The sequence below is a fragment of the Magallana gigas genome, chromosome 8, assembly GCF_963853765.1.
Source record: "Magallana gigas chromosome 8, xbMagGiga1.1, whole genome shotgun sequence".
In the NCBI taxonomy this organism is placed as follows: Eukaryota; Metazoa; Mollusca; class Bivalvia; order Ostreida; family Ostreidae; genus Magallana; species Magallana gigas.
In genome coordinates, this window is record NC_088860.1 from 4,094,332 (window position 1) to 4,235,203 (window position 140,872).

The 140,872-nt window shown below is 33.8% G+C and overlaps 5 protein-coding genes and 1 long non-coding RNA gene across 22 annotated transcripts in view; 3 read left to right on the forward strand and 3 right to left on the reverse strand.

The window, feature by feature from the left end:
- The window catches only part of LOC105337659 (E3 ubiquitin-protein ligase RNF38), a 19,529-nt gene extending 5,496 nt beyond the window's left edge, over nt 1–14,033 (reverse strand). Inside the window, exons 1-4 of one of the 6 annotated variants that reach the window (XM_011442503.4) lie at nt 13,874–14,033; nt 11,914–12,286; nt 6,686–6,768; nt 3,066–3,280 (exon numbers count right to left, since the gene is read on the reverse strand). In XM_011442503.4, the coding sequence (XP_011440805.1) occupies nt 3,066–3,280; nt 6,686–6,768; nt 11,914–12,265 (650 nt within the window). In that variant the 5' untranslated portion in view covers nt 12,266–12,286; nt 13,874–14,033. Of the gene's footprint in view, nt 1,113–3,065; nt 3,281–3,462; nt 3,605–4,255; nt 4,414–6,685; nt 6,769–8,841; nt 8,990–11,067; nt 11,090–11,913; nt 12,287–13,873 lie in introns of those variants that run through there. The other 5 variants (XM_011442537.4, XM_011442510.4, XM_011442561.4 and 2 more) reach the window with 5 other exon arrangements.
- Nucleotides 14,034–25,451: 11,418 nt separating this feature from the next.
- Nucleotides 25,452–36,096, reverse strand: LOC105337612 (protein regulator of cytokinesis 1). 7 transcript variants are annotated; one of them, XM_011442470.4, is made up of 15 exons: nt 35,955–36,096; nt 34,611–34,869; nt 34,145–34,378; nt 33,743–33,913; nt 33,314–33,463; nt 32,114–32,261; nt 31,635–31,771; nt 31,444–31,539; nt 31,182–31,328; nt 30,345–30,464; nt 29,899–29,934; nt 29,287–29,388; nt 28,176–28,283; nt 27,800–27,849; nt 26,084–26,246 (listed from the first exon to the last, which is right to left on the reverse strand). In XM_011442470.4, the coding sequence occupies exons 1-15, from the start codon at nt 35,966–35,968 to the stop codon at nt 26,237–26,239; spliced, it is 1,782 nt and encodes a 593-aa protein (XP_011440772.2). In that variant the 5' UTR covers nt 35,969–36,096; the 3' UTR covers nt 26,084–26,236. The 7 variants fall into 7 exon arrangements, with proteins under 7 accessions (XP_011440736.2, XP_011440757.2, XP_011440730.2 ...); XM_011442464.4 differs by having other exon boundaries at nt 26,101–26,246; nt 29,881–29,934; XM_011442441.4 differs by having other exon boundaries at nt 26,101–26,246; nt 28,095–28,283; nt 29,881–29,934.
- Nucleotides 36,097–53,351: 17,255 nt separating this feature from the next.
- On the reverse strand, nt 53,352–61,664 carry LOC105337606 (F-box/LRR-repeat protein 2). Of its 3 annotated transcripts, XM_034473177.2 has the most exons (12): nt 61,529–61,585; nt 60,802–60,857; nt 59,903–60,388; nt 59,462–59,617; nt 58,557–58,678; nt 57,583–57,662; nt 56,923–56,971; nt 56,399–56,635; nt 55,668–55,892; nt 55,193–55,348; nt 54,769–54,954; nt 53,352–54,533 (listed from the first exon to the last, which is right to left on the reverse strand). In XM_034473177.2, exons 3-12 carry the CDS (start codon nt 60,195–60,197, stop codon nt 54,363–54,365), a joined length of 1,677 nt encoding a protein of 558 aa, XP_034329068.2. In that variant the 5' UTR covers nt 60,198–60,388; nt 60,802–60,857; nt 61,529–61,585; the 3' UTR covers nt 53,352–54,362. The 3 variants fall into 3 exon arrangements, with proteins under 3 accessions (XP_034329068.2, XP_034329066.2, XP_034329067.2); XM_034473175.2 differs by lacking the exon at nt 60,802–60,857 and having other exon boundaries at nt 61,529–61,664; XM_034473176.2 differs by lacking the exon at nt 61,529–61,585 and having other exon boundaries at nt 60,802–61,020.
- Nucleotides 61,665–62,143: 479 nt separating this feature from the next.
- Nucleotides 62,144–82,013, forward strand: LOC105337598 (PDZ domain-containing protein 7). 3 transcript variants are annotated; one of them, XM_034473173.2, is made up of 18 exons: nt 62,144–62,384; nt 62,684–63,032; nt 64,560–64,715; nt 65,012–65,186; nt 65,286–65,465; nt 65,663–65,810; nt 65,908–65,983; nt 66,104–67,408; nt 72,027–72,113; nt 72,200–72,226; nt 72,685–72,845; nt 74,629–74,720; nt 77,443–77,597; nt 78,138–78,167; nt 79,201–79,393; nt 79,717–79,802; nt 80,019–80,119; nt 81,194–82,013. In XM_034473173.2, the coding sequence occupies exons 2-18, from the start codon at nt 62,696–62,698 to the stop codon at nt 81,332–81,334; spliced, it is 3,450 nt and encodes a 1,149-aa protein (XP_034329064.2). In that variant the 5' UTR covers nt 62,144–62,384; nt 62,684–62,695; the 3' UTR covers nt 81,335–82,013. The 3 variants fall into 3 exon arrangements, with proteins under 3 accessions (XP_034329064.2, XP_011440695.3, XP_065924273.1); XM_011442393.4 differs by lacking the exon at nt 78,138–78,167 and having other exon boundaries at nt 62,148–62,384; XM_066068201.1 differs by lacking the exons at nt 62,144–62,384; nt 62,684–63,032 and adding an exon at nt 63,273–63,653.
- Nucleotides 67,643–71,102, forward strand: LOC136271110 (uncharacterized). Of its 2 annotated transcripts, none has more exons than XR_010708946.1 (3): nt 67,643–67,872; nt 69,061–69,344; nt 70,068–71,102. It is a non-coding gene; the product is annotated as an uncharacterized lncRNA (long non-coding RNA). The 2 variants fall into 2 exon arrangements; XR_010708945.1 differs by lacking the exon at nt 67,643–67,872 and adding an exon at nt 67,903–68,093 and having other exon boundaries at nt 70,068–71,101.
- Nucleotides 82,014–113,696: 31,683 nt separating the features above from the next.
- Nucleotides 113,697–117,491, forward strand: LOC105337590 (homeobox protein MSX-2). Its single transcript, XM_011442382.4, has 2 exons — nt 113,697–114,314; nt 116,641–117,491. Exons 1-2 carry the CDS (start codon nt 113,822–113,824, stop codon nt 117,066–117,068), a joined length of 921 nt encoding a protein of 306 aa, XP_011440684.1. The 5' UTR covers nt 113,697–113,821; the 3' UTR covers nt 117,069–117,491.
- The last annotated feature ends 23,381 nt before the right edge of the window (nt 117,492–140,872 follow it).

Here is a 140,872-nt window from a genome sequence, read left to right on the forward strand (position 1 = left end):
CTGTCAAAAATATCCACTTCATGGCCTCCTGATAGAACTGCTGCAAGAGCTGGTTAAAGAGTACAGCCAAAGACCCAGGGCTGTTGTTAGGTCCTCTAACAAAGACTGAGGAATGAAAATCGAGCCCAGCACCAGTCTCTTCACTTTCTCTCACACTGTCATCAACCTGTGGGGTGGGTATCTGGTCTCCACTGTCTACATTAGCCCCAGGGGTTGGTATCTGATCTCCACTGTCTACATTAGCCCCAGGGGTGGGGCTCTGATGTTCATTGCTTGCTTCAGCCTGAGGGGCTCTCCCTAGTTCTGCACCTAGATGTTGGAGTAGATGTTCATTCTCGTTATAGACAGTATCTTCATAGTTATCAATGCGGTGATTGTAAGACTCTGTTATTAGTCCATCCATTGGTTGCAAAGCTTCTCTCTGGACTGGTCTCCATCTGGTGATATTTGAATTGTGAGCTCCTCTACCCTGACCTTCCAATGCAAAGCTCTGGGGTCTGTGTTCTCTGGGCATGGTTCTCCTTCCCCTTAAATTTAACAGCAACATATTTCTGTATGGGTGATAATGATGCGTTCTTGTCAATGGTGCAATAACTTGCTGGGAATCAAACTGCCTCAGAAAGACTGATACATACACGCCTCTGGGTGGAACAGTGTACATTTGGTTCTCAAACAGTACAGTGGTCCCATTGTTCCGTCCGTTTTCCTCTGGGTGAAGAGAAGAGGTCCTCTCTGATTGACCACCTTGACTAAAACTTCTGTGAGCGGATCCAGTATCAAGTGGTGTATTCGAGGCAGTGTCAGCTGGCTGCATCCTCAAAGAAGTGTTCACTCCTTGTAAGTTTGTCTGTCTGTTGGAGGCTTGAGTCCTGTTCTCGTTTCCCGAGTTGTCATTGTAAATATTTCCAAGTCTAGCATTTGCGGAGTCAAACAAACAGTTGACTGCTGATTGTACCACAAATCTGAATGCTGAATCCCAAAGCTCTGGTTCAGTGACTCTTTCTGATTCATCAGGCTGAGAACTAAACCCGGGTACCTGGCTATCTATCCTCTCAGAAAAATAACCTGATGCAGCTGAACTAAAGTTCTCCATGACAGATGATACTCCAGAATGGCAACATAACATGGAAACATAGCAACATTTCTTCTGAGCTCCAAAATGTGTCATATATTTATGTGTCACTTTCAATGACATCACAAGCCTGATGACATCATAATGCCTATTATGACATCATCTTTTTCAAAACAAAAACTTCATCAAAGATTGTTTTATATTGAATACGAATTTAATGAATGGTTTTATTTTTTTTTAAATTCTTATTAGTAAATAAAATTAACTCACTACCAGTAAAAACTTTGTAGTTGGGACGTGAAAGGGTAATTAAATGGTTTTTTTTTTTTCAATTTATAATAACATTTGATCAACATTTAATTTTTTTGTTGTAATTCACGTTTATAAACCTTATGTTGACTTATATTGTAATTCATTGTCTGCTTTCCTATTCTATTTGATTCCAGGTTTACACCAGATAATGCTTGTATCTCCAGATAATCAGCTAGCAACCTCTACCAGCACCTCACTGATAAAGCTGGCCTCTTTCTCTCTAATTTAAAACATATGGCACAGGTTTTCTCCAGTCCATGAAAAAATGTATACTACTTTAAACTAATTCAAGCCCTTTTACTGTGCTCTACCAGTCAGAGAGGACAATTCCTATGGAACCATTAACCACCATGACACAATCACAATGCTAACAATACAAGTGTTATCTCTACCACAACTTCTAGCTTTTTTTTCTAATCATAATTCAATTGTGATTGTAGAATTATACAACCACATAATTCAGGTGAGTTCTGATTTTGTATAATGAAATGAATGCTGTATTTTGTGGTGAGGATTCATCAATATTGCTAGCTCTTGATTTCTAAATGGAATAATTAAATAGCCTGTTTTACAATTCAATTGACATTCGGAGCATGGTACATGGCTAATTACATGAAAACAATAGGACACTTTTCTTTATTCTAATTCACAATAGAGGTTTAACTGGCTGCACGTTTTCACCAGTCTTTTCCCTAGTATTCTATACATCAATATATCATGGAGAAAAAGAGAAAACATCCCATACAGCTTAGTCTTTTTGGCATTATCTATTAACAATATATCTATAAATCCATGATTCAATTGTCTGAAAATTTAATGAAAGGAAAAAAATCAATTGCTAACGATTCAAAAACACTTTTAATTTTATCTGATATCTACTGTGAATTCAAGATTTATGGTATATGTTGAATAAAATTATCACAGCAATGCAACTTCAGTCTGATGTAAGGAGACTATGTATTTATTATAGTTTTTAAATAACTAATTTCCTGACACATAAAATTTGACGGTCGACAGGCGTGTTAGTTGTGTAATACAAGGACTGGAACCTCTACCGAGCACGGAGAGATTCACTCTCCTACATGTGCCGCTCAACTCGGGGAAAACGGAGACTTGAAAATCAATGTGGCTCAGGCGGAATCAATACTAAAGCCGCCACAGCGTTTAAATATTTGACATGGTCAAGCAAGCACAGGTGACACACAAAGGTGTGGGTACAATACCTGGCCACTTCACCGTGGCAGGCCCGACAATGCCCCCCTTCCCCTCCTACCCCCTCCATTCTGACAGCCTCCCCGCACACAAAGAAAATCAATTCCTCATTGATCATTTCCCTCTACCTCGACACACTGGAGAATTTTTTTTCCCACAATCTAAAGGCTGACTTGCCTATTATCAACACTTCTATAAGCCTGGATCCCACTTGATTATCAAACACAAGTGTGCAACTAAGCAATGGTATCCTCTTTGCAACCCAACCCTGACAACTTTTTCTAATGAAACAGCTCCACAGGCAAAACATACGCCTAGGGATAAAAAAGCTGGCTCTATCTTGAGAACGTGTCTACTTGCATCCTATATATTATGACCCACACAACAGAAAACCTGATCTAAGTTTTAGACTAGATTTTGTGTTTTTTTCTTTTTTTTGTACAAGAAAGTGAAATGGTGATTGAATTACCTTCGTCGTGCCCGGGGTGTGTTACTTCTCTCTGCAATCAGCCTCCTGCTATCTCCGGACACGCGTCGCTGACTGGATACTCGTCTACGACTGACCCCTAACCTCTCGGCTTCAGTTCTCTCCCTTGACCAGGTTGGTGGGGGGCTGGGAGAATGATTCGTCAAGTCTATGTAGCTGTTGGAAGTCTTCCTTCTCTTGCGGCTTGGACTCTCACTCTGGAAAACAAGCAAGAATCAATATCAAAATCAAGGCTTATATTCTCCTCTTTCTCTCTATCACACACAATCTACCAACAGCAGGGTACTACACTTCTGCTCTAGTTACATTTTTCAATCAGAAATTTACAAAACTTGTGTATAAATAAGAACATTGCATGTACAGCTGGTGTGTTACGAACATTTAGCATAGCTCTTTGTTCATATATACTCCAAATCTGATCTAGTCATGCATTAGTAGGCTAGTCACAGGTATAGCCTCTACTGCATTCACAGTCAGAAACTCAAAACAACTACTTGATTAATCAAAGAAAATTCTGGTTTAGAAAATATGACTAATTCTAAGACTGTTCAAAGTTAAGATCTGAAATACTTTTCAATCATTTCCTCTTTGCACACTGGCGTTTGTGGGGGCTATTATTTTTAAAAGACCGTACTTTAAATTCCACATTCATGATTCACGGCTCTCGCCCGAGCTGAACAAGAGATAGGCAAGCCCTTTGTTGGTACATGGGATTTGACTGCGATAAACAGTCCCCGCTCTCTCATTTACCCAGCGACAGCTAGATTCTCCTAGCATGAATCTGACAAGGTTTTTTGTGGTTTTCAAAGCCCTAACCAACAATCGCAATTCAAACACTTGGCCAGAGTGAGTTTTAAACTGTTCAGTATTTTTGGACTGTGTAGATTAGAACTTGTACATTGAGCTTCCTGTTGTTTGGACAGGTGGGAAGTTTCCAGGCTGTCCTTAATCTCCTCAGAATCTTATCACCAAATCCAAAGTGTAGGCCCCTTCCCATCATCTGGCCATACAATGGGCTATTACCTGTATTGGGCAATTTTACCTCTAATTCAGGTCTTTTTAATGCCAAGATATCTAGCCCTTTAGTCATTCTTGGCCATTACACACTCCCGCCATAAAACTACAATGGTAAAGGGACTTAATCTGAAACAAAAGGGAGCTCTATATCCTACCATGCTTGGTCTTTCGGTTTGTGACAAGTCCATAACATATATTTCTCCTCAGACAGCCATTTCCTCCCTACCGCTCTGTATGGACTCCATACATATGACGCTTCCTTTATACACAGTGTAGAAACCCTAACACACACTCACACCCCCCAAAGGTGGACTTTGGTTTGGTTTTTTTGTTTAAATTCTACTTCCTTTCAGAGAGATAGAAATCTGTTTCTGCAGAGATTAAACCAGTATTTGTGTGGTTGTATCAATCTATTTCAGGCCTACAACAGTGACATTGACCCTTCAGACTCAATAACATGACCCCCCAGCCATCTATACACATGTTCTGGGTCCCTGTCCCTTGGACAGCCAGCTCCCTACAGTTATATATAGACACAGCCACCACCCCAGGCTAACTCTATCTCTGGTCTTTCTGATTTTTCCAATTCAGCTTTATCTTTTAAATCTTTATAACCATGAAAACATTTTCTGAAATGATGGTTTTTCCTGTACAGTTAATAACTAATGACTTGTTCAATACTGATAAGTGAACTAGGACTCATGACAGAGGTGCTTAATACATGTATGGAAATTCTGACCTTTTTGGTAAAAAGAAAAGAAAAAAAGACAAAGTTGATTTCCTGACATTTAGAATTGTTTTATATGTGTCAATTCAAGAAAGTCAATGAGATTTCACAAAACTCATCAGGAAGGGGGGGTCCTCTATGGATGACTTATATCCTGTGAACGTCAGTCCTCCGTGTATTTGCTGAGTCATTCAACCACACAAAAATCCCATGATCCAATCTCAGTTTTACTTGACCCCCCCGAGTCAGGATTTCTATCTCATCACACTCAATGAGACAACTGTTACACTCTGTTGTGTGAAACTACCACACAGAAAGCCATCTTAGCAACATCTCAATGTTAGCCATATCATAGGAAGAACCATCTCAACATCAGAAAGGTCTCGACTCAACATTGATTACTTTTCTCATTAATATAAAATGGTCTTATCTCAAAGTTTAAATGATTCACACTAAAAACCATCTCAACAACAGAATTGCGACATCCGAATGCTTATATATCACAATGAGAGCCATCTCAACATCAAACTTGTCACTTATATAATAAATTTAATTAGAGACATTAACGATGAGATACCTGACAACAAAGAAACAATGGTATGGTATAAAATAAAAGGGCTCATAATAACAATATAATCGTAACAACTCTGTTAGGAAAAGAAAGACCGATTTAACTGTAATAATTCTACAAAGTACAATAGTACCGGTACATTTCGGTGTTAAACACAAAATTAATCACATCAGTAGTAAACTCTAGCATGCTATTTCACAATGTCATAGAGAATCTTCTTAATCCACAAATCTTTAATAAGTATGTATAACTAATCAATAATTTTGACCCCCTTAGGTATATATATTATTGCATCAAGTTATTCAATGACAGAACTGAGAAAAGTATCTTAATTTATAAGTATGTCATACACGATATGAAATATGATTATTCATATAGAACTGTGAACCACATCAGACCCTGACTAAAGACAAAGAAGTATGTCATCTGCAAACATTGCGTAACACTTTATGTTGCGTGTAGACGATCCAGGGACCTAAGCATGAAACACAAGGAGAGACTACAAACGAAAAGTCTAGAGGAGTTTCTCTTTCATGTCTTTGTTTGGTGGAAACTCAGAGCTCTGGGTTTTTAACTGAATGTAAATTTACACAGAGAGTCCTGCTTGGATAGTAATTGCCTAGCCAGGCACTCGCTCTTCTTTATAGACTCCACAGGTATTGATTAGCCAGCCCAAGTCTGGAGCGACAGAGAACTAGCAAACACCAAAGGGACAAAACTGTCTCTACTACAAGGCCTGCCTGGGATCTCAAGGAAAATTTCCATTACATGACTGAAATAACTCCTAGCCTGTCCATTAACGCTTTGATCTAGAATGTAAACCTCAGAACCTCCATGTTTTAAAATAAAATCTGAATACAGATGTGAGCTCTAACCTCTCCATCATCTGTTACAACAAACATACCCTGAATTGTGTGTCATTTTGTCAGAAATGACAGAACATCTCTCCATTTTGCACGAGTTTGAATCAATAAACCTAGAATTCACATTTCATCTGTATTGACTGAAAAACTACACAAATCTAAAACATGTCCAAGGCTGTAACTTAGCAGATGTAAATGAAAATCAGTATAAGCTTCAGGAGGCCGTGTAGTCAACAAATTATCCGTCAGAAAAACGTTACCTTAAAATGTGGGATATTATGTTTCTAACCATATACTCTCATTCAGTAGAGAAAAAAATCCAAATATTTCAAGGAGAGTAATATGGCATTAAAATTCAGCCATGACCACCTATTAATGAAAGCTACACCTGAAAAAATTTTTGGCAAAAAGTGTGCATCCGTACCTTTCTAGAGGTGTCTTCCACATGTCGTCCGGAGCAAATCTGCGCCGGATTCTGCATCGGTTGGCTGCAACTATTCTGGAAATCTGTAAATAAAACAATATCTCACGTAAAATATATGACGTGTGAGGATGACATGAAAACAAAGAGAGTAGGGAATTAGATGGTAAGCTGCCGATATCACAACACCTTGACCAGCACCACAAGGTGACGTAACTTTAACACTTACCGGTAATACCAGGTTACATTGTAAGCTCATACAAAGGTGTACTACATATATTCCCTATACTGTACAAGATATTTATTTTTCCCTCACTAATTGATGATGAACTTGGCTCCAAATAAACAGAAACAATGGAAATTAAAAATACCACTAGAGCCAATATTAATGCCTGTTTATCAGCATGCTTGAAGGATTTCAACCTGCATCAATTACATTGTTTAGCTTTCAAAACAAAGAGAATTAAACCAAAAACAGCCAGTATTAGACAAATTATCATACTTATATATCTCAAAACTTTCACATAATTCTTATAGTTTGTTTTGTTGGTAAATTAAGAAAAAAGAAAAAAAAACACCAACAGACCCCTTAAAAGTCTTATAGCAAGATGTATTGTAGTGATCACCTGACAAATAACCAACCTTAGGCAGAGAACCAGTGTCTGCGAGCATGGCAAGTATTCCCAGTGAACTGAGAAACACAAAGAGACCTACTGATACGATACGCAGTACTATATAGTCTAAACACGCGCAGTCAGAGTACTTAGTATGTCAATGATTCTACCATTCTGTGGAACATTCCACAGTAAATGGTAAATAATTCCCAAGTGTTAATTGTAAAGACGTCACCATGTTTCAGACCCCACCAATAGAAACTCACTAAGAATTGTTACTCCTCTGTGTTCAAGGAACTTTTAACTTGTCTCAAACTTACTCCAGCGCATTGTTATTCGCAAAGACTGTCCTCTGACTTTTATAATAAACATTTTTGTTTTGATGTTAACAATTTCCTCTTTCATTCTTACATCAAAAATAAGAATTCTTCAAGGTTATTTTTATTATGATCCTCTCCTGTAAAAGGTGAATGTTATAGATTGGTATTAATTTTTATACTTATGCCTAGATAGTCAGTAAGTAAACAAGATCATAGCATTAGAAAACAACACAAGGCAGTTCTTAAGGATTCGTTCAGGGTAGAGGCAGGCCCGGGCCTCAATTAACCCATTCTTCCATCAATTTTTGTGGGCATCTAATTTCATGGATTCATCATAATTTACGGTTCCCATGATATATCTATTCATGGACAATGGTCCTACCAATAAATTATGTTTTTGCATATTATACTTCTATGAGCATTTGCTTTTGTGGATTGACTAAACAATGTAATCCTTAAAAATTGATGTTCAAGGAATATTGATAAAAACCACAGTATCCTTCAGTAACTAGAAAGCAAGTTAAGGACAGTTTCCATCCCATAGGAAAAGTGCCATCCATTCTCTGAGAAAAGGTGGGACCACAATCAGTCTGATGTGACTCGTGACTCGCATTGCCTTAGAGGTCTAAACACAATTCTGGCCCACCTAAAACAAATTCACATTGCCTAAGAGACTTTAACACAATTTCTGGTTTAATACCTAAAGCGTAACTTACATTGCCTTACAGGCTAAGAAGATGTTTTGACTCACATTGTCTTAATATGATAACAATTCTGCACTATCAACTGTAAGATGGGTAATGTCATATGACAGCCCTTCTATGGAACGCATACACCACACGATTGCTAGTTCTAGGAATCATAGACTAGTGAACAAATCCAGTGACATAATTTTCCTCCCTTACGATGCACATTATACCACTCTCATCAAAATTACATAATGTGACAGAGATCCTGTGCCTTGGTGAAAATGAAATGAAAATAAAAAAATGTTCACCCATTCGCATGGTAAAAATACAAGCTACAACTGGCTAGTATTCCTGGCGGTTGATAAACTCACCACATGTGCTTTTCAGTAAAAGTCATGCACACGAGACTATACACATAATTTTGACATTGCTCGTTTATCCATACTAAATTAAGCTTCAAGCTTGAATACTAGAGAAGTCCATAGCCCCATTCGTCTTGTCAGAACACACATATCACCATACATATATATAAATACCTAACAAACAGAGTCCACGTGGAAGAGGAGAAAATGCCATGTCTGATATTAATCCAGCACAGCTAACACAGGCAGGAAATATCAACAACACAGCACTGTATAACACACAGGGACAGAACTCTAGTGGAAACAGCACACACACTCGTACACACATTTAAATGTACCTGGCCCTGTGAGTGGATTCCTTGTGTGCAACCAACCCACGTGCAGTATTACTCTGGGGCTGGCACTGAATCAATAGTCCCCCCAGTCTCTTCCAATCAATACCAGCAGCACTACTAGCTGGGTGTTGTACATAGTACTACTAATCATTGACCAAGGACTCAACCAACTTACAGTATATTACAGTGTTAATCAGTTCTCACAAAAAACAGTCTCATTAATAACTACTACGCATTAAGTTTTTGGTCCTTTTCCCAAGTTTCAATTCTCTAAATTCTTTGAAAACCAAAAGACCATAATCTCTTTCACATTTGCTTTCCTACCATCAGTTTAAAAGTAAGTTATAACTTTACATTTAAAATCCTGTCAAAACCAGTATAAAGTCATCTCATGAATAATGGATGTTTTCAAAACTTCACTTCTTTCAAGCAAAATTATCCCATGCAGAAATACAATAAGTTCTAAAAATGCAAATGGGTTATAGAGTCTTGTTTTCAAAATGCTTTAGAATATACCTTATAGGTATACATGATATTTCACTTTGACCTGCTTTAATAGTCAATATATAACCAGAGACAGATAGAGGGGAATGAAAGAAAAAATTAACAAAGAAAAGTCTCTTGGCCAAAATGTGGACACCTGAACATTGTGCTACCCAGGGGCTTTTATAGTCCGAGTGCTTGGACTTCAGACCATTTGTCAACATGATCAACACCGCAATCCCAACAATTGAGTTCTAGCACAGGAGAAATACTCTGTTCCTGCCACACATTGTTCCCACTGAGCAGGCTTGCCATAAAGCTACCCTTCAGACACAGTAAAAAAAGGTCTGTTAGAGGCGCCAATTCAACAGGGATCTTTAAAGCTCTGCCTGCTGGCAAAGGAATTATATTCATACACACACCGAATTTCCAATCCTCTGAAAACTAAATTTATTTAGTGGTTTCTGGTTGCAAAGAAGGAAATCTTCTAATATATATTATACAATCTTCTTTCTTTGCCAAAGATGAGTCACCCAATCTCTCTCTCTCTCTCTCTCTCTCTCTCTCTCTCTCTCTCTCTCTCTCTCTCTCTCTCTCTCTCTCTCTCCTTACACTCTCAATACATATGTAACTGACATTATGACAAACTAAAGTACCGATAGGTCTGATATTAATTTTCTACTTATGAAACAAAAAATCATTATTGAATAGGTAAATTACCCATAAAGGATGCATAAATCAAATCAAAAAGGGTAAATTGAGATGAATTAGGCCACTTCCAACACCTTTAAATGATATTCAAATTACATGTATAACCTCTAGCTTGACAGGGCTAAAATAATTATTTTACACAGTCTCAACTTTTGTATCATTACATAATAATGCTGCATTAATATCTGAATGTTTATTCAAATATTATATGTAGGTAATTAATATGGCTTATTTAAAATAAAAACTGGGGGTCAGTAACTCTAGGTCAACAGTCTGGACTACCTAGTAGCAAGCACCTCCCTTCCGATTCAAGTATTACCCTTACTTAGTCTGAAGATATTTATTATTAAAAGCTTAAACAAAACGAGGTCTGTTGGATGGTCTTGTCAGCTGGTCAATAATGAAGATCATTTATTACAAGACTGAAGCCTAATTAATTCAAAATATGAAGCACTGACCAAGTTAAATTTCATTTTTCCTAAATAATCTTAAACAATCTAAGACAAACACCAAACAACAAGGGCTATCTTCACTTAATTCAGGAAAAATCTCAAAAGCAAGGAAGACAAATTTACACAGGGTTGGGTGTTTTCCAAGTCTAATGACAATTTTTAACTGGAGGGTAAACTGTACTGTATAACATGTATGCAAATACATACGCCGAGGATTTATCAACTATTAACCTAATCACGGCACCGAATGTCACCATTTCCAATCTGTCAAATCTTCACCAACGAAATCATGCAGAAAATAAAATGAACGACAAAATATGTACATATATATAAAGTTAGACAGAAAGAACTTAAATCCAGGCATTAACTGGGTCAGCTGTGTATTTTTAGCTGCCTGCCACGATAAAGGATACACGCACCGTTTCTGCAGTGTTTCCCTGACAAAGCAGGCAGTTCTTTGGACACAGATCCAGCTTTTTCCCCCTTCTTTACCACATAGCGTTAGCTATTGATAAGGTTGGAGCTACACTGTGCATACATTTATGTCAGTGTGAATGTGTGTGTGAGCCCTAAACACACACACACACACACACACACACACACACATGTGAAAACTAGGTTGACAGATTTTTTTCTGGATTAATGTTTAACCAGATAACTTCTTTGTTTAAACTGGGAATCCTAAACTGTATACAGACAATAAGACATATTGTTTCCTAAGTTTGGTGTATAATATATACAGCTAATTTCTAGAGAGAATACATAATGTGGATATATATGTAAATGTGCAACACACAATCGTTTAAGGTGTGGATATGCATGACTGAAAATGTAAACAGGAGTGCCATGTTTTTATCAACAAAACATAACATCATTTTAAACATTGCTCATTTATTATGTGGAAAAAACCCATCAGTTCACAATATCTCTGGAATGGGCAGGATCCTACACATGGTACAGCCACAGCCTATCACATGTGTAATAGAGCACTAGGGCTGTGATGAGATCGTTTTTGAATGACCTGAATAGTCAGGAAGCATGAGGGTTTATAATCAACAGTTTGACTCTTTGTCAGTCTAGATAACAATGGTTCTATATTTAGTACTTCAGTCATCAACATTAGTTTTAATTCAGGTACTCTAGCTGTACTATAAACTTTTTCATCTGAATTTCTTACTTTCCTCACACATGCATCTTATTGCCCATTACAACATCTAGCAAAGACTCTACAGTTGAATCAATACTTGTTAAAAGTCTTAACATACCATAAAAACTCCTGCGGCGAGTTGTTTCTCTGAGGTCATAAAATGGAGACACCCTCTGGGGTTCTGCTGTTGGACTCAGATTTGGACTAAGGTTGATGAGTGGTGGACTGTGAGTACTGAAAAAACTGGCATTCCTCTCAGATGTAGCGGAGGCCTGTAGGGCTGTCAAGGGGCGGAGGTCGGACACATAGGTGGCTCCCTCCTCTCTCCCAATGAAGTGTTCAGAACTCGGAACAAGTGACCCCGGGGAAAGCTGACCGCCTAGATGATAAGTCGGTGACTTGGGGAGCAGATGCTGATAGTGTTGCAACAGTTGATTTTGTGCATCTTTCTGTGATGACGCCACTGGCATTATAAGACATGCACCGATCCACTAAAAAAAAACCTCACAGTCATTCTAATATACCTGATAAATTCTATAGAACAATAAAATCGCTTTACACTCACAAGCAAACCTGAAATAAGATGCAAGAATTAACACAATTTACATCAAGGTCTTGTAGGTTAATTTCCTTTAGACCAAATGATATTCTTATAATGAAATAGACTAAATTCATGGACTAAATTATTTCATCAAATTAATCTTAAAAAGTGCAGTTCCCATACATCCATACACTAGTTAAACTATTCCTATGTTGATAAATTTTGCTAAACCTTACTTATAGTAAAATTCAAATAATTCAAATATCCCCCTTTTCATCATGTTTCATAATATTAATTGATAATTTGATATAAAATTATATCCTTCAAGATTAAACATTTTTATGTCCGAAGTGAGTTATCTAATTAAAATAAATAAAGGTTCTTATTTAAATTATTGTAGTTAGTTGCTATTTTCAATTATATGACACGAGTCCTCAGATTAAATTTAAGTTAATCTAATGGAATTTCTTTCTAGCTCAATCTTTTTGTTGAATATTTTGACTAAATCATTTTTGAACACTGATTTTGTTGGTGATAGATGTAATCACAAGCAAGTATATACTGTAAATTCCTTATTTTATGCAAGTACTTAAATCCGCGATTCCGGTGTTATGTTTCAAATCGATTATGGTTAAGAATATATAATCACGATCACCAACTTTTTGTTATAATTTTCTATAGTTTAAAACTGTCTGGAAAATAAAAGCGATTTTTTAAAATCCGCGAGGTTGCCTCTCACGGTTTTACACGAAAATTAATTCCTCACGTTTAATTAGGAATCTACAGTATATTTTCATAGTGAAAACTTAGTAAGTTGTTAGAACTTGTGTCTTAACCAATTGCATATGTATGTAATATATATACAATAAAATATGTAAATACTGTATGTTCAAATCAAAATTTTCACTTTCAATTATAGTTAAGTGTATAAAACTGTCTTCTGCTCTACCATGTCTTTACCTAGTGTCAAACATTTGAAACGATCAGAACCAAAAGATATTAAATCAGAACACTGAGCAATATACTTTTCAACCTAGAGCCCAATATTTTGTTTATTCAAATAATAAATGTCAATTGGCAAATTGTCTGAATGATTTTACCCTCACTGCATGTTGTATCAAACTTGCAGTTATGTAGTCTATTCTCCTTCAAAAACAGTGTATACAAACGATATGGCCTTTTTTAAAACCATATTTGTCCCAAGAAACTATTTGATAGAGCAAAATTTCAATTTTTAGAGTAAATTTCAGCAAGACCATCTACTGTACTTCTGCTTAAAAATTCACATATAAGCTCTTAAAGGTCGAGAAAATATTGGATAATGTTTACACAAATAAGGATATACATTATTATATCGACTCGTGTGAATGAATTGTTCACTTGCTTAACATTCTTATGTAGTCCCATCTCCTAGGGAAAAGCATGATGGACGGTCACGCTTCAACGATCGGTCACGAACAGAGGAAACAGACACAAAAACTTAAATAAACCCTTGGATGGGACAAAATTATACAGAAACACTTCTGCGTTTACATACCTGTTTTCAGTTAAACGATTTTCCTGTTTGTTTCAGTTCTAGAAGAAGGAAAATCACCTCAAATGTAATCCTTGGCTCTCCTGTGTAAAATCGTTCATCTGGAAATGCTAGTCAAGCCTTGGATCCCCCGCCTACCGTATTTTACGTCATATCCGTTATTAATTTCCGTCACTCTTCGTAGAAGACAAACAAAATAACAAAATAAAAACAAAATAATTTGTTTTTAAATTGGCTTAACGATTTTTTAAGATAAATTTATTGCAAGAAATAATTTTAAATAATTTCGTTTTCACGAAAAAGAAATATCATGTGATCATTTAGGGATATCACATGACGCGCTATCAGCATTCTCATTGGATACTAAATTAGGTGACCTTGGTCACGACTTTGTTGGAGAAGAGGAAGGAGAAGTATTTCTGGCTAGAAGGCTGGCAAATGACTTTCAAAATTTGAGCGAATTGCTCGTTTGTTAATGTAAAACTGCTTTATTCTGAAATTCTTCATATCAAAGAAGAGGAAAACAGAATTCAGGGATTGGTTTTTGCTTTGGAGAAGTCGGAAAAGGACAAATTTGGAGGAAGATTGTTGTATTTTGGTCCGCCATATTGAAACCTTTGTTTACAAATAACTTTGACAGAAGTGCTCTTTGTTTTACAGAAAATTTTAACATTTTCTCTAAGAGAGTGTGCTAAATCAACTTGAAGAAATCCATCGATTTTTTTCCAATGACCTGGGCAGCAAATATGAAACATCCAAATCAGAGACCTGGAAGAAGACCACAAAGGAGGCATTCTAAAAATAGCTCACCTGAGCATTTTGACAACTCGCCAAGGGGATCTCCGAAGTTTGGTCTTTCAAATAATGATGGTCAGTTTTCGTCGGCTGACGAGAACAGTAGGGGGACCCCTAGTCCTAAACTTGATGGAGGAAACATTGCGTATGCAGGTGCTCGATTCAGCGACCCCCCAGCCCCGACGGTGCTCCCCAAGCCCCCGTCTCATTGGATGATGAACACAGAGTTCGTGGAGATGAATCACTGTGAAAATGTCTCAAGTCATCTGAAAATGCTCTTAAAAGTGCAAGTTAGTGCATAAACAATGACGAACATTCCAAAGATACTTATTTTTATGATGTTTGCAACTCTCATGAAATCAGTATTATGAAATGTCATTTGATGAATTCATGAGTTTTGTTAATTATGTCTTGTGATATGTGTCAATGTTATCCCATTTTTTTTTTTTTGTGGTTTGTTGATAGGGGTTCAAAACCCCAATTTTTTCTCTTTCAACTGAATATTTGTACAGTCTTAATTTCTCTCTTTGAATTCCTAGGATGCAGAAGTTAGTTGGCAGAACTAAAAAAATTATGTTTAAAAAATTGAATAATGATTGAAACATTTTTAGATTATTAATATTGTTTTAAAATATTGATGATAAATTTTTTAGTATTTAATCTAAAGAATTGAGAAAAAAGGGAAAAAAAAACTTTTTAATGCTTAAAAAAATAATGGCAAGTTTTGCAATATATTTATTAGAAATTATAAAGTATTGAAAAGAAAGTTGTCAACTTCTTCTGCCTCTTTAGTTTTCGTCTCAAACCTGGGTCAGTTACTCTCAAGGTTTTCTTTTTTATGCAGCAGTATCTATTTCTATTGTAAGTTTTATTAGATTTATTTTTATATTCATTGTTGAAAATATGGAGAAAAAAAAAGTCAATAGAAATATCTGTTTTATGATCTCAGGAAAATGCACAAAAATTGACCAAGGTACATGCTGCAAACCTTGATAGTAACTTGATACTTTTGTTGTTGAAACATCCAGACAATTCCATCATTTTATGTATATAATTTTTTGTGTATATATGTATTCTGGGCAGGGAACTGCAAATTGCCAATGATCTTATTTAGTGCAATAATTAAGAAATGTTTGCCAAAAGTGACATTTTCTATGTATTTTAAATGACTATTCTCTATATACATCAGAAAACGAAGCCATTGAAATCCTCATGTATCATGTATGTTCGAGAAGATGTTGCCATGAATGTAAACAAGAAAGATCTATAAGTGTCGATGAAAATTTTGCTAGTTCATTATATATTAAATTACATTTAATGATTTTCTCTTTTTAATGATAAATATTCTTTTCCATTTTTGTTTTTATTTCAAAAGTCAAGCATGTAATTATTTTTTTTTCTTTAATTAAGTTTTGTAATATGTTATTTTGATCTTGTGATAGTGAATTAATTTTTGTCAGAATTGATTGAACATTTTTGCTTCCCTTTTCTCCTTATTTGTAAATTTCTATTTTAATATTAAGTGAGCATATGTTTTTACAAAAACGTTTTTTTTCTCGACAATACATGTTTGAATCTGATAATAGCGAGGCAGTAGTGATAAAGTGACATGAACATTTAGTGGATCAAGTTTACATGTGACATCATCTGACAGCAGCAGATTCCATTGACCTCATCCTTATCATCATCGTCATCATCGTAGAGGAGGTGTTCCCATCGTCATCTACAACGATGGAGAGCAGCAAGAAATGGCAGAAGTAAGCAACTGATGTAACGAAAGCTTCGCGCTGGAGAATTCCCAAGATCCTGGTAGTTTGCAGAACCAAGCCTAACTCATTCATCCCATATGGAAATGTCTCGATGAACCAGCAACCCTGACAAATAAAATAAACTCTTCCTTCTTTCTTTAGGGTCCTCTTTAGGACCCGCCAAATCTTTCGAAAAGATGCTTATATTGCTGAAATAGAAACGGTGTGTGTACAATTATTAGAAGCTTGAAACATTGGGACATCTTAAAACTTCTAAATTGAGAGATGTATCAATTTTCTTCTTCTACTTTTGCTATACAGTAGATTCAGACATTGTTAGTCTAATTGTTGGCAAATTTCTTAATGTCCTTAATTAGACCACCAATGTTTTATAATCAAGAGCTGAAGCAAAGTAAAATATTTGAAGAACTTTGTCGGTTCATATACTTTAAGCCAGTTGATAAAAACATTCAGACAACAAAAAATGAATTGATTGAAAGAACTGAATCTGAAAGTAAGCTTCTTTCTCAGGTGACCATTAATACTGCCTTCAGGTAAACTGATAAGTAAGTAAAGGAATTGAATAAATCATGGGCTCCCTGCTGTACATCCAACAAATGGCAGTATGATCTATTTGAAATGTCAAAGAAAAGTTTATAAGAAGAAGGGAATATATTTTATCAGCTCACCTGAGCTGAAAGCTCAAGTGAGCTTTTCTGATCAAAATTTGTCTGTTGGCGTTGTAGTTGTAAACTTTTCACATTTTCATCTTCTTCTCCAGAACCACTGAGATAATTTTAACTAAACTTGGCACAAAGCATCACTGGGTGAAAGTGATTCAAGTTTGTTCAAGTGAAGGGCCACACCCTGTTTAAAGGGCAGAGAATTTCGAATTAAAAAAATTGTTGGTATTTTAAAAAAATCTTCTCGAGAACAATTAGGTCAGAAAAGCTGTAGCTTGCATGGAAGCATCCTCAGGTTGTGTAGATTCAAGTTTGTTCAAATCACGGTCCCCAGGGGTAGGATGGGGTCACAATGGGGGATGGATTTTTATATAGGAATATATGTATAGAGAAAATCTTTGTAAAAACTATTGGACCAAAAAAGCTTAAACTTGTGTGGAGGCATCATTAAGTAGTGTAGATTCAAGTTTGTTTAAAATATGATTCCCAGGGGTAGGATGGGGCCACAATGGGGTTCCAATTTTGACATAGAAATATACAGAGAAAATATTTAAAAATCTTCTCTAAATCTATTAGGCCAGAAAAACTAAATTTGAGTGGAAGCATCCTCAGATAGTGTAGATTCAAGTTTGTTCAAATCATCACCCCAGGGTATGATGGGGTCACATGGGAAGGGGGGGGGTGTCAAATTTTTACATAAGAAGAATAGAGAAAAATCTTCTGGAAAAGTATTCACTCCATAAGCAGTAATTTGTGTGAATGCACAGATTGTGCAGATTAAAGTTCGATTAAACCATGATTCCCTAGAGAAATGGGGCCACAAAATGTTGGGGGGGGGGAGGTGTTATATAGGAAAAGAGAAAAACATTTCTTGCAAATATTAAAACAAAAATGGCTTGGTTTTTACCATGAAAAATGTTATTGTCATTTAAATTTGGACCACATGGTTTTATTTGACCCTTTAAGTTTCGCAGTAAAAATCCTGCCTCGTGGTTATAATTTTTACCTAGAATCTAGGTACATGTACTTGTAATCAAATATAAAATCTAGACGTTTATTAATTTTAAACATTATCTTCATTAATTGGTGGATAAAATGAGTTCTAGAATTTAACGTGACAATGGAAAATATAGTTTTTTTCTGCTGTTGCAACAGTTAACATGCTTAGTAGAGATTACCCCTAAGGATTAATTTTAGATCCGCGCCTGACCTAGAAATGGCATCAATAGTGAAACACTACTCTATTTTATGCAGAATGCTCCTTGAAAATGGCTCGATATACAAAGTTTTAAAACAGACACCCATTTACTTTTTAAAAAGCATGGTATTGCAAACGGAAAGCATCAAACATGGCTATGATTTTATTAAGCAACCCAATGTTTATATTTTCAAGAGTGTTTGAACGCGAACGATAACTCTGAATATCATCCATTAGTTTAAATAACCACTAGATGATGAAATAAGACATACATCTTAATAGATTTTCATGTTTTAACATAAATCAAAGCAGGGTGTGATATGAAAAATGACCAGTACTTACGTATTTTGAGAATATTAACCAAACACTTATACTTCCGCTCAAAATTTCACAGGAACTTAACAAATCTCGGTGAAGTCTCATGAACTTTCATTCGAGCACCTTTGGATTTATTACATACTTAGCAACGATAAAGAAAACATTCCAAACCCAACTGCAGTGATGTACTGTATTGAGTTGTCAAAATATTTTGATCTTGATACTGTATTAATGCTGATTTGATCAGAGTTAAGGATATTGTTGCTCAGGTAGCGATGTGGCCCCTGGGCCTCTTGTTAAGATTGGGAGGAGGGAGGAGTGAATGGCTTTATTACTCATTGATAAATATAACTTTAATTTACTTCATGCAAAGAGATTGGCTTCTTTGTTGAAGTACAAATAATAAAACATGTCAGATTTGTTTTCTCAATATTGTTGATCAAACGAGCTTTTCTGATCACCTGTTGTCCATTTGTAAACTTTTCACACTTTTTACTTTTTTCCCTAGAACCACTGGGTCAAATTTAACCATACTTTGTACAAAAAATTCTCATAGAAAAGGGGATTCAAAGTTGTTAAAATAAAGGGCTTAGCCCTTTTTAAAAAAGAGTGATATTATAAATTGCTAAAAAGTGAAAATAGGGTACATGTCTTTGAAAATCTTCTTCTCAAGAACTGCAGCACGAGAAATGCCAATATTTACACAAAAAGCTTGTATCTGTTATGGAGATTCTAAACTGTAAAAATCGTGACCCCTGGACTAATACTGGCCCATGAGGGGTTCAGTTTAACATAAAAATATATAGGGAAAATGCTTATAAATCTTCTTCTCAAGAACTACACTGCTTCAATTTGTGAGATTCCTATGCAAGCATCCTCAAATAATGCAGATTCTAAATTGAAAAAATAGCCCCCCTTTCGACTAAAACTAGGGCCCCAAGAGGGGTTCAAAGTTTAACATATAAATTTATTATACTTTCATGTTAAATATAACTGAAATCTGATTGATTTAGACGCAGTTGGTAAACTGTTCTATTACCCTCAGCGTTAGCAACACACTTGGCAACGGGTAACACAACGAATTGTTACATGCGCGTAAATTATGCGCGTATGGTTTGCGGTAGATTTCACTTCATTTCTATATAAAAGCAGTAAAATTATCTTGAAAATTAAGACATTCAGTATAATAAAATAAATAGTGCCTGTTTTGGAGGGTAACTGCTTCGCGTCGGTTAACAATGGTTTTCTCGGGGTGTCAATTTCAACACCTACCCTCCCAAACAGGCACTATTTATATAATGTTGGGAAAATGTTTATAAATCTTTTTCTCAAGATCTGTAAGCTACAAGTTGTGGGATTACTATGCAAGCATCCTCAAATAATGTAGATTCTAACTTTTTGAAATCATAACCCACAGACTAAAACTGGGGCCCCATGTTTGAAGGGGCATGGTTATGATTTTGGTCAAAAATTATTTTTCTGATTTTAATGTTTACAATGCTTATTAAAGTAAGGCATTTTATATTATGCAACCAAAATTTGAGTGTCATTCGTTGAGTTATAAGCGAGTTACAGAGCTAACAATTCTTTATTATGTAAACAAAGCTTTTGTTTACATTTTGAATGTTGAAGTGAAAAGTCCAATTTTAGACCTTAAACGAATGTGTTAAATGTATGGAACTGTATTTATACTTTAAGTGAATAAGAAGATAGAAAAATCAGCTTGAAAAAGATTTTTACTGGTATATTGAACCTATGTAAACAAAAACAGGGTATGAGCCTTGTTTACATAACAAAGAATAGTAAGATCTGTATCTTGCATATAACTTAATGACTGACTCTCAAACATTTGATTATTAGAAATGCATTTCTAAAGCACTGTAAAAAATTAAAACAGAAAAATGGAATTTGACCAAAATATTGACCATGCCCCTTTAAACTTTTTCGTAGAAATACGTAGGGGAAATGTTTAAAACATGATACAATGAACTGTCGTTATTGTTAAAGTGAGCAATGTTGCCCATGGGCCTCTTGTTTTATATTGTGCATTCATTTTGTTTTTCCAGAATTGGTAATTCATAAGTAAGTTCAGAGCATACAGAAGTGAAATATCCTTGGTGGAGAGATGGGAAGACGGGTATTTGAAGTGTACCAAAAACAGGTTCCCCCTTATAAAATGTGAGTTCAGTTGAAGAAGAATCTGCATGGCCCTCTTTAGAGTGGAGATGATGATGAAGGAAGCTAGAAAAGTGTTGCACGTGCGCATGGTAGTTGAAACAATATAATTACCTGTAAGGATCCAATAGTTTAAACTTGTACAAATATTTCCTTTTTGCGGTAAATTAGGTTTGTTCCAATCAAGACCTCCATGTGTCAGAAAGAGGCCAAAATATATTAAATAGATTTAAGTACAGTAAAATCATCCATGGACATACGTAATCAAAATTCTTCTGTGAAACATGATGGCCGACCTTTTTTTTTTAATTAGAGGAGTTGAGAACTAAGAAAAAGAAAGACTTTGACGGAATGGTTTGTTTAAGATCAATAAATATCACTAGCTCGGATCCAGAATTTTTTTTCGGGGGGGGGGGGGAGTCTGAGACAAGGCATATTTTAACCCCATCCCCTAAATCTGCGCATTAATCAGCAAGTCATAAAACATCTGTGCAATTTCAAAATGAAAATTCATTAAAGTAAGCAAATTTGTATTGGAAAAAGGTTTTACATAGGGGACTAGTCAAGTTGATAGATCAAGGGATTGTTATCTAAAAACAGCTAGGTGAATTACGACGTAAGGTAAATAAAAAATAAATTTATATTTAACGTTATGCCCCCTTTTGAAGAAGAGAGGGTATATTGCTTAATTTGCCGTCTGTCGGTTGGCACCAAGTTTCCATTCATTGCACGTACTGAACTGAAATTTATCATAACAATAGTCCATTGGTCAATGCAACTCCTCGGAGAACCTTATAATAACTATAACAATGAGTGAACAAAAATTGAGTGACGTACGTTAGCGCATTATAAAAAAATTAATATGTTGCACATTTATAACACAATATAATTTGTTCGCATATATACTGCAGCTATTATACTGTATCTTCAAGAAAAATTATAGTCTTTGACCGGTTTGGAATTAAAAAAAAAATAAAAATCTTCTCATCTGACACTAAATTGTGTAGAAGTTTTCTGGGGTAGTGTAGATTGGTTCCCATCATGTTTTCAGTAGTAAGCTGGGGCCACATCTAATTTTTGCAGAAAATTTCATTTTCATTCCTTTTCAGAAATTTTCTCCCAGAAGATCTTAAAATTTTTGCCATTATTTATTTCAGCACTGAATCAATTTGATAGCGCAAGTTAAAACCCAAACTGCTGATTTCAAAACTTAATTTCAAATCTTTGTACCGGTAACTTATATGAACATAATGTGTAAATATCAATCTGGGGGCGAATTGCATTATTAAGTACTGCATTACATTACCATTACTTTGTGAATTTGGATATAACTATTACCATTACTTCATTTTCTTGAAGTTACAATGTAATACATTACCAATTTACATGAGTAAAGTATATGCATTACCATTACTATTACACTTATTACCGGTAATAACAAATCTACAGATTCATGTTCACTATTTGGTTCAAATTTATTTACTTATAATTCTTCCCATCTATATAACACAAGAATTTTGAGAGAGAGAGAGAGAGAAAGAGAGAGTACTGGGTAATGTAATGATATTGGAGATCATGGTTGGACTGCCCAATCATTTTTGCTTTCTAAGGTGTATGTTTTTCCTCTATTCTATTGGAACTCAACCAAGAGAATGGGATTGGGGTGTTTGGCACTTCTTAAATCAAAAGGTTGTTTTGATACATACCCAGTATATTATTCTGGGGGCACTGTGTATTGTTGACACATTCTTCATACCGTAGTTAAGAATTTGTTGAATGCACAACTAATTGGAGTAAATTTTTTAAATGATTTCAAACTCTTAAATATTACTGTTTATACATTCTTGGAAATGTGATTGAATTTTAATTGTTGTTATAACTTGTAATATTGACAATTAATTTAAAAATGGATGAATTTTTTGATAAAGCAACTATGATATCTTTATTTTAAGAATTATATATTTCTTTCTTCTTTAAAATAATTTTTAATCAAACACAATTTCAGTATTTGATTTATAACGATTTAAGAAATAAACATGCATAAATAAGCAAAGTAATGCTAAGTAATACCAGCTTTACACTAGCATTTTGAAAGTAATGCATTACATTACATTATCTGTAATGCTAAATTAGAGGCACTACACATTACTAGCATTACTTTGAAAACATGTAATGCATTGCAATGCATTACCTTTACATTTAGCATTACCCCAAGCCTGTATATACTATAACTATTATGATGTGTATAATTATGTATAGAAAAGAAGATGGGGGAATAAGATGGCGCAACTTCCCATTTGGTCAGTCATAAAATACAATTTCAAATTTAGCATTTTTTCAATTAAATATATTTGATATGTTATAATATAAGTTTACAAAATGGTAATTTCCAACTATATTCAGTTTGAAATATTAAAAAAAAACGAGAAAAAAATAATAAATCTTTAAGTTTTGGTGGTATCGAACCCACAACCTAAAAACCCAAGTTACCTTATGTCTGGTGCTCTAACCACTGAGCCATTTTATTCACAACAAAGTGAGTTGTTTAAATGCCATTTGAGACGTTGGCCACGAATTTACGGACTTGTATTATTTTTCTGAAACGTTCAATTGTTGAGCTACAAAATGACATTTTTGAACTATTGTGGGTCATCTCTCCACATTGTTGTTGAGTAAAATCGGTTGAAATTCCATTAAACCGCATTAGGACTGTGACAAAAATATTAAGCTCAGACCCACTTTATGAAAGAAAAGGCATTGAAGTTATAAAAATTACACTATTTGGAGGTTTTGACACGCATAGGCCAGTTTAAATCAATATATTGCAAGTATTTAAAAGTTACAAACCGATGTTACGTTAAATATACATTGTTTTTAGTTATTTTTTTAAAAAAAGTATCAGATTTAATGATATTTTAATTTTGCCGTATCTAATCATTTCTCATATGGGCATTTTACACGCCTTATTCACCCATCTTCTTCAAAAAATTATTTTCCTGGAATTTACTTCTAGTTGGGCTTACATGTAGGCAGTTACTGAATATTCTAATAAAATAAGAGTAACATTTCTGAAACAACTGAGCAAAATTTTATAAATCACACATGTATTTGTTGATTCCAACACAATGTTCAGGTGAACATGATTTACATGAAATTCTGATTATTATTTTTTTGAGAATTTCGCCCTTTTTAAGCATATATAGACTTAAGAGAAATATACAACAGAAACATTTAGTCAGCAAAAAATCACTGACAGTATTAATTTGTTCTTACGAATCCTAAGTATGAAAGAAATCTGCTCTCACTCTTTTTGCTTACATTGCTTCAATCTCCTTTCAGAGGAGTGTAAAATGTTCTAGTTATTGTTAGAGTTAACAGCATGCTGCACTATACAATAGCTATTGCTTATAAATTGCTGCCCTTGCCATGCACTTTACAGCTGCTTGCAAATGAGTGCCTATGCCAAGCAGTGTGCTACGCTACAAGCTGATTACAAATTACTGCCCTTACTTGCTGCGTTATAAAGCTGCTTAAACACTATTGCCGTTTAAATAATTACTGCCCTTGCTTCACACAGTTTGCTGCACTATATGCATGGTTGCTCACAAGTTACTACACTATAAAGATGCATAAAAGTTCCTGCCCTTACTACGAAAAGTGTGCTGCACTTCAAAGGTGCTTAAATTAATATTACTGCCTTTGCCGTGCACTATACAGCTGCTTATAAATAAGTGCACATCCTGCGCAGTATGCTACACTTACAAGCTGCCCTTACTATGCAAAGTGTGCTGTGCTCAAAAGCTGCTTAAACACTATTGCCCTTGCCATGCAAAGTGTGTTGAAATATACAGCTGTTCATAGATTACTGCCCTTACTTCACAAAGTTTGCTGCACTATATGCATGGCTGCTCACAAGTTAATGCTCTTACTATGAAAAATGTGCTACACTACAAAGATGCTTAAAAATTACTGCTCTTTCTATGCAAAGTGCTGCACTACAAAGCTGCTTAACATTTATGGCTCTTAGCACACAGTGTGCAATATTCAGCTGCTTTTTAAATAAATACTCAGGCTGTGTAGTGTGATGCCCTATTTAACTGCTTACAACTTACTGCCCTTACTACGAATTTTGCTGCGTTACAAGCTGCTAAAATTACTGCTTGTTACACACTTTACAGCTGCTTACATTAAGTAACATGTAAGTTTCAATGCCATTGGTATTGTAATACACAGTTGCTTTCATATTGCACCCTTGCGATGATAAAAACAATACAGCTGCCCAGTATTAGGCAGAGCTCATTAGTTGTATTATACAGAATCCTTGCCTATTACATCATCGGGACCAATTCATTCATTCTTTATTCACTTGAGGCTTTACAGCATCATCTAGACCAATGATTATGATCTGAGATTTATATCTTATCTGGTATATACCTTTTGAAATGCTTTTTAATATTGAATGCAATGTACCGGTATCCATTGTTGCATTGTATGGCAGCTATTTATAATTAGGAATACCCGGTATGTCCAACTTGAGTATGTTCTCGGTTTTTGATTGTGGGGCCAGCAGCACTGCAATAGCTTGATTATACCATGTTTGTCTACCCTGCTGTGGTAGAACTTATTCATTATGTCCCATCAAATATTAATATGCACAACAGATGTCTTTTTAATTCATTTATTGACATTTTCATTTTCTTCATTACACTTTCACACAAATGAATAGAATTTTCTATTAAAAAATGTTTCAACTAATTTTCTTCATATTTCTAGCTCAATTCAAAAGCAGTCTAAAAATATGTCTAAAACAATGAGATATCTCAATGACAATTGACATGGAATAATTTATTACCTGAAAAAGAAAAACTGCATTGATTTCTATGTACAATATTTACAAAGCAAGAAAAAAGATGATAAGAGATTCTAAGAAAAGACAAGAAATATGGAGAGTTTTTTATTTTACAGTATGTGAGGTTTATTGGGGTGCGTCCTAATAAATACCAGTTACTATAGTATACAGTTTACTCGAACATATATATATATTACTTATGGGTATTTTTGTACCTCGGTATTGATTTTGAAGTGGGCTAAAATCACAACCATTCACTAGCATTTTACTAATATTTTAAATAATGTTATGCAGGGAAATATACCTAAAATACACGTATCAATCATTTACCATTAAAAGCTAAACACAATGAAAGGACTAGCTTTTTAAAAAATTGGACATCGAAATAAAATACAAAAATCTTGGAGAATTTGTATCAATGATAAAACAGAGGTAAATTTCTATAGTAAAAACAGTTGCAGTGGTATTGCACAGTCACAGTCCAGAATTGTTCAGTAATGTACAACATATACATGTATACAGTATGTACAATTCATGCTTTACTACTGGGGCTCCCACGGGGCATCATACTGCTTCTACAGGAGGCTCTCGTGGGGTGGTTTAAATTCCTCTGAAAAAAAAAGAAGAAATGACAACAGTGTAGCAAAAAATCATTTTAAAATTCTTAAATACACTGAAATTTGTGTTACATGTACTTAAAATTATTCAAGAATTGGTTGTTCTTATAGACTTTTCCCCAAATGGACAGTTTACCTATAGTGTGGTATCACCTTTACTATGTTTACACTCCCACTGATTTCGAGTTTAATTAAGGAATAAGGAATCATTCTCTGATTAATTTTGGTCGAGGCGTGGTCAAATCCAATAAAGCACAAAGGGCTTCATGATAGATTTGACCACGCTCCGACCGAATTTATCAACTCATAATATTCAAAGAATGATTCCTTATTACTTATATTTATATTATTTCCAATTGGTACACTTTAAAACAAGATTATTTTAAAACCACTTTTTTTTTTTACGTAGCACATGATATGTATTACTATGCAGCAGAGCCAATACTGTATTTCAGTTATGCTATAAGACACACCCATTTTGTGTCACTCATGTTATATAGAGTTATTGGGTTTTAGGGTTCAAAATTGATTCATAATGTTTTCACAGACAAAGACAGTTGAAAATGTAAAAATTACATGTTAATTGTAAGGAATAAAAATTAAAATAATGGTATACACAATCTATTATGTTAATTGAATATTTTAAAACCTAAAACATGATTTTGGTACATGTAGACATGCCACGACATACTTTTTAATTCAAAATTTTAATTAAGACGACAACTTCATAAAATCAGACAACTTACTATGCAGCTGACTAAAACTGAGGATGTTTACACATGCATAATTCATTAACAACATACCTGTTTTAACAGTAGGGTCTTTATTTTTATACATAAAATAAAAAGAGTTTTGCATTCTCATTGATGGATTAAAACAAATAAACATTTATAGGGACGAAAAGTTCAATATTAAAGAAGTTGGTCTATTGAAAGACTGACCTTGGCTAAAATAAAAATTGTTCTCACCTCTTTATGTGTATTTCTTTATAAAATCAAACTATTAATGAAGTGAAGAATATTTTCTATCCCTTTTTTGTTTGCCCCCTCCCTAGCTGAAGAAAAAGTACATGACTCAAGGTTCATGTACCGGTATTTTTATAAACAATCTTACTTCTTCAAATGCAGTTGCAAATGCAAAGTGGTTTCAAATTAAAAATTTTTTTTATTATTTTTATGAAAAAAAAAATGTTATCTTTTTTTTCTTTTTTTTTTTAAAAAGAAGACATTTAGCAAACTATGTTAGAGAAAATGCATGGAGCAGAAGTTTTAATTTAAGCATTTACAAAGAACAAGCAAATTAATTTCATATTCAAGACTTTCACTACATTTAGTATCAATACTGATCTGCCATGCCCTTGAATAAAGAACGACTACAAATTAAATCCTTGCTGTAGTTCTATCAAATTAAAAAGAAAGTAAACATTCCAAAAAGCAAGGTTCAGCGTACGAAAAGGGTAAGTTTTGTGCTGGGTTTTTTGAAAGATAAAACGCATGCAGTGAATTAAACAGGAGAGACAGAGCCAGAAGTCTGGCATATCACCTACAGTGGAGGTTTCCTTCTGTACGTTAATGTGCTATTCATTTGAATTCCAGACTGAAAAAAGTACCACATTATTTAATTTACTAAATGATTTGTATGTTAATAGCCAGAATTCCAACATTATGGGATTAATCAAGATTTCAAACTGATGAATTTTGAAAAGTGGTATATCTGCAAAAATCGCTCAAAGTTTTAAGTACCATATTTTTCCAGAGAAGAATTCAAAGTATTATGCTTGGATTTCTTTGTTCAAAAGAAATCAGAGTTATAAAAAAATATTATGTAGAATAGATACACACTTCAAAATCTTGATAAGATCCCATGGACGCCATCGATGCATCGTAGTGGAGGGGTGGGGCAGTCTGTCCGTGGCTGCTTACCGTCGTATGGCTGAACAGCGCCGTGTTAGGGGGACCAGCATTACGCTCTGACAGGACTTTACGGTTTCCTCGTAGAGATCTCCGCCGTGTGGTTTTACAACCTGGGGTCTAGAAGTATTACCATATGTTTCAAAAGACAGAAATAGTAAAGATCATTTAAGTATATTTACCTAGAGAAGCTAAATACTATAGTAATTGAAATTGCATCTATAATATAATGAAAGAAAAAGTGAGCAAGCTCTCATACTCCACAATCCCTTATTACCTGACCATGATACACATAACGAATGGCAAAGTATGCGTTAAATACACAAAATAATTTGATAAAGGGCTCAACTTGCCATAAAACTTGATGCAAATATGCAAATCTATTCCTTTGTCTTAAACAGCTAAAAAAATGTTAAGTTTAAAAGAGCCAAACTTCCCAGAAAAATAAAGGAACCGGATTTTCCTAGTAATATGCACATCTGCATATTGTTCTCAATGCCTACAAATTTTCACAAAATTTTATGCAGCCATTTAAGAGGAGCTGTGTTTACAACTTGTTCATTACTATATTCAATATATGGCCAAAATTCTATGTTGAAAAAGGCCAAAATTATTCCCAGAAAAATAATGAAATTGGAATTTCCTGGAAATATGCAAATCTACACATTGTGTCCTAAATACCTACAAAGTTTTATGAAATTCCGTGCAGCGGTTTTAGAGGAGTTGCGCTTACTATAAAACAGGACCTATGGACCAATAAAAAACATTAATACTTCTTGCAATTTCATTGTGTGGGGTAGAATTAAATATTTCAATCTATGGAGAAAAAATTTATAGTCTAAAAGATGAGTGCTGATTGAAGTGGAAATACATCAAGATTGACTATGGTTTTTGATATTGTTACAATCTAATCTCTACTATTCTCATCAACCCAGCTGTCATTGTGAAGGAGAGCTTATTATCCTTTGTCCTCTTGCGTACATTCATAGCTAAACATGCAGTATATTGTATAGATCTAGCAGATGTGCAGATAATGACTACTGAATTAAATACTACGCACTGAAACATCTGTGGCTGGCGGTGCCTCATTCTCTTAGTTTTTTTACTACATGGTTATACTTACATATTTACTGGCCGACATGGGGGCTTTCATTGCGGGGGAGGCAAACACACTGCTGTGGTGTATCTTGCTACAGGACATGGGGGTCTTGGTCGTGTCGTTCAACTAAATCAAAAACAAATTTAAATATAATCAATGTCGGAGCATCCCTATCTCACATAAATTAAAAAAATCCCAATTTTATTCAAATTGAAAAATTTATTTTAAAAAAAAATGTATATAGAAATAAAATATGTCAATGTATGAATTTGATTAGCATGCTCTAGGCATGTTTAGCAGAGTAGGTGCTCACGAGAGATCGCAAAAATTTGTGTTGCAGTTATAAGGTGATTTTGCCGAGCACTCGGGAGCACGCGCTCTGCTGAACACATCTCGGGTTTATACCATTGGCATATTTGCAATAATTTAGTACGAAGGGACATGAAAATAAGTTATAGGAAGTGTTACAGACAACCAACTCCAGATAGAAATGAAACAGAATGCAACAACATGAGTTAAACATAATTAGCACAAAGACTTTATTTAGATTGTTACAGTGCATTGGGAACCAATCAAACTGGCTGAAGACAGTGACAATGGTCCAACCAGTGATCTAACCTTGACCCGTAGCCTGACCTGAACAGAGATTCGGGAGCTTGATCCGTCCTCCAACTAAATAAGGACAACTTATTTACTATACACTGAATAACACAGCATGTGAATACATAGATTATAATTTATCTTCATTTATGTCAAGCTCCCATTCCATTTCGTGCATAAAGTGCCCAGTTTAAATGTTCATAGGGGGAGCATAAAAGTTGTGTTTTTTTTAAATTTATTTTTAAGTACATGTATTTATATACCTCATACTGAATGCTAAACTTTAAAATAAACAGAAATACTGTGTAAAATATGATACAACACAACTTTAATGGATGTATATGTACAACGCCAATCTTCGGATAGGCTAATGGCTTAGTCTAAGCATTGCGAATCATCAAACTACATAAAGCTGGGTGACTTATTGATCTTTGACCATACTAATTGGTGCTATGACAAACTGAGTACGTGTCTGTACTGACCTTCCTGAGTTTGGAGGAGGGAGTCTTTGTTGGAGTGGTCAGGAAACGTTTCTTGGCCGGGGTGGACGGCTTGCTTCCATAGATCATCTCTTCCTCCATCAGACGAGCTTTTGCTTTGTGCTGTACAAAGGATAAGACATAAATTAGTAATATAAACTGCTGAAGAATCCCATGGAAGACTCCCTATACAGACCTGGCTGCATTTTACAAAAGAACTTATAAAGTCGTAATTATTTACTGCTTCGTAAAATAATCTTTAAAGAACAAAATTGACATAAAACCATTTGTTTACAAATATTTCAATTTCCATAATGATATTTTCTAGCCATAAGAAAAAGAGTAGTTCCCACAATGTACACAGACTCTGACATTTGTTCCCACAATGTACACAGACTCTGACATTTGTTCCCACAATGTACACAGACTATGACCTTTGTTCCCACAATGTACACAGACTCTGACATTTGTTTCCACAATGTACACAGACTATGACATTAGTTCCCACAATGTACACAGACTCTGACATTTGTTCCCACAATGTACACAGACTCTGACATTTGTTCCCACAATGTACACAGACTCTGACATTTGTTCCCACAATGTACACAGACTCTGACATTTGTTCCCACAATGTACACAGACTCTGACATTTGTTTCCACAATGTACACAGACTATGACATTAGTTCCCACAATGTACACAGACTCTGACATTTGTTCCCACAATGTACACAGACTCTGACATTTTTTCCCACAATGTACACAGACTCTGACATTTTTTCCCACAATGTACACAGACTCTGACATTTACAACTACTTATACAGACTAAAAGATTTACCCGCTGTTCCTTTTCCTTGACTTTCTGTTCCTCGTAGGCTTCCCACTGCCTCTGTACAAACACATCTAGAGCCACCCCCTCCACCAGGAATGGGCGACCATTCTCTGCCTCCCACTTTATCACAGTCTCCTTCAGGTCTTCCTCGATCTACAAACGCATGCAGATAATAAATGTAAAATAATGCATGTAGATTAATTCAGGACATAAATATCTGCCAGTGAAATCAATGTATCTAATGTGTAATGCCAAATCAGAAACTCACTTTTGGAAGATCCTTTAAAACTTTTTTCCTGGCCTTTTCTTCTTGTAGTAGTTTACCTCCTCGGTTATTGAATCTATTTGGGTCGTTTGCTTTTCTCTGGAATTGAATAGGTAAATAAGTAGTTGTATGATAAAACAATTCTTTTTATAAAGAAATTAATCAAAATATTATTCTTGTGAATTGACACTTGCCTCCATTTCAATCATCTGCCTGAAGAAACAGTCCCATTTCTCTAGACTCTCAAACATCTGTTTGTGATCCTCATAATATTTCTTCAGCTTTTTTACCTCTCTTTCGTGTTCATCCAGCAAAGCCTCTGTGTAATTTTCTTATAATAGAAGAACACATAGATTAAGATTGGAGAAGGAAGTTCAATCCAGTGACATTTCAAATGCTCTGACTGTAATTGGTCGACTTATTTATTAACATATTCACTTCTCTAAAGTCTTAGTATCAATACAATACATATATGCATTTAACTTTTGAATAACTATACAAATACATGTACCAAGATAACTTTGTACATGTATTACAAATGCTCAATACAAATATTTCATGTACGGCAGAAAGATGGTAGAAAGCACAAATTGAACACGTTTACCTTGTACTAAACATGCAATTAAAAACTTTTTGAATTGTAATCCTCTTCATATTTAACTTATCTCATTACCATTGAAGTATGCTGTGAAGTCTTCTCTCTGTTCTCGACTAAAGAAGCACTTGTCCCACCATTCCACGATCTCCTTCCTCATGCCCTCCACGAACCGCTGGATGTTGTCAAACTTTAACTTCTCACACTTAGCTATTTCAACTTTAAGCTGCAAGATTATTATTATCAATAGATCTTCTGACATCAGTGGAAGAAAATACTGAGAAGAAAGCAGTTAAAGCAAAGTCTCCTTTCTGGTTTTCTCATTTATCTCTTTCCCATATAAGTATAAGTATACTAAACACAAAACCCAGGCCAAGCTGTCACCAGTTTTCACATCACTCAACTAAAATCCTAAGTGCACAAATTTGAGATAAAATTTCGGACTTTAGGCTGAGTATTGACTTCAGGAAGTTGGTAACAGTAGCGCCTGAAATGATGTGAGGTAGAAGCCCCAGTCCAAATTCCGTGACATTGAAATTTTAATCAATGTTTCATTTACTACGTTTAAATTTGCCACAAAATTTTACTTCCACAATATATACAGGTTACAATACTGTATGTAAAAAATAATCAAATCATAGGTGAAAACAAACAATTTTCATTTTTTCTCAATGTATTTTTTTACTAGGTATATTTAATTTTTTCCCTAAAAATAAGACATGCACAAATGTATTGATATGATATGTCCCTTATTTTATTTTAGTGAAAGGAGTCCCTTTTTGTACAAATACCGGTAGGTAATAACCTATGGGGTGCTTATATCACTCAGGTAATTAGAACTCAAAAGTAATTAATTCCATACAGTGATGGCAATCAAGGATATTGAACTTATCTATAATTTCTCAGATGCCAATTCTAATTTTCCCTTTTTTCCAATAGAAAACACAACAAATATGATTTTCCTTGCTCAATTATGAATTATTCATAATTTATTACCATGGAAATGAACTAAGACCTAAAACAACATAAAAGCTTGAGTGCATGTCATTATCATTTATGTATGGTTTAAAAATATTATTTTTCTTTGAAGTTATGATTTCAGGATTGTAATTCTTCTCTAACAAACGATAATAAATGAATACAAGACAAATATCCAAATTCAATAGGACAAGACATACATTTTGACACTCTAAGTCTTGTAAACACTTTAAGCAATTTTTTAGCAATCAGGTTGAACCGGTATATAATCTTTATGCTTATACAGTATACAGGTCTTACTGCTTCAATGAGTGGGGCTTTGATGCCTGATTTGTCCTTCTTGAAGTGGCTTCTCTCGGCCTCTGAGATCTCCAGGCGGTCCCACAGACAGCTGATACGCCCCCACAACTCTGTCACCTCCTTCTGCATGTCCTCTTTCTGTTCCTCTAGCTGAAATAGCCAACAAAATACCACTTATCAAGTGAGGAACCACAGTGTTGATTGGATTGCCTCTCTTACAATTAAGTATCCTCAACCTCTATGTAAATAGATTATGGTCATTGACAAATTTATTGCATAGATTCCATGAAAATAGAATTCAACTTATGGGGTGGGTTAAGCACAGGGTAGGGAACGAGAGGGTTTTTTGTGTGTGTGGATACTACTGGTAGCATGTTATCACATAACTTTGTAATGGGAGAATTATTTTGGTTTACTGACATGGCATACCTCTGTGAGAAGAACTTTGAGAGATTTCATGTTTTCTGTTGACAGCAGGAAGGTATTATCCTCCTCACATATAACGTCACACTCAAAGTCTGACTGGGGGTTGCGGTCTATCTCATGAAACAATTCTACTATCTGCTTTTTCTTTGATACAAACTCCACAAAACGCTTTTCCTTGAAAAGAAGTTACATTTGTGAATCACTAAAAGTAAAAGAACATGTACATTGAAAATTCCTTCCAAAATAAAAAATGTTAATGTACTTATAAATTATGATCTGGATATTGTGTATTTTCAATTTATCTAAATTGTTTCAAATTTCACATTGCAAATTATATACCATCGGTAGGCTAGGATTTATCTTTTAAATATTTTGTCTTGTGTTAAAAATCTACATGTGTTGTACCTTCTCAGCTTTCAATGAATTTACATGTTGTTCTAAAGCTTTAAGTTGATCATTTGAGGGGGTGGATCCAGTGGGTATGTAGTATGGAGTTAAACACATGGCATCACACAGGTGCTGATCTTGGTCCTTGAGCGTTTTCAATGTGTTCAAGCGATCTTGTTTTTCTTGTGAGAGAGACTCTACCTTGGCTCGCAAATCTTTTTCACATTGTAGCATTGACAATTTACCACACGGCTGAAACATAATCAGTTGTAAGTAGATGATCTTGTATAATAATAAGTGAATCCAAAGTATATTCTAACATGATTAATGTATGTAATATGTTAGATATCATTTTAAAATGTATTATTAATGTCCATAGAATTCTAGTACATCCATTATTTAAGATGTTTAAGAATAAACTTCTTCAATTTGCAGTATCTTTATCTAATTTGCAGTTTAATGTTGATTAAAGTTGAGGACATACTTCAAACTGAGGAATTTCCAGCTCATTACAAAGGGTTTTCACTTCCTGTGTATACTTTTCAATGCGTTTGGTGATTTGATGTTTCAGGGCCTCTTCCTCTTGCACCATGTCTTGGAGAAGATTTTGTAAGTGTAACATGGCTGTCTGAGCTCGCTCCTTTCGCTGATAATCTACTATACCTATCTCTGTCCATATTCGATTCAATTTACTCATTGATGAATCAAGATACTTCACTAAGTCTTCAACTACTGACATTCTTCTACAATACAAAGTAGAAAAAAAATATAACAGGGTTGTCTTACAGTCAACTCGTAACCAAACTGATTCGTACCCACCACCCAAACAGACTTGTAATCAAATTTGAATTATTTCCAAGTAAAAAATGACTATGATTATAATATTATGCCTGCCATCAAAGAGTGAGATGAATTTATAAATTTGTCAATATAACTAATTGGTTTTTTTAAAGGTAAGATTGCATGTAATTAGAAATTTTCTATCAAATGTTGATAAAGGAATCTTTGGCAAACTTACAGGAGATGGCATTATTTATATTATCAAAAATTCTACATTCATTTATCTCATAACTTCTTAATTATTGTAATTATATCAAAATCTAACCTTAACAGATTATTTTTATTTACAATCCAAGTATCATTGTCTGCTACCGGACAAATGGATTATTAGTCTCTGTTTGGGTACGACTTCACTTAACTCCGTTGTCTCTAAGACCCAGGGCACAGGGAATTTCCCCTCCTTTAATGCCTTAATTAACCAGCTATTATTGCATTTCAAATACAATCTAGCTGTAAGCAAGACCAAGACCCCGAGATTCCCCTTCTACTTTTTTATTTCTTCCTTCTACTTCAATTTTTAGAGATAATCCTTGACTATAAAATCAGACAGATAAAATATTTATCAGAGTTTGAGTGATTTTTAACAATATTCTATTCAAAAGATTTATGCATTATAAGAGATACGAGGTTCCTTGATGAATAATATATTAAAAGAATGGAACTTGGAGGGTGGGGGTGTAATGTTAATGGGTACCCATCAGTCCCATGTATAAATTGTTTATCCAAGTTCTAACAGGAACGTATTTATACTAAGTAAGTTAGTATACGTCCCTGGTTCTTACAACCACATTGGAAAAATACAAAAATAAAGTACAACAGGTATGCCTAAACGTCAATATTTAAATGCATGAACGTATAAAACAACACTGCACTTGGACATGATAACAAATGGTTCAAACTGTTCCTGCGAATGTATTCACCAGGTAAACATTGTTTGCGTGATTTTTTCTAATAATCCACATTATGAATCCATTTTACATATATTTACCCATTTGTTGCCATTTTGATAAGTCCCAACAAGTTTCTCAATATAATTATCGTCTCTCGTATGTCGACATTTTCTTTTAAACTTTTCAAAATAAGCGCATGAATACGACGATATGATTGGTTCGATTTTCAAGGGCAGACCACTCTAATCTGCATATGTCATGAACAGCAGTTATATGCCCTTGTTACATTTGTTAACCGTCAGCTAGATATGGAAAAAATAAAATAAAATTATTATATATGTGACATACATAAAAAAGAATTAAGATAATCGACTCTCTCTCTCAAAAAAAAAAAACAAAATAAAATTATTATATATGTGACATACATAAAAAAGAATTAAGATAATCGACTCTCTCTCAAAAAAAAAAAATTATATAAAAATAAAAAAAAATTGAATGTACGTATAATTTTTTTTACAAATGTAAACGAAGGCAGTATTTTGTTTACTTCTAGGCTTTGCAATACATTTATAATTCTTTTCCATAAGTATCATACTTTGAGTAACTTTGAATAATAATAAGTAAATCATTTCTTATATCGTATAATACATGCGTTTTAATCAATAAATTGACTTGTTATTGAAATTTTTCAATTTTCGCATATATATAGGCCTATATACGACTCACAAAGTGCTGTGGGAAGGAGATCAAAATTGATATAAAGTGTTCATTTAATTTGCAATTGTCACTATGTTTAGTTAGAGCTTGCCCCTTGTCTGTCGTCGTCGTTGTTGTCATCATAAACTTTTCACATTTTCATCTTCTCCAGACCCGACGGGCCAATTTCAACCAATCTGTGAAGGAAGTCCAAGTTTGTTCAAACAAAGGAACACGCCCTCTTAAAAGGGGAGATAACTTTGAATTATTAGAAAGTTGTTCACATTTTTAAAAAAAATCTGTTCTGAAACTATTCAGCCAAGAAAGCTGAAGCTTGTGTTAAAGCATCCTCAGTTAGTGTATATTCAAGTTTGTTCAAATCATTACCCCTACCTCCTAGGGTAAGGATGGGGTCACAATGGGGGTAATCGAATATTTTCTTTGAAGATCTTTTAAAATATTCTCAAAAACCAATTGGCCAAAAAGCTGAACTTTGTGTGAAGCATCCCCAGGTAGTGTAAAGAAGATGGGGGATAAGATAGCGCAAATGCCCATTCAGTTTATCGTGAAATACAAGTTTGAAATATATTTTTTACCAATTGAATCTATTCAAATATATTTTAATTCAAGTTTGCAGAAGCGCAATTTCTAACTATATTCAGTTTTTAATATATTTAACAAAAAAAAAAAGAAAAAGATATTGCCTTAAATTTCTGTGGTGTCGAACCCATAACATAAAAACCCTAGATATATAAGGTTAGCTTATGTCGGGTGCTCTAACCACTGAGCCATTTCAGACACATCAAAGAAAGCTGTTTAAATACTATGTATCACTTTGCGTCGAATTTATGTTGGAATACAAAATGATAATTTTATTGTATAGTGGGTCACCTCTCCACGTTTTTGTTGATTGAAATCGGTTTGTTTATTATAATTATACTTTATTTTGGCTATGAGAAAAATATGGAGCATAGACCCACTCTAAATAAGAAAATGTCTTGAAGTTCTAAAAAATGACACTATTTGCAGGTTTTGATACGTATAGTCTGTTTGAGTCAACATATTCCCGGTATTGTACATATTTATAGGTTTAAAATCAATGATATGTTAAATATATATTGTTTCAAATAATATTTTAAGAAATATCAGATTGATTTGATATTTTAATTTTTCAGTATCTTGTCCGACCGTGTATGCGCATTTTACACGCCTTATCCACCCATCTTCTTTGTTCAAATCATGATCCTCGGAGGTAAGGTAGGTCACAATGAACGTGAATTAATAGAAAAATATCTTATTTAAAAAAAACCCACCAATATTAAATAAATTGAGAAAAATTTAATAGTCTTTAAAAATCAAGATATTTACTCTACTAAGTTGTCTAGATATTTTGTATTTGATACTCTAAAGACGGTCTAAAGCTTTTGTTGGCTATTTTTTCTCAGGTGAGCGATGTGGCCCCTGGTCCTCTTGTTTTATCCTTTCTGTGCCCTCGCAACCCACTTAGGGAAGAAATTTGAATGTCATATTCTTCAAGACTATTTGTATCATGTTTGGTTCAGATCTTCCCAAACCAAGATCTCAATGTAAAGTCCATTAGGTAGGTGAAAGTGTTACACTTGCCCCAGACCGTACATGTATTTTGCTGGTCAAATTGGGTCCAATCGCTCTGTCATGTTGAAAATTATGAATTTACGGGATGGCAGTAAATATAAATTTTGTCATGTTGTAAATTTTGTATAAATGTACTGGTATTCGGTAAATAAAAAATTTACAACATGACAGAACGATTGGACCCAATTTGAGCAGCTTGACATGACAGTTCTAGAGAAGTCAAAACGTTCGCTGAAATGTTAATGACGGACATCATAGTAAGAAGGAGAAGGTTGCATGAAAAGGAAATTCGACATAACCCGTAGTTAATGGAACATATTTATAAAAAATGTTTTATTTGTTGGTCACTATGGCATATCATTTTTAGAACAAAAATTTAACAATGAAATGTTGATACATTACGATCAATTTGTCAAAGACACATTTTTCCTTTGTCAGTATGTTATATTTATAAAAATCATGACTGATTTTTTTTTCCATTTTGGCGGATTTTATTCATTTTGGAAACTCCTCACAACAGTATCAATGCAAAGTGCAGTTATTTCACATTCTTTTGAAACTATTTTGCAAGGTTATCTGAAACGACGATATTTTAGTGTGATATGAGCATTGATCTTTTTCATCTTTGATTCGTCTCCAAGCTTTGTTCATACTTGAAAACAGAGACGTACCTTTTCTAAAATAAAATCGATGAGACTTTCAATTATGGCGAGAAAAAGTGAAGATATTATGGAAAAAATCCCAATACATTCAAAATCTTCATAACATAGAATATTAATTTTAGTTTGGGGATTATTTTTTTTTTTTTACGTTTCGACGATTCATATATAAAACTAATTAATTCATTTCAATACCATCGGATTTCAGTTCAATCGGATTTCAGCTTTTGGTGTTTGGGATCGTCACCTGAATTATTTGTACATTTCCACAGGAAGAGATTGCATCAGCGCCTTTCTCGTGATATGAGTCGCAGACTGGTGCCTGATCGATCGTCATTGTTGGCATGTAGTGTCGCGCGAGACCCATAAAACATAATTGTCTGCAGTTTTGCAACCCCATTACTGAGCGCTAAGATTACAGACCAATTTACTGGATTAAAGACGATCAGATATTGTTATATTGTAGTTAAAATCAGAAAGGCCAACCTCCCTTGATCACCAGCGATCGGAAAAACCTTTCAGCTTTATTAAACTTTCAAAGACTAAGAATTATTTGGCGTTAATCTTGGTTTTACGAACGATTTATATTTTTTCGACCCGTTTCCGAGACGCAATTTTAAAAAAATGCACAAACTCTAAAATTTCGTGGGAGTCATTGGATACACCAAATTATTCAAAATATATTTATTTGGGTTAGTTAATTAAAGTATTGCGGTTTTCGATCGATTTTTACTAAGTTTAAACGAAAGTAAATTTGTCTACGAGTGTGACAATCGTTGTAAAATTATGTACAGTTGTATATTGGAATTCTGATGCAGGTTATTCTCTCTGTCGCGGACGATCGATTTAATCATGTCGTTCTTTATAAAGAAACCTTCTCCTGTATAGATCTACCACTGCAGTCAGGCATCACATGCGCTTGGCAGTTCAGCGGGGAGAGACCTCAGAGGATGCCATGCAGGACTAGAGCTGGTTACTCTCTGACAAATTGAAAGAAGGACCGAGGGAATGCGATGCCTAATGCTGTCATACAAAAGTTTAGATCCCTCCGGAGACAGACCCAAGACCCCCGCTCTCTCGGAGTTTGTATGTGGGCCATGCAGCCTCAGCCGCGTGTACGCAAGGAGCACCGTTTTCTGTTCAGTGTGCAAGGAACTCTTTTGTTTCAACTGCTCCAAGCTCCATCGGATGAAGGAATGGTCACAGAATCACGCTATAGTCATCTTAGACAATGCCAGTTCACAACAACTGAAAAACATAGCGTCACAACAGTGTTCCAGACTCTCACAGCGCCCCCACCGGTGGGCCCGGCGAGCGCCGCTCAATGAGGGGTTCGAATCGAAATCCAAGTATCTGAATGCCTTGGCTACCAACCACGATCACGAAACGGATGATCTTGAAAATGAAAGGTACTGTCCGGAACATCAGCTAATTTACTGCTCGAAGTGTAAGGACTCCCACAGAGAGTGTAAGAAGACACTTTCGATCGCATCTCTGGCAGATAAAATTCTGAAGAAAGGCGAAATTTCTCAAGTCATTTCGGAATACCGGAAGTTCATCAAATTTTCGGAAATTATGGTGAATGACCGTTTAAACCAGATAAAACAAATCGAATCTCAAAGAAACGATATATTTCCCACCATTCACTCAATGAAGAATCAATTTGGGCTTATGGTGACCGATAAAGTTCAGATTATTGAAAACGAAGTAAACGAGAAAATAGAAAGTAACGTAAAAAACATTCGCCTTTACATGGAGAAATGTAAGCGAGCCAAATATCTAGCACAATCGGACCTCGACAGCTTCCTCTCGGTGATTGACAAAAAAGTACCAGGAACAACCGTAAAATCTTTCTTCCGTTTAAGGACAAAGTACCCCATATACGAGAAGTACCTTAAAGACTTGTACAACGACACAGAATACACATCGTTCCAATTTGTGCCAAACGAGGAGGTTCTCTCTCTGCCTTCTATCGTCACCTCTGTAGGGATCATCAAAGAGAGCAAGAGTTCGTCGGCATTACCCCCTTTTATGTCTACAGACAATGTCAAGCCTTTCGATCAGCGGTCGCTATTTCACCGGAAGCACGGCGACATCCGGTTGTTCGGACTGGGTGTCCTCGGGAAGGGTGGAATCACGTCCATCAAGTGTACGGCGAACGAATACGTCATGGCGGTGGCTCGGAGCACCTGCGAGTTTCGTGTGTTTACATCACGTGGCTGGACAGTAGCCCGCTGGGAGCTGTCCTCTCTACCATGGGACTTCACTATCATATCTGAAAACGAGGTTGTTGTTACTCTGCCAGGCGAGAAAAAATTAGTTACCTTAAAAGTTGACTTTACTTTACGTAAGGTTACACTTGTCAAGGAAACCACCTTGACCGAGGCATGTTGGAGTGTAACTGAATGTAACGGCAATCTAATAGGGACTTTCGCACCATTTGAGTCTGATGCGCATTTGAAGGTCATGACCTTGGACGGAATAACGGAGAGAAAAATTGTGATTACGGACTGTCCAGTCCCGTTCCGAGCCCCTCAGTACGTGTTGTACCACGGGGACAGAGTGTTTATCTCCGACACGTTCTCGCACGCGCTGATCGCCGTGGACCTTCAGGGGCATGTGACGTTTGCCTTCAGGAGTGCCGAGTTCGAGAACCCCGCGGGTTTGTGCGTGGACTACCAAGGGAACGTGTACGTTTGTGGAAAGACCTCACGGAACGTGTTTCAGGTCACGAAGGAGAACGAGGTCAGGGAGATCCTGTCCCCCAGCGAGTGTTCCTCGCGGCCCTCGTGTGTCAGTCTGTCGGGCGACGGCTCTACCCTACTCCTGGCCAGTACGGACTCAAATGTGATTAAAACGTTTCAAATGAAGTAATAGTAACAGGTTAGAACACAGGTGCGGACAATTGTCACCTAATCTTTGATCTCGAGCTCAAAAATGTGTAAGTGAGGATTTCAAATGATATTTTTTAAGTCGGCAGTTTCTCCGGGTTCTACAGAATCTAAGAAAGTGAATCACCGAATTTCTTGTCGATATTAAGATAGCTTGATGGTCGTTGCCAAATTTTTAGACTTTATTTATCTCCTTTCGAAAGAGGGCTTTAAATACAGCTATGGGAAAAATTTCAAGCTTGAAATTGTTGACCACCCAGCCTCTCTAAGGAATTTAATGTTTTCTATAGGTATTCTGTGGATTCAAGGCTGGCACGAGGATGACGTAATGATGTATGTTGATTAATTGTATACAAAATACTTTGTTGACAAAATATTGACGGTTTTTATTGTTAATTAAGTTTTAAATAAACAAACTGTCTTTCAAAGGTTTTCACAATGCCTCCTCTATTAAAATGGTCATAAAGTACAGGGTTTTTTTATCGATGCAAACTGATACCTCTGACAACAATAACAATAGATGCCCTCTTTCAGCCAGTGATAATATTTTGCGAACCCGTTTGCGTGAATTGTTAGGATTGAAATCACCGTATAAGCTTCCGATAAACCTGATATACGCCTCAATGAGTATACAATCTTGTTCTGCATGAAAATGAATACATGTTATTTGTGTCCAATTGATAAATACCAATACTTTCTACAGTGTAGTCTGGTAATGAACTTTATTTAAACAATATTTTATTATGTAAAAAAAAATATAACATAATAGGATTGGGCAGCAGGCAATCTGCCTATTTGAGCCCTCTCCTTTAACAGTCAATTTGACTGTAAGGTAATGAACTTCAATCTGACAGGGGAATTTATATTTTTAGATTCTATCATACTCATTTTTTAATCTAATACTTTATTCCCCGTATACATAGTTTGACATCATTTCTAATTCAAAAGTAAATCGAATCTTTAAAAAAAATTTGGAATACTAGGTAATAAGGCTTTTCTATTTACAGAGTCTGATTTGTAAGACGTGGCGAATAACATCAGAGATCTACTAGTAGATCTGAGAAATCTGATCGTGCAATTAGTTACTAACTTCATCATTTATTTATTTTGTTTATACCTTATTCTGTTGTTCCCTACCTAGTATTTCAATATCTTAAGATCTTAAAATTAATCTTAATTTATTAGGAAAAATCCAAATTTTAATTGTGTTGTTCTTGTTCAAACCATGTGACTCACCAGACAGAATAGAACATGTCTCTATTCCACCTGACTTTATATATTGTCGTAAGGCTTTCCTATTTACACAGTCGAATTCGTAAAATGTGGCGAATAAGATCAGAAATCTGGTTAATCAGATCGTGCAATTAGTTATTCACTTTATAAGTTTATCATTTATTCATTTTGTTTATACTTTATTATGTTGTTTCTTACCTTGCGTTTCAGACTACTGTCCCTTTTAAAAAAAAACCTCTTGTGCCCTGATAACCGATTTATTAATTCAAAATGATGACATATAGGCTTTTTAATAACGAAGAAGGAGTGAAAGATCAAGACAAACATTTTTAAAAAGAAAAATTCAAAGTGATTACTTTAAAAAAAATAAGTCGATAAAATCTTCAGGCTTTGGTCAGGATATCGGAAATACACTATTCATTTATTTTAGACTTATCTCCTTGCTATCAATGCCATCTTTCAAAATAACACAGCCTAAGTCTGTAGACTAAGGACAAGACCAGTTTGGATTCAATGTCTTTATGTTTTTTGGTTGTTTTTTTTTTTTGCCCTTTGCATTTTTTTGGTTTTCATTTGCTTTTGTTTTCCTTAGGTTTTATCGTTTTTCGTTTTTTGTTGTTGTTGTTTTTTTAAGGGGGATCGTTCACTTCCTCTGGATTCTGTTTATATCAGACGCTAGGGGATCCTGTTCATGGCCCATAGGTGTCCCACGGAATTCGCCAGGAAAACCCCCACAGAATTTTAATAGCAATTTTAATTAAGCAAAATAGGCGTTTACTTTATGTAATAGAATTAAAATAATTCAATACATTTAACAATTTCAAGCTTTGGCTGTACACTGAACTATTTATAAATCTACAACACAAAAAGAACACTATATATATTTTTCAGTTAGTCTTAAAATATCAGGTAACGTTTGTATTTTTCTGTGATATATATAGATTTATGCTGGATTACTACTGTTTTTACGAAAGATAGTTGTGTTTAGTTGTTACCTAGGTCGTGAATTAATATTATGTACAGAGGCATCAAAAAGTCCCCATATAGCTGGTATTCACCGCAGTGCTGTTATGTATTTCCTGACATCAAATAGAATTTCTCTACTCCCGTAGGCAGAAAAAATACTCCTAAGTCTCGGGAATCAGCTGTCGTCAGTGATAGAGGTCACGTGGGAATTCAACATACAATTAGGCAGTTTGTTAATGAACTACAGCTAAATAAATCATAAATCAACTGCGTCAAAAATAAATTAGAAAAGATTGTATGCGAGTTTCTATTTTAGAAATTTGAACGTTATTATCTTTAGTTTTGAAGAATTTCAATTATTTATGAATTTCATTCTCTCACCATTTGGTATAGGCTTAAAGAAAACGAAACTGTAATGGAATGGTTCAGCATTTACTACACAGATTCTTTTATAAAGATATATTTTTAACATTTAGCGAAAAGATCTTTTAACAAATCAATAGACGTTTTTTTTTTAATTAAAAGAAGATGGATGGACAAGGCGTGTAAATTGCCCATACACGGTCGGACAAGCTACTGGAAAATTAAAGTATCAATAAATCTGATATTTTTAATAAATTATTTTAAATAATATATATTTAACAAATCATTGATTTTTAACCTATAGATATGTTCAATACTTGGAATACGTTGACTCTAACAGGCGTATACTTATCAAAACTTGCAAATCCTGTCATTTTTTAGAACATCAAGGCATTTTCTTTTATAGAGTGGGTCTGTGCTCCATATTTTTCTTGTAGTCTAAATAAGGTATATTGGAAAACAAACCGATTTCAGTCAACAAAAACGTGGAGAGATGACCCATTATACATTAAATTATTTTGTATCCAAACAGTTGAACGTTTTGAAAAAATAATACAAACTTGTCCGTTAGTTCGTAGCCAAAGTCACGCATCATATTTAAACAGCCCAATTTGTTGTCTCTGAAATGGCTCAGTGGTTAGAGCACCCGACATAAGCTAACCTTATATATCTAGGGTTTTTATGTTATGGGCTCGATACCACCAAAATTTCAGACAATACATGTATTTTTTTTCTTATCTTTTGTAAAATATATTAAAAACTGACTATAGTTAGAAATCGTGCTTTTGCAAACTTGTATTATAATATATTTGAATAAATTTAATTGGGGAAAAATAAATCAAAAATTGTATTTCAAAACCAAACCGAATAGGCATTTGCGCCATCTTATTCCTCCATCTTCTTAAAAAGTATTTGTTAGACACAAAGACATGAAAATCTCGTTAGTACCGTAACGATTTTGAAATTTTGATCAGACCAGAATTTCTTTAGAAGTTAGATTTCAATATTAGAACTCGCTATCTCGAAATTACTACTCCCAGTTGATTATTCTTTTAAGAATTGAGATGAACTCAAGCTGGGGTGGTATTTGTTGCCGAGGAAATTTCCTTTCAAAGATATACTCTTTGTGTATTGTTTCCATAGATATACGCCTCCGCGTGATTTAATCAAAATCGGATTTTTATTAAATTGAAATTGATTATTTTATCCGAGGGAAAAATCTCAAGATACAAAAGGTGAACAGAATTCAATGATTTCAATTTATCTGATTCAATTCATTTTCATTTCCCCGCAGTATTTTTCTCCCTAAAAAGAATAATAGAACAGTCTCTTGGTATTTCATTTTTTCAGGCTTAAAAAGAGTTGAAACTCTGTCCTCTTTGATGTGCATTATCTAAATAAACGCGCATCAATTTTTTAACAGAGGTACTGGTAATCATGCGCCCGAAGAACCTGTTTATTTCCAGGTGGGAGGAATACACTGCTATGCTTGGTCTTGCTCAAAGTAACGAACTTTGTGAACTGTTTGCTAGAGTTGTGTTCAGAATTGTTGCAGCTACTTTCTGCTTGCTTTGATATCGCTTACATTTTACATAATATAATCTAACTATTACATAAAGTAAACGCCTATTTTGCTTAGTGAACAGATCGTTTAAGATTGCTACGACTAGCTAGCATTATTAGCATTAGATCTACACTGTTTTCCCCTCATTTGTTAGATTGTAATGAATTTACACATGCATTATTTCAGCTTATGTCCATGTAATGGACCGGTATCTCTTGTGTATGGTGTTTCAATGGGGCCACTCGCACCATCGCAGTTTCGCCTTTTGTGCAAAGGTGTTGAATTAAGACCCCAATCCGTTGAAAATTGACCCGCATCGTGGAATTTTGATCATGAAACCGGTTCAAAATTCAACAGCAAATAAGCACAAACTAACAAATCAATATATATATATAACTTTGATTTATTTAGCATTTATTAAATATTAATTCTTCAGATTTACATGTTTTAGCACTCGGACGAAAAAATGAAACAATTCAATGATTATTTTTCGAATTGACATATTATCCCTTCAAGTATGTATTAACTATTTTATTCGTAGTTTACTATTCGCGTATCACAGCTGTTTTGTGTGGTATTTATGTTTCAAAGATATTGTTTTAAAAAGAATATTGGTATATTTAATTACACGATAGACTAATCAAGTTAAAACCTGATTTTTTTTTATATTTGCTGAATATGTGTACAAATATAAATTATAAGTACAAATTTACAATATGTCATATTGTTTAATTCTGGTTTTTACACTCACCAACTTGGCAAGTACATCTGAAAATTTAAATTGTGATATTGTTCATTGTAAATTTTCTTGGTGAGTGTTACAATAGGACATATTGTTAATTCAGTTCTTGCACCTACTCAGTATGTCAAAACTAGGATTATCTAAATCTTGTATATACACTCGACCAGTAAATTTACATATGACGATACGATAATCTTCATAGAAGTTTTGTTAAAGAAAAAAAAACCCCAGCAATTATCTTTTTGTTTAAAAATTAATTTCCTAACACTGTTAATTTTATTATTTCGGAAATGTTCATGCATACTCTTTCCTGAAAAATACTGCATTAACTATATATATCTTAAAGCCGATATTTTTCAGTGTTTAATTTTGCTGTGAAAAATTGATATTTGGATAAATCAGGGTGTAATTAAATATGATGGACATGATTGAAACAAATCTTTACTTTTTCTAGGCATAAAACTTTTTGCAAATTGGAATGTATATAAAGTTTGCAACCTACAGAATTTTGTACGGAATGACAATAATGACATGCTGCAGTTCTTTTCTGAGTGTACGTGATATGATCGTCTGAGCAGTTGCAGATGCAAAGAGTAGTGCAAAGTACATTGTGATTCGGACTTGAAGCATTTGCAATTCCCAATAATGAAATTTTGCTTGTATAGTTTCAAAATAGCTTTGATTACAAACACTTAACAGAAGTTTATTAACCATTGTTGTTTTCGTCAATGAAATGATCATGCGTCGGGGTCGGAGTCGGTGGCGGACCTTCATATCACAGGCACCTACATTATCAACAAAGAGGGTATATATTTTAAATTATGAGAAAAATATATAACATTGGGTGCCTGTGTTTAAAATTTAAACGTAATTAATGAAATTGAAAACTCAAAACAATAGCGATCAATTGTAATTTAAAAAAAAAAACTACATGCAGGCATTTGCAGATTTGATAGTGCTCAATATGATCGTAAAGTAGATGAAAATATGAATAATGGGTAGCAGATAAAATAAGCATACAAACAAAACAATGGTAAATAGGTACATGTAAGATGAGAAAGAATAAAAAAGCAAAACCCATTTTCAGATACATCATTTGACTTACTGATTATTTTTTAATCTTTTAGTATTTGCAATATATTAATATACAAAATTTAAGCAGTGTTTTCAGCATAAGAAATATCACTGTCTCTAGACAGCAATTAATAAGTATCGAGTTATAGGTTTTAGGATGCCCATATTTGATATGCAGTGAAATAGACTTTTTCTTTCTATAACATTTTTAGGACATTGAACGGAAAAAAAATGCATTTTCAATATGAAACCCACAATTATTGGAAAAACATTTTCTGATATAAAATCTTTATAAAGGTCTGCATTTAAACTTCTAGCACTGTTCTCTAATTGACAATGGGTGATATTTTCCATGCGATTTTCCCTTTTTCGCTTATTTGACATATGTACAGTTTATTTATCATTATATCTTTCCTAATTAAATAGTTAACTGTTAATTTGAGTGACTTTTTTCAGGTGTGTTATTCCACGTGCACCTTAAGGGATAAGTAATTTCAGGTCAGAGGGTCGTTGCTTAAGACGATGTTTTCAAATCCAAATGGCGCACATGAGAAGCAGTCCATTCAACAAAGCTAAGATCTATTTCTCTATTACGATCCTAAAACACAGCCCCGAATATCGCTTGCTGAATCCATGTCCTGTTGATGAAATGTTTAGGCATCGATTTACAAAATAATTTACATACACTTATGAACAGGTTGATCAATGTTAGTTTCATAGTTTTTGAATGTTTCAAAACCAGTGATTTTTTTAAAGAATGAAACACTGTTGTTTGAAAATTCTACAGTCATGTCAATAGTTTCATACACAACATCCTTAGGCACTTGTTTCTGCGATAAAGTTTACACGACTGTCTGATTGTGACGTGTGGTTACATGTAAATTATGGTGTATACAATAGGTGCCTGTGGAATACCCATTAAAATTTCAAAAGGAAGCAACAATATCATACAGGATATTTTGGTAAAACACAGCTATATGCAGATTTTATTACAAGACTGGTTTTGCGATACGATAAAAGGAATAATACCAAATGCAATGAAAAATGTACCAGCATGAATTCATACAAACATTCATAGCAGGTGCGATGCATTTCTTTTGTCTTTACACCAGTCATTGCGTCATTGACACCCCGGCAATGATCTTGTTTCAAATCCTTTATTAAATGGTGCGTCAATAATATGATATACGGTAATATGTGTGAAAGCGCCCGTCATAGTTCTGCTATTAATCAATGTATAATTAATTACACGCATGCAGTAAAATAACGGTATGCTATTTGATAATTTCTAATTGTTTTGTTTTTTGCTTTGGGTTTGCCTATTTGTTTCTTTTCCCAGGATCTGTACTGTAGGTCACGTGTATCCTGTTTTATTTATCTGACGAATGGCGTACTGAAAGCATGAATCTTTTATAATATTACAAAATTCACGAAATCATAATTTTTTTTTCTGAATAAATGGTTAAAAGTATTAAACATACATGTACACTTTAAAACTCGCTTACAGTTGTATTTCGTCATGGATGTGTTTTGATTTTTTTTCAAATTAAAACGAGTTTATAAATTAAAGAAGAGGCACATGGGTCACATCGCTCACCTGAACAACAGTTCCTTGTCTATTGCAGAAATTAAAATGTGAAACTCTTTAAAAATATTGTAAAACTCTCATATATTCAAATAATTAAACAATTATACATAAAAGGAGCCTACTTTTTGGATATCATATCTTGAGATTTATGATCCATTAACTGACCAATTTCATTACCTAAGCCCTCAGCGTATTAAAAAAATAAATAAACTATAAATAATTATAAAAAGTGAACGAGTCTCACTTTGATCTTGATATGAGGATAAATCAAATTAATGAGATGCGTTAAGGGTAAAATCACTAAATTGTACCATTATATTTCTTTACGATGCTCACACATTGTAGCATTGTAGTTATTGAAAAGAAGATTTTCAAAAATTTTCCATATATGTTTGTATGTTAAACTATAACTCCTTTAGGGACCCCAGTATTGGTAGGGGAGGGTGGTTTTAATAATTTGGAATCTACACTGTTAAAGGATAGTTATTATTATTTTTAATAATAATTTCACAAATAGAAGCAGCATAGATCTTTGAAAGAATATTTAAAACATATTTCCTATATGTTTCTATGATGGACTTTGAACCCCTTTTGGGGCCCCAATTTTAATCCGGGGGTCACGGTTTTAAAAATTTAGAATTTAGACTATCTTAGGAACCCTGTATCGTAATATCACAAAATGTAGAAATGTAGATGTTGAGAAGATTTTTAAAATCAAAATTTCACTAAATATCTCTATTTTAAACATTGAACCCCTCCCGAGGCCCCCGTATTGGTCATGGATTTTACAATTTAGAATCAATAATATTTGAGATTGCTTGCACATCAATAACACAAGTTGTAGCTATGTAACATTTTCCTATGTGTTTATATGTTGAACTTTGAACCCCTCTTGAGACTTCAGTATTAGTCCGAGTGTCACGATTCTAACAATTTAGAATCGTCAGACTCTGAGGATGCTTGCGCAGTATTCTCACAAACTTTAGCTTAGTGGTTCTTGAGAAGAAGAGTTTTAAACATTTCCCTATATATTTCTATTTCAAACTTTAAACCCTACTTGAGGCCCTTGTATTAGTCCGGGTGTCACGATTTTAACAATTTAGAATCTTTCCTATATATACAGGCTTTGTTGTTAATATTGGCGTTTCTAGTGCAGTGGTTCTTGAGAAGAAGACTTATTTTAACAGTTGGAATCCCCTTTTCATAAAGGATGCTTTGTACTAAGTTTACAGAGGGTATTGCAGTTCCTATGCTATTTTGCCTAAAGAAGTTGCAGATAAAATGGAAAAATCAAAATTACAGAATCCGATGTAAATCTTTTTGGCATGCAACATTGTTAATAAAGCAGTGTAGAATTTTATCTGAAAAGTTTGCACTAATTTTTAGAAGACCATGAAATGAATTTGAAAATGGTTACACATATTTATGAGGTGACTCCTCAATGTTGTAAAAATGTTGAAAAAAAACCTGCCTCCTTGAAACAAAATTAATTTAGTCTTAACGTTTAAAGTCAGACAAAACTTGAAAACTGCCATTACCGAATTTTGTTTCAAAGAAGCATATTTGTAAAAAATTTAACTTTTTAGAAAATATTATCGATACCTTTGAAATCAACCTTCAGCTCAGGTGAGCTAAAAAAAACACCGTTTTACAGAAGTCTCAACACATTAGAGAATCCAGTAATAAGCCAATTTTTAATGAATATCTTAACATATTTATTTCTATAAAATTCCACGGTTAATTTGATTTTCAATGAAAAGAAAAAAAAAATATCAGTGAAAGCAAGATTGGCGAATGGTGTTTTAAAAAAAAAATATACACAGAAGCTGGAAGGGTACTTACATAGACCAAAATATAGAAGCAAGTTCGTAGTAAGAAGGGGGAGGGGGGGGGGGGGGGCGCAGGAACATCTCCCACCCTTAAAAGAATTCGACCTTTTTCTGTTTCATACATAAGTCGTGTTTTAAACAAAGTTTCATTGTGTCACAATCTTGGGTCACGACTCATCAGTATTCATTCTTCCCCTCAGGCACCCGCCTGTGGAATAACCTACCCGATCTTGCCAACGCTGGGGACCTTCAATGCGGGGATCCAGAAGGCCGAACAAACACGAACTTGGTTTTTAATTGTAAATACAGACAATTAATCAAATGTACAGTTCTTTGTCGAGTAGAAGTTCGACAATAAGCATCCTCTGCTTTTCTGGAACAATATGTAAATGGGTATAAAAGGTGTTCCTAAAGGGAAATTAAACATAAAAAATTATCAGAGGATAGTAACTAAAATTGTTCATGAAAATCCATCCGGATTAAGATCTTGAGCTCGATCAGACAAGGGTGAAGGATGTTTTTTAAAGCTTATCTAGTTTCGGAAGCTGCGACATTATAAACGTTTTTTCAAACACTGTAAGTACATTTTCCTCCAGTGATTTTTGCAGTCGTCGCTTTAGAGCAAAGCAAAATTTAAAATCGTACGTAGACATTAAAAATTTTCTAAAATGTGCATATTTCCCCAACAAATTTAGACATTTCAAAATCTAGAACAAGCACGTCCGCAGTGTGGATGCGCTAATTCAATCGTGTTGTTTTAGAAGTATTTGAACAAGAAATAGTGAAGAGAAAATCGCGCATACAAATAGAAACACCCAAGTTGCCTAGAGACCGCCAACATCAAATGGAACAGAGAGCCATCGAAACCAGTTTTAATTTGCATCTAAAGTAAAGCAATAAATTATGAATGAAAAAAAAAAATTATGTTAGAAAGTTGACAACAACTTTCAATTCCCAAATTAAAACTATGGCTTCCTTTGCCCCTATTTTAAAAATAGTGATATTCGTTTTATTGGACGTATGGGTGCTTCTTTATGTAAAATGTAGAATCTTCATAATTTTTTATTACTTTCTATTAATTATTAAAGACTAATTACTGTATTATTAAATGAAGTTTATTTTTTCTCCCGTAGGTTTAGAATACGACAAAATATGCATTTAGTACGTGTGTATTGATCGAGGAAATAGAAATGCACAACACCAAGCTTTTTAAAACTACGGTATATTGCAGTCTTGTGCAACAATGAATTGAACCTTCTGTGCAATAAATGATGTTGCGCAATTAATAATCATTCAAAATATTCCTCAACAGGAGAATTTGTTATCGCTATTAAAAATATAATATTAGAAACGAGTAATTGACAACAAATGTATCAATATTACTAGCATACACAGGGGATACAAATATTAGAAACTGTTCATTTTAAATATATAATTTGTGTGAACGATAAGGTGTCCACACAGATGACATAATATCTGTACAGCAAACAAGAAGTCACTTATGACTGTTTCAGATCGAGAGATGCATGAACGCATGCTCAAACATATGATGGCATTTACATAACTGAAATTTACAGAGAACTAGTAAAGTTAAAAATATAGCAATGAAAAGTTGTACATTGCAACCTAAAAACTGAACACAAATAAAGCCCTCGCTGAGATTTATGCATATTTTTTAAAAAGAAAAATCCAAAATATATTGCAATCAAATACAAAAATTAATAAATTTTAAAATATGCTAATCTCTCATTAAGGCCTTAAGTGTAGCTTGGTTTTTGTGTGAATTTGCTATTATTGGGTCACATTCTAACATCATAGTTTGTATATTTCAAATGTAGATCATAGTTTACAGAGTTTGGGTAACAATAAGTCCTATATACTAGATAACCTAAATTCGATGATGTCATTTGTGCAATGAATGGGTGCAAAGTATTTTAAGTAGTGGATCTAGAACGAATTTTTAAAAACTTTTGATTGTTTTTACTTGAATTCCTCTGAGGAGATTCGATGTTGTCGTAGTAGTTGAATCAAATAATTTACTTTGTTTCTAATCTTATGAAAGATAATCCAGTCATGCAGACTTCCTCAGTATGCTTTATGCCTCTGAGACCATAATAAAAGGGAGTTTTTCGCTGCTCAATGTTAGTTTTGAGGGGTTTCAGAACAGCTCTGAACTCATCATCAACACTGGACATAAAAGGCCATCTTTCAGAAGACTTGGAGGGCACAATTCAACTCTTACGAAAGGCCACCAAATCGGTGAAAAAAATTCAAGATTGATGAAAATATTTTTATTTTAAACTGCTAAATCAGATACCTTTTTGGGGCACCCTTAACATTACATACAGAAATATGTGTTCTCATCACTTGATGAAATTCCTCATCATTATGCATGTACATACAGATAAGAATTGGACAGATTTCTCTTTCTGAAACAAACACGTTTCCATTATGACATTATTTGATTAACTATTTTCCTCTTAACCTCAGTTAAACTACAAGTTATTCTAGATCATCCTTTCAGACCATTGGCCTCATTGGGTTTGGACTTTTATAAAAAAAATTCTGTCCAAAGATATCCTCGATTCACATTTTGCTTAATTATTGATATTTATAAATACCTCATGGTTCAAACAATGTTCATTTAAAAGTATGAAATTTTTTCAAGATTTTTCAGTTGAAACGCCCCTATTAGCTTATCAGGTTTCAATATACAGCTAATAAATGTGATTGCAGTAAGCCTGGATGATAATGTTGAAAAATTGCGCGAGGTATTCCTAGTGACTTCCGAATGGAAAAAAGATGTGAATATTCCCCATTATAAATCTCCATAGACAATCCTTTTTCTTTATTGTGAATTTTTAGAAGGGAAAATGATAATGTGTGAATGAATTTATCTTGGAAAATTTCCCTTACATCGATTTCAATTGCACTTCTTTCACAGGTATGTGTATTTTTATCAAAAATTGTCCAAATGTGCAGCATAAATATCTTGGGACAGACTATTCTTTTTTATGCCTGGTTTTTGTAGTTGTAGGGATATGAGAGTCATTGACTTTCACTGAATAGGACACCAATCAATCTTATGCTAGCTCCCAGCATAAGCAGGTAACCAATGTCAGCTGGGTGGACAGAGACAATAAAATACACATCAAGAGCCAACATCAGAATATGTACCACCGAGCTATGTCCTGATATAAAACAAGACATTGTGAATGACTCTGACCAATTTATGTAGAGAACTTTTTCCTCCTGCCCTGACCGACTTTTTCCACCCCCCCCCCTCCTCACACTTCGATCAGATCGTCCCGGCTGATCCTCCCCCTGCTGTAGGGGGTGGTGTATCCTATAGTATCCACTCTACAGAATTCACCAGTGTCCAGGTTTTTGGCCATCAGCTGTTCAGGGGCAATGTTAGGTGTCACATGTTGGATGTACACGCTGGAGACACAGCAGTCCTGTAAAATTTCTCTTTGATTGTATCACTGTCTCTCAGAGAGAGAGAGAGAGAGAGAGAGAAAGAGAGAAAGAGAGAGAGAGATGTCTCTGAGAGAGAGAGAGAGAGAGAGAGAGAGAGAGAGAGAGAGAGAGAGAGAGAGAGAGAGCAATGCTTGCCAATAGATGAGTTGCTAATTATTAGTCTATCTTTTATTATCTCATGTAAGATGCATGACAGACAAAAATGATGTTTACCTTGAGATACTGCAGAGTTGTGGAAGAAATCTGTTTGCAGCCATTGAGATAAATTTCCTGTAGGTAAGGACAGTTGTTGGCAATACAGAAGATGGACTTGTCTGTGATGTTGTTCACCCCAGACAACACAATGAAGGCGAGGTTCTGACAACTCCCGCTGACGGTACACACACCTGTATCTGTTACCTGTGCAGGTGTAAACATTCAAAGGTAGACAACTCATACTAACTGGAAACACTCTTAGTAATTTATAACAGAGAGGGAGGAAACTTCTAAATCCAACACCATTGTTTGAAAAATTTCAGATTTGAAATTTGTAGAGAACAATAAATAATCTTACATCCTCCAAACTTTCCTGACACAGAATCTTTATTATTTGTCATACCTGTACTATGCAACTAAGTTAGCATGCAATGACTATTACCTTGCTGCATCCTTTGATGCCAAGCCTCTGTAGTTTGGGGGTGTTTCTGGCCAGCAGTTCCATGAAATGGTCATCTACACAGCTGACTCCTCCCAGGTCAAGGAAGACCAGACCATGACAGTGGGTGGCGGCCGCACACAGAACGTCATAATTTATCTGGGGTCAAATATCAGAGGTCAAATATTGAATAACATACAAGTACAAAGGTCAAATATCCAAGGTCAAATAGTGAACAACAAACTTATGTCAATTGCAAGTAGTGAACAACATACACAGGTCCAAATATTTATCTATAGGACTAAAAAAAATAATTCTATGATGAGGAAACTTTTTGCTCTTGAATATATCAATGATAATAATACATATGTATTCTATATTAAACATCTGCATTATTCCAGGCAATGTGAATTATATATATAGGATTATCTTCCTCTTAACCATTCTATAAAGACAGAAATGAACACAGCAGTGGTACCTTCTTTGAGGACAGGAAGAGTTTGTAGAGATGAGGGGCCCTGGCCGGGTCCTCCAGCAGTGGAAGCAGGGTGTCCCCGGTGAACATGTGACACATGCTGATGTTGAGGATCTCCAGGGACGTACAGTACTGGCTGATCGCCCTCAGACCCTCGTCCGTAAAGTCCGACTTCCTCATCCCACTCAGATCAATCTCGCTCAGACTTGCACCTCTCTTCTCCATGATCTACAAGGACACAAGGGGCTTGATGTACACACTAGCTAGGCTAAATGTCCCAAAAGATCTAGGCTGAATGTAAACACTTAGGCTATATGGCACATGGACTAGAATCAATGTCATACAAGGTTTATTCTCAATGTAACACGAAGGCTAAGCTAAATATAACTCAAGGGCTAGACTCAAAGTAATACCAGGCCCAGGAGCCATAAAATTTAGATGAGCTTGCTTTTTGATCTCAGTCTCAGATTTTAGTATATATTATTTTTCTTGTAAAAATGAGACTGAGATCAAAAGTAATATTGTCTAAGTTTTATGGTCCAAAGCCAGAGCAAAGGGAACTCAATGTTGTCCTTAATTGAAGTAAATTCATACACTTTAAATACACATGCAGGCTATCAAGGACTACTAAAAAGGTACAGAGTAATAGCATTCAATTCAAAGCTGATCTCAAATAATAGATATATTTCAAAAATATCTGATTGGGTGTATGAACAGTATAAATGAGTACCTACCTTTGTAAAGGTTTCATCATCCAGGCAGGAGATTCCACACAGCCGGATGGTCTGGAGGTTCCTCAGTCGCTCCAGGGCTTCCACAAGGATCTCCTTGTCATCCAGCATGATCCCACACAGAGACAGGTTTGTCAGGGTAACGGGGAGTGTCCAGAGCGACTGGTTGTCTGGACTCTGACTCAGACGGACACAGTACGACAGGTCCAGCTTCCTCATGGAAGTACAGTTCTGTGTCAGCTAGTGATATTGAGAGAATACTTGGGGAATTATCTTTTGTTTTGTGAAAGATATTTGATATATAATAGGATGCTTCAAAATCATGTGTTTTTACAGCAAACTAATTTCTTAAAAACCCAGGTAGCATTGCTTTCACTTTCTCTACTGAAGAAAATCAGTTACCGGTACATGTAGTACATAAAAAGTTGTTCAGTCAGTATTAAGCACTGTTCATATCTTCAGAAACTCATGTAGTAAAAAACACAAAATTTTGTTGATCTTATAAATCAACGAATAATAGAACATACCTTCAGCATTGAATCCCCACTGACTCTAGGACAACCGTACAGGTCGAGTCTAAAAGAGATCAACAGAATCTTCATCAAGTGTGTATTGACTTCATGAAAAGAGAGATAACTCTTCCACTGATAAAAGATGCCTATTTTCTTATTTAGTGTTCAGTTCAAATGCATTTACCTCACAAGATATTATATAAATGTGTGCGTATAAATTTTATAATTCAGAGCTTATTAAATCACTTTAGTTGCAAACTTAATTTGAATTTAACCGGGTCCATTTAACACATGAATAGGAGCATGATGCTTGACATAATTCACCTTGCTAGACAGGAAATGTGTTTGAAGAGTAAATATTTGATACTTTTAAAAAAATGTAAATCAATCTTTTATTTTTCATTTTATTCTAGGATGCTATTGCGAGACAGAATTTTTTAAGACCATGGCCCCATGCTTTGAAACTTACAAAATGGAAGTTTGTCAGTTTGAAGTGAAGAATCAGAGAGACAGACAGATACCTGTAGACAGACCAAAAACATCACAAACCCCTGAACTCTGGGACGAATAACAACAATAATCAAACAGAAACTACTGTATAACAAATGGAAACTATGTAAGTAAGGAAAAGGAATTAGGATAGGTGTTCAGCTGTTTCCACCAGTGTTCACTTACACTTCTAGATTGGGACAGGAAGTGGCTATAACAGACAGACCAGCATCATCCATGGTGTGGGGGGCAAAGTGAAGCTCCTTCTGTAATAAATATGTACACTAAGGGATTATTTCATGTGCTTTCTCACAATTACATGGGCCATCATTAAACACACAGAACTACCATCTCATGTACTCTCTCACATTAACATGTACCATCATTGTCACAATTACATGGGCCATCATTACCGGTAAACACCAAATTAAAATCAAATGTACTCTCTTACATAAATATGTACCGTCTTTGTACAAAATTTCATATTTTTAATGCTAGAATAAATTCTTGTACTGTGAATTCCAATGAAAAAAATATGCTAGGAATTAACATCCATATAAAATTGCTAGAAGCTCATCCTGCTGATTCTAGAATTTTACTTCTGTTTTTGTTTTTAGTTGTACATCATATGAATATATCCTATGGGAATACATGAACTGATATTAAGCTATTTAAATGTCTCAATATAGTTCAGCTCTTGTGATTTTATTTTCTCAACATTTGATACAAATCACCAGGAATGCAGAATTAAGTACATGTACTCACCTAAAATTAGAAATCTACAATATCCACCTAAAATAAGAAATCTACAGTATCCACCTAAAATAAGAAATCTACAGTATCCACCTAAAATAAGAAATCTACAGTATCCACCTAAAATAAGAAATCTACAATATCCACCTAAAATAAGAAATCTACAGTATCCACCTAAAATAAGAAATCTACAGTATCCACCTAAAATAAGAAATCTACAGTATCCACCTTAAATAAGAAATCTACAATATCCACCTAAAATAAGAAATCTACAATATCCACCTAAAATAAGAAATCTACAATATCCACCTAAAATAAGAAATCTACAATATCCACCTAAAATTAGAAATCTACAGTATCCACCTAAAATAAGAAATCTACAGTATCTAATTACAAGACCAACTCACCAGCTTGGGTCCGAGGGTTTGAGCGATGATAGAGAACAGTTGGTCATCATACTTATGGTTGCCCTGGCCAGCAACATGGAGAACTTGTACATCAGGGTTGTTTTGTAGCACGCTGAGAATTCCTGTAAAATTAAGTCAATATCAAGATCTTTAAATAAAGTTGATCTTGCATATTCAGATTTTTAAAAAATAAAATGAGGCCTTTTTTGTTATACATGTATTTAATTCAATCATAAGTAAAATTCAGCCCAGTGTGTGACTATAATGCAGTTAATGGCACTCTATACAAATTCTGTTCATGTGTGGGTAGATGAGTAGCTGCAGGTATGTGGCTCCTGGTCTGAAAAATTCGGATGATCGACCTGGGAGCTACAGAGCCACCCACTGAAAAAATTGTGAATTTATTGCGCACAAAAGCATGAGCTAGTTTTGGACAAATAAACCTTCAGTTATTTATATGCAAAATCTGTAAAAACAATTAGTATCAATAAATTCTTCATGCAATTTACTACTCATTTCGTCACTTTACTTGCCTCATACTCTCTCCAAAACATGCTACCGACTTCGGAAAATCAAGTATTTTAAATTTACATCGAGATCGAGAGTCGCAATTTTTATATGTAAACAAACTGCACCAATTCAATTTACGGGGCTGGTAATGGTGTTTAACAGACTATTAGAGTTAAGTAAAAAGACGATATCAATAGTAAATTGCATGAAGAATTTAATGGTGCTAATAATTTTCTTAGGATTGGCATATAAATAAGGTTAATCAGTCCAACACTAGCGCACGTATTTGTGCATAATAGATATACAATTTTTTCAATGGGTGGCAGTGTAGCTCCCAAAATCCAAATTTTTCAGACCAGGAGCCACATACCTGCAGCTAGTAGATGAGTACTTACCCCTAGAGGTCATTAAGGTACATCCCTTCAAGTTCAGCGTGTGAAGCGATGAAGATTTCACATTGCCGAGTCCTTTAGGTGTCAACTGGACCAGATTCTTTAACACAAGGCTCTCCAAAGACTTCTGTTTAAAGGTCACTGCCAAAACTCCGGCATCTAAAATTAAATAAAACTGTAAAAATGCACTTACTTCAAAATAGGGGAAAAGTGAGGTTTAAGTTTTAATAAAAATGAGATAATTCTTTTTTTATAAATAACAAGACAGTTACTTGTACTCAAGATCAACTCTGCGTTCATGCAACCCTGTTGCTTACTGGTATACATACATGTATTTAAATTTTACATTATCTGACTAAATGTGATCATTTAAAGTTTTAATAAAAAGGAATGAAACATTCACTTGGCTATCATTTTAAAAATGAAAATTGCATTAATAATGACCTGATACATCACATTTCTCAATGAGAATTGTCTTCAGTTGTCTCTGAGTGTTGGCAAAGGATTTCAGGAATTGGTCATTCACTTGAGAACAGTGGCTCAACTGAAGATGCTGCAGCGAGTTCACACACAGTTCACGGTTCACACACCCCAGTATATTAGGGGTCAAAAGGTTATGTTCACTGAGGCGAGTGAGCAGCAGTTCCTTGTAGATGCGAGGAAGTTTCCCCCTGATATTGGGTATGTCCTGGACATGGTTCATGATACAATGAATGCAACTGTCCTCCAGAGACTTCATGGTTATTGGTTAGGGGATAGTTTTTAGGTTCCTTAGAATACACTTTGATAAAAACAATTTTCTTGATGCTTTGTATGGGTATTTTCAGAAAATAAGAGGAAGTTTCAGTGCTCATTCAATATCTTATTGATAGCACTGGGCTAATGCTCTTCATTAGTTTATTGTCATCCATGCTTGCAACACAAAAAACTCTGGAGAAAGAAACAAAGTATATTTAGTTTCAACATAAGCAATACACACAGAAAACAAATTTAGATAGATGAATTTAAACAAAAGATGTGAATGATCTGTTACAGAATGAGAAAAAGGGAAAAATGATGGAGATTCAAAGCAGGCCCCCCTGAATCTACAGTAAAACACAATTATAGCGAACATGCTTATTATGAACTAGTGCCTACAGCGAAGTGATTTTCATTCCCTGTGACATTATTACACATCTTAAACTTGACAGATAAAACAAATTATGCTTACAACAAAAGTAAAATAGCCCATCGTTATAAGCATGTTTTTTATACTGTACTGAGCTATATCTAATGTTGTTGTAACAAATCAGTCTGACCATCACCTCCTTTTACATGATCTTTGCCGAAAAAGATAATCGTACCAGCTAGTTCTTTCCCTTGCCAGAAGGTATCCTGTCCATTCCAGGCGTTGGTCACACTACCAAATGTAATTGGAGCTAAGGAAAAAGTTAGTTGCTGGACAGGGAATCACCTGGGACCCCTGTATTTCTAAGGAAGCTCTACCATGGAACCAGTCAGACTGATATATGCCCAAACTACTGCAGATTATGCTTTTCTTGTTTTACTGCTACAAATGTAACTTTGTCTAAAACATATGAACTTATATAACTATCTTTTAAAAGAATACACTTAAAAGTATCTTCTTGCAACAACTATTTAATTGAACGGTGGTGCTACTTAGAGAAATGGACAGGCATAGTCTTCAAAGGCTTCATCTATCCCTTAAAGCCACTCATCTTTTGGTTAACAGTTGATGAAGGGTATATATATATTGCTATCTTTCAAGAAAATGTCTATAAATAAAGACCACGCCCATCACTTCTCTAGAAAGAATATACGTTCCTTATATCTACTGTTACGATTCAAATGACATTTTACTTACTGTCCCTCAACAAATAAGACATTGACAGTATTTAAATGATGTATATGATTTAATCAGTCTCCAATGTAAACAGTTGACAAACGTACATTGATATTCGTATCAAAGGTCTGAATAATACATATAAAATCTCACAAAGTTTGTAGTTTCAACTTATATAACACTGTCATTATATTATGAAAAATGAGTATGAAGCTAAAATCACTTACGAATGACAATCCTGTTTGCTGACCGATTGTGCAAACCGAACTTATTTATAGCAAACTCCGGATTCTATTTTTAGTTTTATGAATTGAAAGTCCGATCCCGACCTAAAAACACAGTCATTTACAATGAATGTTAACATCGTAACATTGGAATCAGTAAAGCCCTTATTTAGTCTTGAAGATGTTCCGAGAAAATGATTTAATTTTTTGTCAAACAATTTAAATATATGAAAATTTAGGGGGGGGGGGGGTCTGGATTGGAGGTGGGCGGGGGAGTTGATGCATAAACATGGTGTCTGCCACCTGGACTCTCGTCAATCATTCACTATAGTTTGCTAAACATACACTTTAACATTATCTAATCGCCATAATTGAAGTTTAGAATTATGAAATTAGAAAATTGCATGCTGTCATTTCAATGAACACATAGCCAAGCTGCGTGTGTACCAAGGAATAAAAATGGTATTGAAAAAGTTTTGGGGTGGGTATATCCCGCTCTAATTCAAGCATTTACTTTTGTTTAGGAAATGTATTTAATTAATTGATATACAATGTCACTACCAATCTGTTTTGTCAGGGACGTATATACGTCCCTGGTTTTGTCTTCTTTTTAAATACATCTTTATGTTTGAACACTGATGGGTTATCTGAAAAAAAGAAATGAAGAAACTGAATATGTAAACAAAATCATCAATATTTCTGAAGATGTAAAATGACAAATGGAGCAGATATGGTTTTGTCGCGCGACAGCTGGCCAAGTATTGATTTTTTGAACCATGAAATTTAGACGCATCAATTATTCTCCCAAAATCTCGTATTCGGCCTGGGAGTAGCTACCAATGAGACATACATCTACATAGTAAGTAAACTGTATCGTACACATATTGTAAAGGATAATTTGAAATCAAAATTAAAAATGCAGTTTATTCAGTGGTACTTAGAACTGATCATTTATTTGTTTTGTTTGATACATTTGTCATTGCAAGAGTAAATTAATGGTAGTAGGTTGGATTTATTCAAAATTTCATCTTGAAATCGTAAAATACCACCGTGCAGTAAAAATGTATGTGGACGGAGAACGTAGTACAGCCAATATATTTTTTAATCTTGTATTCAATCAATATTCAATTTCCCTTTTTCTCATTTTTTTCCGAAAAGAGCGAAGTTCCAATGGATTACGGTGTTTCGCGGCGGCACACCGCGGTGGAGAGGTTCAATGAGGTGTGTCGGGAGGTGTTAACTGAGCCGGAGCGCCGGGGTCTATACAAACTCCTTAATGACTACTACAAGAGGCGTAGGGTGGAGCGCCTCATCCCCGGGCTCTTCAAGGTCATTCGGGAGGAGAACCGTATGGAGGTCATCCATGTCCTCCGTCGACTGGTTCCGGTCGCGCACCTGCAAGAGTTTGACCGACAGACGCGCCAGAGACAGGCTAGGGGTCAGCTCAAAACCTTTTTCTGGGAAGAAGAGGATGACGGGATAGGCACCACGGTCAGCTTCAGCAGCGGTATGGTTCACTTCAAACAGGAAAATTTTGACAACTTCCCCCACCCAAATTCAACCAAAAAGAAAAAGAAATTTTAAAAAGATATGTTCAACTAATTACCCTTTTCATCCTACTGTAGCTTTTTGTTGATTTATTAAAGTTATAATTAAGACTTTATTTAAATTCTTATAAATATTTTGTTAACTGTTAGACAACTGTGACAGCTACATATTGATGTTTTAAAAAAAAAAAAGGAAATTTGCAGGATGAAGAGTTTTAAAAGTGATTTCATGGAACTAGTTCAGTTATGCCGATATAGAATTAACACATTATGTTAGATTATAAAACTAATTTCATAAATGTTATATATAAATTTTGAAAACCGGGGTCAAAACTGGTCAGTAATCTTCCATTTAAGTGTGGAAAATCTTGCGGAGGATCAAATCTAGTGAAAAAGCAAACTAAAAATCTCATATTTCTAAGGTTTCTTGAAAGACAAAGAAAGCGAGATGTACATCAATAATTCTTAACTTCTCCTCCATTAATTATTAATCCTTGTTCCGTCTTGTGCCGCCATTGTTTTTGGTTTGGCTGGGCAACTTGTTTTCTTAGGCGATTGTCTGGACCAGGTATGTTACTCAGGTAAGAAAACACACCGGGGGCATCTGTCAACACTAGATAGGTGACATATGGACCCGCGATCAATTCACTTAAAGATTGTAATGGAGGTGTGTAATTTTCATCTATAGCGAATGTAGTTAGTATTGATGCGTTTACCAGTATTATCTGATTCTCCAATAAATATTGAGGTAATCAACAACATGTCCGCATATTGTTATTTCTGTTTTAAAATCACAAAAAGTATTGCATACGGCACAATTGCAAGGCGAATAAAATAGGGAATGTTAAAAAGTTTAAATAAGAACAACATATTCATTCGATTACGTTTTACAAAGCAGGATACCAAAAATGTAACAATTTCAACAATGATCGACATAAACTGATTCCACACACACAAAAATAAATCATTACGAAATGTTAAAAAAAAGTAATAATTACGTACATACATCCTAAATTCGTCGTCATTTTCCGAGGCTGAATTAAATAACTCGTTGTTTGCTGTCAGAATTGCTGTTAAATAATTCAGAAACCGGACCAATTTAGTCTGCACCGTGTAATAAAATAACTGCTCTACCTTGTTATTTCCCAGAGCTGATATTTTCTGAATAAACAGAGACCGGGCTGAAATATTTTTTTTTACACAAGAAGTTTGTACGAGGTACACAATCAGAAGCAGTCAAACCACACATGTGCTTGATCCCCAAGTCTTATATACCCGGTAGATATGTCAAACGTTTCCTGGTATTTTAGTCACATATATACCACTGAATGAAATCTCAGTTATGAATGGAATACCAAGAAAGGTCTTTTCATACTTTCTTATATACATGTATCTACTGTATTCTACATCCATTTACTTGTACATGTATGTCAAATATTCATTTTTAATTATGAAATCATACTTATATAAGGCATACTTATTTTCAGAGAGTGAATCAGAGGAAGACTGGGAGCGCGGGGAAATCCGTGACGTCACGCTACTGAGGGACGGGGCTACACAGGGTCTGGGATTCAGCATCAGGGGCGGATCAGAGCATGCGCTAGGGGTGTACGTCAGCGAGGTCATTCCCGACTCTCCGGCAGGTACGGGAATTTCCCCAGCTCTTACCGGATCCCTTGAAAATGGTTGATATAGATAGATGTTTTACAGACTCCACACGAGAAGTCTACAAAATGGAACATAACGTTTTCTTAGAAACTGCGAGTACTACAGCATTAAACTAGATGTACTAGTAACTAATAACACGAGTTACATTTACAGCGATTCTTTGCAAACAAGGACCTAAATTATATTACAGCTAAGTTTTCTGTTCTTAAAAAGCTAATATTAATATCATTCTCTGTAATGGTAATTAACCTTTGAGTGTTTACCTGAGCAGATCGCGGTGGGCTGGAGGTGGGGGACAGGATCCTGGCCGTGGACGGGGTCAGTCTGAAGGACAAACCCAGCAGCATTGTGGAAAGGCTGCTGACCCGCGGACCAGAGGTCACTATGACACTAAAGTGGACCGGGCACCTGCCAAAATGGCGACTGGTTAAAGAAAAAACAGCATGGTCAGTAGAAAACTACTATACGATCTGACATCAATGCAAAATCAAATAAAGTTTCCATGATCCAAAGAATGGATAAAATTAAATATTATTACATTTAAGGTTTGACCATGAGAGAAAAACAGTGGTGTGCGGAGAGTTTGAAAAATGCGGCTCTGTTCACTACATCAAAGGTTTAGACATGGATGTCCCCGAGAGACGAGTGACCCTGGTCAATAACGGAGTACTGGGGATGAACATCAGGGGCGGGTCAGAGTTTTGTCTGGGAATCTATGTGTCAAGGTCAGTACAAGTGTATTTAAGGTCACCTATCACAAACCATAAGACACAATTGAATTTCTTCAAACCACAATGCACAATTCAACTTTTTTCAACCACAAGACATAATTCAACTTTTTAAAACCACAAGATATAATTCAATTTCATAAAACAACAATACCTAAGTTAAAATCCCAAATTCTTCTGCCAATATATTCTAGCCTTGACCCAGGGGGACAGGCAGAGAGTCAGGGAGTGAAGGTCGGAGACCAGATTGCAGACGTCAACGGTGTAAATTTCGATGACGTCACACACGCCAAGGCAATCGAAGTCCTCACAAGCCAGGATCACATTATTATTACGTTAAGAGTAGGTAGTTTGTCTCTGTAATTTGTTTTGTTTAAATTGTTTTCCACTTTAAATTGTATGCGCTACGTCTACTGGAGAATATTTTTTTGATCAACAGGACGTCGGGCGTTATCCAGCGTTTAAAGAAGTCTATGGGAAATATTCCTGGACCAAGGGAAACCTTAGATCTGGAAGTACGTTCACATACTTTATCATGGCACTGAATCAGCTGAACAGTAAATGTTGATATTGCTATTATTATCAATAAAATTCCATAAAACATCAGATTTAATCGTTTCTTATTCTTTACGTAGCCCGCAAACACACAGGACTCCATGTAAAGGTCCCGGTGGAGGTTCTGTCACAAAGATCACGTGATACTATCTCTGATAGCGCTGTCAATGGCGGACTTCCGCTCCAATCAGAAATTTACCTTCCGAGCGCAAGCCAGGGATCGAGTAAAGAAAAGATATCTATTCACACTGACAGCGACGTGGACGATTTAGAATTTGTAAACTTAGAAATGTGGAAACATGCTGAAGGGTTCCAAAATCCTGCCTTCAACCCAGATATCCGAATGAACGGATATACTTCCAGTAACTATGACGATGAATCGGATACGGATGATGGCTCTGGGGTAAAAGGAGAATATAGTATGGACCTGAATAGAATGGGGATGGAGGAATTTGAATTAACCGACATGAGAAACAAACGAGTGACTTTAATGGAAACAAACAGTGAAACAAGGTTCCAGACAACACCAAGCCCCCAAACTGATGACGCAATACATATTGTCAAGCCATCATCGCGCCATATTGTAATGGCTGAGGTTAACAGAGAGGAAGTGATTTATGTGTCAGAAAGGTCACACGGCTCAGACACCTGCTCACTGAACTTGAGCTGCTCACCGGAAACTCGACGTTACACTGCCTGGTCCGACGACGACGAAAAATCCAACCTTTCTGGGGACGGCGAGACCGTCAGCCCGGCATCTACACGGAGGAGTCACATGGAGGACTCGGACTGGGGGTCGGGAATGAATAGCCCGGAACTCACCAATAAGTATAACGTTCACAACATGTCACCGTCACCCGTGTTCAGCATCATTTTACATGACGTCAGCAACCACGAGAGCCACGTCGAGGACGAGGCTGAAGTGAAGGAAGAGATGGAGAGCGCACACGCATCTCCAATTCATCAGGACGCCTCTGTTAACAGACAAGAAAGTACTGGTTTTATAGTGTATGACGAGGAAGATGTCATGAGAAGTTTTGACAGACAAATAAGTGATTTGGAAGAGAGATATTCCGGTTTCGAAAATAATGAGGATTCTGCACAAGAAGACTCCATGAGCTTTTCAACGCAAGATGTACTTATAGATGAAAGCGAACTGTCAATTTTGCAGGTAGAAACGCATGGTAACTCTACTGCGAAATCCAAGCGCCATTCAGTATCATTTGAACTAACCGATACAGAAGATAAAACTGGAGAAGATGACGATGTCGATGTTGGACGAGCACGGCAGACAGATAGACACACGGACGGAGGGACATCGCCGATGACAGAGATCTCAGGAAGCCCGAGGGTACCAAAGTTTTCAGCCAAAGCCTTCAGTAAAGGTAATTAGTGGGGCGACGAAAGGGAACGGGTAATTTTTAGGCGGAAGCGCCTATTGCAATTGCTTTCATGACCTTCTACGTCATAGGTCAAATTCCTGCCCTTTTTCATGGTAAACTATCGGATGTTATTTAAACTAAGGGCACACAACTCTATACCCCCCCCCCCCCCCCACTGTTCCACCCCCGCTTAAACATCGTTTCTGATAATAGAACTGAGGTATGTCTCTAAATTTTTACTTCATCGCTTTTAATTATCCATTGAAAATGCCTATAGCAAAGATAGCAAGTGGCAGATTTACGTTTTTGATAGTACAGGAACGAACGATAACTCTTGCGATGGTATGCGACATAAACAAGGGATAAGCACGGAGTCTGATGCCTGTAGATGAAATTCCGAGGGAAAAATAGTTCAATTTGAAATTGCGTGTTTATGAGTACAGAAGGAAAAATTGATAGGGAAACAGGTAATGAATGCCTTTTATAAAAAAAAAAAAACAAGGGTGTGTATAAATCTATTTAAAAAGATTATAAGAATGATACAATGCTTATAAATTATTTGTAAACATACCAACGTTTCGCGTAGTAATCTCAGACAATACTGCATAACGTTATGCAGTGTAAAAATTTTTGTCAACAAACGCACGTTGAGAACAACCAGTGACTGTCCATCTTCGACATACGTAAGGTAAGTTAGGTAATTAATGTGTTATTTCTCATTGTATAAACGTTTGCCTCATCATTTTAGATTTTCATGTTACAATAATCTTGATCGAGGAGCTGGTACGTTCTTAATCCCCGCTTGTATATTGTGACGTGCGGAGGAGACATGTCACAATATAAAAGCGGGGGTTAGAATCAGAGAAATCTCTGATAAGTATATAAATTTTATGAAAGAATTTATATTGTTTGTGTTAGGCATTCATCGATAATTCTGAAACGTCGGTCTTTTGTTATGAATACTGTACAAGGCGAGGCCTACAGGATATCTTTAAAGATTAAAATTTAGCACAATGGAATCGAATATAAAGGAAGATAACATTTCCTTTTTTTAAACCTTTAATATTTTGTGACATCTTTGCAGATCTATATGTTCATATGGTGATTTTATAATATGTTACGAACTGCGCTGTATGATATAGGGTTCATTCATTTTGCTTATAAAAAAATACCATATTCAGCTTGGTTTAAAAATGACTCATGAATAATGCAAATGAATTTTCTCTAAAAATATCTCAAATATAGCTTTTAAGTATCATACAAGATACAATTCATGGTTGATATAATGAATATTTCAGATAGGCTATTGCAAAGATATTCAATTGAACATTTAAAAAAAAATTAATATGATTTATCCTTTAACCTACTGTATTTACTTGTATCTCATAATTACCTTATCATTACTCTATAATGAGAGTGACTATGGAAATTTCTCTACATCATAATTTATATGATAATTTTGATGACTGCATCTTTTGTTTTTAAATTTTAAAATTTCCAATTCATGAGAACTTGGGCTATATACCAGTATATCTTTGATCCACCATGTTCATGATTAATTGCAATTCCAAAAAGACTCAATTATATACCTGACAATGATTATAGATAATAACCTTACATATATCTATTTGTTCTATATGTATATGTTCTTTCAGATGAATGTCAAGAAACTGATTAACATTAACTGACAAGAGGAGACAATGAGAGCCCAACATCATTCTTCATCTCTGGTGAAGGGGAGAGTTGGTAAATTTGGGTGCACGGCTAAATTCAAGCAAAATAAAGAAAAAGATGGATGCTATAAAAATGCGGTGTTGGCTTCCCAGTTCAGCACTTTTAAAGAGGGACAAACATTGCACGTTTGCAACTTCTAAATGGAAGCAGGGCATCTGAAATATGCTGGAATCCTCATCTTAATGGCCTTAACACCATTTTCAAGGTTAGTAAATACAACTAAATTTAAATACGATATTCCCCGTGGTTTTCTTGTTTAAGTATGAACTAATTATACCCATGCTCGGAAGGAGAGGGGGTATATTATTTTACCCTTGTATGTCTGTTTGTCTATATCACAAATTTTGTCAAAGATATCTCAGCAACAATCGCAGATGCTTGAAATTTTAACTCAGTCTTTGTTAAGGCATGCCATTCGGTAGGATTAATTTTTCAAAATTTTGATGTCAACTTCCCATTACATGTAATGTTAACTATGCTTTTTTGTATACACATCAGAGCAGGGGTATCACTAGTGAGCATTGACTCACAGATATCTTGTTGTCATATCTTTAATAATATAGTAAATATTCTTGTACTAAATGCAATTTAAAACTGAAGAATTTTGGAGAAAAAACATTAAACTTTCATTTACAGTTCAATCACTTTATTTTCCATTACTTGTACATGTATGTAATATACCAAAATAACCTTACAATTATTGATAATTCATATTGTGCGATCTTTTTATATATCTCATCCTTTATTTGCAAAATACATGTCTACTTTTGAAAATAAATTATTTAAGGTAAAACACATATAAATTCAAAATATTTTATAGATTAATTTTTTTTAAAATCCATATTTTCTTTATTGGAGGTCAAGTATATTGTAATGAAATATTGCTTGATAACATATCCATTATTCATTTTTCATCAACACATTTTAGAATATCCTGCTGAAAAAGACAGTTTTCATTGGTATAATGGATGCAAGACAACACTAGTGAATTGAAATTGTTGTTCCACAAATGGCACACCCCAGGATTACACGCTTCCCAAAAACACCATTACAGCATGCAGCCATAAAGGGATTCTTTGAAAGTCTATGTTCTGTAATGGTGGAAGTTCTCTTGAAGATTCCATTAGTATTAAAATAAAAACTTAAAAGTTAAAAGTTCAAATGTCTTCAATACTAGAGACCTGTGATTTGACAGTACAACATGGAGCAATTGTAAAGGACACATAATTTGTACATTATTGAATATCAATATATAGTTATCCATAAATTACTGGGCTTTTACATTGTATTTTAATTCTCAACATTTGCATATATGTTTAATCTTTGTAAAATATGTTTGGTATACAGTACAGTAAGTAAATACATTCTTTTTAAGTTTTAAACATTTGTCAACAAAATATATGAACTGCAATCTGTGGATCAATTAGAGGTCTGCAATTCTCCACAAATAAAATGACTTTGAAATCACCCTGTTACTGTTAAACTTGAGAATATATTAAGAAAACATCTAAAAATCTTTGTTAAATACCTTTTTTTTACAACACATTGTCCAGATATTTTGTGTATTATTCTATGAAGCTGATTTCTCAATGGCTATTGCTTCTCAGGTAAGCAAAGTGACACACATACTACTTCTGTAAAATACTGTAATCAAATGATGTACAAATATAACTTCTGCATTTTTGTGAAACATTATTGTTAATAATAAAATACTACAGTTTCAGAAGTTCAGTTTACTAAATTCTAATACTATAATATTCTTTCATCATTTTGATGTCAAAGTGAACATTTTTAATAAATCGGCATAAGAAATGAAAATGTATATCTGTAATTTCAGCTTGCATATAAGTATCAACTGTTATACAAATGTACTTCACCAAATAAATGTTTTGATGTTTAAATTGCTCTTCTCATCGAATCTTTATTTAAGGCATGATCCAGACTAATCTGGTGCAGTAACAGAGTATTTCCACATTTACTACATGTATATACCTTAATTGACATATTAGAATAGTGTTTTATGTTCTCAAACTAATTCTTAAAAAGAAAAAAGTTATAATAACACTATGACATTGACAACCTGCAATCATGCTTCCGCCTATCAGTACTTTCAGTACTTTGATTGGGAGTTGATTTTAATCAACTCTCCTATGCAGTTACTCTGGCAAACCGAAAGTGAAACAGTGTTTGGACCTAAGCACAAATCATCACCGCTGACAAGATTTAGTTCTTGAAAATAATCGATAAATTCGATGTAATGTATCTTGAAGCATTGGTTTTTAAGAAACTTATTTATGAATACCTTGAAAATAGTCAGATGTTAAATAGTACGAACAATTTAGATATTTTTTACAGTCGTATGTATTCATACGCCAGAGTTCAATAAAGTCTTGTTCAACCATCGGCTGTCTCCGTAAATCTCCGACAAGCAGAGAATCATTCTCTATTTAGATGTCGCGTCATCAAGCTTTCACGTGACCTGGTGTACACATTCTCTTGCTTGTTGGAGATCAACGGAGACAGCCGAGCATCTGACTGAACGAGACTAGAGTTCATAATTGCTTGAATCCTTACATTTTTTTGAATATTTCGATTACTTATACATAGTTTGATGGAATCAATTCTATCTTTAATCATAACACAACACGATTCATACGGGTGTTTCTCAAAATTCTTGTCGGAAAAGTCCGAGAATTCATATTATAAAAATGTGCATAATTCAAAGATAGATTATAAACTACTTGCCAAGCAAAGTAACATGTCGTTGATTTTAAAATGAATAATAATTGATAAAATCAACTCCCGTCAGTACTTCAGTACTTTGATTTAGAATGAGTCCACTAGTTTCCATGAATAGAGTTATATGATATTTCACCGTTCTTTGTAGATCCCACTTCAAGAAGCCGTGCTCTTGGAAACTGGAAGATTCTAAGAGACAAAGTAAAGGGGAGTCTACGGATCAAGCCCCTCTCACGTCAGTTACTGTTTATATTTCGTTACTGGTTGACAAACTTATTGTTCAAATTGATTGATTAATAAATTTTTGTTTGACATTTTCAGGCAAAGGGTTGGAGGAAAGATTAAAAGGTAAACTTTGAAAGAAAGTACGACCAAATGCAAATATATTATATCAGAAGGGATGAGAATATTTTAATTTTCACCATTTTTTTTTCAAACTGAACAACTTGAGTTTTTGCAATTAGAAATGTAGAATATTTCAAAATCTTTGAATGTTTTCTTAGACTATGAATACAAAAATTAATGAGATTAAGTAGTGAGTATTTGTCAGAATACCGACAATAGACATTTGATTTTAATGTGAAAATATTTGCGTGTTCAAATCATTTGCAAAAATTTCGAGAGCTGAATGATTTTAAGGTGCAACAAGGTAGATCAGCTATAATTTGATTTGTAAACGAAAAAAAAGCAATAAATGTTTTTGTGAGAAAGATTTGGTTTGTTCTCGTAACCACAAATACTATATACTGCAATGTACAATCAGTTAATATGCATAAATTTTCAGGTTTTTTAAAATTTCTTTTCAGAGGTGTCAAAAGAACAGGATCAGTCGGGGAGGAGTGTAGTGTCCTCCACAAAGTTCCACAAAACCACTGTGTCCTCCAACAGCATCAAAACCTTGGAGGAAGCGGCCAAGAGGTTCCTGGATTCCGGAGAGTTGTCCAGCATGCTGGCACAGATCAGGAAGGTATGGTAATACAGTAAAAATAGTCTACCTACATTTCAAAGAGCTATTATAAGTTCTGTGCCCAAAAATCAAAAATGAATGCAAAATCAGAAATGTAGCCACATATCAGAACGGTTATATTAGAAGAGTATCCAAAGACCAAGCCATCACACGGTGTAATGAGACAACAGGGATAAACATAGAGGAAGAGCAGCTGCTGTGATCATAATGAACGTCGGTAAAGACAATGGTACAATCAGAAAGATGACAAAAGATCAGAAAAATTAAACGAAAAGCAATCTTCAAAAAGATAAAAAAGGCAAAATCAGAAATGTAACAAAGTATCAGAACAGGTAAATCAGAGAAGTATCCAAAGATCAGAAAGGTAACGAAAGATCAGAAAGGTTATCGAATATCAGAAAGGTGACCAGAGATCAGAAAGGTTACCAAAGATCGGAAAAGTGACCAGAGTTCAGAAAGGTTACCAAAGATCAGAACGGTACCAAAGATCGGAAAAGTGACTAGAGATAAGACAGGTTACCAGAGATAGGAAAAGTGACTAGAGATCAGACAGGTTACCAGAGATAGGAAAAGTGACTAGAGATCAAACAGGTTACCAAAGATAGGAAAAGTGAGATCAGAAAGATGACAAAAGATCAGAACAAACAATTATATCGTATTGCAAAATACACATGTTCTTTCGAGTTATCTCGCATTAAACATCAACTACTCGTGAAATGTAATGTTGTTTAACGGTTTGGGTTATCTCGCTTGACACGAAGAAAAGCAAAGCGTTTTAGTGAGAAATTATTTTTATCAGTTTAGGTTTTGTTTGTGCGATGTAAACAGTGTCAAGAAAATGAACACTTAAATGATGGAGCAATAAAGAATTTAAAACTTGACTCTCATCCGGGGACTCTTGTACTTCCCCACAGCTGCAGGTGCTTGATACAGAAAGGCAAAAGACCTATTTTATTTCTAGTTATTTAAAGCTTGGAGATAAAATTCGAGTAACCGTTTGAAAAACGAACGAAAATTAATGAACACTAGAAGGTCTTCATAGAATGAAAGATTTAATGTAAAGTGAGTGGATTGTTACAAGAGCTATTAATGTACTTTTATCTTATTTTGACAAGCGCATAATCAGATGAGGGCTTTTTTTATCCGCTGTGTACCTAATGATAAATTTACAGCAACTCCGCGCTTTAATTTGTTTGTCTCATCTAGTATCAAAAGCCTACGCTCCCCCTTTAGCTTCTGACAGCTGTTTCTGTTATGTAAGAATTAACACAACGAGATGATGAAACGGAGCTACAAAGAATTAATAGTAGATTAAAGACACTCGCCTAATGAGAAGATGGTCTGCTATGGTTGTATAATGGACTATTAGAAATAAAAAAGGAAGAGAAACCAATCTGTAGGATCTATCTAATTAGAACTAAGTGAAGCTTTTCCCAACTCGTTATAATATAAGGAATCTCAGGATGAAAAGACCCGTATTACGGCAAATAATGACTTGGCCGTGTCCCCCTCCCCTCACTCACGCGCTTCTGTCGAGTCATTAACTGGTCTGTAATATGTGGAATGTAATTAACGGATTTATAAACAATGCTTATATCTTCCGGCTACATTTAACTTTTTTTTTTCTCAAAAAGTCACATAGTACACAATGTTAAATATCACTAAACGGTCATTAGGTGCGAGGACAAATTCCCCGTACTGTTTAATGTAGAAGAACTAACGACTTTGGTCTGATTAATGATTTGTTCGTTTTAGTACAATGATGAATGATTTTTTGTCTTAGTACCATGAGACCCACGACCTGGACAGCTTACTTGAAGTCTTGCTGGCGATGTTGGATACCCCCGAAAAAATCCTGCTTCTTAGAGAAATCAGGTATCTTTATTGAAATATTTCCATAGGACAACAAATTTTGCTCAAGACAACCATCCTTTATTTTACACAATTTAGTCTATTATTTGCTAAAACAAGCACTTTGAACCAGGTATGGAAATAGTTAAGGAAGCTGTGTGGTCTATAATTTGTTCGGTACAATCACTTTGAAACTTACTTAACTTAAGGTCTTAAGATTGCCACATAACGTCATCGGGAGCATTGCGGGTTATTTGACCGTTATCAGCTTTAATTTGAGTGTAATGTGGGTCATGGTTTTGCCAATAAATGTTTCTTGATTTTTAATTGTGTTTTATCACACTTTATATGGGAAAAGACAATAATATATAACAATTTAGATAGTTAATTAGGTTGAGGTTTTCTTGGGTTACAGGTCTGTCATCTACTGTATTTGCTTTGGTTGTATTTATATAATATACTGTATTTTCTGTGGTTGTATTCGTATCATCTACAGTATTTGCTGTGGTTGTATTTGTATCATCTTCTGCATTTGACTTGCTGTGGTTGTATTGGGCTCATCTATTGTATTTGCTGTGGTTGTATTGATATCGTCTACTGTACTTGCTGTGGGTTTATTGGTATCATCTACTGTATTTGCTTGTGGTTGTATTGATATCATCTGCTGTATTTGCTGTTGTTGTATTGATATCATCTACTATATTCGCTGTGGTTGTATTGGTATCATCTACTGTACTAGCTGAGGTTGTATTGGTATCATCTACTGTATTTGCTGTGGTTGTATTGATATCATCTACTGTATTTGCTGTGGTTGTATTGGTATCATCTATTGTATTTGCTCTGGTTGTATTGATATCATCTACTGTATTTGCTGTGGTTGTATTGGTAACATCTACTGTATTTGCTGTGGTTGTCTTGGTTTACAGATCTGTCATCTACTGTATTTGCTGTGGTTGTATTGGTATCATCTACTGTATTTGCTGTGGTTGTATTGGTATCATCTACTGTATTTGCTGTGGTGGTATTGTCACATCTACTGTATTTGCTGTGGTTGTAATGGTATCATCTACTGTATTTGCTGTGGTTTTCTTGGGTTACAGGTCTGTCATCTACTGTATTTGCTTTCGTTGTATCAATATAATATACTGTATTTTCTATGGTTGTATTCGTATCATCTACTGTATTTGCTGTGGTTGTATTTGTATCATCTACTGTATTGGACTTGCTGTGGTTGTATTGGGGTCATCTACTGTATTTGCTGTGGTTGTATTGATATCATCTACTGTATTTGCTGTGGTTGTATTGGTATCATCTTCTGTATTTGCTGTGGTTGTATTGATATCATCTACTGTATTTGCTGTGGTTTTCTTGGTTTACAGATCTCTCATCTTCTGTTTTTTCTGTGGTTGTATTGGTTTCATCTACTGTATTTGCTGTGGTTGTATTGGTATCATCTACTGTATTTGCTGTGATTGTATTTGTATCATCTACTGTATTTGCTGTGGTTGTTTTGATATCATCTACTGTATTTGCTGTGGTTGTATTGATATCGTCTACTGTACTTGCTGTGGGTTTATTGGTATCATCTATCATCTATTGGTATCTTGGGTTACAGATCTGTCTTCTACTGTATTTGCTGTGGTTGTATTGTTTCACAGATCTCTAATCTACTGTATTTGCTGAGCCTGTGGTTGTATTGGATTACAAATTTGTCATCTTTTGTATTTGCTGTAGTTTTAATGGTTTACAGGTCTTTCATCTACTGTTTTTACTTTGGTTGTATTGTGTTACAGTTCTGCCTACAACTGTATTTAGTGTGGTTGTATTGGTATCATCGACTGTATTTGCTGTGGTTTTCTTGGGTTACAGGTCTGTCATCTACTGTATTTGCTTTCGTTGTATCAATATAATCTACTGTATTTTCTATGGTTGTATTCATATCATCTACTGTATTTGCTGTGGTTGTATTTGTATCATCTTCTGTATTTGACTTACTGTGGTTGTATTGGGGTCATCTACTGTATTTGCTGTGGTTGTATTGATATCATCTACTGTATTTGCTGTGGTTGTATTGATATAATCTACTGTATTTGGTGTGGTTGTATTGGTATCTACTGTATTTGCTGAGGTTGTATTGGTATCATCTTCTGTATTTGCTGTGGTTGTATTGATATCATCTACTGTTTTTGCTGTGGTTGTATTGGTTTACATATCTGTCATCTACTGTATTTGCTGTGGTGTTATTGATATCGTCTACTGTATTTGCTGTGGTTGTATTGATGTCGTCTGCTGTACTAGCTGAGGTTGTATTGATATCATCTACTATATTCGCTGTGGTTGTATTGGTATCGTCTACTGTATTTGCTGTGGTTTTCTTAGTTTACAGATCTGTCGTCTTCTGTTTTTTCTGTGGTTGTATTGGTTTCATCTACTGTATTTGCTGTGGTTGTATTGGTATCATCTACTGTATTTGCTGTGGTTGTATTGGTATCATCTACTGTATTTGCTGTGGTTGTTTTGATATCATCTTCTGTATTTGCTGTGGTTGTCTTGGTTTACATATCTGTCATCTACTGTATTTGCTGTGGTTGTTTTGGTTTACATATCTGTCATCTTCTGTATTTGCTGTGGTTGTTTTGGTATCATCTTCTGTATTTGCTGTGGTTGTATTGATATCACCTACTGTATTTGCTGTAGGTTAATTGGTATCATCTACTGTATTTGCTGTGGTTGTATTGGTTTACAGATCTGTCATCTACCCAGTGGACATCTATAGGTTCGAGCTCTCCGTCAGTCGGTACGAAACCGAGGCTTACGAGAAGCTGTCCACCAAACTACACCTGTACCTGAACCACGAGAAGGACAGGAAACCCAGGAAACACCTGCTGCACACCGAGACAGGTAGGGGCTTGTCCAGCTATTTCATGTTTCTATCGATGTTGTTAAAAGTTAGAGTATATAAATACGGTAATTTTTCATATGCCATTTTATTTGTTATTTAGTGACAAATTATATTATGATGAGTGTTAGAGTAGTGTGTGTATTACTAGTATTTTAATTTATTTTTGGATTGATGTAACAAAGATTAGAATCAAAGAATATACATGTAGTACTTAATATATTCAAATGAGCTATAGAAGTCTGTAATTCCATTATTGTCGAAACCAGCTATATAAACGAGGACAGTACAACAAGGATGCATTGCCACAAGTCAATGCCTACAATGCAAAAGCCTTTGACTAGATATATATGAACATGCTCGCTTCTTGCAGTTGAATTCTTTTTTTTTTATGTCCCTATCAAGTTGTTAAAAGCTTTCTTATATGTATCATATTTCTGTACAGATAATCACAACATTTAGATAAAATTTCACAAATCATTTGGGTCATGCATTCCAACAAATCAAATGCAATAATAAAATCATGTAATTCCTTTAAACAGACGCCATTCCGGAAATGGGTTACGCAATCGGTATTCCCCGTGTTGTAACAGTGTTGTATGACGTCACAGTTAGATATTGTTATCATTATCACACATGTCTGATAATGCATGAAGTTTTGATGTATTGAAATATTAATATATCTTATCATTCATATATTTCAAATAAATAAAAATTAAATTTCAGTGCAGATTGGGTTTTGACACATTTATTATTCATCCGTAATGCTTCGAATGATACACCAGATAAAGTTATACTGAATGAGGCAGTTATCTGTAGGCGCACTTCTCTTAACTTATAGCAAATTACTTTTTGCAATGCCAACATATAAAAATGACGGAAACATTCAAAAACAAATTTATTCTTTTTTATTTCCATGTTAAACTTTTTTATTTAAAATATGTCAAGGATACTGCCTCCGCCAAAAAAAAAAAATAGGAATAAAAGTACGAAATCAATCCAATTGAAATATATTTTGTGAGCATTGTTTTCTAAAATAAAGACATATTTTATTCGTATACAATTTGTTTCAGATCAATTTGTTAACATTTAAAAAAAAAAATCAACACTGATATAGAGGTCCGATGGACCGGGTGTTAAAATTCCATAATTCCATTTACTGTAAACCAACTTTTATTCGCGTGCGAGAAATTTGCGCGAGGTTAGCGAGAGCCTTGTCATCGCGAATATTTCTCGCCGTGAATCAATCCTTTGTCTATTATAGTTTTTATAACAATACAGGTCTGGATAAGACTAGGTCGCAAACATTAGTCGTCGCAAACACGTTTATCGGCAGTTCATCGCGAAATAAAGTCGCCGCGAATAAAAATTGGTTTACAGTACTAATACATGTATATAATATACATGTCTCTGTATTTGTTTATGATACACATGCCATGCCACTATAATAAATCATTTTAAAACTACTTATTTATTTACAGCCAAAATAAGAGCAAATCAAAATTTATTAGTATACATATTCCAATTCCTCACAATTTCTTAATTTCCAAAACTTCTATAATGTGCGAGGTTGTTGACCTTGTGTATTATTACGCTCGTTGACAGATGAGCACGGTCATTTCTACGTGAAGTCGGTGGAGCAGTTTTCCCGGGAGCAGGAGATGAAGAGGACCGTAGTGGAGGCACTGTCTGGAGCCAGGGACAGCTACAGACAGACAGACACACCCAAACAGATTGACACATCCAGGGGAAATTCCGGACTGGGCAGCGGGACAGCCTCGATCCTGGAGGACACTAGGTAGTGTCCTTGTTTCACTATAGATAGACGAATTAGAGATAAGTGTTTTTAAGTTTGACAATGTTTAGATGACAGAACAGTGCGTAGACACTAAAAACCACAAAAACACCCCAAAACGCAAAGACAATATGTAAAATGCTCAGTATATTTAAGCTTTACATTGATTTTCTAGTATGAAATATACAGGTCCGTCAATGACGAGACATTTTTCAAAAATATAGGAAGAAACAAACAAATAAAACACAAAACAACAAAACAAAACACAAATCAATCTAAATAAGGAGTTTTGTGATTCTGTTCTAAACTTATCTTTGATTTTCCAGAAGCGACATTGGTTCCTTAGCGTCATTTGATTTATCAGCACGAAAAACAATAACAGCCAATATTTCTAAAAACAAACAGAATCTAGGTAAGGTTTCTATGATAAAGACATCAAAATCATTACTTCGATTAGTAGAGCAACTTTTTATTCCTGAAAGACGTGAATTAATCATATTTCATGAAAACGGTATTTATAAATATACTTCAATCGAACACCATCTAATTATTCAATTTAAAATATTTAAAATTTTAGTCATGTTACAAAGTGATATTGTTATTTTTTCATGTACCTCCACACTTACAGGATTGTGTGTGTCTGGGGGGATAGAGAGCAGGGTACAGCCAGAGATCAAGGTGGAACAGGTGTTGGAGGGCGGGGCGGCGGCGGATGAACCGGCGATACAGGTAGAGTGACGTATACGTCCACGTTTACGTAAAAAGTAACGTAATTTTTTTTCCGTTGAAAAATTGATTGATTTAAATGATAAATGATCTCGGACACTTACTTGGCAAGCGAAGATGAAAAATAAACACAAACATGCATACAACTAAACGTATCATCCAACCCCAACCAAGACAAAACGAAGAGAAGGCGACACAGCGCACGGGAGCAGTTAGCCGCAGCTAAATACTAAGTTAACCTGTAAACGAAATTTTGTAATAAAAAGTTGTTTTCTCCAAAAAGTTTAAATTTGAGAAATGGGGGTCATTTTAAAATCAGCAGAAATGCAGAAAAGAGGCGCGACTAGCGGAAAGGAACCATACATAGAGGCTGGTTTTCTGGAGTTGATTTTAATCAACTCTCCTATGCAGTAACTCTGGCAAACCGGAAGTGAAACTGTGTTTGGACCTAAGCACAAATCATCGCCGCTGACAAGACTTAGTTTTCGAAAATAATCGATATTCGATGTAATGTATTCTGAAGCATTGTTTTTTAAGGAAACTTATTTATGAATACTTTGAAAATAGCCAGATTTAAATGGTACGAACAACTTTTTGCAGTCGTATGTGTTCTTTTGCCAGAGTTCAATATCGTCTCGTAAACCATACGCTCGGCTGTCTCCGTAAATCTCCGACAAGCAGAGAGATTAACGGAGATAACCGAGTGTCTGGTTAAACGAGACTAAAGTTCAATATTGCTGGGTTCCATACAATTTCCAAAAATATTTCCATGACTGATGCATACATTGATGGAATTAATTAGATCTTTAAATATTACACAACATGATTCATATGGTGTATTCCCGGAATTCTTACAATTGTAGGAAAAGCTCAAAAATTCATATTATAAAAATGTGCTTAACTCAAATACGAATAAGAAACTACTTGCCATGCGAAATTACATATCGTTGATTTTAAAATAAAATAATAATCGAGAAAATCAACTCCCGTCAGTACTTCAATACTTGATTAAAACTGATACAGCTTTAGCTTTTACTTGAGCGTGATCTAGTATGTGATTTCTTGTTGGTTGTACAGCCGGGGCTGGTGATCCTATCCATTGACGGACAGTCCATGGTGGGAGTCAGACACACGGTGGCCGTAGACGCCCTCAGGTCGTCCTTCAGCAACAAGCGGAGGGTCAACATGACGCTGGTCCTACTAAACCCCGACACATGATGATCACGTGATCGGAGAAGAGAAACCATTACATCACGATAACTTCTATCTCGTTAACATAATGCTGTTACAATAGCTTGATTTCTATATTCGATTTACTTTGAAAATTCTATTATTGTTATTTGTCACATGTTTACTTAAAATCCATATGGATGCATGCATAAACATACATTTTAGCTATACATATATATAGTAGCCATGTAGATGCATAACATCATAAACTCTTTCTTAGAATTCTGTGAATGATTTAGTATTTCCTTTTGTAAAGATCCTAGCTGTTATTTATATGTAAAAAAATCTAGTCATTTAAATTTATGTAATATTGTAATGTAGCATTTTACGTTTTATAAATACATGTCTAGTATAATTCAAGTTAGATTACAAACTACATGTATCCCTCTCGCGTTCTCTTGCGCATGCTTGTATTGTTGTCCTACAATCACGTGTTTGTCCTCGGCGAAAGGCATTATGGGAACAGGTTTATCGTTGCTGTCCTGTCTCTTCATTAACTTCGTCTTTTCTGTATAAACTTCCGTTGCAAACTTTCACCTTTAACCTTTGAACATGAAATATCTTTCATTCATATATTATACATTTGCATATTGTATCATTGGACGTATTCTCGTTCACATTGTGTCTTACATCATTTGTAACGGAATAAAAAGAAAAGACAAACCATGATGATCTTGATTTATGATTTATCAACGTATTTTTGTTGTATCACAGGCCATTGTGTTTTTAAACTCCAGTAGATTGTGGATTCCCCGCATTTACAGTGACATTATATCTACATTTATATACAGCTGGTTGATCTCAGCAGAAAGGCGTCACGTTCACTGTTATTAAAGTTGATTTTCTTGTTTATTCAAATGCCCTGATCTGAGATGGATAAATCCTTTATAATGATCTGCAGTTCTCATTTTTATAATATCAGGAATATCCGTAGCTGAATTTTATAAAAGTTCTTATTTTAGGCGTAGTTTCTTTTCTTTCTGCAATTAGTCTCAACCCCAGTTCAAATGCGCTTTACAAGGACGCATTACAGTTCTAGTAACTTTTTTGAAGTTTTGAAAGTCATACTTTTGGTATCATTTGGTTTTACTACCAAATAAAAAAAATTGAATATGGTTATCTAATATTGAAAGTCTGCGAAGCTCTTGCCTTGTATTGTTGAAATGTTACGGGAGTTGAATACAAGAAACGTTAACTTGTACCGCCAGCTTTATAAAAATAAGCAGAAGTAACACGCCATTAAAACAAGAAATTAATTTCACACGTACTTTCTGCATGAGAAACCTGTACTTAACTATATGTAAACGGTAGATTTAGATGTTTTATAATTGCCAACCAAACTTAATTCTCTTAGGCAAAGAGCAATACCCTCTCTAATTTAAGACCCCAAATTACTAATTAAGCCAACAGTTTAGAGCATACTTCAAATCTTTTGCACTGATTCATAACAATCTAATATAATGGCCAACATCAATTTATTTTCAAAAACAACATGCGGAGTCTTAAGTCACCTGCAAGCAATTACAGAGAATTTACAGAAGAAGGAAAATGCTGTTGTGCAGGTTTACAACGGTAATAAAGAGAGCGAAGAAAAAGCTCACTAATGAGATTATATTGGTAATTACCTTCGATGCACGTGAGGGTTTAGACCTACATTATACATACACAGAGTTGTCTAATAGCTGTAATTTACGTCTTTTTCTATGGAGCATAATTTGGATAATTTTCTTAAGAGGTCGATAAATTGCACGGGAGCTCTTCTCTTAAGCACCCCATTCAAAAGCGTCGGAAAGTAGATGAGTTAGTGGGGAGAACGGTAATATCACAAGCGTCTTTTAAGTAAAAGAGTCTTCATGTAATTTGAAGATGGGGAAAAAATTGCGCCAAATTGCCATTCCTTGATCACTTAAAGCGCGCGGGCTTTGCTGCCGATTGGGACTTGTGAGGGTGTTACTGATGCCAGCTTCTTTGATTTAATACATAAAATTTCTCCACGAATACTTGACAATGCGGAACTGTTTTTTGTCTTTAAATGCTTAACATGCATGGAAACCCAAACTTAGATTACCGTATCAAATGAACTAACGCACTTATTAAACTGGGTGTCCATATAATAAAGTTAACTGAATATCAACAAACTGTACCTTAATGATATACACATATAGGAATACAAAAAATGAATATAATTGCAGATTTTTCCCAATTGGAAACAAATTGCAATTGCATCCGACTTTACAATAAAAAAGTTTAATATTAGATAAACACTAAATAATAAAGTCTGTTGTAACTTGTTACACAAGATAACAATGTCAAATCTGATATGGTTTATGCATTATCAAGTACGATTTTTGATAACGTAAATCAAGGTCCGATATAACGCCGCGATCAAACTCCTCACGTCACGTATTGACCAAACCCGTAAGGCGTCACCAAACCCGGCTCAATGTGCATTAATGCGTACGTGCATGAAGGTTATTCAAGAGCAGACTTATCCATTAGTCAACAATTAAGATATGTGTAACCTTAACAAGAAGGAAGTTCTCTACAAGTTTCCCACTGCCTGACTTTGCAGTACTGTACGATGGAAACGAAACTGTGGCTGCTGTTTGAGCTCAAATTCTTCAAACTATATTTTTGAATAGTCAACATCAATGTTTAAATACTTTGTTAATATTTGAAAGTCAAATGTTGAGTTACAAGCGAGTTACAGAGTTTGGAATTGTTTGTTTTGTAAACAAAGCTCGACGAGTCCTGTTATTGTTTACATATGTGTTGTATAGGTATAGGTTTTAATCTAATGTTCTTTTTGTTGATTAAATTATTTATGAAAACATTAAATCAGTTTATCTTGCTGGCTAAAAGTTATTTTGTCAAAGAAATGTAATTTATTTACTTAACATTATCTGTAAACAAATAAAAGACTCGAATTTTGTTTACATAACAACGATTTCTTTCTTCCGTATCTTGCTTGTAATTTGACATTTAACATTCAAAATTTGGTGAATCATTGAAAATACACAAGTTAATAATTTTATATATAAAAAATTCAAAATAAAATTTTCATCTCAAATCGTGTCTAGGTCCCTTTAAAGATCAAAAATATGATTGGAAGAGCTTTGCTATGTTCATGATGTTGTTGAAGAGGAAAACCATTGTGTACCAGTATTCATTAGAAACAGTGTCCAATACATTTACAAGAATTGTATTCAAAATTTATTTAATGTCCTGTCTCGAGGTTCAAATAAATTGTTAGTGTAACTTTATGAACAAATTGCATATATCGCATGAATTATTGGCTTGCTTTATATCAAAATTTTAAAGTTGAGAAATCAAAACGTTTTTCGATAAATTAACAAAGTAAGTGAGATGTCAGTTGATGCATTTTAACGGTATTTTTATGGGCTAGCATATATCTTTATCGTCCATTAGAAATATTCGATGTTTAAAAACACATGGCTTATTACAATGATTTTTATTTTAAAACCAGTGAATCAGCTAAAACAAAAACAGGCAAGCACATTGCTGTCATGCAACATTTATTCTTTCATCGGTGCTGGTATTGCCGACAAATTTCCGGGAATGTATATTGTCTTTGAGAAATAATTGCTATAAAAATTTGGAAATCTAGAGGAAGAAAGATACGCTAACTCGCGTTTTTGATATCCTTCATTTGCGCCAATTTGCAGCATAGTGTTCTGGTGTCTTGCAAATTATGAACGGATTCTGCGCCACGGGATCCGTTTGTGCACAATCTACGATATTATATAAAAATTTGGGCCATTGTGCTGGGTTATGTTTTATCGACCATCAATATTTTTAGGTTAACTCCTATGGAAACTTAAAGAACAGCAAACATACGTTTTGACATTTCCCATTACGGTTTTTCTATGGGTTGAGATAAACTTACTCAGTGATATAAATACGATTAGGCAGAATGATTTTTAATTTTTTATTTAGCAAGGATACTTCAATATCAAAGTTGAAAAAATACCTTCACTTTCATTCACCAAGTGTTTTCATTTTCTTAATAACACACCATTATTCAATTGTGATAAAAAATGAATATGTACTCTAATTATCATTAATACAATGCCCAATGGTATCAATTTCTCTTTTATTGCGAAAAATGATGTATTTTCCAAGATAATAAACACTTCTTTTCAATTTATACAGCTTTTTAATTAAAGTCATAAAAATAACTATTAATTTTATTGATCCATTTCTAAAAATTCACTTTGTAATAAATTGTTGAAGTTTAATTTCACGCAACGATGATATGAATCTCCGCGCCATATTTTCGACTAAAAGGAGAAATCGTTCTAAAATAAGTTACAAAAAGACGTAATGAATAACCTCTTCAAATATCTTTCATGGTAATCAAAATCACCTTGTGCGAATACAAAAAACAAGCCTTCTGCATTAGCAGAACTTTTAAAAGTTAATTATGCTTTCTAAAAATATATTTCATTCATTTCAAGAAATATTTCAACCTAATATACTTCGTAATTATCCTGGATATTTTGCAATGCAAGTCAGTAAGCGACATGCTCAGAGTTTTGGAACTCATATTAAATGCACCGATGAAATCGTTCGAAAACATATTAACACATTGTGAATCTTCGGTTTACGAGTGATTAACCTTCGAGGGGCGTGTTCGACTAATTCTCGTGTTGACGCTTTGTCTGGGTCCGTTGTAGCTAACAGATTTATTGAATTAGTTCCATTCATCCATATTGTAAGAAAGTCATTTCGGAAACAGCAGGTATAAAATCTTCATTACTGCGAAGTCGATTTAAGCAGCGGGACTGCGCATTAAACGAGCTATTACAGGCCAACGATATTTTAATTTTTGAGAAAGTGATCTAAAATACATCTTCTGTTGGATAAGTGATCTACATCAGTGATAAAGAATTCACGAGTATCTGCTATCCAGGCATCAGGAACGTTTAATAGAAAAAAGGATTTTAATGATCGAATTAATCAGTTTTGGTTTCTGTGGAAATGAGTCATATACTAAAGCGTTTGGGGCAATATTTGAATTTTAAACCTAACACAAAGTTTGTTTCCAATATTTCATTATAATTTAAATATCAAGGCGACAGTTGTGCCATTAGTGAATCATTATGTAGGGTAAAGTACAAAACGATGTCCTTATTTTCAGCTTTTGACTCGGTTTACCCATCACCCTATTTACTCGTTGATGACAAATCGTCATCACTGAATCAAACTGGTAGTCATAGAGCGGTCCAGCCAAGACTCAGTACTGGCTTAGAAATTTTTTTACTCCTTTTTATCAGCCTAGGAAAGCTTGAACTGTTCATTCAAAAGCATGAAATGTTCAACCTCTTCATGGTGGTGAATACATGTACCTTATCAAATGCTAGTAGAGTTTGGTTTAATAAGATAACACAAATACAAGTGTGCCAGTGGATAAAGATTAACACACAAATTGTCCCTCATACGAGGCTGGAAGCCCCACTAGTCCCTTATAAAAAGAATTGTTACCCACATTTGGTCAGGTTTTAATGGATTGGTCAGAATAGCGCCAATTTGAGAAAATGTCTAACCAACGCAATGGATATTGCTAATAAGTATTTAGATTTATATTATGTTTTTATCCCAGATGGGAAAAGGACACAAAACACAATCAAAATGTTTTAATTAATTACTTATTTATTCGAAATAACAGGATAAGTTATTAATGTATCTGCCAAAGAAAAGAAAAAAGAAAATTCTAATGCAATTGCATCATTTTTTTTTATTAAAGACCAAAACAAAAGTATTATGCCGAAATATTCAATTCAAATATGCGTAAAAAAGTATCTCAAAGATGTTACTGTAAAGAATTGAGTCCCTATTTAGAGTTAATGTTTTGATGAAAAAAATCAAATACTTTTACAGATTTTTTTTTATGTCTTTACAATGGAAATATAACAACGCTCTTTAAAAAGTAGTATTTGATTTAATGATCATGCACAAATCATTTCTTTAATCAATCTTTGTCTTCTAAGAGTTCCCATTCACAAGCATTGAAATTTGTCTCCTTTTATCTTTAAAAATAAGAAACAATTACAGGATTAGAAAACTGCATTGTCGCAAATGCATGCTGGATGTTGGTCCACATTACAAAGCATCTTTATTTACAGACCAAGAGTAAGACGAGGCCGCTTAAGTTATTACAAAGACGGATTAAGACTAGGGAGACTGAACAATTACCAGCACGCGAGACGATTTATTTCAATAAACGACTGGCGTTTATTGACCAATTACCTTTATTTCTCTAAGTCGTTTAATGACAAAATTACACGTCTTCCAATGGGGAGTATTTTTCCCGGTAATACTTTGATAGGAAATTAACTATTTAATAGCAATCAATCCGCTATACTAAGTATCAATATAACCGAACCAACCGTCTTTGAAATTGCTTTGGTTCTGCGAATAAGCCTTCTTTTGTGGCCCGGACAATTACAAATTGCCAAAATAGGACTTGGTAGTTATGGACGTCACAAATTGAGGCTAATTAATTCTTTCGTGGATAGAGGGTCGCTTCATTTTACACTCTGTGAGATGATGGAGAAAAACGTCCATCTAGCTACGTAAAAGACTTCCAGCATGCGAGGCCGGGACAGAGGTAGGGCACTAACATTGAAGGAAGGAGACTCAAATCAATAACCGTTCTTTTTATAATACCATACCGAACCACAGCCAGACATTATGTGCATCCTGTGGATCATTTGTCCTCGGTATTGTTTTCAGTATAATTAACGGTGATTGGGTATCAATGCAGCTGATGTTATAAAAATATGCAAATATATTTAGTTAAAATACATACAGAAAGTTGAACATTCAAACATAACATACCACATTACTGTTTGCAGCTTAGAAGAATCGACTCGTATAATGTATCAGACATAATTTGTAAACATAGTGTCCTTTACAAAAATTTAGATTATTGAGAATCAAAATGTGTACATGATTCTCAATAATCTAAATTTGTACATCACAATAGGACAGTATAATGGAACAGATTTTAAAAAAGCTTCTAAAATATTGCCCCTTGTTCCAAGAGACGTTTAGGTGTTTCTAAGCAATTACGTGGGCATTAACTTCTGATATTTTAAGAACTGACGAGAAAAAGACTTCCTTTTGTAAGACAGCTTAACACATATATCCTACCTGAACCAGTTGGAGAAATAAAAACAATTCCCACAGCATTATTAAGATTCACCAACCTATGTACACTCTTAGAAACTGTCGCCTCGGTGATAATGATTTCCGGGGAAAAAACTTAAATCTAATAAAAACGCATTCAAGTTTAGCATACTTTACGGGAAATTTTTTGACAGATATCGTTTAACATATCAATTTTATATCATAAAGCGAATAAAGAGTTGTGTCCCTTAGCTGAAGGGACTGTGGTCCATAAAAGTTTGAACATTATAGGTTTCCGGAAATATTTTGTCATCTACGTGTTCCAATATTATAGTCAATATGCATAGAATTATTTATTTGGCATCAAAAGAACGATATAATAAATTAATGATCAATATGATTACCGGTAATTAACATATTTACTGTCGTATAATGTCATTTGAATAAAAAATATTAAAAAATTGAAAATAAAGATCCGTACGATTTCCTTTAGGAACAGTCCGAGTTGACTTTCATATTCATCAGATTCATTGACGACGTTTTTAGAGTTCTGAAATATAAATTTACTAGGTGGCTTTAATTCAAGAGATATTTTATTTAGATAAATATTTAAATATTTCAATAGATTGAATTGGATCAAACAGCAAGCAAAATGCCTTTATATGCCTTTTCCTGTAGTCAAAGTCTTATATATATATATATATATATATATATATATATATATATATATATATATATATATATATATATATATATATATATATATATATATATATATATATATATGACAATAATTTAATGTTATCAATAATATTAGAAAGGGACACAAGAACAAAATATAAAAAGAAAACTAAAAAAGAAAGAGAGAGAAAAAGAAATAGAAAGGTACAGATCAATTGCTACGATGAAAAAAAAATTAGCAGTTGAGTAGAAAAATCAAAAGTAAATAATAACAAGGTCATAAAAAAAAAAAAAAAACAACAGTGGGAATAATAAATACAACAGGGGGAATAACAAATACAACAATTAAAAAAATAGAGAAAATGAAAAAAGTCAATCTTACCCGGAAGATTAAAATTGATAAGATCTAGTTTTAATATTTGTTGTGTTTTTATCTAAACACAGGAGTAAAAATAAAAATGATAGACATATTTTAAAAGGATTTATTAACTCATGGGAATGTCAAGTTTTATCAATATTCTAAAATTTCGTGGTTTTAATCGGGATAATTAAAGTACATGAGTCTATTTTCAACAAAATTTCACTCAATTTTCGATATATTAATTTTTCATACACATGTTCTTGAAGAGGATATAAGTAAGTTGTCAGCTGTCGATACCAAGATTTCACCTGGAAAAAAACCCTTAACAAGGTTAATTGTATGCGTTGATTGTAGAAAAGTAAAATATTTTTTATAAGACAGGTGTTTGTCAAAATTTGTATAAGTTAAATATTTTTCTATCTTAAGGTAACTGTCTGGTTTATTGTCTATGTCGTAACATTTTTTTTCTACAATGATTAAATTTTGGTTTAGTTAGGTATCAAATAATGTATATAAGTAATCATCTAAAACAAGGTTTTGTTTAAATGTTTTAAATGTTTTATTCAATTGCAAAACATTAAAACATTTTCTATTCTAGGAAACTATTTGACTTCTTGTATATAAAATAAACTTACATTATTTTAGGTACGGTTGGTTTTAGTGGTCTGTTGAATTTATATACAGTGAATATTTTATATTTATAGCAAGAATTGGTTTTACTTTATGTAATTATTGTTTATACATTAAAAGCTTTTTTTAATTGATGCAAGGATAAGTTTCGAGTTTTTACATTGACTTTACATTAATCCGAACATGGTTTTGTTTAAAGCAAAGGTTTTGGTTTTTTTTATTAATATACAACTAAAACGTTTTAATCTTAAGAAAAAGATTGGAAATGTAATTAAGGTTAATTTCTTCTTTGTTTTATTAGACAATGCGTTGCTTTTACTGTTTGCATTGATTTTAGATAATTCACAACAAAAGTTTAAAATCTTAATTAAGCAAGATATTTGGGAATGTATATACACAAAGTAAAATGTTTCTACGTTAGGCAGTCATTGATTGTTAATAAAAGTAACTGCCCATGAAGCAGTTTCTTCAACGGACAAATATGGACAAAACTTAAGGTTATACACAACCCATCTACGTAAATATGTTAAGATGAATGGACTTGGAATGTTAACATGACGGACTGCAATTTATTTTTGATAAAAATAACCCTCTGTGTCGTAGTATTCTATAGTTTTACTCTCCTCTTGAGGTTCAATTCGAGTAACAGATTCCAGTAATCCAATAAAAGGTTATCTCCTACTCGCCTTTTCTGTATCTTGTACTCGTCCTTTTCCTGTATCTTGTACTCGTCCTTTTCCTGTATTTTGTACTTGTCCGTCTTTTCTGAATCTTGTACTTGCCCATTACTTGTTTCTTACTTGTTAGTAACTTAATGTTTTAATCAATTTTAGTATAGTCGATTCTTTTTGTTTTTGTTTTGCTGTTGTCATGCAAACATATTTTGTTTTGTATTCATATCATTCAAATGTACAATGACTTGCTATGTTATGTAGGGAAAAGATGGCGATTACATGGATGTGAAGGTTTGGTTTTTGAATATGTTTTACAATGTTTTCGTAAATGTACTTTTCAGTTGAATTTGTTTGTGTGTATTTATACACTATTCATTTAGGTAAACGTTCTATAATGAATATTCATTATGTTTCCAAATTTGTAAATGTTTGTATCTAACATGCCTAGCATTTATTAAACAATTTAAAATCATATAGATATTTATCAACTTTAAACAAAAAATTTAATTGAGGTTAAATAAAAGGAAAACAAACATTTAAAATTTCAGATACAGTGAAATTACTTAAAACAGCTTTACAAGCAAGAAGAGGAACAGGGTTAACCGAACATAAAATGTTTCCTTTTGGGTCCATGCAGCTATGGAGACGGGGAGTACTACAATGCCAGCTACTTGTAACTTCATAACCCCGATTAAGAATACCTTTTAAATCAGTTTACTTTGAATACTTGCATCTTTTTTAAGACCTCTCCTTAACTATTCAATTTAATATCTAGATAATGGTGGATTTAAATATAACTGCATGTATTTGCTTAGTTAATATTCTCTGAAATATAAAAAGGAGCGAGCTGATTCGTATTTAAAAGTTTTAAAATTTCAGGAAGTAATAGTTTTATCAGCTGTAAGGGATAAAGGAAACTTTAATTTTGGTCTACAATAGTTTATCTTCTGTTTACTAATAGAATATACATTATTCTATGTACAAACTGGCTTACATGCTTTTTTCAAAATCATCGGAATATAAATATAAAAAATACTTCTTGTGCATGTCTTGAAATTTAAAGACTGGGCTAATGGTTAGATTTCAATCTATTGCTAATATCTTAAATGGTTTATAAATTGCAATTACTGATTGCAATATTAAGATATAACCACTCATGCTGGGTATAGTATTTCATTCTTGTTTAACCCTAGCTGATAACGTACTTGACTTCTTTTTTGCTTAAAGATATTTGCGAAATCACTTTATGCATTGGTTTTGTAAGTTGGTCAAGTGCTTCTGCAATTTTCTTCAGACTGGCGAATGATATACGTTTTACACCATTATTCGTAATTTCATCATTTACAACCAATTAATTATGCATAATCGCAATACTTAGATTATCTTTCAAATCATTGTTTGCGGCCATCCTGTCTGTTAATCCGAACCCGAGAGGAAAGAATAGACATGGAGTCAATTTGGCGACCTCGATCCCGACTAAGCGGAAATAGTATATGTCAAACTCATCAAGAGACAAACAGAACTCGCCTTGGGAAAACACTACATCACTTGGTCTGTAATCTCAGAGAAAACAAAGACGTGGGTGCGAATTATATCGCACTTTATTGTAATTGAATGTAATCACAGCTATAGCCGAATGTCGAAATTGTATAATATGTGAATATTAGGCAGTTACCAGTGATAAATCATTTAACTCGGATGTTAAAACTACTGATTACATAAAAGATAGTCCACAGAATTATTACCATTCTGTACATACCAAACTTCGTTAAAAGTGATAAATACATTCATTATAATACAATACTAATTTTTCTTATTCGTGGAAATATTTAAATTGATAGCCTAACAATAGAACTGAAGACGAGGGTAATATACTCACTTGCAAGTAGACCAGGAACATACCAAATTTTTATAGAGTATACATGTCTATTCCCGCAGGTGGCTCTCCAATGGTAGACCTGTAATGAAAGGAACTGGTGAATGCTTTCGTAGTGCGAGTGTATGATTATGACAGGATCTTACATATAACCCCAAAAGTAATGAACTTAATGTTCATCCTAACTTACCATTATATTGAGTTATTATTTGATAAGTAGATCTAAAAGAATGGTGAAAAACAAATTCCTAATAAAAATGATTTAGATATGTCCCTTTTCATTCATAGCAACCATTTAAGGTGATATGGGACACCTGTCGATATTAATGTGGATTAAAGTACATTATTACAAAACACTTTCATCGATTTAGAACTCTCAAAATTTTACTATATTTACCAGAAAAATGTCTTAAAAAATTCTTAGAAAGGTAAAGCCCCAGCAGGATTCGAACTCATGACTTACAAATTCGTAGTTAACCCTCTTACCCTTTGTGCTATGCTAATTGGGAAAGAACAGAATTGTAAAATTATACTTTCAATATGATAGACGTCATAGTATGGAGGTGTCCAATACAGCCTTACCTATTGATTGAAAATTGTTGAATCCTTCGTGAGTTTGGTACACAACATTTGTTTTATTAGTTAAGTAACCTACATCAAAGCTACAAAAAGCAGAAGTGACCAAAAAAAGAGTGTATGCCTAATGATAATATGATATAGTATACAACTTGTTCATATATATGAATTCTAACAAGATTGGTCAACACTCCAAATAAAATATCATCTCTAGAAGATTAAATTGTTATGAAAGCGATTATCAACGTAATTAATTATATGATATTCAAAGAAAAAATATAACATAGATGAGCTATGTTTGGAACGTTTGATAATCAAATAGATTTCATTATCATTGTGTCATATGGTTATAAAAACGCATATTAACAAGCATTCTGAGAGTATTGCATAAGCAATACACGTCCCCTACCGGTTTGTGGAAATTGTGAAAACGATGCACTGTTATGCAGAATATCGAACCCGAACATTAAAAAAATTTGAATATAAAAAATTAATTTTCTCGAAAATATGTCAACCAGGCGCTACAAAAGTGTAAACTTGATCTGTAGTTTGACATTTTGAAGCTGTTCAGCAAATTTCATATTATTCCTCAAACGCATAAAGAAAAAAAGTGTGGAAAACTGAAGTGGGACAGACAGACGGACGGACAGACAGACAGACGGACGGACTGACGGACGCAGAGGAAAGCTATAGTCCCCTCCGGTGAAAACCGGTAGGGGACTAATAAAACAGTACGTATCAAGAGTCTCTGTTCTACAAGCGAGGGTATACAGTACCAAACGTATGATTGTACTCAACAATCGTATGTATGTACTACCAAAGGTACGATTGTACTGTACAACCGATGGTATTCACTAGCAAACTAAGATATGGGTAAAGGTATGGTTGTGTTTTCTGGTATATGCATGCCTATGTTTTATTGGCATGGATATGAATGTTTTTTTTCGGTACCTGCTAGCAAAGGTTTTGCTTGTGTTCTACGAGCGTATGTACATGTGTATGCCTTGGTCTACTACTTTATAACATCTTCTACATGAAGAACAAGAAGTAAATAGACTTACAGGTATTGTCACATGATTTGAATTTTCGGAAAACACTCTCCTAATTAGAAAAAAATATTCTAAATGACAAATCTTGCCAAAAGCAAATCTTCAGTTCAAATTGTATTTTGTGACCAAATATATATATATATATATATATATATATATATATATATATATATATATATATATATATATATATATATATATATATATATATATATATATATATATATATATATAATAAAAGAAAAAAAGCAACACTAACTGCAAAACATTCTGGCTTTTTTTGCTTTTTTTCTTTTATTATATTTTTACCGGACACTGAGAAAATTCTTTTGTGATTTGGATATATATATATATATATATATATATATATATATATATATATATTTTCTTATGATGACGACGATGGACGATGTTAAAAGAAAGTGATTAACTACGAAATCATTTGTTTTGAGTTTTCATGCATGCTTCCTTAATGTTAATTTTTCCACACTTTTTCTTATTACATAAACGATATTATAGTTACACTGACGTATTGCGTTGTCTTTTCTGGCTAATTATATAGTGATCACTTTTGGGAACAATAATTATGAACAATATGCCCAACGAGAGTGTATTTTGATTTAATTAACCGGTTAATACCCGGTAGGTCTGAATGAGTTATGATAACCGATTGGCAATACTTCTTCGATTGCTACACTCATAAACATTTCAAATGGTGTGTATAAACATTGATAAGAGAAGGAAAAAAGATAAATGCAAGAGTACTTCTAGAATTAAAAAGATGATGACAAAATAGATTTAAATGACATGTAAAATATATATCATTTTATGATATCAGCATTACAGATAAAACAGGTAGAGGGGGCGCAAAGACTTGTAATTGGTGGTTTGAAATTTGAATGTATTTTTTTACTAAAAAAATATCTGATGTGTATTTTCATATAGTACATGAAAGTCAATAAATATGAAAATTAAATATTTCATATTTGAAACTGTTCATTCTGTTTCAAATTACCAGCGATTAGGGCAGCGTCAATTCTGATTTCATTTGTATATTCCTTAAAGGTCTTTATGAAGGTTGTTTTGCCATATTAAACTACTATTTGTTTGCAATGACAAAATTTGTATAATAAAGTGTTCAAATATTTGCAATTCACCCTTTTGTACTTTGGACAATATATATAATTCTTAACACACCAATTTCAATTTTCCGATTGCAAAAGTTTCTAAAAAGCCTTTGAGATGAAATAAAGCGTAGCTATTAGAACTATTCATGCTTATTCATGCTTACAATATACAAAAAGGAAAGCAATGTACCGATTCCTTAATTTTTTATGATCTTAAGGTTTTGTAAAATCAAGTTTTCCAAAATCATAATCTTAGGAGATATGGTGATTTGTCAGAATTATGTTCAATTCATTCCTAGTATTAAGAATTTTTTACCAGAGACAATGCTACTTCAGAATACACAATGATCATATTGTACCACAAACCTTACCCAGACACTGCAATATGATCATATTGTACTACAAACCATACCCAGACACTGCAATATGATCATATTGTACTACAAACCATACCCAGACACTGCAATATGATCATATTGTACCACAAACCTTACTCAGACACTGCAATATGATCATATTGTACTACAAACCATACCCAGACACTGCAATATGATCATATTGTACCACAAACCATATCCAGACACTGCAATATGATCATATTGTACTACAAACCATACCCAGACACTGCAATATGATCATATTGTACCACAAACCATACCCAGACACTGCAATATGATCATATTGTACTACAAACCATACCCAGACACTGCAATTTGATCATATTGTACCACAAACCATACCCAGACACTGCAATTTGATCATATTGTACCACAAGCCATACCCAGACACTGTAAAATGATCATATTGTACCACAATATTTACATTTGCAAATATGTCCTCTAGAATAGCGAAAACGTTCAATTCTGTATGAACTTTTTCATGACGTCACAATTATCATAGCACGCACTTTTCGCTTGTCGCTTGGATTATTATAAGCAGAAAATCTTTGTAATATCAATAGTTTCTATTTCTCAAACGTAAATATAAGTAATAAACAGCAATGTTAAAAAGTTCACCAAAATATGAAGTTGGTTGGTATGTGATCAAATCTACTGAGAAGCCCTTCGGGCTTCACAGGATTTGATCACGTGACCAACCAACTTCATATCCCGGTGAACTTTTTAACATTGCTGTTTATTACTTATAAATCTATTTTATGTTTAGTATGTTTTTTACTTATAAATCTACTGAGAAGCCCTTCGGGCTTCACAGGATTTGATCACGTGACCAACCAACTTCATATCCCGGTGAACATTTTTTAAATTGCTGTTTATTAAACAATACCCATGTCATAACGTGTAGCTGTATAATCAGATTAGACTATAATATTTCTCATGGACAGTTCTGATTAAACATAATGTACTGTACACAGTTCTCTGAGCAGAATGTACCAAGAGTCCTGACCTTTAGAGATTATTCACAAATGGCAGTGTTCTGTAAAGAGAAAAAGCATTCTTGACAATGCTAAAGGATGAGAATTTACCAAAGAAAGATCCAGTAAAGCTCAATGAACACGATTATTGGTCATAATATGAATAAGATGCAACAATGAAATTTCTATGAACAGATTCTACAGCGGTAAATGCTCTGTGACTAAGTTGTACCACAGAACATGTTCTAATGACAAGAAATACTATAAAAATGTCCAATGAACAGAATGTACAGAGGCCAATTCTCTGTGCTAAGAATGTACACACACAGAGTTTTGTGAACATGACTGAGCCATATACAATGACTCAAAAATACAATGTACCATTCAACGGTTGAATTGTCTTCACTCTCTTTCTTTTGTAAATTAAAAAAAAATATTTTATGAGTAATGAAATGATCTGTTGCATTCTTTGCGAACAGTTTTAAAAATCCGGAACTTCTGTGACTTATGTTAAGTACATTTTGAATTGCCATTTCTATGCAACATTAATGCATTATGTTATACCTACGATGCAGTGTAGTGTTTTGTGTCATTCCCAGTCAAAACGATCTAGGAATTCTGTAATTTTGTTTTAGACGATACAAAACCGAAGCCCAGCACGTCAGGGACGGCGGTTTGATTTCTTCTGATATTGTGATATTTTGCCAAACAGTGAAGGAAGTGAGGTTGTTGTGGGACGATAAATCACCAACTGATATCTTCATTGAAATTTTGATATGTACATCAATGTAATTGGTTATCACTTAACTATCTGTTGATGAAATTTGTGAATTATATGGCACTTGCTTTATAAAAATACCACTCCAAAGGCCCACTGAAAATATGCCAAAATCTTGTAATTTTTGGTAAATATGATATCATGAGCGAAGCTTCCAATTTATCTTGAAGGGTGACATATTATAAATAGTGGTGCCGAAATGTATTTAAATCACGGGTATGGCAGGCCCACACTGGGCAAAAAGTTTATCAGGGATATCATTTAGTATCTTTAATTGCTGTATCAACGAAAAGTAATTCGTAAGTTTACTTGTCAAAGATTTTGTGAGATATAGGCAATCACGCCGTGCGACTGACAGTTTCCGTACAAGTCAGCTTATTTTTTTTCGGCAATCGGTAGATATTCTGCTTCACTGTGCTGTACAGCCCGAAGGAGACACCACAATCAAACCATTTTTTCAATTCTGAATTTTTCCAATTTGCGGATAATTGCACATGTTAGTGTCAATTTAAAGTTTATCAAGCGCCATTAGGACAACAAATTCAGGAAATCAGGGTGATAGAAATGTTTAAGACTTAGCGATTAGTTCTTATCACTTATTCCGTTAGTGATTAATTTACGACAAAACGGCGCCGTCAAAGAGGCGGCTAGTTTCCATCATCATAGACAAATAAAAAGACGAATCTCTAGGGGAGATTGTTATTTATTCGATCGGATATCATTATATACATTATCTTTAAAAGTCACGCTGAGACATATCGCGCGCTAAATATCGTCATCTCATTTCCCGCCAGAGGCTGACTAGAATACAAAAGAGAAAACGATAAAGATGAATTCCGAAATAAAGTGAATTGTAGCGGACAGTCCTATCAAATCAGTTGGAAAATATTTGCTTATAAAAGTACCGTACGTTTTCCAAAGAATTTATACGCCAAATCTTTAATGCATGGCGATGCAAATTTAAACTGTTTTGTGAATACAATTAGGTACTTCTTTTCTCTCAACGAAATGAAAACACTAAACATGTTTCTTATAAGGAAATAGCGTTGTCATTTCAATAACCTACACATAAAATGAAGATACAATTTTTTCTGAACTGTGTGGTTTTAAAAATCTCAGACCTTAACGACTAAGAAATGTAGACTGAGATGTCAACTACATAGTATAACCCCTCGGTGTTTTCTAGAGTTGCTTGATATTAAGAACTTTTATGAGAAAATGACAATGGAATCAATTACAAAGGTTTATAGAAACTTCATTATTTTTCCTTATTTTATTCCACCAGGGTGGGTGTGTAGGGGGAGAGATTTGTTGCTTTCTTGGCTTATATTCACTATGCCATTGCAAGTTTTCTCTTTGTTTAGCGTCCACCCAAAACTCAAAAACCTATCTTTCTATCAGGAAAAAAACCCACAAACCTAAGAAAAAACACACAAACTTAAAGGTTCAACAAAATAAAATTTATTATATATTTTGAAGTATTTTCTTCATTTTGTAACAAAAATAACAAATAATATAATAAAGAAATCCATATCTTTGGCACAAAACTTCATATAAGAAATAAAAAACAAATAAATTCCCTGCATTATAGTAGAACTGACATTTTGCATTTTGAATGTTGTTTATAAATATTTGATTTCCGATCCCGATTTAAAAATGCAATCCCGAGCCCGATATACAAAAAACGATCGAATTTTATGAACAACCATTGTGGGTTTTTTTTTATTTTTACATCTGAAAACCAATCCGTCCGCGGACGCTAAACATAGAAAAAACTTGGAATGGCCTTACGTTAAAGTGTACATTTTCTGTAGAATTGAAAAATTAATCAAAGTACCAAAGAACTGTATCTTTCAGGTAGTTTCAATTTTCTGAAAACTTTTTCGAAATTGAGCATGAAATTGATTACTTTGTTGTAAGATGATCCAAGGCTTAGCAACTTTATATAGTTTTGTAGTCTGCTTTTCTTTTCTGATCTGGTCTCATATATTCTACTAACAAATTATTTATCTAAATACTTTACTCAATATGTTTTGTAAGTTATATATTCTTTACAAGCTTATCTTTTAAAAAGATTGTTGAGCTAGCGCTGTAGCCATCATAAAACACAGAAGCAGATTTCTAAAACATTGGTTTAAATTTCTGAATCGATTGATTAACAATAGGAAGGCACAGCGGTGTACTGAAATTGTGCTGGAGTGGGGTCTCAATTTAGAATTGTGAGTCTAGAGTGGGCTTCACATCGCCAATTACATAGCTCATTGACTGTGCCTTAATCATTATGTATCTTCTGTAATTTCAATTTCTAGGTGAAAAATTTCAAGAACCATTGATACTGTTTTGTAGCAATCGTATCTTCTCGGGCATTTCCTGTAAGCTCGGAAAACATTATCCGAGGTTGTTTTCCGAGCTTGAAGGAATAAAGCTAGCTATTTATCATAATATTTAAAATAACTTTGCTTTATAAGACCTCAGCTACTGTACTGTTACTTTTTGGCATTTACAATAGAACACAAAACTTCTTGTGAAGATTATAAAACGTAATTCAAATGGAACAGTTTATCTACAGTATAGTACAGTATTCCCAGAATCCCTTACTATGGAGTCGAGCATGCGTATTCCAGTGAAAAGGACTAACGTAGCTGCTAGCGCTCGAGAGCGCTAGCAATGAGTCTAACCAATTGCTTAATACTCCCATCTACATTGTTCCTCGGTCTTTCCTGGTTGTTTTGGCAATAACGAGTGGCATAGTCTTGTGTTTTGAATAACTTCCGGTTATAATAGACTGGTCTCCAATCTATTGATCATAAGTGTCGTTTAAAACGGATTTTGCTGTTAGTGAATGAACATATAAAGGTCTAAGCAGCCAAGGTGTTGTCCGAAGGGTTTGTAAAGTTGATATCTTTAAAATTCTTTTAAGACACAGATAAATTTCAAAGGAGAAATTTTGGACATCTCCTCTAAATCAAGTCTAGTTTGAATCTCATAGATGGTCCAGAACATGGCTGAAGAACACGTACAGTTCTAAAAAAAGGACGGTATTTTATGTTCATGAGCTTATATAGAGTTACAAGCATAATTAAGGTTTTGTTATATGAGGTCATATCAAAAGAACATAAAGAATGTTGGTATTAAGGTAACATCTTAATTGAAATCAAACAATTTCAACAATGACAGATCTTAAATTATTTTGTTGTTGTTTAATTATCATCATGCCACTTAGTCACTGCACCCCCACAAGAATGACCGAGCATACCTATGTCGTAATGTGAAGTATATAATTATGCAATCTAAATTTCCTCTCCGAATCTGTCATGACAGAAAACGTGCGAAATACCATCCTTAAAAATATCTCCTCTGCCTTGTAGACCACTTCAGCTTTAATTGCTATTTAAAGTGAAACAAATGGAGGGATATTTTTTCCTAGAATTCTTGAAAATATCATTAAGTTTAATTTGTTTTTAAAAGGTTGCAAACAGTCTTGAGTTACAAACAACAGAAGACCACTTACAGAATCACAGACCTTGGAGCCAAGCCAACAATGGAACAAATTTCATCTTCTGATCTTAGAATTTGACTTTTCAAATCCAATTGCACGTAATGTACATAACAAAAGCAAAGATGCTGATATTGTGTAAACTATAAACCGTAACCCTAACCCTGCGTCCATGGACACCAATATTACTGGAATAAAACGTTTTAGAGACGAGTCCAAAACTATCTTACTCTTGGCCCCTAGGACCAACTCTGTGAGTGACTCGATGGTAAAAATAACCTTAATTAAGGCCACCATCGTGTTTGTTTGTTGTTGTTTCCATCAGGTACCGCTAAATCTCGCGAGATCAGTCAGCCCCTGTTGGTAACACGTTCAAACGGCCTCTCATTCTGCTGCTAATTGTTCTGTTTTTTCTTCCTATTACTCAGTGATTGCCGACAGTGAGTTTATTTTCTAAAAACTACTTATCGTGCAGTGTTTTTTGTTGGCCCATTAATGTGGTAGTGGTAATTGCCGTCTGCTCTGAGATTCCGCAGTCAGCACAGATGGCGGGAAAGCGCGCGTGTGTGGTGAGAGAATACGACTAATAACGCACTTTATTTATTTTCTTCTGAAAATCAAAACGTCAACGTTTTAAGTATAGTTTTGCTACGTGAATTTTATTGCTCCTTAAAACCGAGTAGTTTTATGAACTCCTGTCCTTCAGTATGGCGGATGGCATGTTTACTATAGACAAAACGAACATTCCAAACTGCGCTCTTTATTTCAATTCTTGATAAACGGAGTAAAAACCACACAGGTTTAAACGTCTTCATTAGAAAAAAAGTTTTGTTTGCAACCGTTCAATAAACTTCCAACTGATCAAAAACATAGCATTCCTTCAGGCATCGGGGTCCTTGGACGGAAACTCTAAAGAATTGTTTACCGGGAATCTCAGTTAAAGAATGGCGAAAAATACTTCAATTTATGGAAGATATTCAACAGGAGAAAAAAAAGATAGTTGTTTTCCAGCGTCTTCCTTAATAAAAAATATTCCAAGACGTTTAAAAACACTTTTTTTTCAAATTTACTTAGTGCATACACAGGAATACTAACACTAATTTGTGTTTCATGATATTTCAAATACGGCTTATCGAACGCGTCTAGAAAAAGTTTTCACTTTTCATGAGACTTCACATTCGTAGAAGAAAGGGGCAGTCAACAAAGCCTGTCCTATATATAAGCAGGTCAGGGTATCGCTCCCCGCGAGCTGACATTAAATGCACCAAGTACCACTCTTTTACTGAGTTGACAAAACTAACACCGACAATACAGGCTTTTGGCTTGATTTCGGAATGCATGATATGGCAAGTTAGCGATATAGCTCTTGACGACCATTGCCACATAATAATTAGATGCTTGTACGGTTTCTAATTGTTCAGAAAACATCATCATCTGAAAGTGACTGATTCGTACAGTTAGTACCAGTTGAGGTGATAGCATCATTTGTGCAGTATTGGAACAATGTGTGAGAGGGGAAGGAAACTCGTCCGCAGGGGTCGTGTGTAGTTTACCAGACCCTATAACTGCTCTCTCCATTTACTGAATGAGTTGAGGCTCTTGTTTACTAGTTGTTGTGTCTTAATAAATTCCAGCTCAGTAGCAGAGGTTGGCTATATCCATCATGTGGAGGTAGGGGATTGACTGCTTATTACTGGTCGATTAGTCATACAATTAGAGCTTCATTTGTTCAGCGGCAGCGTACTAATATGACATAATGTTACAAAAACTCGTATACTGACTGTCAGTTGGGGATAGAAAGGAAAACCCGTGACAAAGTGGCAAAGTACATCTCAAACAAAACACTGGCATGCAGCGCAGATTTTTGTTTTTGGTTATAATTGCCTAGTTTTAAGTACATGCCACGGTTTTAATTTGTTTTATACTGTTTCATTACTAACAAACATGTTCACAAATATTGTTTATTTTGGTTACAAATTATTTTTTCAATAACTACATATAGTCTATTTTCTGAAGTTTTTCATAGGTTCCATTGCAGTTTAATTAATGGATAGTCAAGGTATGGTTTACAATTTAATCTCTTAAAATAAGATTTGCTGTAGAAGATAATTTCCTTTAAGAGATTAGTGTAACAAAGTGAACACAATACAATAACGTGTTCAAATCCAGACATCCCATTATCAAAAGAAATTTTGTTCTATCAGACCATCGTTTAAGAGTTACGGTTTCTCCATTAGTCTATTCCATGAAGGCTTGGTTTACATATGAAACATGATCATTTTAGTTAATTGCGATTCTAGTATTTGATTTTATGGACACTGTTGTATATATACATATGTATGTACCATTAAACGCGACTTTAAGACAGACACACATGCGATGAGGATTTTACTCTCAGACATTACGTGCACAAAATTTCATGTTTATGTGGACACGAAATGGCCATGCGGTTTTATATCATACAGAGTAAAACATAAAAAATAATGCATACTAACTTCTCCAGGGCTGTATTGAGCTGGTCACTTTTTGATACATGTAGGACCCTCAATAAGTGAATGTTGTAGATGAATTTCAAAACAAGAAAAGCATAAAGCATTATGAACCATTCTTTGTTAGTTTTATCCAAACAACAAAATGTTTTCATCTGGTTCTGAAGGTTTCTGAATAATACAGAACTCGTGTCAGGACAATTGGATGGAGGAAATAAAGCCGCTAATACTTTTGTAGGTTTTTGTTCACTTCAAAATTTATGAATATAATTGCGTTTCGAAATTTGTCAAATTTTAAGACTACAAATTCTTATTTATTAAATTTGTAATCATCCATAGAAACTTAGACATGTGTACATGTATCAAATCGTCTTTCTCTTTGCAGAATGTTTATTTTATGATTTGATTTCTCTTCATTTTTCTTGATAAATAATGAAAAAATTTGAAAAAAGTATGCTATATTTTTAAAATAAATGATAAATAAATTCTATGATCTTAAAGAGGAATATACATGTAAAGCATAACAAAATAGATTCATTTTTGCAATTCTATCAAGAAAAATAGAAAATAAATTATCGGAAGTCTCTATCGGTGAAAACTTCCTTTACATAAATCGTTTCTTTTGGTTTCATTTTTTTTAAACTCAAGAAATGAAAGCATCGTTTATTTTTCAGAGAGGAATTTAAGAAATTTTACTTCAATGTACTCGTTGCGTTCAGTGTGCATTCCTTGTATGTAAATGAATGCAAGCTGAGATTAAAACTGGAGAGACCATTCTTCCATTGTCAGGGGGCCTCCTACATTGATCACGTTGACGGGTGCTGGAGTATACGTCACGATTGATACACAAATTATCAAATTTATCAGGCGAACAAAACCATGTTTCACACGTTTAACTCAAACTAATAAAACTCTACGAACAAGTTCAGGTTGTAAGTTGTCAGCGGAGAACGCTGCACAGCGCCGCTCTGTCCGAGGGGGCGGGGCTTCCGCGCCTTTAAGACGTCACATGATATCCCTCCGCGCCTTTGAACATCCACTAATAACCCAGTCCCATTAATTGGGGTTCTTCATTGTCAAATTAGTCCCCTTTATTTGATGACATTTTATGTACCTTTTTATTAGCGGTAGAGTCTTGGATGTTGGTTTTACAAACATGTGTTGTCACTTTATGTGTGTGAATTATGTTATTTTTGCAGTCAAGGCGATGGAGGAAATTGAAACAACATTTATACTTTATGCTAGTCTTGCACCGAACAATAATTCTGGCATTAAATCTGCATTCTGAAAGATAATGACTAACACACTGGCTTTACTACCACAACCCCTTCCCAACCCGAAATTGGTGATTATTAAGAAAAGCACAAAGTTTGTGCGTTAAATTCTACTTTTAATATTTTATTTAAAGTTTGAGAAAAAATATGAGAAATTGTTTACTCTATCTAAAAAAATATATTAAAGACCGTTCAGAAAATCCCATTGCATCAACGATTAAATATCGCAGTGAGCTTATTTCATTTTAAACATTTATGCTAATACCCTACATATATTGTATCTGAATGAAGATAATCGGCGTAAAAAAGATCTTTCTGACTTCATTATAATAATAATTGCATATTTAGCTAATTAAGCGGTTCTTTGTGAAAAAAATCTATTTCAAGAACAATTTTTACTTTGAGTGTAGGCAACTTGTAGGCGGATTTTTTAAAAAATTTACCGAGGAACTCTGTGCAGAATCGAAAAATTTACCGACTGTAAAGTTATCAATCGCACGGGTAATTATCATCAGGTACTGCAGTTGATAAACGTCTTTAGAAGCCCAGATCATTTTTAAAACAGAAATGCTTTTTTATCTTTGGGATAAAGCTTTCATCTTGTTATTTAATCTTTAATTTTAATTGAAATGTATATATTTTTAATAACGGTTTAATCTACTAATTACAGATGAGATCGGATTAAACATGCTAAAGTCAGTTGTAATGATTGGGGATCCACTAATGATTGGTGAACTCTAGATCTCCAATAGACAACGAGAGTTTTTCAACATCACAAGAGCTTATGTTTTTATAACCATACATAACCAAAAGTGCATGAAACTATTATCCAATTTTTCTTATTGAAATGTTTTCAGAATCAAGAACCTTGACTATCGTAGAAGGAACTAAATTTTCTATGTCAAACGGTGTGAATGGCCGGAAGTCCTCATGTCGTCTGCAGAATATGCGGTAGTCGCCATTAATCACCGTAGGGTTTTCTCTGCAACCTACACTTCAGCCGCGATAAATTACAGGATGATGGAATCAAATATTTTATTCTTCGTCATAAGTTTGATTGGTAATCGTTCCATGTTACAAGGCTAAAGGTCTAGATAAATAGTCGAGGTGTTCCGAACAACTATCTTGAGGCCTACAAAATGTAGCCTTTTAAACAGATAGGGATAATCACCACAAATAGCCTAATGCTATAATGTCGCAAAAATCAAATGCTAAACCAATAACAGTGAGCTTGGGTCATTTAAAAATCGTTATACTATAAAATTATAAAACGGATCATATATCAAAAATGAAGGGATGTTGCACACAACTGCTGTCTGAAGTTTCAAGGAAACAGAATTAAAAAGTGATGACATGTAACAACTTTATCATCGTTCACCCTTAAATTTAAAGAAAGAAGCTGTCGAGGTGCATCAAAATCTCGCTGTTTGTAATTTTCTTAAACCTAAATATATACATGTAATATTATAATTACCTAGAGTAAAAAAAAGGGAAAAAAATATAAACTGTTTAAATTTTTCTTTCATTGAAGATCAGTGACATATTTTTTGGTTCTGTTTATATGTCTGTCCGTCTGTCTGTCTGTCTTGTCTTCTAGTACAGGATCAGTTTGTCCGCCAAAACAAATGAATTTTACTGTTAATAGAACTAAAGCGGGAAAGTTTTGAGCATACATGTATATTGATTTACGTTCGTCTGTTTTTCGTTGGCGTGTATATATATAATATCTAGTTTAGACTATCAATATATGTTTGATTCAGAAACTCCCTCTTTGAGGAGTGATCTAAACCGGAGATGCATGTAGGTTTTTCCAAAGATAAAATCCTAATTTGTTAATCGTTCAGCACTACCTCTGCGGCATTGTGGACACCCCAATCCTTCCTTCAGATGGCACGCGAATCTGCAAGGGGTTATTTGTGAGTACTGAACCAGAAAATAAACACTGATTTTACATTATAAAAAGCATTGTTCTTCACAGCCCAGAGAGTTTAGGGGGAGGCGCTTCAGTGCACGCTCAGTCACCCGTGTCGACTTGTTTAATTTCCAGACCCCAAGACGGAAGACGAGTAAGCTGCTAGGACTTGTTGAACTCTTCAGTTCCGGTTCCGCAAGGAGGTGGAAATGACAACGCGTGCTATAAACTGCGCAACAGATGAGCAGTAAGAAATATTCTGATTACACGGTTAATTAAGAAAATTGACATCTGGTACCGGCGCCGTAACCTATCCGAGATAAGCTCACTCCGGTGTAAGAACGGAGATAGGCGTCAACAGAGCCCGTAGTAAGCGTGCATTTGTGATGTTTCAACCATTGTCTACTCAAAACGCCAGAACGTTTCTTGTGTAATAACAAAATGCACTTAATATACTTTATTGTCTCTTCCCCATTACCCATGCAATTGGTGATAGGAATGACACTGAAACTGTTTATAGACGAAAATGTACTCTACTGTACAGCTTTTGGGGGATGCTGATCTTTGACATTTGTTAATAGCTTGCTTATAGAATAAATATATGGTGGCCTTGACAAGATCAAATACATCCCCAAAGAAATTTATAGCATTTAAATTTAAGATTGATAGATACTACTGGCTACTGCTATCAATTAAAGCTAAGTCCAATGAAAATATAACCATTTACCTTGCATTAGCATTTAAAAACTTTAAATAACCGTTTGAAAAAAATAAATATTATGTTATCGTATCCAGAGGTTATAAGACGTTTTGAGTACATAACTTTGTACTTAAATTCACCCGCTTTGTTTCAAATCGCCATTACTCAAAAGTTTATGCAATAGATATTTCATAGATGTTTAGAATATGGTTAGAGACAAAACTTAGTACGACTGGAACCTATAAAGACAAAAACTGCCAAGATCTTGTACACCAAAGATGATCAGAACCATAGTACGTGTTTTATTGATGGCAGGGCCATTTTGTCTTAAAAAGTCCAGATATTCCCTTCAAAACTTGCTTATAAAAATTAAAAAAGAAAAAGAAATGAATGTGAAGTTTAAGCTAATGTGAGTTGCAATTTCAAGTCGAAAAATTCATTTTAAAATAAACTTTCATTGTCTAATAAACTTTTATTTTTATGATTAAAAAATTTAGTTTAAGAACTGGTGTTGGGAAATGTTTTGTGAAATATGCTATTTTAAGAATGTGGTTGAAGCAAAATTACACGATCAATATTTCTTACCTTACAAAATTTTAATAATTTTATTTTACAAAATACAGAGATCTTTATTCTGATATTATTTAGACACATTTCATAAAAGTTTCAGTTACGTGCAGAATTTTAAAAAAGCACATTTATAAAGCAAAATAAAAGTTTGAACATTACTACTCATATATTACTTGTACAATATAAATTCACATAACTTTGACTTCTTTCAGAATTAGTTACAGGATATACTTATTTTCTTCAGACCAAAGATGAAGGTTGCCTCCATATTGCAGAAAAAACAAGCATCCTCGAAACCATTTTCAAATGCATCAAGTAAGACAATCCTTTTCCACTGAAAATAGCAATATAAGACCTTAATTATGCTAAAGGTTCAAAGATATGTGTCAATATGGCATGAGATGTTTTGGAAACAAATTATAATGGTTGCACATGCTTATTTCTTGTCCTATTCAGCAAGGTTTCTGGTATAATTAAATACTATATATCATATTGTTATAATTAACTAAATAAAAGCCTGTGTTATGAATATAGAATTTTATAAACTCAATGACATATCCGAAAGTTATATCAATAAGATATGTACGACAAATATACAATGAAGATATAATTTGTATTTTGATGTTTTTTGTCACTTAAATGTTGAAGACGTGGGCGATTTTGAAGTGTACTATTCATTATAGATACAAGGAATTATATATTAAAAAGTATTATCGGTATAGACCTGGTATAGATCATGCATGCATAAACTGTTACAACTATATACGAGGGTCAATCAAAAAATACGAAGACTTTTGCCATAGCTATAAGTTATTTATCGTCATATCATTAGTACATTTAGTAGACATAATTTAGCAATTGTTTCAAAAAATTTAAAATTTAAAAAGATCATACATTCCTTTATTTCTAAGAATTATTTAGAATTTAATCCTACAAAAATAAGGTCACGGCACACGGTCAAACTTTGTGTTCAGTCAACAATAAACCATATTATGTTGGAAGTAATATCTCCATAGATTGGGTTTAAAACCAAGTAATATTGAAACCTAAAATTCAAAATTGTCCTAATAGTCTATGTACCAAATAATGACGGGATATATAGATTTGTTGAACAGATATCAGTTACTAAAGACATATAGTCCTTTTTAAAATTAACTAAAAACATTGACGTCGGCGGACGTCACGGCGCAATGAAAAGTATAAATAGTATGGATCTAACTAGGGAAAAAAACCCCGATAAGAACTGTGAAAATGCTCAATGGTGGGAAAAATAAGTCAAAAAATATTTGCGTATTTGTGTTTAACTCTAACACATTTTGTGGGGGTTGTGGTAAATGTATTTTGATCATCAAACAGAACGAAAGAGAGTTGAATATCTGTAAATATTTAATCAAAAAATAAACACCGTCATTTGACATTCAGGTATTTTCTTAATGTAAATGCGGTGAAAATTAAGAAAACTTTGAGGAACTAACATATGATTTTTGAACAAATGTGAACAAATAAGATGTGAAATGATATATTGCCGATTTAAATCGTATGGTGAAAAGCACAAAAAACTCAGGGTGATATAAAGATTTGATATTTCTATTAACTGTGCGTGCGTCATCTTGACGTCATGTTTTCAACGTTAACGTGCGCCGTGGTGACAAAACATGTTGATTTTAAAATCGGTTAACAAAAATACCTTTTCATCAAATGTAATGAAACTTTGTATATCAATAAAATAAGTATTGTTGCATAAATTAATCTGTTAGTTATGACTTTAATGAAAAATATATAATAGACACCCACATTGGCTTCGTATTTTTTGATTGACCCTCGTATTTTCAACTAAAAGTGTAAATAAATAAGTTATTCAAAGAAATTTATAGATGGCAGAAACATACAGAAATTTACTTGTTGATGCTTAAGAAAGAGTTTTTGGATTAAAAGTGTATTGTAAGATAATAGAGATACATGTACGTTCTGATTCACTACTGTTAATATACTGTCTGTATTTCAAATTCTTTATTTCGGTTGGTCGTTTAATTGTTTGTGACTTATTTAAAGAACACACTAATAGTTATAATACAAAATTAGGATTATGAAATAGTATATAACAACGGATTATGCAATGTATTATTACTAATATTACTCTCATTATGTTCTGTGATCTGATAAGCCATTTGACTTGGAAGTATAAACAAATCAAATCAAAAGAAAGCGATATCCGCACACATGGTTCAATTTTGATATGTTCCGTCCGCTTAATTTCTTGACCAACAATTCCAAGACATCTAATCGCATCTAACACGTAAAAATTTGGCAAATACTGAGTAATTGGAAGGTCTGAAACATTGCATCACCATTTGTATTACTTTACCACTTAAGTAAAAAGGATAGGTGATGAAAATAATCGTGATAATACGAGTCTGACATCATTAATCCGGTTCTAAAACATTTCTTTTCGTCTGTTAAATGTTATAATACATGTACTTTAATGTCCCTTAATTCGCCATTGAGATGACAATGAAATCCAAAACCCGCTGCATAACTCCTGATCAAAATTTGGAGTCCACTTGACATTAAGATACATTTTACTAAAAAGCTACGGTACTGAAGAAGGACTGACCAAAACAACTATGTGTTATATATATATATATATATATATATATATATATATATATATATATATATATATATATATATATATATATATATATATATATATATATATATATATATATATATATATATATATATATATATATATATATATATATATATATATAGATATCCCACCTTTCTTCATAAATTACAGGTGTTATTTAAGTTTATTTTATTAAATCATCAAATTAATGTGTGTTTATTAATTTCATTGAAATATGATATAATTTTTTGTGTTTCTTCTTAACTATTATGCGGTAAGGCAGTTAGATCATTGGTTTCTTTTTTAAAAAAATAATAAAGAAACAATACCCGTTTCCCAAATTCTAAATTGCACACGATTTGTTTTTAAAATCTGTTTTCTTAATTGAATTAGCAAAATAAAAAAGTAAAAAAGAGATGAATATTTATTTATAGTGAATTTATTTACTTATCTCAAACTTATCATTAAGACAGTTTTCATTTAAATATAAATCTGAGCAGAGTCTGAAAAACCTAAATAGCGGGACAAAGGTCAAATGTATAAAAGTTGAATTATATTATAAAATACAAATTATTTTCAGTGATAAAAAGAATTGAAAAGCTGGTGTGATGATAATGTACTATTTGAATTGCAATTCAGAATGAAAAATCATCGCTTGAAAATTAGAGTTCATTATTATCACTCCAATTCTACTGAAAATACACTTTAATCATATGAATTCCATTTTCCCCCTTGTTGATATAATAAATATATGAACAGCATCGGTGATTAATTCTTTGGTTAAATTGGTCATCTAATGTTTATTGGTATATAAATTGTATATTTGTTAACCACAACAAATATGTTGTTTTGTTTGAACCCCCACTGTTCACAGCTATAAACAGGCAACACGTGGCCCCTGACCAATGATAACGGCCGATTGTGTGCGCTGTTGACCACCTTAATCTCATGCAGTATGTATGTGGATACTGACGGTAACAAAATCATTAATGCTTGTTATTCCGCCATCTTCCTCTAACTTTTTTTTCTGATATGCGACACACGTTTAGAAGGATGTTAGCGTAATTAGACTTGTAAAACTGGAAATAAACGATGAATAATTAAATTACGCTAAACGTTTAATTTCTAAATAATTGCATTTATCAAATCAAAATTATTCTACCCAATTTCCGCATTAATTATCGTGCAATAAGCAACATTAATGCGCAATTAACTTTCCTGTGAAAAAAAGGACACGACATTGTGAAAAGATTGAATTAAGGTTCGATGATAGCCAAGGTACAGTCTATAAAATCTCAATGATTGCCGACAATTACAGCAAATACAGATCCGCTTTATGATCCCGCCATTCTGGCTTTACGGTGCCAGCGTTTGAACTCGATATTCGCTGCAAATGCCACAATTACCGAGTCCAGGATACAATGTGTCGCTTTCCGACTGATGCGACATCTACCGGACATCGGTGTCGGGTGTTTTCTCGTTTTTCGGAGCGTAGGGTTACAGCATTATGGCGGTCATTTGATTCTGTTTTGGCGGTAATATATCGTTGTTAATTGCTCTTCTATTGGAAATTGTCCCAATAACAATGTTTATTGAATCAATTTTTGATTAAAGCCGTTAAATTGAATAAAACTGCGCCAGTCACATCCAGAATTAATTCCTTCCGACGTGTGATGGTTACCCGGATGTTAGCTATCACAGTCCGTGGTTTATGCTGATTTAATTGTAATGATATTTAATAATCTCTATTATTTTCATCAGTCGCGTTACGTGTGTATCCAGTCGTTGCTAAAGACTCATAAAAATCGAAGCAATAATTATGCAAATCGCGATTAATGGAGGCTTTACATCTGGGAAGAAAGTTCGATCATTGCTTAAGGAATTCTAGATAACATCACACTAAATGTCTATTTGCATAAACGAATATAATTTATTCTGAGCCTGTATTTCTATTTTCCGAAATTAATTTGGTTTTAGTAGTTTCTGTCTCAAACTTATTTTACAGTCATTCTTTCATTAAATAAAAGAAAAATTCCACCTATGTATTAACGAAAATATATACTGATCTACGATAAATAAATAAATAAATAAATAAATAATACATTAATAAAATCATGTGAAATAATTTAATTTCTTCCTGAAGGGTCCTATGTTTTTACTATTAAAGAAACCCAGCCGCGATGCATTCGTAAAAAATTGAAGCAGCAGTTGCTTCATACACGCAGTAAAATTTAACCTCTTAAAACTCAAGATAAATAATCGGACAAAGAAATTAATCGGAAAATTCGTTACTTTAGCTGGTGTCATTTTAATCTGATATCTCCGACCAATTTCTTATCTAGACACTAAATACAATTAATTGAGAAAGTAAACTTATTTACTTTTTCTCAAATTCGCGTCAAACCAAACAAACTCGCACACAAAATCCGCGAGAGGCGCGCCGTGTCCTCAGCCTTCTGGAGCCAGTGGTGATGTTTGGGTGGCCCCGCCCACCGATGGACATCGGCGCCTTTTGCTCCTGGGTCCGGCCTCATCATTATGTGTCCTGACAGTGGTGATATACGGGTCTATCACCCATTACAGATACTTTATACCGGGGTCAGGTAATTGATCATCCTTAATAGGGACCCGACACATTCAAAGTCACTTAACATCGCACGAATTAATCAAGTTTTAAATAAACAGAATTTGTATTTACAGATAACCCGACACCCCTTCCTCATAACCCCGGGTCCCGCTCGGACTTCCATTGTGGCGATGCTGTCAGCTTGTTTTTGATGTGCTTTCAGAGGTTCACGTCTAGTGGAGTGTTTCAAATTAGCCCTGTGTTTGCCAACACGCAGCGCCTGTGATACACTCGGATGACTTTTAACTATTTGCATTGTACGATGGTAATTTATACCCCATTACACATCAATTTGTATATTCACCAATGATGCCTGCCTGTTGGTGTGACGTCACTTCCGAGGGGAAGAAAGTTAACACCCCTTGCTCTAAATTGTATCAAGTTAGTTGATAACGTGAATTATTATTGTAAATATCGCAAAAGATAGTTTACTATCAATGGGAACCTCCTAAGTAGCGAAAGCTGTTACTGGTACTGTAAAACAGATTTCGCCAGCCAAAATGCATCCCGTTGCACTGTCAGCCAGCTCTAATTCGGCTTTTAGCAAACTAAGTCCGACAAATTCGGAGACGAATTCGGACTCTCATACAGAAAAAGCACCACAGAATATGTCATCGTCACAGCCATCGCCAAAATCATCGACTGTCACATCATCATCGTCATCACCCCCGGCTCAGAAACATGTGCTCAAATTCAGCGTGGACTCTATGCTCTCAGAAAAGTGTCCCCCCTCTCGGGAGGAAAGTAGGGAGAGGTCTCGCTCTCCTGACTCTGTGACGTCCGAGGACGAGAGTCCCCGGGAATCCTCTCCAAAAATTAACTCTTCTATGACTCCTTTCTCCATGGACGGAATACTCAACAAACAGCATTCGATGCTCCGATCGGACGCGGTCCCTTCTGCCATCATGTCACACGTGGCCTCGGAACGTTGGAACGGTTTCTATGGAAATACCACATTTCCCTGGCTTCCTGGTTCCATATCCCCGCCAAAAGGTAGTCTCCCAAATTTTGTTTTCATTTCTGCTTGCTTAATTTGGAGCGAACCGTAGAATTAGTATATCAAATTTTTTTGTTTATTATATTTTTTAACAGAATCACTGAATGAAATAAACGCTAGTCTTATCAAACGATAAACAAAGTTATATTTACCAAGAAAAAGATAATTTTAAAAAGAATACAAACAAATAATTAGAACTAGAAAAGAAAAAAACCCAGAAATTGATAAGAAAATTGCATATAATTTTGTTAACATGCTTTTATATTAGATCCAGTAATATTTATTTTTTCGGAAATAAAGAAATATGTATTTTTTGTTATTATCCATGCTTCCAAAAATATAAAAAAAATCCTTTATAAAAATCTAAGTATTTTATTTTGTGGTTTTATGATTTTAAAAGAAATTACAAAACAAAAATTGATAAAAAAATGCAGACTATAAACTGTAAAATTGCACCAATATCTTATAAACATTTTATAAGTAAAAAGACGGATAAATCAAAAGGTTAAAGTTTTCAAACATGTATTTATATTTATTTAAAAAAAATCACAATTAAGTAAAAAAAAACTCTATTATTTTTATTTTTGAAAAGAAATATACAATAAGTTTTAAAAGTTCTTTAGCATATAGATGGGTTTAATACTTCTAGTAGTGTTATTAATATCAATATATTTATATATTATAATAACTCGTTTTATTTCATTTGTTAAATTTTCCGTACTTAAAATAAAGAAATAATATTCCAAACAAAAAATTAAAAAATTGCAAAGGAGAAAATAAAACTACTATAAAATGGCATAAATAGTTAATGTGCAATTTTTTTTAAAAATTGTGAATTAATAAGAATTCATGAGGAGCGCTGTTAAATCTCAATTACATTGGTCTGGCCGCGGGTCCTGTTGAGTCTATCTAAGGGACACCGGTAAATTTCAGATCGTATCTCGGACCCAGGGGCAGGTCCTTAGCTGGGTTTTCTCTTTACTTCGCACTAAAAGTGTTTACATAAATAAAGGCCTATTATGCATATCTCGAAATGAGTCAATGGAAGTTGAAATGAATCATTTCTTTTTTTTTGAAAGAAATATTTTCTTGAGCTTGAAAAGGTGTTAAAAGTCATACTGTGCACTGTCTAATATATCTCCCTCTCTCTTATATTGGTTTTCAATTGACGAGAAAGTGAATAATTAGGACCCATGCCGTTAACTTTTCTACTCATTATTGCCCAAACTTCTTGATTCTATCAACTATGATAAACCTATTGTATTAAATTGATACTTGATTCTCGTCAAAATGTTAATGATTAAAAATAATAAATAAATGAATCGATCTAATCTTGACAAATATCGGAAATTAAGCGCGTAAATCAGTTAAGAATAAAGTGTCAACAATCACGAGGAATCAATGAACAGCTATCAATGTAAGGAACGGCAGGAGACCGCTATCGAGAACTCTTTTGTGCACACTTGAAACTGAAGAAACGAAATAATGAAAAGTGCAACCGGGGTTAATTTGGCATAACTAGAGATAACTCGGGAGACGTTCGAACCTCGTCAAGTATCGCAAACCAGCGTTCGACACCCCAGATAAACGGTCGCCGATTAGACTTCAGCTGGAGAAAATGTGATTGTTGAAGCGCCTTTCTTGGGACGGTAGCCGGTTCTGTAGAACCGTCAGTAAGGCACCGTTCTTCGGGGTTCAGCAGCGCGAAGCAACCTAATGAACGCTTATCGTTGACGCCTTTCAACTAGGATTCCTAATTAAGTGTTTGGGTAATTAATTTCAATAAAATCATTGAAACTCTTTGACTAAGTAGAGCGATATGGTCAGTCTAATAAGCGGTTGTTAGTGTCAGCAGCTTGCGGGGAAGATTTGGTATCCCCCGGCCATGGTTATGCTGTCCAGATGACCATGAGATGAGAGAGGGGAGAGATAAGGCCCTGTCGATGTGTACAACACCCGATATCTCCACAGATAACCCCTGATTAGATTTAATTGTCTGGTCCTGACCACTGATCATAGTGCGCGCCATCAACTTCTGAGCTGTATCGCATTGCGCCTCTTTGTCTCTCAATAAAACGTCAATGATCATTAAACTTATCACTCTTTTATTAACAGCATAAAAAGTATTAATTGATTTCTTTGTAGGGACCTTTAGGAACCAAAAATAAAACATATGGTCGCAAATCAAATCGCAAAACTGAATTTTTCAATCTAACATTCAGAAAAAAGAAACAAGTGTATAAAATGACATGCCACCTTATATTAACCATATGAACAATGGCAATATAGACATGTTCACTAAATGTTGATATTTATTTTCAGTCCCTCCTAGTCCCCCCAGAATCAACCCCCAGAAATGCACACTACGGAAGCACAAGACCAACCGGAAGCCACGGACACCCTTTACCACGTCCCAGCTCCTGGCCCTGGAACGGAAGTTCCGCCAAAAACAGTACCTGTCCATAGCGGAGAGAGCGGAATTCTCGGCTTCACTCAACCTCACCGAGACCCAAGTCAAAATCTGGTTCCAAAACAGGAGGGCCAAAGCCAAGCGTCTCCACGAGGCAGAGCTAGAGAAACTGAAAATGGCGAGCAAACCCATGCTTCCGCCCGCCATTGGAGTGACTTTTCCCGCCGCAGCAGCGTTGTATGGACAATATGCTCGACCCCAAGGCTTCCCTCATTCATTCCTTACCCCATTTAGCTACGCATTAACCCCAAGTAATATGGGGATGTCATTTCCTCATTGACAGTTTTTACCTCAGAGTAAAAAAAGGACCATTTTGAGTGTGTGGTCATTGTGACTGGACTAGGGTCACGTGATTTGAGCGACCGTACTGTCTCCCTCAGTGACAAATCAGGAGGTGTGTGCCAAAGATGGATAGATCCGTCACCCAGACAGGGCATTGTGGATGTAGTGCTACCCGACTCTTGTAGTGGCGCTGAGTGCCAGCGCTGTGCCGTAGGGTACCTGTTCTATGGTAACTGTTCTATCAGAAGCTGTTCCCGGTCCCTGCGGGATTAGGACGTATTCAGAACTTTCAATGGGATCTTTCTTCCCGTTTTGTAAGACATGATGTAAGTTCTAGCGATGGGTGTTCTGTGAAAAGAACATGTTAATTTTTTTTATCAAATAGAATTTCAAATTAAAAGCCAAATTGAATTTATTAAAACCGCTGTCATTATGTTTTATTCAAAATTCTGCAGTGTATATTTTTCACTCGGAAGATAAAAAGCTGATAAGTCGACAGAGGGTAGTCGATTTAACATTGTGTCATTCTTATGGTAAACGGCGGCCTTGTAAAAAAGGCCCAAAACAGGAGAAGAATTAGCACTTTTATCCGTCAATGTACATGTGAATTTCACGCCGCTATAAAATGCTCCACTGCCCACACAAATGTTTCTATAGGCCTTAACTTTACTTCTGACCCGCAATCAAAATCAAATTATAAATGCGCCTTGAGTAAGATAGTGATAAAACTATTTGCATAGCATTTGATACCTCAAACTGACTCTCAATTAATAATCACAGCGCCCGAGATCCGAATAATGTAAAAACCAGCCAGAAATTATTCATATTTGATCTGACTGGGTCTTTCTTTTGTCCGAAGGTCGAGTTCTAAATTATTAAAGATTATATTTTCTTTTGAAAGGCGAGAAGTGGTTGGAAAATAGACTAGAATATTCATGTCATTAGAGATGTTTATCAGTTTTGTCACCGGTGTCTGTATAGCGATATAAAGCATCATTCCCGGCCTCAATGAGGAAATTGATTTCAATAAGGAAACCTTTTTCTTCCAACGTTTAGTATGATATATACTTGAATTCAGAAGCTCATGAAAGACCCGTATTTCCCCATTATCAATAGCATTCCGACACAAGACACATTTATCTTAATAATAATAAATATTAAGGCAAGATTAATAGGAAACTAATGGCTAAATCGAGAACATGATAAGCAGGGAAATTTTATTAATTTATATTTCTGCCTTTGCGATGAATATCTGTCTGTCGGATAGGTACGTAACTTGATAAATCCGTTTCTTTTTCTGCTGCAAACTGAATTAACCTTGGAACACTCATAAACAGAACCCATATTTACATAAATGTTCATTTAATGTCAAATTGCGAAATTAAATTCTCATAAAATTTTACTACAGGAAAAAGATACTTCAAATTTTTCATTTTTCTTATCTATATAAGAGAAGATGCTTCAATGAATATATTTTTGTAGTGACAAATGAGAACTCTTGTTCTCCTTATTTTATTTCAACCAAGATCTTGGATTGAATTTCATATTTAATTATATTGAATGATGTTGAATTTTTATCTTATATATAATTAATCCAAAATATAACTTGGAACCAAGAATTTTATCATAGAATTGACAGAAGGCTGAAAAATGTAGACCATTCACAGTTTAAAAAATAATAAACCAGCTATGCTTTTAATAAATTAGCGAATCAACTAAAATCACGTGAAACCATATGGAAATTTGAAAACAATATAGTTAAAAATCTAAAAGCAAAACCTCCCCACAAAATAAAGTAAAATAGAAATAGTTGACACGCTAAATTCTGCAATAATTCCCCAAAATTCGTAAAATCACGTTCGAGGTTTAAAATTAACCAAAGTATATTCAAATGAATTATGAATAATATTTTCATTAAACTGAGTAAGGTCGGTTTAGGCCATATTAACAATATGTAATGACTGTTGCTTTCAAAGAAAGCAGATCATTTTAAAATGCAAAACTGTTGGTGATAATTTTACAATAAGTAAATATGAATTTAAGAATGGAGAAATATCATTGATATAAACTCAAATAATACACATTTTGCCAAAAATTTGTGTGATAAAATAAGAAACAACCACCCAGAAATATAAATAGAAAATGGATACTATCTGAAAGGAAGAGAGGAATTTTTTTTTCGAATAAAATAATTGAATAACTCAAAGTTAATAATGTACATAATATGATAAATCCTTTGCATAGTATTAGTAAAGTACACAGATAAAAACTGATCGAGTGTTTTAATGACGATTTGTTTCCCTGCTGTGGAGTAATGTTAAAGTAAATGAAAACACAAGATAACCGTCATCTCCTCTCACAGCCAGACCTACCGCGAGTAAGGCAGCCCCCAGTTCCTGCAGCCATTATCAACACTTCTTAGAGGCCAAACAACCAAACTTATCCTACAATTAGATTTATAAATTTTTTCAAATTTATTTTTACACGTATCAAAAATAATATGGTTAATTTTGAGCTCAAGGAATTGTGGTTTGAATTTAGAAAAAAAACAACAAACAATTCGTGTAGATTTAGGTGAAGATTGGAAGCCTTATGATCAAAAACGAAATACATAATGAAGAATACAAAAATCCAATTTTGATAGACCATCGCAATAAAAATACACAGATTTTTATGGCAGACATTTTAACATAAAGGGCTGTAAAATAAACTAGGCACATAATATTACGGAAAGATGAACATCAAACGCACCTTTCTATGAGAGAGGGTGCGTTCGATATAACAAATATCAATTTCAGTCCATTCATGTTAAACGTAGGGGAAAATATGTAACTTTTTCAATAAAGATCAAATTATCATAAATTCACTTAATACGCACTAAGTGTGTGATGATCGCTAGCTAATTTCCCCTTTCAACAGCAAATGGTGTAATTTATGAACGAGAGGTGTCGTTTTTCTTTTTAAGAGATAACATCATTCAATAATGCCATCCAATATTTCCCCATACCCAGGGCATGTACTATTGAATTTTCTCTGATGAAAAATCTACTTGCTGAGTTAATCAAGTTGTATACATCGAATTCGCAATTTTATAAAAGAATAAATATTTCCGTTCCTGTCCAGGACTTTTCTATTTGGTTTGCAGCTTGTCGGGAAAAAGAACATATTTGATAATGATTTGCCGCCATAAATCAGTGTTAGTTCCGGTTATTCTAATTACCGCAAAAAGCTTTGAATGGAAGGCATTGAATATCCGTCATCAAAGTCTCGGGTTCAGGCCGACAACAGCAAAATGACACATAAACGACAATTAATTGGCTGATTGTTGATATCGCTTTTTAATTAATTTCGTGCACATTCAGTGGCATGGATTTAATGAGATGTCAGGCTAAGAGGAGAGCGCCGCCGATAGGGGGAGCTGTTATTGGTTTATCGGATTTAATTTTTAATGGAACATATTCTTTCGACCTAAATCAGATTATCCACACGTTTCTATACATTGTTGACAGATCAAACAATGAGATGTTTCTTACCTAAATTTTTTTTTTTTTTAAATATTATAAATATCCAATTTGGAAAACCTCTGTTGATGCATTATTATTAGTGAAATATTCTGGAAGGAATTTTAAACAATCAAGATATCAAAATATTTTGACAATAGCAGTAAAAGAATGTAAAATGCCCAAACAATGTTTGATAGTTTGAATTTAAAAACAACTGAATTGTACTAAATTTTTTATATACCGCCCCTTAGATTACAAAGGGCATTCTTACAAATCAAGCGGTAAATTATTCGAGGGTTTCTAGTGGTTTCGCCCCCGGCCACTTGAGACCTCCGTCCAATAAACATCTAGATAACATTAAAAATTCTCACTCATAAATTGATTTGAAACCTTTCCTGGATTAATTCTATGACATTTATTTTCCTTTGAAGTGAAATATTCGCTGTATTGTCGACACCTACTCCACTAATGGATCACAGTTCAAATCTACCTTCACAATACTTCTCTCCATTATATGATAAAATATCGTTTAAAGGTGTTGTGCCTTTCAGGGCCTGTTGAAACTTTTACGACTCCAAATTTGAAGCGACGGGTCGACTGAAAAAGGTTTTAATTTATTGTGAATTTATGTTGAGGACAGTGATGATTAAACCTGGAGTTTATTAAAGACAGACCTGAGGGAAAGTCTGTCATTTCGTCGTAAAAATTTAACGTTTTATTTTGTGATTTAATTATGCGTGGTTTTGTTATTTGAAACTCGAATGTTATGTTTTATCGACGGATAATAGCTCACAGTGAAATCGACCCCCTCCAATTGAAAGCAAATGAGTCCATAAACATGTAGTTCTGACTTTTTAAATTCGGTAGCTAGAGCTTTAACTGTTTACTATCAAAGTGTGATGTAAAATCTCCTTGTGAATTGTTGGACTCATTCTTAACACGTCTGTTTAAATACATAATAACTCGCAGTTATATTTATCTAAAGTGTAAAATCGTAATTTTACACATATATATAATAAATATGTTCTTGGAAATGATACAGTATCTCAATTTTCCCCGAAATAATGACATGAGAAAGTGATGAAAATGAAAACTTTTAACTCATTGTTGCAGTAAGACTTTAAAAAAAGATTAAGCCGAGACGTTTCTTAGTAGTAAGTGTTGATGTCTGTGTTGAATAGGTCTCCCCTATACGCCATGCTGCTAAATATTAGAATATCGCCCGTTATGTTTTACTAATGCCAATGTAGAGACAGCTCAACTAAGTTCAGAAGCTGTTCTTTATGAAGTTAAAAACTCATTATCAACATTAAAGTTAATATACATTTCCTCCAGAGGATAAGAATGAGGGAAGCTTTTATCAGCCGTAACATCAAAGAAAACTAGCTATGGCGTACCCCAGTAGGAAGGGATCTTGGCTGTACAAACACAGCAACCAAATTACTGACAAATTTTCATTTTACTACTATAAATCATGTACAATGAAGGCAAATTCTGCCACATTTTATGAACGCATTTTATTATTGCCGATACCCGCAGCGCCATCACAGGAAGCAGTTCTGTTTCGTGTCATGCGCAAACGCAGTATGATAGATTATGATCTTCCCGCTGCGAAAGTTTCGATAAAGTTAAATGCTCCACAGCTTAACTCACCAAGACGATTCTGAGCCATAACCGCCACTGCATATATAACCAAGTTTTATTTCTTGATTCAGACGCTTTGAACATGTAAGAAATTTCCCGTGTATACCACACCAAAGGAGTTATGGCTTCCGACGTTAAATGTTAATATCTCAATTGCTCTATGTAGCAAAAACCCATCATCTATTACAGCCTGAGGAGACAGGAAAGCCATAATCTTGGTAGATAATTCTTGCTTATTCGAGGGGATAAAATAAAGCCTTATTTCACGATGAAATGATGATGATTAATTCTTGAAATTTCTCGCAAATTCCATCACTCGACTAGAAAAGACAAAACAAAGAAGAATGGAAAAAAGTGATGATTTTAACAAGGAGACGTAAAATCTTTTATTCTCTTTCTTTTTACAGTTTTATCTTAAATTCCTCGGGCACAAAAAACAAACAATAAAACCCGAAATTGATTGGGAAATTAAATTCTATTTTAGATTGTTTTCCTAGAGAAAGTGATATGCACATGAAACAAATAAACAACTATCTTTCTTTCTGACATGCCGTATTTTAATTCATCAATAAAATTAAATGTTTAGTAAAGAACTTTATTTATAGAGCATATCGTGGAAGTTGTATAGCCGGAGTTGTGCATACATGTATTGAGTATTTATTCATCATGCTATAGAGGCAATCGCAGGTATGTAACATAACAAACTTTTATTAATAACTAATTTGAAAAAGGCACACTGACCCGTGACTGGTATATAGAATGTTCAACTTTCAAAAACTTTTTTACTTATCATACACAACTGACACATTAGGACAGTAAAGTACTCCTGCATTCGGTGAAATTATTCATTTTAATTTCACTATCAAATATATAAAATTCATCAAACTCCTCACTCATACAACGAATACTATATTTTAGAAAGGTATACTGTTATAATCCCGTGACCACTAAGTTTCGTTTTGTTAACATTTCTCAACACGCTAACATTAAAATGGTTGAAAAAATAAACCCCTAAGATAAAGCGTTTCATTACATTATCGAAAATATTTGAATGTCTTAATAATTGGGGCTTAAGGTTCGATATTCGAAATAATTTTGCAACAGTCTATTGGTTTTTGAAATCGATTCAAACCCAAATTATCTTTAAAAATGAGGAGCATATTTCTGTTTTATCGTATCATTTTTTTTCGACAATTCAAAGTACTAGTATCTTAGGGTAATGGCGTCTTGTTAAACCAAGAATCTTTTAAAAAAATAATACCACAATTCCAATTAGACTGTACCATCTAATTATAAGCATTAAAGAAGGACCAAATTGTTTGATATCTTTGTCCATTGATATCTATGCATTTTGAATAAGTAATTTCTCATCATTTCTCACAGATAAAATGTGTTCGATTGGACCCTTCCTAAATGGAATAGTGCTATCTTTTTCTCATTATTTTCCATCAGATCATCGAGAGCTTCCCCTGTCGTTTATCTTGGTCATCAGAGTTTGTGGTCATTTTTCTTCTTCATTTTGTCGCGTTATGTGTTTCTTTACAAACCCAGAGAGCTTGCTCATTTCTCAGACTTGATTGACATTTATTTAAGATCATTTGCAGCATGCAAACTGATAATTTACACTCTTAAGACCAATTAAGGACGGTGAATTATCTTTAACCGTCTGCCTTTCTTCATAAACTCCAATGATAAAGCGAACTTCGATAACTGCTTATTAAAAACTCAATCAGCCAGTTAACTGTTTAATAGGCATTCGGTGCGGAGGAGATCCCACGGCGCGCGCACTTAATAGCCATTTAAGAAAATGACAGAGGTGGACCGAAAAAATGCATTATGGAAAGAAATGGAAATTTGTTTGCTATGATCAATAGTTTTATTCGGTAAACGATAAAGATTTGATAAATCATGATGTCAATTGGTCAACATTATCAGAAAATTTCTCAACCGATTTTATTCTGACTTTCTAAACTAAAACTGCGTAAAATGTTATCATCTTAGTAAACAAAATTTGAATTTTTTATTTATTTAAAAAATAGTAAAAGGTGAAAATAAAAATGATGATTTTAAGGAATATTAATCCAAATCATATTATCATATCATTGAATGAGTAATTTTGACCTGCATTCATACATTATACGACTACAAAAATGTACAGCATTTATCAGTTAATCGTCTGAGAGAACCCCTGAAATAAATTCTTTTATATTGTAAATATATAAGTTGGCCATGATTAAGTTGCTGTGTGTCCTATAAGAGAAAATAGGTGGGATATTTGATGATTGGAATTATTAAGAACACACTTAACTTGATTGGTAATAAAATGTTCTGAAATAATAATGATTTTTTTTATGCATTATGATTCTTTTTGAAAAACGGAAACAATTATAACTTAGCCGTACATTTTGTTTTCATTTGAATATAATGAGATACATTTGAATTTATTTACCTTCTGATATTACATAGGGATGCATAAAGGTTTTAATTTTTGTTTAGTTTTAAAATTCACAGTTTAGGAATTCAATGTTTAATGAACGAGATTGAAACAATTTAGTTCTGAAGACAGATCAAATGGGTATTTTAAAATAATTATACGAATTTCATTTAACAAATAAGATATATTTATAGTAGTAGTGCGCTGCAAACGTTTTTATAAAAAGTTATCTGCCTTTCAACCCCAACCCCCATATACATGTAAATCTGCTCTTACAAAAACCCTGAATATAAAACCTCATTTTAATAAAACATGTGTTGTAAATTAAAATTAAATTCGATATGTTTTAGAACAAAAAATAAAAAATAAAATAAAATAAACGACACTTATTACCATGAGTTTTATAAAATTATAATTAAAACATAATTTTCACAATAAACAGAAATTTTGAATTTTAATTAAAAAAACCAGTCAATTTGGAAATCACAAGAAAAATCAAACAGAACTTTTAATCTTCAATTTTGTAAAAAATAAAATCATTTAACATCTGATAACTCAATTACAGAAATATCGAATGACAGTAGAAAAAAAATTAGAATTATTATGACAAAATCTTGTCACAATTATGCAAAATAACGTGGGTGCAATTTTGCATATTTAATGAGGCCGTGATATTTGGGGATATCTCTTGAACAAATAGGCCGGAGGCTGTTGTGGCAGTCTTTGATACAAGCCTTTCTGTATGCAACACGGCGGAGTCTGGTCCACGGTACATGTATCCCCTTGAATTGTAATCGGTTTATTTGCACCGATAAGTCACAATTACCCGCCAATCTGCACAATTATGGCAGGAAATTATAGCCCGTCTTCCGTTCGCTGTTTAGAAACTTGTTTTCTTCCAGCTAAAATTCAATCATTCTTCTATTAACTTGTCGCGCATTTTAAATAATTGATTATACGCAGTGTTTAATTTTGAACAAATGACATTAAATTATCACTTAATGGATAGAGATTATTCGGGACGGTGATTTGATGACTTGAGCGGCCTGCAGACACAGTAAACATGGCGCCGCAGTGTTGGTCATCTCTTCTTGCCCATGTCAGCTGTTCTATTCCGATCTCGTTAAAATACGACGGATTCTAATTCATCCAATTGTAGGGGAGATAAAAATTCATTTTCACTGTCCCTAATTACCAGAATTCGATCTGTTTCCATTACAAATCAATCACCAAAGTAACTCTTTGGAGCAATCGCTAGTCCTTTATATGGTAATTAATGTTTGGGAGAGGCTGTGTTTAGGCGGGAGGTTTACGAGGAGGGAACCAGACTCGCCTTTCTTCGCGCCACACGTCTTCTCTGACGATTAATAACCCTAATAAAATGGCAACACCTACGGATTTATACAAAGTGAACCATTTCCATTAGCAGGCATCAAACAGTTGAACTTGACTAGGAAATAGTGGCGACATTGAGAAAACCACCAATTTCGTACGGACTCTATACCAACTCATGAATATGAATTTGCTTTTTTATATGCCCCCTTTCATTGAAGTTCTTTAATGCAAGATCACCCATCTGCGGGGTTCATTACTTAAACCGTTTCTTAATTAGTGACAAGAGGACACAGCTTTTTTGAAAAAAGTTTATGGAGTATTTTGGGAAATAGTATCAGATGACGTCCAGAAATCAGATTTGATCTCTGAAAGGAAAATAGCAATCACATTATCCAAATGGAATCGTCGACGTTGATACTTCTCGTACAATAGCGTTTTGGAGTACACCCGTCCTCTTTAACCCTGTGCATATCGCCGTTTTCCCGTTGAAATAGATCTGAATACAAATTTTTTCTTATTTTTGGAGCTTTTAATTTTCTGCTTCTGAATATGTAAGGCTACTACACACAGGAAAGCAGTACATACCACTATAGCCGTAACAGGGCTTCAGTGCTATGGTCTTTACTGTTTCGCCCCATATGACTTCAAAAGGGTTGAAAAACTCTAACCCTTCACTAACTGAACTAAATAAAGAGAACTTTTTTCAGAAACAATTTGTCAAACTAACTTTAGATTTGTCATGGCATGAACAATATAATTTGCTTGATTTCATTTGAAAATAAAGTGTATATGCAAAAATGTGTTCATTAATAAAATATCCAGAATACATGTATATCAAGAAAGCCATTTTCCTTTTCAAATTTGCTTTGGTAACAATTTTCTCATCGTGATTTTACATGTCTAAATACATTTACACTGCACATGCATGTGGTTTGAATTCCAAACACTTTGGTGATGTTATTTATTTTAAATAACCGAACGCATCAACTTATATTCTTTCTCGTTTTAAATGAACGTTTTTTTTCAAATGCTGTAGATAAACTCTTTGAAGCAATTGTTTTACACTCGTTGAATATAGTAAAAAGCAACAGATTTAATTTTAGAACCACACTAACGGATTCTAAAATGTGAGAAAAAAAACTTAACTCCTTATATTTTTGGCAATTTACATGTACTGATACACGATCAAGTAAACTAAAGATAAGACATTCTTTTTACTATATAAAACAGACTTTTATCTCTGATTATAGTGTGCCGACCAGTATTGGATCTGTAAAAAAAGCACATGTTCGAAATTTTAAAGTGTTTCTTTTTACTATAGTTATTTGTCTAGCAATGAGATGAAATAAAACACTTCGTTGACAAAGCAGAAATTGCTTCTAAATTTCAACCTTCTTTGATTAAGAGAGCCTGTGCAAGTTGCAGGACGGGGCTCAGGATAATGGTATGCATTAGTAGTAGATAATTAAAGACTTTAGAAAAAGATATTTGAAATGAGAAATGTGTTGGGGACAATAATGTGTTTTTGAGTGCACAATTAAAGGGAAATAATAATTTTGTGTTCAGAAAATTGCACAATAATGTCATTTCTAGGGCCACTCAAGCCAATTTCACAAAGAGTAGATTACACACAATGTGTCACAGTAAAGGCCTAATAGGAGGGAGAGAGCACACAGTCTTTTCTTTTGGGCCGACCAAATATGACGTCTAGTATAGCGAAATGATTGTCTTGCGTGAGAAACGATCGCTTAGTTGATGCTTGATGAATTACTTCATCCCAATAATAACATCATTACGACTTAAGACAAATTTGATCGCTAGTAAAGAGAAAACACTGTTTGTTCAGAAATAACGTATGACTGTCGCTTCTGTTCACAGACGCCATCAGAAACAAGTCACAAACGCTCCGAAGACTTGGAAGTGCCAGAGACGTACTTTATTCAGAGTCCGCTAAAGTACAACCGATGCAAACGTCCCTCCGAGGAAGTTCTACTGACATTGAAAATATGGCTACCCTCATCGATGCAATTTTGGAGAGATAATTTTAAGTAATAAAAATTATAAGTCGATTAACTCACCATACACACAGTTATTGGCAGGTATGGTGAATGATTTATGGCCATTTCAACCTAACAGTGCAGGTTAAACCACCAGTAAGGGATGTATTTATGATTGGATCAATTACTGTCACCATCTTCATATTCAAGGTCACATACAGTAGAATACCAACTATATTCCCTAAAAGCACCGTTTATGTATGAAAATGAAATGTTTTCAAAAAGGGTATCCAGAGTTATTTATTGCAGTAGAATACCAACTATGTTCCCTAAATGCACCTTTTATTTATAAAAATCAAATGTTTTTACCCAGGGTTTCCAAAGTTACTTATTGTGCCCTTTGCGAATTTTTTTAAAGAAATGTTTACAGCTGTTAAAAAAACAAAGCTTTCCGCTCAAAATAAAGATCATAATAAATGAATACTTTGATGTGTGTTTTAATGATGAAAAATTCAAAAGAGTTTCTTTAGGATAAACAGATTAGAATATAGGTGCCTGTGATTTTAGCCAAGAAAAGACCAGAATAGATAGGAAGAAGGGCGTGTTAGTTCTACAATTTGAAATGCATATTATTATGCTCTCTCTAGAAAAATATGATATTTGTGTTTCTTCTATTGTAAAGCAAATTGCATCTTTGATGGTAGAAACACATATTAGGATTAATTTGAATATTGTTATTATTTATTGTGAACTGAAACAAGTGTATTTTTTTTATTCTGAACTATGAATGTAAAAGATAAACTAATATACATAATATACATAACTATTTAGAATAATTGGGCTGTTTGTCAATAAATCAAACATTTTGTGATTATCATATAGCTAGAAGTAACAATCTCTACGATAAACAGACAACAAGGCTCTAAGAGAAATACACGAAAATAGAGTAAACAGATTTTGGTTGGAAAATAGTCCCGATTTAAATCCAACATTGTCGCCACCCCATGCCTGTAACAGGAGAGACCGTTTGGTAAACCGGAGGGTGGATTCCGGAAATCAGACGTCGCCGGTTCCTGTCTTTGGTAATCCAAATACTGTAGCGATCAAACGGTTTTGGTAATGCATGCAAAATTGTCATGAAAAGAATATTTACCCTGCTAGAAGCCAGGACTCCCACTGTCCCATTAACATAATTACATAATAGATCAGTGATTAGACATAATATGTATGTAAGTAACGCTAGTGATGCCTTTCATCCTTTGTGTCTACCTGTGCCGTGTCTATACAGCATATTAAGCTGTTCTATCATACCTAAGGGCAAGTAATCGTAGACATGAAATCAACATAATTTAGAGGAACAGATTTTGAAATAGAATATAACAGAAAAAGTCATGTTGCATATTGTAAAAGTACAGTAATAAAAAAAAGAATAAAATTGGTAATGTTTTCTCAATTGGCAGTAAGTTTACTGATTGCAGTTCTATAAAAGTTGGAAAACGCCAAATCGAAACATATCAAATCAATTATATACATTAGCAAAACAAATAATTTTAATGCGAGATAAAAATATTGCGAAAATGGGAACCAATAATAGTGTTAAATATGAAGCACAAAGGGGTTGAGTGCTGGCTCCCACCGTGTAGAAAATTCTACCCTGATCTAACCTCCCGATACACTTATTTCAACACCTGGCAAAATGAGCATGGATATAGAGTCTATTTGCTAATGGCCGATATTATAGATTTCTATCGCACACTCTCGCTCACAAACTGGACTTAAAATCTTGATGTTATATAGTGGTGAGATTTCTGTTAATGATGATAAAAGCATAATTGTTTGCGAGGACCTTGGTCCGCCTCTACTTGTTCTTTTTCCTTAAAATTTAGTAGTACAAAATTACCTACACCCATGAAGACCAAACTATATATTTAAAGACATGGGTTGAAAGTTTCAGACTATATAACACTGAGACAAACCAGCGACCATTATCACAAGAAAAAGGATTTCAGATTCCTCGTTAAAAAAACCCAACTATATATTAGTGAGAGTGTTAGATTTTCTACATATTAGTGACAGTGTTAGATTTACTATATATTAGTGACGGTGTTAGATTTTCTATATATTAGTGACAGTGTTAGATTTACTGTATATTAGTGACAGTGTTAGATTTTCTATATATTAGTGACAGTGTTAGATTTTCTATATATTAGTGACAGTGTTAGATTTTCTATATATTAGTGACAGTGTTAGATTTTCTATATATTAGTGACAGTGTTAGATTTTCTATATATTAGTGACAGTGTTAGATTTACTGTATATTTAGTGACAGTGTTAGATTTACTGTATATTTAGTGACAGTGTTAGATTCTCCTAAGTATTACTGCTTAGAACAAAACTCGGACAGAACTATTCATGCAAAATAAATGTATAAAAATTATACTCTGTGTAATATAATAATGTATATTAGATTCTTATCCATCTAATTACAATATGAATATTTTTGATACACATACCGTTGTCAGTTTGTTTGTTGTGAGTACCTAGTAAGTTGTTAGACATGCGTTCAAATTATTTATTTATCATAATACAATAAAGTATGTTCATATTAATATATGCATGCTTTTTAATCATCATAAAACAGAGGGTTGGTACAATTCTTTTCAACATCTAATTACTAGTATCTAGTATACATACCGGTATTTAATTATTTTTAAAGACGTTTTTCTATATTTCCATTTACAAGAACATAAAATTAGAGAAGTGTTTATAAATTATGGTTAATAAGTTCTTAACTATTGTATACTTGGATTTGATGCTTTACCCACAAAGACCTCTGCTTAAACACAAGCATTTACGAAGATAAAATTATATCTTATAAAAATCATATTTTATAAAAAATGAAAGAAAAAAAGACAAAGTAGTTAAATATATTATGTCCAATCCTTTTGACATATTTTGTCAGTGAAATTAGTTCATTACATATAAAAGGAGACCTTATTCAGTATGAAATCAATTCATAAGAAAAAAGCAATACATGTACTTTTATGTCGTTTTGACAAAACTAATCTAGGTCAATCTGAATAAACTGAACACTGTTGGAAAGGACAAATGCAGGTAGCGAATATTCTAAGTATATTATGTATGTTAAAGTATAGAAATATACTTTATCATTCTATAACTTGTTAACAAAGATAAGGAATTTGAAGCCTAAATTTAAATCCATAAAAATAACAAAAAGCAAACAACTCAACAGCAAAAACATCTATCTTACAAAATACTAGAAATGATAAACGTATGAGTCACTTGAGAAATTGTCCCCTTATGTCGAGATTTATAACAGGCAAAGAAAAGGCAAAAGAAACTGCATATACAGGACCATCTGAAGAAATAAGCATGACTCATTATTGATAATGCTGTGTACAAATATTTAATTTCACTTTCAATTTAACACGATAAGTGTCTCCTGAACCATTGGACAGGTGTGTTGATTTATTAACATTCGATTTTATATTAACAATTCATATCCATGTTAATGTGAAATTTAACGTGTTTTGAACTGTGTATAAATGTATTGAACAAATTCATATTTCAAACTTAAATATCTTAGCAGGGAAAATGAAGAAATTAAAATATCTGATTGATGAGTCAGATATTATAAATTACATATAATTGCAATAATTCACCTTCAAAAGGGAATGTTTTTGTATAACTTCGATAATTATCAAAAATTAATAAAAAACTCTTTTGTCGAATACAAATTGTTGGTTAATAGCAATCTTTCCATTGATAAATCATTGATAGATATGTCGACATTTCGTCGTTCCTATTGTTCTTGGTCGGGCACAGGTGATACACTTTACTTGGACCTAGTCACGCATAAAGAGAAGAACAATAAGTACAACTGGAGGGAGGTTTTAAGAGGTAATGAAATTAATGAGTTATTTATTACGAACCATTTTGAATCTGAAAAAGACTTTCCATATGTTTTTTTGTTCGAATCTTTTCGAAATGTGATGATTATAATGTTGCTGATATGGAATGAGTAAAAGAAAACTGAATGGTCCATGAGATGACGAACTCTAAATACAGATATATGACAATATTTAAATTTCATAGATGAATTATTTGAATTTTGTCTTTAGTAAATTAGTATATGGCCAAAAATATATCAAAAATTTAATGGTAGATGCCCATTCAGCCTTTTTAATTTATCTTATCAAAGGTTTTTAAAGAAACATATGTTTGCTCTGATTTTTTTTATGAAACATTTATCTGGGGGTACAGGGCCACAGATTTAATATGTAATTCTGTGATTTTAACGTAATAAATACCTGACATGCAATAGGAATAAATGTATTTATAAAGAGACACGAAATTGATAACACTTTTAAACGTATGTTGTTTTTAATAAAAAATCTTCAATTTTGTGAAAAGAAAAATATTTAAAAGCGACATTCGAATGACCCGGAACACTGAAATGACAAATTTTTTGCGATAAACGTCAAATGATATATGGATAATGAATTAAAACCGTATAAAAATATATATTTTCTGGATATGCATATGATTTTTTTTATTCAAGGTTTTAACCATCACCGATTGTGAAGATTACCCTCCAATGTGTGTTCTTGCATTTAAAATATTTAATTACAACATTGATGCCTAGTCTGTTGAAAAGATGCAAGAAAGCATTGGTTTTCTGCACCTAGGATCACAGGGTTTGCCCTGGGTGTTTGGAATGGTGTCTATTGGTATGTAAATAGTAGGTCCTGATAGGATCAGCTCAATTATACGCAGCAATAGTGACGCCTCTACCTGGTTTCATCACTAGAGGTGAGGCAAAAACTGACTCATTGGCGTAAAGAAAAATAATCTATTTTATTTTCCATACCCGATTTTTTTTATACATCGCTCGTTGCTTTTTAAAATTAATTTTAAATTTGATTTTTTTTTCATGATGAAGATGGTGAACTATCTAGCAAATCTGATTGATTATTGTCTGTTTTTTTTCAACGTGTGGGATGCATTTAGCATATTGTTTAATTAATAATTTGTATAAATGCAACTTTTATATACATATATTGTATTCTTTAGATATTGTATAAATCAAATGTATTGTTAAATGTATTATTTCTAAATTTACAAGAAATTAATTCATTTATTTGGGTTAGATACTCCTAGTCCGTTTGTTGTTGCTTAAGAACGAAGATTTTCCTTCTCCGAGTTGAAAGCCGTTTTACCATGCAGCAAATGGTTTTTTTCTTCAACTCCATGCATTTAGGATCCTGTATACCATGCTAGCGTCTACTACTACACTACACAGGTTGAAGGTATCACCACTAGTTGCATGTTTATTCTTTTTCTAAAATGATTTTTGATAGAAGGCTTCAAGCTACATTGGTGTCAAATATCGTTAATCGCGTCTTTGTTCACGTGATTTATGAAAAAGTATTTATTTACTTCTACAGATGCACAATTCTTAACAAATGCGAAAAATAAATTGCTAAATAACAATGACTACATATTCATAATACATGTCATTGTTAGAAACCTTACAATGAAATGATTCAATGTGTAATATCCACATGGGAATATTCGTAAGTTTGGAACTGATGTTCACATTGTGAATCTTGTCTTATAAGATTTTCATGCTGTTATACAATGTACCATTCAATTAAACAAATGAAGATTTGATTAATTGAGTATTAAGATAGTTGTTAAGTGTCCCGTCCAGATCCTTCCTTTCAATGCTTTACTAAAATATCTTTTTTAATGTTTGCAATTACTGACTTAAAATTTAATGTAACGATAAACCAATGAATATCGTCAAGATTCGATGGATTGCATTCTTATACGTTTTCAAATTCAGAGTACAAGTATTTAAGACACTGAGTAGCCGTGTTTCGTGTATTATGTCGGGTGTTTGAGGAAGCTGTTTCTCAAAATTTGACAAATGTAAAATAAAAAAAAAGAGATCAAAGATTTTGTTAATCAGGGATACTTGCTTAACGACAGTATAGCATGGCTGTAGTAGTGACAAAGCATGCATCAATGAGATTACATTAATTTTGTTCGGGATTACCAGTATTTTCAGGAGCAAACACTTTGTTATGGAATGGTTATAAAAATGGTTTTACTTACTACATGTTGAAAATGTCAAAATGGTACATTGAATGAATAATGATATTTTTCTAAAATTAACATTTAGCCTTGAATGGGATAGTATTGCTCAATAAAGTATTATGGAACCTGCTTGCTTTGCACATTTATAAAGCATGCAATAAAACAATAACAAGTATGTAATGCAGCATGAATCAGATAATGAAATGAAAGCAACCAACGGATAATTTTTATATTTCACAAACACGTCTGTTTAAAAACTACACAAAAAATAAGATAAACGGAAGTTACTGCAAAACAGACAAAATACACGTGGAACTTTGATATAAAGCGTGAACAATTATAATGTAACGTCTTATCAACAAAGTGTAAAACGGATGGAGTGAAAGGCAAAAAATCGACTTAATTGAAAGCACCGGTTTTACCAACTTCATTCCATTTACCGGCTACTTTTGTAATCAAGGATACATTCATTGAATTGAACAGTCGTCTGCCTTACTAAATCTGGCGCGTGCTCTTCACGCGCGGGGTACAGTTGTGCTTTTGAACAATTACCTGTGGTCGTCTGTTTCTAATCTCCAGTAAATGCAGAAAGAAGTCGGGAGCTAGCTCTAGTAAATCACCAAAGGGAGATAATTAGGGGTCTGGATTGGCCTATAGTTGATCACAAGATTCACTTAAGCGGATGTTAATTGATAGTTAATAAGATGTTTGTTGTTTTGGAAATTGGAAAATGAAGAAATACCACCATGTTGCTAACGTATCTGGTCTCCCGCCACTAAATAATTTCCAAATTATCGCTTTCCTGCAATCTTAATGGGTTCTCGTAGACTTATTAACATCACAAGTATTTTCTGTAATTGCTTCTAATAATAATATTGCGGTAACATATAGATATGTAGGAGACGATGCTGGAAGATTGGAAGAAGATTGATAATTCCGCTTACTTATTCCGAAAGCTGTAGATAATTGCTAAAAACGACGAACTCCTAGAAGTGCTAACTGATTTAGATTGCCGCTGGTTTATGAGCACCAGGTAAAATGGGGATTATCTGTACATAACGCAGGGGCGGTGTAAATATACGTCTCTCCTAGCGCAATCTCTATTGTACTTAAATCTCACTCAAAATAATATTTGGATTAATTGAAAACACACTTAACTTAGAAAAGAACAGGGTTGAACGTACTCTGTTCCTTGATCTGTAGCGCAGATTGCACAGAACAAAATCTTACAATTGTAAATGAATTTAAATCATTTTTTTCTTATATATGTTTGATTCTATCTGTTATTTCCATCTGTATAAAAACCTTAAGCACTATTAAACAAATAAGGGTAATATACCAAAAAATATAATCATCAATTTTCTGCGATAAGAAAAAGATAAGGCAGAAAATGTTTATACACTGCGTTCCAGTTCTGTTTTGCATTCTGGGTTACTTTATTTTGCAATGATGGCGTTTGACCATCACAACCAATGTCTCTTGACTGCTATATATAAATTGTTCAATATATTTTGATTTTACTTTAAGATGTTTTTTATATACATACGAGGTACTAAACATGAAGGTTTCAATACAGAGAATTTGTACTCTAGATTCATCGGTTTGATTTTTTATTCGATTTTTCAAAAAAATATAAATCATTTTGTTGAATCTGAGCAATATATTTATAGATTAAGTAATCAATTTTAAAGACTTGCGTAATATATAGTGGTTATAAATACAGAGCCATAAATCTGCCCGATGCAATTTTTTAAAAAGAGGGTTCATGGTTTCATACTATTTTCGAACTGTTTTCAGTTATAACTAAAAGAAGAAAATTGAACTGCCTTATTTTTCTTTGATCTGAAATTAAGGCGTCAAAGCACGTACATTCCTAAACATTATGGAAGAAGCTCATAGTTTTGATTTTATTTTAGAACCTATTATCATAATTTATGACAAATAGTGAAAATTGGGCGATTAATGAATCGTAAATTTCATGGATATATTTACTGTCAATCAATTAACCGAATTCGCTTACAATCCTGAAGAAGAAAAATAATTAAATATTTCCTGAATTTAAAAAATTTACTATATATACATTCATGAGCGATGATGAGAACTCCAATGTTTGGAAAAGTAATGGTCGAGTTTGGAGAAAGAAGTAATTATAGAGATAAAAGGGTCGAAGCACTTACATATCAATCTTAAGGTGTTAACAATCAGAACTCGAAAGAAATGGAATTTTTGCCATGTTTGATCCCTTTCAAGGCCAATCAGTGTGAAAACCATAAAACATTGATTAATGTCCGATAAAAACTTATCGGAACCGAAGACAACTGGACTTAATATACTACACAGTCTTTGCCTTTTTCTCCAATTGCTTCTTAACACGAGGTAGCCCGCCAGTAGCTAGACCCCTGTCATTATCTAACGATCTTGTTAAGCCTCAGCCCTGATACACATTTACAATTAATCTTTCATCAACTCTCGGCAATCGGCCCCAAGAAATCAGAAGTTGTAAGTAAACTAAGAGGGCATTTTGATGGCTCTGTATAGGAATTTAATGACTGCGATAAGAGTTATTGACAGAGAAATCCGAAAATCCAAAAAGTCAAATAATTATATAGTTTTTCACTGGCGCCATTCCACTGCCCATAAATCGTATCACATTTCGTGCAGACGACCACAAATTCTGGAGCTCACTCTAAAATTGAAATAAAAATTGAGATGATACCAACAAAAACTTCATTAAAGCGTATTTATTGCAATATTTGCCTTTTTATTTTCGTGAAATTTCAGACCAATTTGTGCTGAAAAATAAAGTATGCTGTGTTCTTTTAACCCATCATTACGGAAATTAAATGTTACAACGTAACGATTGAAATTCCATCCAACCAGTTAGCACTTAATTTAAAAATAATAGTATATAAAGCAGCCTTTAACAATACACTATCATTAAGATATTGTGTGACATATTAGCCACATCTAATGATGGGTATGTTAGGTGTCGACTACACACATGACTTCTAACCGAGGGCGATATTTTTATTATCTCCATATCACATAAAATATAAACTGGTGCAGGAGTATTTAAACGTTATAAACGCATTGCTTGGTTAGTGTTTTTATGTTGAGAAAATTCCACTGAAAATGATTCACTTTCTATGATACTTCAGTGTGTCTCCATGCAACATTGGAGCATATTGGTTTCAACTTTGCCCATTTTTCCCCCGCTAAAATAGCAGTGAATGTACGATCTATTATGTGGTGACTTCCTTTATTTTGGTTTTTATAATACACAGATTATGAAGGATGCATGGTATGGAAAGATAAAAAAAGAAGAATTTACTTTGAGTAAAGAAATTTTAATTTATTTTCGTTTGCCAATTAATTTGTTGGTACACAATAATGATTATTTCTGAATAATGAATATTAGGAGCATAAAACTAAGCACAGACTAATAAACTGTACATATACAAATAACAAACTAATAAACTGTACATATACAAATAACAAACTCATAAACTGTACATATACAAATAACAAACTCATAAACTGTACATATACAATAACAAACTCATAAACTGTACATAAACAAATAACAAACTCATAAACTGTACATATACAAATAACAAACTCATAAACTGTACATATACAAATAACGAACATGACGTAAACAAAGTCCAAAATATTTTCGAACAGCCTTAACGTCAAAGAAGTATTTCAAAAAATATATATCCCTCTAACAAATGTAGTATTTGTTAGACTGACAATTTTTCTAAAACGGTTTACATAGCTACCTGTTTCAGTATACCAAGCGTGAGCACTAATCCTTTAACTCTTTCATAATTAATATAACAGGATAGTTAGTAAACCCTTTGATTCACAATTTCAGTTTGATAAACATCATTTTCAGATTCTGATTAACGTTTATTCTTTAATTGTTCGTGTATCTTGTTTCGTAAGTATTTGTACTATTTGTTCATCAGGATTTTGTGAGAAATATCAAAAGAAATGATTTAAGTAAGAATTTTTAAAAAATGTCCATTAAGACCATATTTCCCCCCTAAAATTGTAAATGTCTAGTATCTGAATGAATAATAACACAATTATTAACATTGTTATTTAAAATAGTGAATTATGCAACAGCCCATTGATATCATACATTTTTATCGTTTGGTTAAAATAAAAATATCGTTTTGTAATTTACATTAAAAATGCATTATTTTGTTATGAGATGATAGTGGCGTTATATCATATACAAAACTGCATATTTTTAACCCTCTGGTATCTTTCAGAGATTTTTAAACTGAAAGTAATCAAACTTGATAATAGAATTAGAATAGAATTAGAATAGAATTAGAAAGGTAATGTACAGAACATATATTCATTATAATGTTACTAGATAATAGATTTTAATTGAAATCAATAACACACTGACTTATAACTAAGGGCAAAAAACTCTTACTTTTATACATGTCTTCCTTGTGCAATGTAATAAATGGTACTTCAATTTCATTGGATTTCACAATCATACGTGCTGGCGACTACAAAGCTATGTACAATTGGTGAAAACAAGGAGAAAACACAATGCGCTTACCAAATCATTTAGAATACAGAGAGAGAGAGAGAGAGAGAGAGAGAGAGAGAGAGAGAGAGAGATATGTTTATTTGATAGTTTGTACAATTAGATGTGTAATTTTTCACAGCAATATCGAAACCATCAACACCTCTGGAGGATATCATTTATAACAGTGTTAAGATAAGACGTGGAAATAGATTTGCAAGCTCTTTAAATTGATAAGAAAACTGATAAACTGCAGCATCACTTTAATTCATTCATAAAACTTAGCGAGTACCTGAAGACGTATCTCCAAATTACTTTTTCAAGCTGATACGGGGTCTATATTGGTGAAGAAATATGTATTATTCCATTTCCATTTTCTCTGAAATGGAATCCAAGAAGGTCCTCAAAAAACAATGCACAATGTGAGGTATCTGTTAAAAGTTCCTGTGATTTGCTTTGTTTTTGATCGTGAACTAACAGCTGAGTTATTACTATGTTTTGATTAGATTTCAAATCTCTCTTCTGCTTCTCAAACGTAATTGTGAAGATACTTCGAATCGAATAACCTTACGTTCACACAATGCCATTATCTCTTGGCCAAATGAACCCAAAATTTTAAATGGCTTAAATAAGTAGAGTCATAGTCTCTTGATAGTTTCTGAATATCTTGAAATCCTTTATAGAGCTCAAGTACTGGTAGATAGCATTGGTGATTATGTGCAGAAGTGTACTTCATTAATTAAAATGTAATTCCATGAAGTTCCAATACTTCTTGAAACTTATCTGGAACCCTCGTAGGAGTGGATGGCAAAGACAGCTACATTACTCTGTTATGTAAGTGCATCAATTATAAAAACATATCACAAAAAATGACAAGCACTCTTATCTCCGCTGTTATCAGTTTAATGAAATAACATCTCTTTTATTGACGTACGTTTTACTCTTCACAGAGTCGAACCGAAGCAGCTGGATCGTGTTTCTAAACTTAATGTGCAATTTTCAATTTTTAAATGTTTTAAACGGAGATAATTCTCTATTAAATTATGTTTAAACAGCGGAAGCACTTCACGATAGAAATCAGTGTCTTGTATGAAATATAGAGCATACCTATAGGAAATCAACATTTGCATATAGAGAAATGTCTGCCTGTCCATCTTGGTTTTTACCTGTGACATTTAAGTTAACCTTGAACGATTCACGTTTAACAAAACATGGCCATCATAGGAGAGAAACAATGTAAAATTGAACATTAAACAGTGATGAACCCCGCGCTCAGTGTTTGAGGAGGGGTTTCTTTTTGTATCATGATTATATAAATAATGTATTTTAGATAGTCGAAATAATTCTGTTTCAATTTAGAATTTTGATAAAGGTAAAACTGTGATAGCATTGAGTGAGTAGGAAGATGTTTATAACGGAGATAGATGCATTGACTTTAAAATATTTGCAATCAAATTGCGTTCTGACTTAATAAAAAATATAGTACAAGAACATTTGTCATATCGGCAAGCCAAAAAAAAAAAAAAAATAAAATAAAACAAAAACCCACCATGTTGGAGTGTTGCTGTTTGACATCAGGCTTTTGGTACTCGTATTGATCCTTTTTGTCAGATCACCTCTGGTACAATGACAGCAAGTATAAACTGCAAAATGGCATGCAATCATTGCTTTTCTTGATCGATTTTTAAAAGTTGAATTATATATATATATATATATATATATATATATATATATATATATATATATATATATATATATATATATATATATGCAGAAAGTTACGTTTGACGAAGATTTTATATAACTTAAAGAAAATATCCCAACTTTCAGAGACATGAAATGAAGTCCCAAAACAGAACAAACTTATTTTCGTCAAAAGAAATAACAAAGAAAACTAGAAATAGCTATATTATTCAAAGAGTTTGATTTATTGAATTCAAGTTTAAATATACAGAGTAATTTCTTTTAAACACACACACATCCCCATATTTGGCTCTTTGCATAAAACAAAAAGTACATAATTATTTTTTTACCAACTGCCATTAATTATAATAATAAACCATGTACATGTACACTGTAAATCTAAAGTTAAGGATAAGATATATAGCTGACTGCTTATCATTGAAATAATTAACACATATTTTGCTATGATATACTAATTAATATTTATCTTTCTTAATTTGCATAATTGCAATAAATTGAAAATAATAATTGGTT

What these genes read in the sequence shown, in the direction of transcription:
- LOC105337612 (XM_011442428.4), bottom strand. An exon ending in GGCAGATGATTGAAATGGAG is followed by an intron (nt 31,540 to 31,634) that starts GCAAGTGTCAAT and finishes ATTCAATTCCAG; the next exon opens with AGAAAAGCAAACGACCCAAA. An exon ending in CCATGTCGGCCAGTAAATAT is followed by an intron (nt 28,284 to 29,286) that starts GTAAGTATAACC and finishes TAATACTTCTAG; the next exon opens with ACCCCAGGTTGTAAAACCAC.
- LOC105337606 (XM_034473175.2), bottom strand. Translation starts at nt 60,197, where the DNA reads ATGAAGTCTCTGGAGGACAGTTGCATTCATTGTATCATGAACCATGTC. An exon ending in TCCTGTCCCAATCTAGAAGT is followed by an intron (nt 56,972 to 57,582) that starts GTAAGTGAACAC and finishes GATCTCTTTTAG; the next exon opens with ACTCGACCTGTACGGTTGTC. An exon ending in TCTTCCTGTCCTCAAAGAAG is followed by an intron (nt 55,349 to 55,667) that starts GTACCACTGCTG and finishes ATTTGACCCCAG; the next exon opens with ATAAATTATGACGTTCTGTG.
- LOC105337598 (XM_034473173.2), top strand. Translation starts at nt 62,696, where the DNA reads ATGGATTACGGTGTTTCGCGGCGGCACACCGCGGTGGAGAGGTTCAAT. An exon ending in GTTAAAGAAAAAACAGCATG is followed by an intron (nt 65,187 to 65,285) that starts GTCAGTAGAAAA and finishes ATTACATTTAAG; the next exon opens with GTTTGACCATGAGAGAAAAA. An exon ending in ACATTATTATTACGTTAAGA is followed by an intron (nt 65,811 to 65,907) that starts GTAGGTAGTTTG and finishes TTTGATCAACAG; the next exon opens with GACGTCGGGCGTTATCCAGC.
- LOC105337590 (XM_011442382.4), top strand. Translation starts at nt 113,822, where the DNA reads ATGCATCCCGTTGCACTGTCAGCCAGCTCTAATTCGGCTTTTAGCAAA. An exon ending in TTCCATATCCCCGCCAAAAG is followed by an intron (nt 114,315 to 116,640) that starts GTAGTCTCCCAA and finishes ATTTATTTTCAG; the next exon opens with TCCCTCCTAGTCCCCCCAGA.